The sequence below is a fragment of the Dama dama genome, chromosome 19 (assembly GCF_033118175.1).
Source record: "Dama dama isolate Ldn47 chromosome 19, ASM3311817v1, whole genome shotgun sequence".
Lineage (NCBI taxonomy): Eukaryota > Metazoa > Chordata > Mammalia > Artiodactyla > Cervidae > Dama > Dama dama.
The window spans coordinates 74,182,241-74,324,007 of NC_083699.1; the positions used below are offsets into that span (position 1 = coordinate 74,182,241).

General features: G+C 47.3%; 2 protein-coding genes and 1 non-coding gene across 6 annotated transcripts; 1 reads left to right on the forward strand and 2 right to left on the reverse strand.

Moving 5' to 3' along the window:
* Positions 1-2,449: 2,449 nt before the first annotated feature.
* TRNAE-UUC (transfer RNA glutamic acid (anticodon UUC)) lies at positions 2,450-2,522 on the reverse strand. Its single transcript has one exon. It is a non-coding gene; the product is annotated as a tRNA-Glu (tRNA).
* A 4,703-nt stretch (positions 2,523-7,225) lies between these two features.
* Positions 7,226-32,790, reverse strand: RRP1B (ribosomal RNA processing 1B). Of its 3 annotated transcripts, XM_061167492.1 has the most exons (17): positions 32,594-32,731; positions 25,909-28,044; positions 25,284-25,366; positions 23,781-23,838; positions 22,484-22,569; positions 22,129-22,190; positions 21,666-21,795; positions 20,517-20,581; positions 19,882-20,063; positions 16,865-16,956; positions 16,216-16,313; positions 15,295-15,314; positions 14,572-14,703; positions 13,404-14,071; positions 11,764-11,910; positions 10,494-10,557; positions 7,226-9,817 (listed from the first exon to the last, which is right to left on the reverse strand). In XM_061167492.1, exons 2-17 carry the CDS (start codon positions 25,913-25,915, stop codon positions 9,624-9,626), a joined length of 2,088 nt encoding a protein of 695 aa, XP_061023475.1. In that variant the 5' UTR covers positions 25,916-28,044; positions 32,594-32,731; the 3' UTR covers positions 7,226-9,623. The 3 variants fall into 3 exon arrangements, with proteins under 3 accessions (XP_061023475.1, XP_061023474.1, XP_061023473.1); XM_061167491.1 differs by lacking the exon at positions 25,909-28,044 and having other exon boundaries at positions 14,572-14,700; positions 32,594-32,790; XM_061167490.1 differs by lacking the exon at positions 25,909-28,044 and having other exon boundaries at positions 32,594-32,790.
* A 67-nt stretch (positions 32,791-32,857) lies between these two features.
* Positions 32,858-119,267, forward strand: HSF2BP (heat shock transcription factor 2 binding protein). 2 transcript variants are annotated; one of them, XM_061167493.1, is made up of 9 exons: positions 32,858-32,994; positions 33,744-33,998; positions 34,754-34,904; positions 47,962-48,065; positions 54,356-54,505; positions 56,587-56,719; positions 65,147-65,264; positions 80,945-81,048; positions 118,531-119,267. In XM_061167493.1, exons 2-9 carry the CDS (start codon positions 33,963-33,965, stop codon positions 118,737-118,739), a joined length of 1,005 nt encoding a protein of 334 aa, XP_061023476.1. In that variant the 5' UTR covers positions 32,858-32,994; positions 33,744-33,962; the 3' UTR covers positions 118,740-119,267. The 2 variants fall into 2 exon arrangements, with proteins under 2 accessions (XP_061023476.1, XP_061023478.1); XM_061167495.1 differs by having other exon boundaries at positions 32,865-32,927.
* Positions 119,268-141,767: the final 22,500 nt, after the last annotated feature.

Below are 141,767 nucleotides of genomic sequence, written 5' to 3' on the forward strand. Positions count from 1 at the left end.
AACTGAAGTCAGGAAGTACTGATAGGAATTCCAGATGGACAGTCTGAAGCCTTAGTCAGCAGGCCGTGACTAAAGCCAGGACCAACTGCAGAGGCCTCAAGTCCTGGGAACAAAGGGCTGTTCGGGCATCTGACAAACACGAGGCTGATCTGAGTCAGAACGCAGGCCCCTGTGTCACTCACATCCTCGGGCTGAGCTCGGCCTCATGAGAGCTGCTTCCCGAAAGGGACAAGGTATAGTCAGAACCACAGAGGGGGCATGGCTGAGTCAGCCAGAGTCCACCCCCGCCCCGGCCCCCTGCCTGGAGCAAGCCTCTCCTCCACTCCCCTGCAAGGCCCCAGCCCCCACCAGCCCCCAGGCAGCCAGGCCCGTCCGAGTGGGAAGCGTGGGGATATCCCTCTCCGGGTGGCTGATCCCAGAGGAGGTCAGAGGGCACCGTGATGCATAAACGTGTGTTCTTGAAGGGGACCCCACTCTGGAGGCCCCTTGCCTGTCACTTCTCCTCTAGCCTATCAATGAAAAAATCAATCAGCTGACCTGAGAAAGAAGTGGGAAATTTTACTCGAGCCAGATGTGAGGGTTATAGCCTGGGAAGAGCATCTCGGTGTCAACTACAAATTGCACTTGCCATCTACAAGGATTAAAACATGTGCTGCTGCAGCTGCCGACTCCCAATATCCCCTGAGAGGAGTTCAGGGTGGGGAGCAGAAGTGAGGCCCTCTGTGCTCTGGCAGGACAGGTCTCAGATATATTTTTAGGAGCCAATTTTATAAGCCCAATTCTTAAAAAAAATTTTTTTTTCATTTATTTTTATAATTTGGAGGCTAATTACTTTACAATATTGTAGTGGTTTTTGCCATACACTGACATGAATCAGCCATGGATTTACATGTGTTCCCCATCCTGAACGCCCCTCCCACCTCCCTCCCCATCCCATCCCTCTGGGTCTTCCCAGTGCACCAGCCCCGAGCACTTGTCTCATGCCTCCGACCTGCACTGGTGATCTGTTTCACCCTTGATAATATACATGTTTCGATGCTGTTCTCTCAGATCATCCCACCCTCACCTTCTCCCATAGAGTCCAAAAGTCTGTTCTATACATCTGTGTCTCTTTTCCTGTCTTGCATATAGGGTTATTGTTACCATCTTTCTAAATTCCATATATATGTGTTAGTATACTGTATTGGTGTTTATCTTTATGGCTTACTTCACTCTGTAAAATGGGCTCCAGTTTCATCCATCTCATTAGAACTGATTCAAATGTATTCTTTTTAATGGCTGAGTAATATTCCATTGTGTATATGTACCACAGCTTTCTTATCCATTCGTCTGCTGATAGATAAGCCCAATTCTTTTTTTTTTTTTTTTTTTAAGCCCAATTCTTTTATTTCCTCATATCTAGGAGAGCACTAAATCCTTCATGGTGATGACTGTTCCTCGTGACTAGCAAAACCTTCTGGAAAGATTGTGCTAGGTTGCATGTATTCCCTCTTCACCAGAATCACATATATACTGACCTCCCCCGCCCCAAGCCGCCCCTGCCTCTCTGGAGCAGTCTCTCAGAGCTATCTGAGGCACTGTCTCCCGGGCTGCAGTCCTTTTGCCCCAAATAAAACTAAACTCACAACTCTCACGGTGTGCAGCTTTTTAAGTCAACATCAGAAATCTCTGAGGACCTCTGCACCAGCCAGAAGTCAAAGCATAGTTAGATACAGTTTTTGAGACAGAGGCTGCACGTCAAGCAATGTATCATTGACAGATTACAAATCCAGGTCTGAGCGGCATCGTGGTGGGTCATGTGACCCTTGACCAGACCCAGAAGGGATGTGATCTCTAAGGACTGTTCTGTGGATGCCGGGAGAATATTGCTCTTCCTGGCTGAGCAGGTGTTCCTGCTGATGGGGAGATTTGGTTGATGCCTAAAACAGGATGCACAGTGTGGGGGAGAGAGGAGGCCAGAGGGCAGAGAAGAACTTTTATGTTTAAATTTTTCTTGTCTTGCCATAAAATATGGATTTTTATCCCGCAAAAGCTCCCAGGGTGACCTTGGGTCGGCTCCTCGGCCAGACTGGGAGCCGATGGTGCCCGGTTGAAAGGCCAGTTCATTTTGTAAGTCATGTGAGGACAGGACTGCCTGCCACCCAGCTCCCAGTCCTCTGGGAAGGAAGGGAAAGGTGGTCCCAGTGGAGACAGAGGGTCCACCCCCTTTGCCATCTTCTGCAGGGCCCTTTCTTCAGCGAGAGAGCACTGGTTGGGGGAGTGGTGATCTTCTCTCACCTGCCTGATCCCCCAGCAGGGTCACTACAGAAGGCTCATACTATGGTGTACAGACCAAGCTCTGAAGGTTCCGAAAACACAGCTAAGTCTCATCACTTCTCTGCATTCATATTGTGTTTGTGTTTCTGTTTTTCTCTTTTTTGGCCATGCTGTGTGGCTTATAGGATCTTAGTTCCCTGACCAGGGATTGAACCTGGACCCTCAGCAGTGAAAGCGTGGAGTCCTAACCACTAGACCACCAGGGAATTCCCCCACTGTGTTTTTAAACAAAAATTTGACTTGGCTTATGTTTCATTTACAGAAAAGTGATATTCAGTCGGGGTGTTGGTAAAATAATCAAGTTTATTCTAGGGTTCTGTCGACTCCTTACACAACGCAGCCATGGCCAGGCCTGCTGCCCTCTGTGCTAAACCAGAATTCATGGACCTCTGAGGTCCTAGGTATACCCACAGCTTAGAGATGGAAGTCAGATGATAATTCGTGCGTGAGAAGGCATGACCTCTTGGGGACATAATGCCCTGTTGATGTCTGCTATGTCCCCTGCGTGCCTGGTTCACCACCCGGCCAGGTGAGAACTAGACTCTTTGGGTTATTTCCCCAGAGACACAGGGCCGGGCCAGACTGTGTGCCCATATTGGGCTGCTCTGGAGCCCAGGTCTCAGGGAAAACAAGTCTGTGCTCTGGGCCTAGTTCTGATGCTGGGCCAGGGGGACTCACTCTTTCCTGGAGTTGAAAATAAGGCATCACTCTGTATCAGCTGGCTTCCCAGGTGACCCAGTGGTAGAGAACCAGCCTGCCAGTGCAGGAGATGTAAGAGACGTGGGTTCAATCCCTGGGTCAGGAAGCTCCCCTGGAGGAGGGCATGGCAACCCACTCCAGTATTCTTGCCTGGAGAATCCCATGGACAGAGGAGCCTGGTGGGCTACATACAGTCCATAGTGTCACAGAGTTGGACATGACTGAAATGACTTAGCGCTGTATCAGCTGGAAGGCGACGATGGAGGTCACAGCAGCTAGCCCATTGATTTGAGGCTTCATCTGGCCAGTGATGCCAGGGGTGTCAGACTGCTGGTCTTTCCACCTTGGGGTCCTGAGACCAAGCAGAAAGGTCACAACCCCTGCTAGGCCAACCCCAGGGTAGTCACAGTCCTCACCCCAGGGCTTGCAGGTCAAGGTTAGGCACTCTTCCCAAATGCAATGTCATGAGAAAAAAGGGAGGAGATGCTGCAGTGTACGAACCTTTATGACACAACAAGCGAAGGACACGTATGGTCACTGATGTCCTGGTTAGAAACAGCATGTGTGGGGGCAACTAGGGGGAGTCTGATCATGGATTTGTGTGAGAGAATGCTGGAGATCTCCTTCAGTCTGGGGACCGTGGTGATGTGTGTGCAGACAGTGTCAATCTCTGGCAGAGCAGGCTGGAGCATCTGGCTAAAATGTCACGTTGTCCATCACTTGAGAGGGTTCTGTCCAAAAGAACATAAACCTGCAGCTAATGTAATTGTCAGGTCAGTCCAGACAGCGGATCTCAGGATGTCTGTAGGGCTGTTTGTTCTGCTCTAGCGTAACTCCCAGGTGGCGCTAGTGGTAAAGAACTCACCTGCCAATGCAGGAGATGTAAGAGACGCGGGTTTCATCCCTGGGTCGGGAAGATCCCCTGGACGAGGGCATGGGGACCCCCTCTAGTATTCTTGCCTGGAGAATTCCATGGACAGAGGAGCCCGGTGGGCTGCAGCTCATGGATTCACAAGGAGTCGGAAACAACTGAAGTTACTTGGCACTTCAGTGCCTGACTTAGGCAGCCAAAGTCAAAGGACCTTTATCTCGTGTAGCTCAGAAACTTAAAAGGCTGAAAGGAAGGCCGAGGGCGCTGGCGGGATTTCTCCGGCCTGGACCTGGTGGACGCAGAGCTGAGGAAAACCGCTTTGCTTTTGTGGGTTTGCAGCCAGGGTCGACTCAGGTCAGTGTGTTTGTTGATGTTCTGTTTCGAGGGCCTGGGACTGATGCTGCTCTTTGCACTGGTGCCTCCCAGCGAGCTTGAACCCACTGGGGCTAACTCAGTGGGGCTGGGGTCTATGCTGTGGGGGTTTGGTGGTGTGGGGGGACTGGATGGAACCACAGCTCTGCAGACGAGTGAACTGGGAGGAGACCCCTGCTCTGCACGTGTGTCTCCAGGCCCTACTTCCTTGTCTCTGACAGGGACGCATCACGGTGGACCTGCCAGGAAGCTGGGAACCAGAGCCTGGTAGGAGAGAGAGCCTCCAGGAAGTAGCTCCTACACCTCCTGGGGCTGGAGGGAGACCAAGGCTTTTACACTGAGTGGCAGAGCCCCCTCTGTCTGAGTTTTAGAAGGTGTGACCTCCCAGAGCACCTACACCAGCCCTGGCCTTCCCACTGCTCCCTGGAGCTGTGGAAGCAGGAAGGTAACGTTACTGCGGAGTCTAGGAGGAAAAGCTCCTCCACTCCCAGCCAGCCGGGTGTGTGTTCTTAGCTGTGTCTGACTCTTTGTGATCCCATTGACTGCAGCCTGCCAGGCTCCTCTGTCCATGGGATTACCCAGGCAAGAATATTGGAGTGGGTTGCCATTTCCTTCTCCAGGGGATCTTCCTGATCTAGGGATCAAATCTGTGTCTCCTGCATCTCCTGCATTAGCGGGCGGATTAATCTCTAAGCCACATGGGCTACCACTGGGATGTGCAGGGCGACTGCTGACCTAATGAAGCCAGCCCTCCAGGCATGGGCGGGGTCCCAGCTCCAATACCCTGCTCTCACCAAGCTTCTGTCTGTGTTATCGAGGAAACACTTCTCAATCTGTCCTGAGCCCTTTGCTCGATATCCAGGGACTCTGCATAGCTCCTGGCTGATTGTGACCAGCTTGTCAGGTCTGTCCTGAGAGTGGCTTCCCTGAGCTCCTTGTTCTCTGAATTCAGAGGGTCTGGCCAACTTTTGGAAGACTGCCCTCCGAATTCACAAATGTGTTAACTTTTGGGCTTCCCTGGTAGTTTAGATGGTAAGGACTCTGCCTGCAATACGGGAAACCTGGGTTCGATCCCTGGGTTGTGAAGATGCCCTGGAGGAGGGGGGATTCAGAGCTCTCTCTGAATTCAGAGAGCTAGGAGCTCAGGGAAACTGGGACCTTTGTACCTGCTGTTCCTTCTGTTGGTCAGACTTTCTTCACCAACCATGGTTTCACAGGCTCATCTCTTTTGCCCTGTCAAATGTTACCTCCTTGCTAGCACAGTCAGGTAAATGAAGAAAAACATTAAACATTAACTCAGTTTCAACTTAACCTTCGCGACACATAATAAAATTATCAACAGCTTGTAGATGATCTTTTCATTTCTTTGTATTTCAAGTTCAGTAGACACTTAAAAGGTCTACTTTTTGAGACCTTCTGAGAATTTGGAGAGCAATCTTCTAAAGTTGCTCAGTCGTGTCAGACTCTTTGTGACCCCATGGACTGTAGCCTGCCAGGCTCCTCTGTCCACAGAGATTCTCCAGCCAAGAATAATGGAGGAGGTTGCATTGCCCTCCTCCAGGGGATCTTCCCACTGCATCCACTCCCAGCTTTATTTTTCCCACACGGAGCTCTTGTGCTCAGCTCACAGGTGTGCATCTTACCTGTCTGTTCACTCACTGCTGCTGCAGCAGAGGAGGGCCTGGTCCCGAGCAGATACTCAGCATCTGCTGAACCAGTGATTGCTATGGAGAACACAGTCAGTACTGGAGGGAAAAATAACCATTTTGCAGTCATGTTTTTTTTTTTTTCTGGCTGTGCCATATGGCAGCTTGCAAGATCTTGGTTCCCTGACCAGCCATGGAATCCTACCACTGGGCCACTGGGGAACTCCTGGTCTGTCTTCTAAGAAGAGTGGTCCCTGCAGGCCTGTTGTCTGCCACACAGGAGAGGGGAGGGCGGTGCTGAGCACCCAGGGGACTGGAAAGAGCTAAACAGATAAATCTTTGAGTGGGGGCACTGGCATGGGCTGGCAGCTCCAAGCTCAGAGCTGTAGGCAGAGATGCTAAGAACCCCAGAGATCCCACTCTGAGAACTGCTGTTTTAAGCACGCCTTTAGGTTGTGGTGGCCAAGTGACAACCCTGCACCTTCAGAATAAGCCTGTTCCTGGTGTCTGTAAGCATCTTGGGGGTGTGTGGGCCAAGGCCAGGCCCTGTGCCCACACTTGCGTGAAGGGATGGGAACAAAATGTGGGCAGAGGTGGACAGCCAGGCGTGGGTGTCCTGAGGACACAGACCCTGCATTCACCACAGGGGTGCAGGGTGGGAGGCCCGACTGTATCAAGTGCAGCCTGGAAACCTGAGCCGATGTCTGAGCTCCATGTCCAACGGCAAGAGCCTGACTCCAAACCCTGGTCGCTGGAACAATGGACGGACACAGGCATCTTATGACAGAACTCAGGTCCGGCTGCTGAGACAGGTCAGGAGCACTTGTGAGGGGTCGGGGAGGGGGGCCTCACTGCTGTCGCAGGTGTTATTTTATGTGTTAAGTGACCCTCTGTGGACATGTCTGGGATCCAAACCACAAACGAGGAGTCTGTTGTTCGGGGAACATGCTTGTCCAGGGCAGGCCATGCTGACCCTCAGCAGAAGAGGGCCTTCGTGGGGAAGACAGACAGTGGCAGGCACTTCTCCGGGTGCAGCTGGGTGGGGCTGCCCCCGGCCATCCTCACAGGTCGAGGCCTGAGGAGCAGACGCTTCAGGCCTGGCATCAAGGGCATCTGTGAGCAGCTGCGGGGCGGGAGGACTTGCCACGCACCCCCTCACTGGCCCTGGGCAGTGGATGCACAAAAGAAGGAAGGACAGGTGCCTGAAGACACTTGTTTTCAAACGCCTCTCCCTCGCCCCCTTATAATAGTCCCCAAAGAGGTGTATTTGTACATAGACTGACAGTCAAGATCAAGTATAAATTTGAGGGCAAAGACCACAGGTTTTTTTTTTTTTTAATTGGATTTGGCTTTGATGAGTACTGACAAACCCTGTAGACACGAATACAAAATGATTGTAAACAAACAGGCCTTGCCAGTAGCGTCAGGAAAAGTCAGAGAAAACACACACACACATTGAGAGACAGAGTCGGGTTCATGTTCTTTCCCACACTAGTGACGGCTTTCCGGTTTTCTTTACGCTTTTCTTTGTGCTTTCGCTTTAGTAAAAGTTAGAAAGGGTAACAACGTTTGCAAAGTGAGATACCAAACCGTACAAAATCGATCAATCCTGTGGGGTTCAAGGGAAGATGATCGTTTTACAAAATACTGAAAGACCACCGGCACGGATTTAAATAATTTCCTTTTCTGGATGTTCAAGTGTCCCTGGCAATTTATCTAGGAAAATGACATGCACCCAATAGAAAACTGGCATTCAGAAGACATTTTCATTATGGATACATTCTTGTTAAATGCATGGAATGAGAATTTCTAAAAATTGTAGCCCAAATTTATGCATTAATTATAAGCTGCAGTAAACCTACTGAGTTTACCCACAAAATGGAGTAAGTCAGAACAGGTTCAGAGAAAGATAGATGGAACCCAAGACACACTGTCACTCCTGGGCCCGGGTCCCCAGGAGGCCCCTGTTGGGGCCTGACAGACAGCTGACGCACCACAGCGAAGAAGGAAAGTTCTCGCCCTCAACTGGAGGACCAACAAGCCATTTTCACCACTGGATGCCTCGCTAAGACAAGGGTCTTAACATCGCAGGATTAGATGGCCATTTGGCTACATGACCCATCTTTAACACTGAAATAAGAACTGTTAGAAAAATAATTTGACCAAGGATAATGAGACATTTTTTTTAAATAAAAAGTTAAAAATATCTGAGTGTTCAAATCTAACCTTTTCATACTATCAGTTTTGGTTTCGATAAGATTATATCAAAGGCAGCACACTAAAAACCATGCAACCACAAGGTGACCTGGTGCGTGAGACCTGGCGTTACAGCGACGATTTAACAGCACAGCAGTAATGATTTCTTCCTCGTGGCCTGACGTGACACAGCTTCATTAGACAGCAGGCCGAGCACAAAGTCCAGACGTCCTCCTCCTCACCAGGGCCCCCTGACTGGACCCAGGTCTTGGCAGAGGCCCCATACTGATCACGTGATCAAGGAAACTGAAGTCACACCAGCCCTGCAGCCCCAGTGGGTCCCTGTCACCCCAAGTTGCGGCTGGGACTACCGAGGTTCTCTGCTGGGGAGGCCTGAGACGCATCGAGCTGAGACCTGAAAGTATGTCTTCCCCAGATTATGCCACCTCCTCTGAGAATGCAGCTCATGATGTGGCCAGGAAGGGGGTGCCCAGGGGCTTTCCTAAGGTTTCAGATCAGCGTCCTGTCCATCACCCAGGCCCAAGGGGCAGATGCCGTTTCCCAGGGCTTGAGCAACCACCGGGCCAGCACTGCTCTAAGCTGTGTTTCTGTTTTTCCAACTGAATTCTGAGCGTTTCCCACCCCATCTGCTGTAATTAACTAAATTTAGAACTTTATAAAAATCTGTAAGTGCAAGCTTCAACATCTGAAAAAAAGGTAGCTACAAACAAATAAATAAGCATAGACAATTCTTAAAGGTTGCTTCTTTGGCCTTCCGGCAGGAAGCCACACTTTAGACATGGCAGCTGCGCCTCTGAAGGAAGGAGTCGGGACTCAGGATGGGGGTGCTGCCAAGGGCTGCCAGCCGCGGGGGTCAAGGCGCACAGGTGGCACGAGGACCTGGACACGGGCGGGTGTGCGGTGCCTGGGAGGACCCCCTAGGCTTGCTTAGAGGTAGGAAACCAGGCCAAGGCAGAGGGAGGGAGGAAGCAGCCGACCCTGAGGGCAGAGGCTCTCCCCTCCCGCCCCCCATACCCTACTCGAAGGGTCACCCCGCTGAGCGCGCGGAGAGAAAGCACAGCATTGCTGATGCAGCTATGTCATCTACCTAGGACCGCGGAATACCCACACAACGTGGGAATCGTGCTTCGAAAAACAAAAGACTCTTAAGACCACAAACCATCAGAAAACCAGCCTCGCTCACAGCTGCACACGCAGGGGCTGGAGGCAACCTGAGCCCCGGACACGAGCAGGCACAGCAGCAGCGCTGGGGCGCTGGCAGCGAGCTCCCAGGCCCACGGCCTCGCGCCCGCAGCCAGGGCGTGGAGAGTGGACGGCTCATGTGTGAACACTGCCCGCAGCCCTGCCAACAGGGCCAGGGAGCAGACCTGAGGCTCACCTAGAGCCCTGTACACACAATTCATGGGAATTTATAAAAACAATACAAAGGCCCCTGCCTTTTAAACATTATAATTTATAGAATATTCTGTACAAAAGCAGTCTTTAAAAGGACTCTGACTATCTTAGAAAAAGTCCATAGCTGTTGGCCTTCTCTTTGGCATGGTGGTCAGCGGTTTCTTGGGGCCCAGAGGGGTGCTGGCCGGTGAGCTGGTGGGGGTCTTCAGCACCCCATGGAGGGGCCTCTGCTCAGGGTTGAAGGCCACTCGGGAGGGGCCCGTAGGACTGACCAAGATGCTCTTGTCTGTCTTCTTGAACTCTGCCTCGGACGAAAGCCAGGCCACAGTTAACAGGGCATGACTCCTCTTGTCTGCCCACTGGCCCCACTGGTGCTGCTCCACCCCCTGCGGGCTCCCATGGGCCTTCAGCCCGGGAGCAGGGGCCGCCAGTGAGGCTCCTTCCCTCAGATGCCTTTTCTTCTCTATGGAAAATGCCCCAAGGCCACCTGGATGGGCCACTGGTGGGCCATGGGGTAGTTATAGAACACAGATGCTTGGTGAACCCTGAGTTGGGTCTGGAATGAACCCCAGGTTTAAACAGTTTCAGGAGGAGCCTTTCCTTCGTGGCAGATTTACTCCTCCTGTTTTCTCTAGCTCTAAAAAACCAGAGTTTCTCAGGTCCTTTCCAGATAGTCCCTCCCCTCTGCTCACACACACCCTTACTTGTGGGCCCTAAACACAGCCAGGACCATACACACACACACATGTGTGCGCGTACTTACTTGTGGTCCCTAACACAGCCAGGACCTAAACTCATTATGTATTCCTAAAAAGCTTGGTTTCCTCCTTTGAAGAAACAAAACTAATCACACCTGTACTAAAAGCAGTCAGACAATCCCCCCCCAACCCTCCCTGAACCTGGACTGGGTGCCTGGACCAAGGCAGCCACAGTGACAGAAAGACCCACAGACAGACCTAACCCTAACCCATGCTTACCTGCTGTCATGTTCCTGTTCAACCCAAAGGTCACCTTCTTGGAGCTGGACGGGGTTCTGTGTGACTACAGGAAAAAATGGCAGGGCAACAAGTAAAAAGATGGTGGCTAAGCTGTCCCCAGAACCCACGGTGCCTCCAGGCATGGCACTGGCAAGCCAGCCCCGCTCTGCAGGAACCGCCCGTCATGGGGTCCCGGGAGGAGAGAGAGCAGAGTGAGGACGGTTGACACCTCCAGGGAACACGCTGGTCCAGGCCCCACAGTTCATCTTGTGAGTGGAGTACTGAGCGCCCTGTAAGAGAACCTAGCTTCTGTGGGCAACGGACATGCGTGTCCCAACGTCCTGTGACAAGGACTCTGGAAGGGGACCCATTCTGCACCTTGAAGCACCCTGACAAGCTCCCTAGAACTCCATAGTTCTGTCCACCATTTTTGCTTTAACATCACCAAGTTTTAGGACAGAAACTTGGCTTGCACAAGTCTTGAGTCACTGAACAAATATATCCCCAAAACACCTTAAAAGAACACACAAACATTAACACAGACAGTAGTCACTCTGCTGGTTCAAGTGGGTGCTTGTTATCTTAATTTTTTTGGCTGTATCGTGGGGCATGCAGGATCTTAGTTCCCTCTCCAGGGATCAAACCTGTGTCCCATGCATTGAGAGCGAGAGTCTTAACCACTGGGTCACCAGGGAAGTCTCTGAGTGGGTGCTATTTAAACGTCTACCTGCTGTGGCTGCCCTGGCAGGGCCAGTCAAGCATGCATGCTCATCTTGATGGCTCCACCAGGACCCGTGTCTTCTGGAAGCAGACTGGACGCAGCCCAGCAGCCTGGCCTGGACTTGCTCACTCCGAGGAGCACTCAGCAGAGCTGACCCTGCTTTGCTGACCCGAGAACAGCCACACCCCCTCCCACCACTGGGACCTCTCCTACCCACCCCAAATGTCCTGGGCAGACCTACAGCCCCAGGCTCTCCAGAGTCTCCGCCCTCCCCCCTCACTGCTTGTTCTCGTGAATTCGAGGATGACCTCCATGTCTTGCTGATGTACAACAGCATCACCGACTGCACCTCAAGTTCCCTGGCCAAGCCCCCAGTCTGCCTCAGGCCAGCCTGACTCCCTGAACGGGGGCCTGCATGCCGGGGACAGCAGCAGAGGCTAGAGGTTGACTGTAGGTGGGTGAGGGTCAGGGTGCAGCAGCAGGGCTCCAGCTGAGCCTCGGAAGTCTGGGGTGGGACTGTGTGGGGGGAGAGCAGTGTGGGGCAAGTACCTGCAGGGTGGGGCCTGGTGAGGCAGCGATGCTGCCCTTGGCCTTCCTGAAGAACAGGGGCTTCGGGGAGGACGCGGCGTCAAACTTCACGAAGTCCTTCTCCGTCCTCAGCTTCTTCTTCAAAGGGCCATGCACCCCACCACTGCCCTGTGTGAGGGGGATGAGACGGGGTCACTCCCACCCATGCACGTGGGAAGGGAACAGACAAAACACAGGACCCCCCTACAGGCGCACCCCAGGCCCCTGATCGGACCCCTGGCGACAGTCTGTCAACAGCTCACTTCTGGAGCAGATGTTGCAGAAACCCCCACCTCCCTGCGTTGGCTCTGTGTCCACAGCCAGGGGTCTCCTGTCTTCTCGGCCACCAGAACCCACTTTCACCCATCTACAAACCTGTGCCCATGTTGGAGGGTTTCTGGCTTTCAGAGACCGTGTGCTAAGTTGTAGCTCACTGTCTCACTTCTGAACAGACCCCACCGCCCATGGAGAGTCTGCACGGAGGGTGGGTGTGACACTGTCAGGCTCCGTGGGCTTGGGACGGGGCAGGCACAGAACCTTCCCTGGGACTTTATACTGACACCTGTCCACAGCAGAGCCCGCTCCTGTTCCAGGGCCTCAGGGGTCAGGGAAACCCAAGGTGGCCCCCGTCACACAGTGGTTTTGGCAAGTCCCTGGTGTTCTGGCTCAGAAGTTTGCCACCCTCCCCTGGAGGGAACCTGGAACTGCAGACCTGGGCTAGAACGCTGCCCCTTGTGGAGGAAGACCTCCCCAGACCCTCCAATCGTCTCTGAGAGGGGCTGCCAGGGAAAAAAGAGAACTTCTCAGACGTTCGTTCTCAGTTAAGCAGCACGAGCAGCAATGACCAGTGGGTGATGGGCTGAGGCTGCAGAGCCCCGGGGAGGTGACACAGGTGTTCCAGTGTCAGGGAAGGTCTGAGGTGAGAGCGGACTTCCTGGATCCCAGCTGAATGCCCTGTTTCCCACCCTCAGACCTCCCACTGACCCCTCGGGGGTCCTGCACCATGAGGCCTGGCACACGTTCTGCCCGCGTCCTTGCAGGTTCCATAAACAAGGCCCTGGGAGGCCCAAGGGGTCACGCACTGAGCCCCACAGGCCGTGCGAGGAGTGGAAGCAGCCCAGGGAGACGATGGCTGCCCTCCATGGGCACGGCCACACGCATGTCCAGGGAGGAGGGTGAGAGCTGCAGGGACCAGAGACTGGTCCCTGCTTCTATCTGCTCCAGAGATCCAAGGGGAGAAAAGCTTAGTGAAAAAGAACAGGGTAAGAGTCTGGGGCTTCTTCTCCTGCCAACGAAGCCCAGGACGAGCCAGGAGCTGTAGGAGGAACACAAGCTCCACACGTGATGGGGCCCCCTGCCTGTTTACCCCGTGGAGGTGGGGTGCCTGCTGGGCCATTGGGGCGATCCCCCAGTCTAATGCTGGCCCTGTCACACCTCTGATCACAGAGGGCGAGAGTGGGAGGGGAGGCACCGGAAGCCCCCGAGACAGGTCACTGTTTACTCCTTGGTAGAGGGTGTTAGGAGCCATGACGGCTCCTGGTCCAGGGTCTGACTGCCCCCTGCCCTGGGGCCGAGGAGGTGGGGCCCGGACACTCCTGCCTGGGAGCCCCCCTCTGCCTTACCAGGGCTGGGACGAGCTTCATCCCTCTGGGCTCCACAGAGTTTGACATCTCCTTCATTTTCTTCCTCTTTTTCAAAATGGCAGCTTTCTGAGCACACGAGTTGTAGAGGTCAAGGCCGCTGGGCCCCCCACTCTTCTTCAGTTTCTCGCCCGGGGGCAGGGTGGCGGGGCAGTCCCCTCTGTCTGCTGGGCTGGCTGGGGGTCCTTCCCTCTGGGGCGCGGGCCAGGCCAGCACAGGCGGGCCACTGCCATTGACCAGCAGGGCTCCCAGCTCCCGCCTCCTCTTCAGGACCGGGGCACCGCTGGCTGGGGCCACTCGAGGGGCTACCCCCTCCAGAGGCGATGCTGTTGACTCCAGGCCCTCCACCTGGATCCGTGGGCTCCTCTTCCTGGGCCGCTTCCTCCTACTCTGTAAGGAGGGGCGCTCCAAGCTGCTCTGCTCCCGGGTGCCCGGCATGGCCAAAATTCCCAGCTCAGCTCCACTTGCCTCCGGGGCTCTTTTGGGACTGGCCTCTGGCTCCTCGCTCCCATTCTGTTCTTGGCTTGTGGTTTCCCCACTGGGCCCTGTGCATTCAGCCTGGAGGAGTTGGTTCTTCTTCTTCTTTTTCCTCTTTTTCTTTGGAATGCCACCTTTGCTCTCCTCTTCCTTGGCAGGGAAGAACTTGGTTCCTACAGACACAAGTCAGTCAACAAGTGCCCGGTGCCCAGGGGACCTGCCAGGGTTGGGGGTACCCATAGCATGTCGCCAGTCCCCGCCAGGTCCTTCTCTGTGCCCTCAAATCCCACAAGCTTTCTCACTTGCCCATCTCTTGCCCTCCCCAACCATGCCTGGAAACCTTCCTGAGGCTTATTTTGATGTAAATGGATCTGAAACAGTATTCAGATTCCTACAAATTTTTAGGCCCATACCTGGTAATAAAACAAGTGCCCTGAAGGGGCACATCCACATCCCCACCCTCTCCCTGCATCAGGAGTCCGCTACACTTCCACTTCAGCAAGGCTGGAGTACGGTCCCCCGGAAAATAGCATAACACCCGGAGACACGCTCTCTATGCGTCTTAGCCCCTAAGAGTGATGGCTTTCACCCTGCGATGACCCGTGTGGACGTGAAAGGTGCTCCCAGGGCCACGCTAGCCCACCGTGTGCTGACTGAGAGCTCCGCGGCTCACCTTTCCCTCCTGCCATGTCTGTCTTCTGCAAAAGTTTATTCCCTTTCTTCTTATGTGTTCCTTGACTGCGGGTCTGGTCATCTTCGTCAGCAGTGCTATCCTCAGCAAAACTGAGGTGAGAGAGACTGCCTGCTGGACACCAAAGACAATGTCTGGTCACAAAGACACGTCTGGTCAGCTTTCTGAGACAATCACGGCCCTGACCCCCATGTGGGTAATTTTAACCCTGATTCCTGCCGAGTCCCTTATTGCTTCTCCAACCCCAACCTGAAAAGTTGCTGATGCAGGAATTATAGACTACAGTTTGTGGGTTTCTCAGTTGAGGTGAGGTCAGGGACTGTAGTTCCAGGGTGACAGCCTCTAGAGCTCACCCCCCAGAGGTTCGGCTGTGCCACCTCCACATTTCAACAAGGTCTGTGGGGCCCCCCAATTCGAAGCACCCCAAGTGCACCAGAGGCAGGGGCAGCAGACACACCCACCTGTTCAAATGTAACCCAGCTCCCAAGGAGCAGTTCCCCTCCCCCACCCAGGGGGACTGGAGGCTGGCTGATCCCAATGAGAGGGACCCTGAGATTGACCGTTCTTCAGGAAGATTCAAGCTGGAATCCTCCTGTTAATCCCCCCCACCTCCAACCCCACCCTGACAGGAAGAATGGCGCCCGGTTCGGGGGTGCCCATGTTCACTGAGAACATCACCAAATACAGTCTTCTGATTTTCCTCACCTTCAGAGAGATCTTGGAATCTGAAAAAGAAAACAACAAAGGCTCCTAAAGAAACCACGTCTTCCTGCCTCCCATAAACACATGCGCTAACCTTTTATGATATAAGAGATATCTGTTTTCCCTTAAAATCATTATTGAGATGGAAAAAACTGCCCCCAAGTATCACACGCATGACATGAAGATCCAAGGCTTTGTCCTGGCACATCCCAGCGAAACTGGGGGCGGAGAAGCTTCCACCTCTACTTACATTCCAGTCGCTCTGTTACTGAGCGGAGACAGCCAGCACTGTTTTGCTGTACATGACTGTGCTGAGTTAAAACAAAAGCAAGTGTGGAGGCGTGTGCCGGGCTGAGGCAGCGCCGGGGAGCAGAAAGGCTGAGTCCAGCCCCAGGTCTGGCAGCTGCAAGCCCAGGCGATGGGCTGCCTCCTTGTACCCCCGCTGCCTCATCTGTCAAACGGGGCAATCCCAGAAGCTGCCCTGTGGGCCCTCCTGAACGTGATATAATCTGTGTAAGTGCTCGGGACAGGGCGGCTCACAGCGCGCAACCGGGCTCAGCTGCTACCTGTCATCAGTTGCAACGAGCCGTGGGGCTTCGTGGTCACGCAGGTGACAGAACCACGCTTCCGGCACACTCACGGGGAGGTGGGCAGGAGGTAGCGGAGCTGCTCTTTGACCCCTGCTGCCACCTCCTCCTCCATCTCTACCACATAGCTAGAGGGTGACTGCAGCTGCATGGGCAGAGTGGAACTGGAGAGCCAAGAGCAGCTGTCTCCATGGAACCTTCCAGTGAACGTGTGTGTAAGGTGAAGGGCAGAAACTTTCAAGGTGAGTGGGTGATAGCTCCTGCCTGGAGTGAAACAGAAGGGCGGGGCTTGAACGTGGAGGACGGCCAGGTGAAACCTTCCTCCCCAGTCACTTACTTCTTGATGAGCTCGGAGAGACTTTTCCTGTTGAAGGGAGGGATGTTTTTCCTGTTGGTCATTTCCAGGAGTCGGTCAGCAACTGCCTTGTAGTCAAACTAGGTGAGAAGAAACACTACATGTCTGCTGGAAGTACAGCCCCGCCTGACCCAGAATCATGCCAACTGGAGACAGCAGCCCAGAGCACTCCCGTAGGATGTCCACACAGTGTGCCTAAAGCTTGCCCACCAGAAGCCTAATAGTCACAGTCGTTGAAAACTTCCTTCTACTTATTCTTGGGGGAAGCTATTCTTTGTTTTACCTCTTCTTCATGAAAATTTAGGGGGCTGTGTTGTTCTCTAAATTTAATCTAGATGTTCAATTTGTACTTGGTTACATAGTAAACTCCCTTTATTGAAAGAGTACCATCGGGCTGGCTTAATTGTACAGAATACAAATCTCACTTATTCAAGCCAAAACAAAGACTGACATCTTTCAAAATGCCATTGTCTTTAAATCTGTCTCCAATAAGCTCATTACAAGAAAAGTGACACCAGTGACCCAGAGATTAAAAAGAACCTTATGCATTAGGGCTGTGGTTTAATTATCTCTGACCCTAATTCTCCTTCAGTTAGGCAGCTTTCTACAAAGAGAAACAACTGCTACCAACCTGGAGAAGTGGCCCAGTGTCCTCCACACTTCCGCCGCCATCCTGTCCGCCTTCCTGGCTGCACTCTTTTCCAGAGTGATATTTGCCCCGTGCTATCAACACACAGATCCACAGACACAGTTCAGACACATGGCCACAGCTGCCCCTAAAGGAGCCACTGTCCAATTAGGTGTCTTTTTGGTATTTTCAACCTCCAGACATTAAAAAAAAAAACTCATACATTTTGCCTTTTAATTACCTCACAAACAAAACTCCCACCATGAACTGCAGTGGAGGTGGACAGCAAACTTGTAGGCCAGGGGCTCGAGCCAGTGGGAGGAGTGTACAGTCTGTGCCCTGTTTCAGGAAAGCTGAGGCACTGGTGAATGTTCCAAGGGGCCACCCCAGGAAACACAATGACCTGATGCTGACACGACTTTTTAAAACTTTTTATTTTATATTGGAATACAGCCAATTGACGATTTTGTGATAGTTTTCGGTGGACAGCAAAGGGACTCAGCCACACATACACATATATCCATGCTTCCCCAAACTCCCTTCCCGTCCAGGTGGCCACATAACATTGAACAGAGTTCCCGGTGCTGCATAGTAAGTCCTTCCTTCCTTCCTCCCGTTGTTCCTAAGTGTCCATCAAGAGAGGAACTGATAAAGAAGATGGTACATATACACAGTGGAATATTACTCAGCCATTAAAAAAATGAAACCAACATGGACGGACTTAGAGATCATACAGAGTGAAGTCAATCAGACAGAGGAGAAATATCATATAACATCCCTTCTACGTAGAATCTAAAAAGAAATGACACAAATAAACCTACAAATCAGAAACAGACTCATAGACTTGGAGAACTCATGACTGCCAGGGGAGAAGAACTGGGGGGAAGGGATAGTTAGGAGTTTGGGATCAACATGTACACACTGCTATATTTAAAACAGATAGGGCTTCCCTGGTGGTTCAGTGGTAAAGAATCTGCCTGCCAATGCAGGAGACATAGGTCTGATCCCTGGTCCGGGAAGATCCCACATACCAAGGAACAACTAAGCCTGTTCACTATAATTACTAATACTGAGCCTGCGCTCCAAAGCCTGGAAGCCGCAACTAAGTCCACATGCCACACCCACTGAGAAGCCTGTCATCCAAACTAGAGAGAGGCCCCCAGTTGCCGCACCTAGAGCAAAGCCTGAGCAGCAATGAAGACCCAGCACAGCCAAAAAATAAATTATTAAAACACAGAACAAAATGGATAACCAACAAATACAGCTAACGTGACTGTTGACATGTACTAAATAACAGAGCATCACAGCCATGGAGAAGCAGATGCACGTTGCTGTTGAGATCTCACAAGCCCTCACAGGTGTCCTGTCTCTGGCAGGCTCTTAGCTTGTGAGTGGTGTGGCCTCAGGCAAAAGACTGGGCAGGTCCCCCAAGCATTTGATGGAGAACCTGGGAGGAAATCTTGGAAGGCGCTTAGGGAAGGGGGGTGCTCTGGTTCAGACAGAAACTGGCAGCAGGAGAGGTCTAGAGACAACACAAAACGTGCTTGGGGCTGTTCAAGCACCATGTTGTCGCCCATAGTGAATTTAAAATGACAATATCTTGTCTTTTCTTTCTTAAAGACTTCTTTCCTGACTAAAAAATAAAATAACATCATCGTAGAGGACTTAGAAAAACAGACAAAAGCACAAAGGAAAATAAGAGATCATGTACAATTTTGCTGTGCAGGCTAGCTCCTACCATCTTATATACGCTTCCAGATACATACATACATCTATGTCTAAACATAAAAACCAGGCACTTCCCACAGAGGATTCCTGTTATTGTTGAATCACTAAGCTGTGTCAACTCTTGGCGACCCTGTGGACTGCAGCATGCCAGGCCTCCCTATCCTTCACTATCTCCAGGAGTTTGTTCAAATTCATGTCCACTGAGTCAGTGATGCCACCCAACCATCTCATCCTCTGCTGCTCTCCGCTTCTCCTCATGCATTCAATTATTCCCAGCAACAGAGTCTTTTCCAGTGAGTCAGTTCTTTGCATCAGGTGGCCCAAGTATTGGTGACTCAGCATCAGTCCTTCCAATGAATATTCAGGGTTGATTTCCTTTAGGATTGACTGGTTTGATCTCCTTGCCAGTACAAGGGACTGTTAAGAGTCTTCTCCAGCACAACTTGAAAGCAACAATTCTTCAGTGCTCAGCCTTCTTTATGGTTCTACTCTCACATCCGTACATGACTACTGGAAAAACCATAACTTTGACTATATGGACTTCTGTAAGCAAAGTGATACCTCTGCTTTTTAAAAATGTTGTCTAGGTTTTCATGTCTTGCTATAAAAAATTTTCCCTGGCTGTTAATTTTTGAAAACTTTCCTTTTTAATGACTCCAGGACATTTCAAAGGCATGGGTACACCCTGAATTGGCCCTTCACCTACCGCCAAGGCACTGAGATGCTATAAACCACAGGAAATTCTGATGAGGCTGCGATTTAAATGCCCCATGTGAGTCCCATGGACATTAAACAGTGCTGAGAGCGAGGTGCGTCCATGGTGGGTGTTTACACACCCTAAGGTAAAGAATCCTGGAGGAAGGCAGAGACAGAGAGGAGAGCTACAGACACAAGATTGCATTCCCAACACATCTGTAAATCGGGTCTCCGACCAGGGACCCTTCAACAGGCATGAGGCCACATTAGGATTTTTTTTTTTAAAAGCTGCAACATCAAGAAACACACAGAACCCAAAACAATAGCAATGGAAATGATGAAACCCTGGAAGAAAGCCCCGTGGCCTGGGAGATGCAAAGAAGTGTGCATGTGTATGTGTACGCCCAGGGTGGCCAGGCTCTGCACCGTGCAGGCGTCTTAACATAGCCCTGCTTCCCTCCGTGGGCGCTGCTCATGGCAGAGGCCCCTCTGATGAACTCCACGTGGCAGTCAGTGAGCTGCCAACAAACGCACTGCAAACTGTTCCTCTGACGTGAATTTCACCTAAGAGAGACCCTTCAAGTAAATTTTCTCACCTGCTTTCTTTTTCCTGACTGCTTTTCTCCACGTCATTTCGTTTTCAGATGTCTCTTCCTCTGAGAGGTTGCTGCCACCCACTTGTGTTTTCTGTTCCTTGACTGTCTCTTCAGGTACAAAAGGAGACTGATCTACAATGACTTCAAAAACACCCCTAGCTATAGTCTGTACCAAAGTCTGGCTGAGGGCGGAAGCACAGCAGAGAGAGCGTGGTTAACGGATGGCCTGGACTCTGTTCCCTCAAGGAGCGCAGCGGGGTGAGAGGCGGAGAACGCCACTGCTCGCCCAGTCCAGCCCACCAGGGACCCGTGGGCCAGCACTGCATTCCCAGTTACACCCTGTGGTGATCCACTGCAGCCATGAGGGGCCATTAATGCTGAGCGCCGTGTGATGGAGAGGTGGGACCCGGGACAGAAGGACCCGGGCGCAGGAGGGGTGCGGGGAGGGGAGATTCGTGGAGCCCCTGGGAAACATAGCTGGGAGTGCCCGCCAGGACTCAGAGCTGACGGGAGTTAGAACTTGGTGCTTCTGAGCACTGGCTGACCTGTGCATCATATTTCACCTACAATTTTACCACCAGCCCCCATAAAGAAATACCAACTGAAGTGGTAAAAGAAACACATGAATCACTTACTCCCTACTCTTGGCAGCGATCTTGCAGAATGGATCAATAAACTTGAGATTCTGATCTGCCAAAAGCTGTAACAAAGGAAAAAAAATGAGGGGGGGAAAAAAAAGCCTTTTAGATGTGTCCTTGAAAAAGGAACCATTTGTGTTTTTCAGACAGGTTGAATCAGACCAACACATCTCTCACAATGCCCAAAACGCACTCTGCTAAAGGTCATGGCCACCATCCAGTCATCCAAGCATCTCAGCACAGTGGCCGGAGAGGACTGCCCACCCCGAAAGGCACCGTTCCGTCCTACATTCCCAACAGAGACTCCCTCCTCCACGGGGACAGGACACTCCCAGACACCGAGGTAAAGGATTTAAAAAACAACATACACTTTCTTTTAATTATGAAACAAACAAAAAACAAACACGTGTTCATTGCAGACACTTGTGAAAGAAAAAAGTACATCACTGCTCCTCATCCCCGGTTCAGACAATCCCTGGCTTGCTGAAACCGTGTCATTCCCTCCCCAGCCTGTGTCTTAACAAGCCCTTCCATCTGTGCAGCTCTGTCTACCCCTTTTTTCCCCTATTTTTTTTTGGCCAGGCCACATGGCATGCGGGATCTCAGTCCCCTGACCAGGGATTAAACCCATGTTCCCTGAGGTGGAAGCAAGGAGTCCTAACCACTGGACAGTCCTCCATACTGCTATCTATCTATCTATCCATCTCACACAACGCAGCTTTTGGGAATTTAGTTCCCCAACCAGGAAGTGAACTGGTGCCCGCTGCAGTGGAACTTCTAACCACTGGACCACCAGGGAAGTCCCTTGACTTTTTAAAAACTTCACCTCATGAATACCTCCTCCTGTTACAGAATTCTTCAGTGGACGGCATAAGTTGTTTTTGATTCTGGCTATCAGACTTCTATGTACACTGTTAGTGCACACATCTTTGTCCACATGACCCACTGCCTGCTTAGGACACATCTCTAGATGAGGAAGAACTATGGCAAAGGACAGGCTGACCCATCTGTGCTGCTGCGGCCGATGTAACCCTGCCAACAGCCTTTCACCTCCAGCCTGCGGAGCACTCAGAGCAGCGCCCAGGCCCTGCCATTTCAGGGGTGCCTTGGCCCCTTGCACTGTGGCAGGGTGCCTGCCCTGCTTACCTCCTTCCCGCCCACCCTGGACAGCTCGTCCAGGTAAATGTTGATGAAGTGGAACTTCACTCCGTTTGGAGACCGACTCTCAGGATGCAGGACCTCCTTCATCAAGACGTCGAGGAAAAGCTTGATACGGCTAAAGGAAAAACACACATAGCTCTACAACCCCCGCTGCCAACATCCTCTCCGTCCCCAGAGAGAACGCGACATTCTTGTGCCCAACTGCTAAACAAGCAACGCACAACGGAGAAAGTTCAACAATCACTGGAATGAGTACAAAGTGCTGCTGTGTGTGCTCAGCTCTGTGGGGTTTGAAGTTCTTCAGGCATGAGGACGCTGGGTTCCTGGTACTCGGAGTGGAAGGCGTGGATCAGGTGACTCAGACTTGTTCATTGAAACACTTAGAAAACCACGCCATTGCCTTTAAAGTTTTAAGGCCCTCAAATGCTAACCCAGAGGGTTCACCAACCTTTCTTCCCAGCCGTTTCGCTTCAGAACTTCGAAGGACTGCCTCAGGACCAGACGGATCAGCTAGAGACAGATAACTGTTGTTACCAAAGGGAAAGTGACAAACACCCATCAGCTTGGCAGAACGACAGCTACAGCCTGGATCCTCAAAGTGGAAAGTTCCCACACTAACAGCTAGCTTCTAGATCAAACACTGTCAATGAAGCTGCCCCAGACTCACTCTGACAGCTGGAAGAGACAAAGCCGATGCCTCTGAACACATCCTCTAGTGCCCCCTGTCGGTCACCTGACCATGCACCGCACAGCCACCTCCCCCACCCGGAGCTCTGGGTAAGGGGCTATGGCCCCACCCTCACCATGTGGAATTTGTCCAGGCGGAGCCCATCGATGCCAGGCCACTCGCGATTCACGGTCTGCCAGAAGGTCTGGATGAACAGGTGCTCTGCAGGGAATAAGGGGCTCTGAACGCTCCGTTCGCAGGGTGCCGGGTCACCACAGAGCAAGAAAGTTCACGAAGGGAAACAGACTAGGATTTCTCAAGGATTCTTGGGCAGCTAGAAAATCTGGTTGGTAACTAAGTATGCTTGATAATTTTTTATATTTAAATAAAAACTTATTTTAACAAGAAGTCTGGGAATATCTTAATGTTTGACTAGAAAGCTCTCTAGAGCATGTTTCGTTATCCATCGTAAAGCCATGCTTCTGTTAAAAATCAAAAGATGTCCTGAGCCACAGATACTGCCCCTTCTTGCCCAAATACACTTAACTATCAGTCCTAAGCCATCCATCTGATGAACACCTGGGGGACCTATGCAGAGTGTCAGCCTTACTGTTTTCATGTTCAGTGTCAGCTGAGTGAACTTTAACAAAACACTATTTTTCTCTTCTGAGGCATGAAACCAGCACTTTTTATCCCAAAATAGTTTGTTTTTTGCTTTACTTCCTTTTGCACAATTCTCTCTTCATATATGGAAAGCTACAGTATATTCTATGTACAGAATTTTGATCCTTAAGAGTCATCTGGGAGCCTGCTAAAATCCAAAGAATCACTAAGAGTTAACAAGGCCATTGGATGGTTCTGTTCTGAGGAGGGCTAGGCAAAAGCAGTGAATTCTGCATTCTCTGCTTCTGTAAGTAATCAAAGCTGAATGTCTCAGAACTATTAATAATTAATTTCTCCCTTTGTTTATTTGTTTCGGTCAAGAGGGGTTACTTTACAGTTTTTTACCAGTGATGACCTGAAGTGGCTCTAGTCCCAAGGAGAACAACCAGCATCCAGAGGTAACCGCGGTCACCAGCACAGTCACATGCAGCTTCTGAGAGCGTTAAACTCACTCAGAATGTGGAAACTCTGGAGGACTGCTATTTTTTAAGACTCTTCTGAAACCTCTGAGATGCCGAAAGTGATGTCCCCCAGGACACCACCTTCATTCACCCTCTCACTGTGTCAGTATCTAAGCCTGACACAGGCTCCCCATGGGACGGTCTGTCACCTGACATTCACACTCCAGCTGCCCAGGCTCATGTGACGCTAGCCCCCCGGAAAATGGAAACTTTGAAGGAAGGAGAAGAAACGACATTGAGTAGGTTTCTTAGGCAAGTTACCAAATCTGAAGAGTAAGTTTTGAAAGTCACGAAAATATCAGGACTTACGAGCCTCTGAGTTGTTAACAACATGGATGAGTTGGGAAATAGTGTTCGCTAGCTCCTCCTGCAAAGTGGGGTTGGGGAAAAACAGCGGGGTTATTACGTGGAACCATGAGAGGACAGCATCACGGCCTGTGGGAGGGGGTCATCCCCTCCATTCTCACTGTCACCTCCACTAAGAAGAGTGTATCTGAACACCTGAATTGCCTCACAGGTGAAATTCCCAGTTTCAACGGACTATTGTGCCAATTCAACATGCCTTCAGAACTAGGTGTGTGCTCACACACATTATCCCTAGGGTGAGTTCAACTGACCCACACAAGAAATGTCAGCTCTTAACTCCTGGCTTTCAACATATAACTTGGGTTGAGATTCCATCCGAATCCCCCCAAATAATGGAAACGCAGATGCCAACTGCGACGAGGGGGCATCGCTGGCAGTGAGATACGGGGATTGTCACTCCATGTGGCTCCCGCTTGCTTGCTGGCAGACAGGCTGCAGGGGCAAGGTGGCAGAAAGCAAAGCAGCCATCCTGCTGAGGTGCACAAGCTTGTCTAGGGGAGAACTCGGGCTCTGGGTCTATGAAGAAACCTGCCTCCGGGAGTGTCCACAGGAGAATAATCCTCACTGCTATCATGGGGCCTTCACCTGAACTCAAGTCTTTCTCACCCATGTTAAACGAACCCCGGACTTGAAAGTGATGTTCCCATTCATCTGTTTCCTTCCTCCACTAAAGCTGTTGGTTGTCACTTTGAATGTAACTTAAAAATATTTTGCTCTGCTGTCCTACTCAAAACATGTTCAGTGGAGTAAAGGCAGGAAATCAAAGTGAGTCACTACAGGGCTCAGGGAAGCGGCAGAGCTGCAGGTAAAAGCCAGACAAGTAAAAACCTACCCTGGCATTTCGTACATCAGGGGGCTTCAGTGCCCCCAAAGCTGACCTTCTCCTGCTACAAAGACAGGCTTGCTTTCACACGCCAGAAAAAAGCTCTTCAAGAGCCTAAACCACTTTCTTTGATGGCTCTGGTGGCAGAGCTTGGTGTGCTTGGCAGACAGGGGTCCAGGTGAGTGCGCACACCTGGGCAGGTCTCCACTGCCTTTGTGATGAGACCATTAGCTCCAGGACCACTGCTCATTCTGCAAAGACTCTGCCCCCAGCACCCACTTAACTGTGGCAGAGCTGGGCCCAGAGCTGGGTAGTGTCATGCTATTTTTGACCACAACTAATAAAGGAGGAAACAGAAACTTTATAATGTAAAACTTACAATGGAACCTATGAAACTGTGACAGAGAAATAATAAATCTAATTTATGTGTCTTTGTTCATCTTTAAAAAGACTTCACCTCAATGCTTGCATCCCTTTCTCTATGGACAAGTGGTGGGAAACCTTGAAGCAATGGTTTTCCATCTGTTTCCGCACATCAGGGATGGATACAGCATAAAGCAGGCTGGTCTCTCAGTCACTGGTGCCCCGAGTCCAGCAACATGACACAGGGAACTGTAGGTTACCTGCAGAAGAGGTTCATCCTGCACCCACATGCAATAGAACAGCCCTTTCCAGATTTTTAGAAGTTCTTCTTGGCTGAAACCCCCTAGAAGGCAAAAGACCAGAAAAGTCCTATTTCAGAGTCTGCACGTTTCCTCCTTAAGTTTAGAGCTGCCACAGAAGCAGTGAGAATAATACTGTGCATGTTTTCACTCTTTTACTTGCAAATGTCTTTTTTATTCGAAGCATACATTTTCTTGCTGTTACAAAACAAACACATAAATGCTTTAGTTTTGTCAGCTATGGGGCAGGGCGGCGGTGGTAGAGTGTTCTCATGATCTCAGTAGCATAGGAAAGCAAACGTCATCCACACACAAAATTAACCAATTTAGTTCAGGAGTCATTTAGGAGTTCCCTCAAGTGGTCCTCTACCTGAAATTAGTACCTCCTCCCCCCGGCCCCCACACCACCATTCTCACTGGTCTGGCCAAGCTAAGCCGAAAATCCTGCAGATGCTCTGCCCAAGTCCCTACAACCATCGCAGGGGAACAGGCCAGGCTTTGGGATATTTCTGCAAAGATGACTTTTTTGGGATCTGGGCTGGGCTGGACCTTGACCCCTTCTTTCCCAGTTATAGTTTTCACCTACCAGGCATGTGCAGTTTTAGGTGGCATCATCCAGGTCAGCCTTGTTCTCATTATTCCAGCCCTCCTCTCCGCCTGAAATCCCTACGGCCAAGCCACAAGTTGTACACAGACTCCCGCCTCCTGGGTCGACCCTGCTGCTGCTACTGCTGCTGCTAAGTCACTTCAGTTGTGTCCGACTCTGTGCGACCCCATAGATGGCAGCCCACCAGGCTCCCCCATCCCTGGGATTCTCCAGGCAAGAACACTGGAGTGGGTTGCCATTTCCTTCTCCAGAGCATGAAAGTGAAAAGTGAAAGTGAAGTCGCTCAGTCATGTCTGACTCTTAGCGACCTCATGGACTGCAGCCTACCAGGCTCCTCTGTCCATGGGATTTTCCAGGCAAGAGTACTGAAGTGGGATGCCATTGCCTTCTCCGTGGGTTGACCCTAGGCGTCACCAAACGACTGCGGAGTAACCTAAGGACTCACGAGATCAGGTAAGTGCACAGTCCTGCAGTCTCCAAGCCTGCAGAGGACAGACAGAACCCTCAAGCCTGATGCCCGTTACAGCGGTCTTTATAATCCTTCACTTGAAGGTCCTGGGAAGAACCCTGCGGTGCAGCAAAGGACAGATGCAGTGAATGTAAACAAGTATGTATTTAGAATCAATGTGATCTCAGGACTCCACAGGATTAGTTCAGAGTGATGAGGAGATCCCTTCTGACAGAATGAGCTTTACTTATTTTATTTGGAGGAAGCTGAAGAGCTGTATAAGGTACTGATCTCCAAGTTACTAAAGACCTTTCCCATGCCAACAATTTCATCACGGTGCATTTTGATTCTTTGTGATAGGCTCTCATTTGCCAGAAACTATAGTGAAATTGGCTTATTAAAGTGCCTTTCCTTTAGGGGTCAGGCAAACTGGTTTTCCTTCACCTGTCTGTTACAAATAAGACACACCCGGGGCTCTTCCCACTGAGGACACTACATGTGAGTGGTGGGCTCCACCAGAGCACACCGACTTAGTCACAACTGCAGCACCTCTGGCATGGTCTCCTGTGTTTACATCCAACCATGTTCAGACTAATGAAACATGGATCTATCTGGGCAGGGTCATCAGTGGCACTGAAACAGCAGATGAAAGGCTACTGATGGGTTTCACAGTGCATGCGTCAGACCAACACCACCAAGCCCATTGGATGCCCCACATGATGCAGCAGGAAGAACACAGAACTGCTTGGTAAGTGTTCTCACAAAAACAAAAAACTGAACCTACATTGCTTCAAATGTTAACTTTTAATACCAGTTTGCAGGAACTATAGGAGACAGAAAAACAAATTAAATGAGACCATGGGATGCAGTCAGCAAAACCCCAAATGTTGGGGTCTCCATAGGACAAACGACCCAGTTCTTCCAACAAATAAGTGCAAGGAAAAGAAAAGCCGGATAAGAACTGTTAGGATTGAAGAGTCGCTGTAGACACGACAAGCAAACACTATGGGTGGGTCTCATGTGGATTCTAATTTGTCATAAAGAGTGTATGAAATGATGGGAATGCACAAGATTGATATTTCATATTAAGGAAAACTTTCCTAAAGGTGTGACAATGTGGTTACATTAGCAGGGTCCTTATCTCAGAGGTACACACTCAGGTATCAGGAGGTGCAATAAGACACCAGGGGTTTGCTTCCCAAGAATCTCGTGGGAAGGAGGAAGTGGGCCAATCAGATGACCTGGCCAGGTAATTAATAAATACTGAAGCAAAGTACTTGCATTTGAAATGATACATTTGAAATATTCCTTAAAGAAAAGAAGGGAAAAAAAAGAACGGCATGAGAGTATCAAAATGAAAATGTTGTCATGGGCTGTTTTCTTTCTTTTCTTTTACTGTTTAGAAAACTCATCATAATGAAACTTGAAAGGCACAAACATTGATGAAATAGGACTTAAACGACACCAGTTCCTACATGAAGCTCGGGACTGGGCATCCTTGTTTCCGCTCAGCAGTTTCACTATCTCGCCCTCTCCAGAGCTGCCCCCTTTCAAGGCAGGGCCTGGGAGGGAAGGCAGGAGTCCCGGGGGCAGGGAGCTGGTGTGAGAATGGACAGAAGATCCCCTCTCGCGGGTCTCAGGAAGCACTCTCTTCTCTCCCGGGAGACCTGAAGAGAAGATGAAGTTTGGAGCCGGCCACATGCCCGGGAGCCTGTCTAGGATGGGAGAACCTGGGGGCACAGAGCTGTCTGGGGAGGAGCAGGGCTCTGGAGACAGCGGAGCCCCAGCACGAAGCTGAGATTTGGCTTCTTCCCTGAAAACTAGTGGGGCCTGGACATTCTGCAGGTTTCTACTGAAAAAGAATCCTAAGCAGTAAGAACACGTTTCTACTGCAAGAAAAATCAGACACTCTATCAAAGCACACACTAGAGAGTCCTTATTCGCCTCCTGAAACTAGTCCCCTACCAGAGGGCCCCTGCTCCCGGTCTGGTGGCATCTTTCTCGTGCACGGTTTTGCAACACTCATGTGTGACGCAGAAACACACTGCTGCGTATGCGCGAGGCTCAGAAGCCTTTTCACTTAAAAAGGGCAGTGTGTGTTCCTCTCCGGGTGTTTTCTCCAGGAAAGCAGTGTGTCAGCCGCTGCTCAGAGATCATGGGGGGCAGCTAGCACCTCTGGGTAACCCACCTGTGCTGGCAAGGATGCACTAGAGACCTTAGTGAGGGAAAACAAGAGATTTCCAGAGTGACCGGGGAGAGCAGATCCTGGAGTGCGGGCGGGAAAGGGAGCTGTGAGTGAAAACAGGTTCTGACTTTCATCCTACGTGAAGTGACCAAGGTCAGGGAGACAAAGCGCTGGTCAGGCCCTGGGCCGCTCCTTACCGGTTGGGCCCTGCTGGAAAGGCCCAACACATGACACATGTGACACATGAGGCTCACACTCGGGGTCAAGACTGAGTGCACAAGTGAGAGGCATGTGGCAGTCACACACTGCTGTCCCACATCCTCTACCACAGCCTAGTAGGCACAGCTCCCTTTAAAAACACCTGTTCCCAGTACAGGTAGAGAAGTCCCTCGTCTTCACTCAGGAACTTAACTTGGAAAAACAAGACACCAATCTCTGAAGTACTTAACGCCAAACAGAATGCTCACTGTCTCTGCAGTGAAGGACAGTGCTCTGCAGGTGAAGGACAACATACCCTGGTTATATGAGGTGTGACGTTTGTACATCACCCACACACAAACTGTCACAATGTTGATTTTAAAAGCAGACTCATCCCACAGCTGCTTCTGGATTGGTATCTTCTTCTTGGGGTTGAGCTTCTTAAACTTAATGCAACTATGTTTCTAACAACCATACAGGTTTAGTTACTTCAAAATGAATGAGATTAACATCAAAGTGAGACTTGGACACAGAAAATCCAACAGCTCCTCTCATGGGGAGATCAGCCCAGGAGCCTGTTGAGCCCCTAACTCTTGACCCACATCTGTGTGGGAACAGCCTCAGCTCCAGTTAATAACACTTGACCCCACATCTGTGTGGAAATAACCTCAGCTCCAGTCATTCTATTAAGTTCTGGGTCGAGAGACCCCAACCCTGCCAGTGTGAAGATGTACTGATTCCCTCATCACTGCCACTGACTCTAAGACACCAGGAACCACAAGATGCACTGTTATTTTACGTGCCACCAAAAGAGAGAGCAGGAATGCAATCAAAGTATCACACATTGATTTTAAAATGTATCCTACTCTTAGAGAGTAAATGCTGAGTGAAAGTGAAAGTTGCTCAGTGGAGTCTGACTCTTTGTGACCCCGTGGACTATACAGTTCATGGGATTCTCCAGGCCAGAATACTGGAGTAGGTAGTCTTTCCCTTCTCCAGAGGATCTTCCCAACCCACAGATTGAACCCAGGTCTCCTGCAATGCAGGTGGATCCTTCACCAGCTGAGCTACAATGGAATCCCTAAAGGCTGAGAGTTGCAGATAAAAAGAGGCAAAGGTATTTATTCTGTTCACAGCTGCATTCCCAGAGCCAAAAGCCGTGCCCAAAACAGCAACAGCACACCTACAGTGGGCACCCCCCGGGTGTGCAGAACGCACGAGTGAGTGAACAGGGACAAGTGAGCCCTTGTGAGCAAAACTGCAGTTATTCCGTGGTTGTGAATGATCAACACTTAAAGTGGTACAGCAACACTTAGTTGCTTCAAGCTCTATAAATATTTTCAATTTGTTTTCAAACTAAGTTACTAATGGACAGTAGAGTGACATCTCAGACTCTCTTTTCTATGCCTGAGACAAGACACAATTGACCGGATCAGTAAGGTTCCACTGTCAGGCCAAGTTATTTCCGAAAGTGTGTTTCTATTCCGACAGGCACAGCTGTGGCAGAGACCACGTCCATTCTGTCCCATCCCCGCTGTCTAGACGTGCACTTTACCGTCACTTTCCTGAAGGCCTGCTACCCTCCCTGCGCTGTGAGAAGCATGGGACAAGTAACTCAGACCACACCCCAGACACTGCACGCCCCTGGGCATCCTGCCCTGGGACCACCCCGATGTTTCAGACCCCAAGCCTGTTCACCAAAGGGGTTCGAACACCAGGCTCTGTCTGGTAGCCTCAGCCCGTAGGCGCTGCATCTGGTTCTTCTTCTGTTCTGTACACAGGCCGGCCCTCGCGTGTCTGGATGCGTGCCCACTTCCAGCTAGGAAAACAGATGGAAGTTTACAGTGTTTTGGGGAGACAGTGACACATTGACTGATAATTAAGAAGCAGAGCAGCTAAGTGCCATAACAGAGACACATAGGGTATCCCGGGATACTTGCGGGGCAGGGTGAGGTGAGACAGAAGGCATTTTCAAGCAATTGATGCTGAACTGAGTGCTGGGAGTCGGAGAAGGGTGGGGATCTTTTCAGAGAACGGGAGACATGAAGGCAGAGGTGCGAATCAGTGTACTGAACACCAGGAACCAGTGTGGAGCAGTCACACGGGGAAGAGGGGCTGAGGTATGGAGAGAAAGGGAGGACAGACCGTGGTCCGCAGACCTGGGATTCTGACGTGTCCAGCTGTTTTAAGAAGATGAGCCAGGCTGGTTCCAGAGCAGGGGTTCACCGGGGGCAACTGGAGTTTAGATGAGCGAGGAAGCAAGCAACCACAGAAGTCTAGATGAGATGGAGGCCTCCAGGCAGGGGAGAGTAGTTCAGGAAGTGAGACAGCTGAGACCAGAGGACACTGGATGCAGGGTGGGGAAGAGGAGGCTGGCTAGAGTCTGGGTGGGGAGGGGAACTAGCATCCAAAATGAAAGAGCAGGGGCAGCAGAAAAGGTTTGGTGGTTGGGGGTGGGGGAAGAAAAATGAATCACTTTTGGACATTCTGGTCTGAGGACACACAGGTGGACGTTGCCAGGTGAGTAGGGCATATCTGAGCTGAAAACAGCAAAGGTCTGGGTTAGAAGACCAGGGTTAGAAACCTCCAGCATATATGGGATGAGTAAATTAAATCTGCTGGGGAGACCCCAAAGAGAGTCAAAGTCAGGAAGTTTGGCTTCATTCCTCTTTCTAGCAGACTTCCCATGAAATGATACTTTCTTTCCCCTGGGTAGTCTTTTGTGATTTCTCCTTAAAATAAAACATTAACTAAGGAGGTCAGCACAAGGAGAGATAACATCAATTCTTTGAAAAAGGCTCTATGTACCAGAACTAGCAATAAAGAAATCAGACTTATCTTGTGTGCTCAGTCGCTCAGTCCTCTCTGAGACTCTGGGATTCCATGGGCTGTAGCCCGCCAGGCTCCTCTGTCTATGGGATTCTCCAGGCAAGCATACTTGAGTGGGTTGCAATGCCCTTCTCCAGGAGGGTCTTCCCGACCCAGGGATCGAACCCAGGTCCCCCACATTGCAGGCGGATTCTTTACAGTCTGAGCCACCAGGGAAGCCTAGACTTATCCTAGTACCATAAAAACCTCCACTGCACACCTAGCTCATTCTTTCAGGAATTTACGGGTCAGTTAATGAAATCCTTCAATGGCACCCACTGCTGTTTAAACCCAAATCACAAAGCCCGGTGTGACCTGGCCACTGCCTACTAGTTCAACTTCATCTTCCCTCACCCTCCCTCACTTACTAACCTTCAGCACTGCTAGCCCGTCTCCTCTCCGACCTGCTGAACGTCAACGGCCCATGTAGAGGATGGCTTTCTTTCCTTGGTTTTCGTTTCCTTTACTTTGCTTAAAGGAGCTCTGTTTCAGTTAGAAATCCCTCCCTAGACTTCCCGGGACAACTCCCTCCAGGGTAGGGATTCTGTTTTCTCTTTTGCAATCCCAGCTCCTAAACGTGTTGGTCAAGTGAAGGCGTAACTCAAAGAAGAGCGCACCAGAATCTATCAGGTGAGCCCAGTGATCCAGGGTCCAGGCTCGGGGTTGGACAGAACGGGTCTATCCTAGGCTTCACCACCCACTGTGACTTTCAGCAGACCACCCGACCTTGTCGGCCGCAGCCCCTCAACCTTAGAACCGGACGAGACCCAGCAGAAAGCGGACACAAAAGCACATGCGGGAGTGAGACTCAGTGCCACACGCTCTCCCCGCTCTGCCCGCGGCTCCCCCGGGCCGTCCCCCGTGACGCACCTCCCGACCGGGCCCCCTTCCCGCACCCCCCTGCCCGGCCCACCTCAGGCTCCCACGCCCGGCCGCCATGTGCGCGGCGGACTGCCGGCGCCCACCTGTCTCCCTCTGCGTCTTCACGCTGATGTACTGGCGCAGCTTCCTCATCGCCCGGTCCCGGATGCCCTTCTCGTGGGACGCCAGCCGCTGAGCGAACTGAATCTCGGCCGGCTGCATGGCGGGGGCCATCGCGTCCGTTGGAGCATCCCCCGCCTCAGCCCGCCGCCACCGAGCGCCCGCCGCCTAGCCGCCCCGGCCGCGACTGCGCAGAAGGCGGTGGCGCGTGCAGCGGCGCGCGGGCTGATGGCGTCACAAAGGCGCCGGCCGCCGCTCGCAGCGGGTTCTGGGAGCTAGCGCGGCTGCCCAGGCAGCCGGCTGAGCGGCGCATCCCTGGTTAGCAGCGCGCTTGTCCGCCTCTGCGGTCTCTCGGTAGCCAAAGCTCGTCGCCGTTGACGGCGAGGTTAGCCGGCGTTGCGTGTTGGCCGGGAAGAGTCCGATAGCCAGTTTTACGTGGTCTAGAATCTTTGCGCCCACTCCACTAAATCCCCGTCTAATTGGCAGTTGTTCCCCCGGGAGACGCGGCACCGAGTCTTGAAACGCTTTGGACTCCTCGGCCGCCAGGGCGGGGTGGAGGTGGGGGGGAGAGGCTGCCCTTGGGAATTTTGGCGGGATGTTGTGGGCAGCCCCCTCGAGGGCCCTCTGGTCTCAGCGATCGGCGACCCCCAGTGCCCGGGTCCCGGCCGCGAGGATTGGGAGCGTGAACTTGAGGTCCGCCCGCGGGCCTAGAGGGCACCCACGCTGGGCACTTGGCCGTGTCAGCTCGCGGACAGCTTCAGACAGACAAAGTCCTAGTGGTACAGTAACTGGTACCTTTGAACGCACGGACACTGTGCGAACTCAGTGGACGTGTAGGGGCAGCTGAATGGACTGGGCGATGTGTCCCAGCTTACAGTAGCCGTTTCAGTTAGGTACCAGCGGACTGGACTAAGTCTCCCTATCGAGGGCAGACCTCGAGTAGTCTGTTGTCAGAAAGCTTTGGCCTTTGCTCATGGAGCTGGGAGCTGAGTGCGGGAGCCAGGCGGTCAGCTGCTGGTTCCTTTGAACCTGTCACCCCTTGGTCTGACATCCCTCGCCAAAACGGGAAAGGCCCTATTCGATTTATTTCACCAGACACTTACGCTAGGGTTTCACTGTCCTTGTATTTTGCAGCTAACAAAGTTTACGAGTTTGGTTAAGCCAGAAGAGCCAACGCGGGATCCCGCCGACCCACACTGGGTCTTTCAGCCGAGAATGCTTCGAAAACTGCGGGGCCTGAGCCTCGCGGCTCTCCGTACCTGACTCTCCGCGTGGACGCGTTCCCGCGCTTTCTGGCGTGAGGGTTAGAGGGCGCGCCGCCGCGCAGGCGCAGGAGCTGAGGCCGCGGTAGTCATGAGCGAGGCTGGCAGCGCTGAGGAGGCTTGTCGGGTTAGTGCGGACATCCAGGTTTCGGCCTGTGGGCCCTAGCCGTCGCCCTCGGCTTTCCCACACCGCTCCTGGGTGCCGTCCAGTGTGCTCGGGAGGGCCCTGGGTGTCGTCCGCAGACAGCATGCCCTGGGTAGGGGATAGGAGGCAGCAATCTCTGCCTTGGAAAATTCTCCCAAATCCTTTGGGGTGCGGGTCCAGGGGGCCGCGCAGGGGGTGGTGGGCGTGCTCCTGTGACCCCGGGCCAGGCCGGGCCTGGCCGCCGACGAGGCCCTGGCCGTGTTGGACTTGTCAGCCTCAGGGGTGCCCGGTTGTCGTTTTCAGATCCTGGTTGTGTCCCCGGTCCTGGGGTTCCTGAGAGTCACCTAGCTTCCCTGTTTCCCCATTTCCCAGGGTTGTGGTCTGAATGAAGCAGGACGACCCGCAAAGGGCCTGGCGCACCCAGTACGCATCCACTCCGATGGCTTTTCCGCATGATAGCTTGATGCCGGAGCATTAAGAAAAAGTTGCTGGCGTTTTCTTTGGGGTTCTGGAATAGGGCCTTGTTTGCACTTTAAAAAAACTGGCTCACAGTGTGAGGGCTGGGGCTTGAGCTCTCTGGGTGTAATATACATAGAAAACAGTACATTAGGTAAAGACGTGGTTTGAAACTATTTTGAGTACAGGAGGCCTCAAAGAAAAGGAAGCAAGCTGAGTTGGGCTGCTGGTTTTAGTCATCTGAGGAGAACTGTAATCTTGAGATCTGCTTGTTTTCCTAGCACATGGGAACTAAAGAAGAATTTGTTAAAGTCAGAAAGAAGGACCTGGAACGACTGACAACTGAAGTGATGCAAATACGGGACTTCTTACCCAGAATACTAAATGGGGAAGTACTGGAAACCTTCCAGAAATTAAAGATTGTAGAAAAAAGTGAGTCATACTTCATCTTCAGCAGTCACTGATGGTGACAGCAGTGTGTTTCAGCAGGTTTACCTTATGTAAATAATTGGGAAGTGATTGTAAATAAACTTTAAGATACTGTTACAGTCTTTGTAATTACCTTTGGGAGAGTCAGATAAGACATAAGAAGGGGAGGGGCCCACAAATGAGTAACTTGTCCTTGTGTAGGTTCGTGTTGGAGGAAGGGTTGCCAGATTTCTGAGTATCTGTTCCTAGCTCTTCACCTTTTGTCTTTGGGAGAAGGGTTTTATACTTTTGTTATTTAAAAGCTCTGTTCTAAACATTAAGTCCTTTCTTGTATAAATACATACAATCTTATACAAGATCCTCTTATGCAAAGGATCCTTTCTTGTAAAAGGATCTTGCCATTTAGCAACCTTGCATGGATTCAGGCATGTCTGTAGAGATACGGTCTCTTGGTGGAGGAACTGCTCAGTTCTAGCACTGATTTAGGTTGCTAGAACTTGTCAGTTCAGGTTCTGAGATTTGAGCTCAGCCATTGCGTCAGGTATTGGTCTAGAAGCCTCTATTGGAATTCTTGGGGCTGTTTTGGATTGATTCAGTTACTTGCCTGACAGAGGCTGAGTTACTGTTAAATCAGCCATCAGTGGTTAAGGCTGGCTTACTGTTACATCACTGCCTAGCTTCTAGAAGAGGTGTGTCTAGGGGGCCAGGTCATATCATTAGCCCTAGTCCAGACAAGAAGCTGTCTGGAGTCAACAGTACATGTTTCTGGTTTGTGGAGGAGCATCTGGTCAAGGGGCTGGCATCCAGTTAGAAGCGAGAGTGCTGTGTTCCCATGGCACCCTGCCTGTTTATTCTCCCTTAGAAGTCCTCAGATGTACCCTCCCTGGCCTGTGGTGTGCTCTGCAAGGTGGGCTCCTGCAGACGGCTTGCCTCTTGCTTCCTTACTGGTTGCCAGTGAGGACTCACTGAGAGAAGGAAGCCATGGGCAGAAGGAGTTGGCGGTGTTTCCTCCTGCTCCCTCCACATCTGTGACCCGTGCCCAGGGGCCTCCACATTCCCAGCTCTCACCGGGCTGTAGGAACACTGTCCCCTCTCCTCCTTTCAGCTGGAGGGCTGCTTCCAGTCCCAGGTGCCTTACCATCCTTGCCGGGTCTCTGGCCCCTGCTCTTCCCTTTGTAAGTAGTCCTTTCCATAAAGTCCACAGCAGGGCTTCTTTGTTTCCCCCAGGACGTTGCCAGGTATGCCCCCAATCACTGGTTACCATAGCTCCAGGTCACTGTCAACCTCCCGTGCATTCAGCAGCCTCAGAAGAGCAGTCAGTCATCTTGGGTGCTTGTGTCTTTAGGGGAGGAGAGTGCTGACGAGCAGCTGAGGATGTTAGCCTGCTGGGTAGGTATACTTCTCACTGCAGATTAACACACTGGCATTCTGAAAAACACATCAGGGACTTCTCATGAGCTGTTTTAGCAAAAGCCAATTTTTGGAGATTAATTCTCTGTCAAAATCAAACTAGTGGTTACCAAAGCAAGGTCCGTAACTGCATTTGTGGTGACGTGATCACAGGCAGACTTTGGGAGATCTTGCCTCACAGCCCTTGGCCTTCCCAGCCGTGTCATCACCTCCTTTCCCATCGGTCTTCTCAGTCTGCTTTTCGGGTTTGTCCTTCTCTGCAGCAGCCATCCAGCTAGTGGAGGAGCTCAGGCTCTAATGCCCTCACCCCGTGGCCTCTCCGAGGGCAGTCTGTGCACTGGTAGCTTCAGTTGCCATGTTGATGCCAGTGGCTCCTAGGCTTTCCTCTAGCTTCCCCTCTTCTCCCGGGTCGGGGTCCTGTTTCTAACTCCTACTTGGCATTTGTTCTTACTTGTTTCACATTCACTTCAGGTTCTAAGTGTTTGTCTTAGTGTGATCGGCCTACAGCCCTCAGGAAGGACCTGTGTTCTGACGAGGTCAGGTTACTGGCTGGTTGCAGTGAGGGGGACCACTCACTGCAGCAGAGGAACTGTGGGCATCCTGCCACCAGAGGAAGAGACAAGTGTTGCTCTAGGATTTGGGATGGGGCGGAGTGTAGATGGCCTGCGGGCGAGGCTGTGTTCTCATGGGCTCCACTTGGAGTTGGGCTGTGTGTGAAGGGGTCCCCACTGGGTCTCACCACAGTGGCCCCAGGCCCTGTTTCCTTGGAAACTACAAAATGTAGATAGAAGAATATGAGGTCTAGGAACCTTTAATTTGAAGCCCTGCGGCCAGCTGGCTGTTCAGGCTGGGCTCCCTGTCACAGCAACTGCCATCCCATAGGCGAGTGCATGTGTTTCTTCTTCCTCACCAGTGTAAGTCCAAACAGCAGAAGTTCTGGTAGTCTGGGGTTTTACAGGATAAAACAAACCAGCCGCCACTGAAGGAGGGGTCATCATGACAGTTTCCTCTTGCAGTGTGTCCTTGGTAGAAATATTGTTTCCTGCTAACTTGGCAGCCAGCTTTCTGTGTCTGTTCTCCAAGCCCAGCAGATTGCAGGACAGATTTTCACTTTCTCAGAGTGAGCCAGAGTTACTTTCTCACATCTGACTCATGCTATACCTCCCCCACCCCCCGGACACTGGACTTTCCCAGCCTCCCCAGGGCACTGACATCCAGACGGAGACCCAGGATCTTCCTTGTTGCCCACCTCTCTTCTCACTCTTCACTCCCCTTCTACCCCCTACCCATCTCCCAGTGAGTCTTGGACCTTTTTCCTCAGGGATGCATCAAGAATTCCTCAGCTGCTTCCACTGTCACTGCCACCACCCATGGCCAGGCCCCTGTCATTTTGCTTGAATCCCTGCTTCCCGATAGCAGTCAGTCATTGCCACTCGCCAGCCCACTCTGAATACTGTAGCCTGATTGGTTTTTGACAGTTCAGTTCAATTTTGTCATTCCCCTGCTTACATCAGTTATCAGTGGCTTCTCCTTGCTCTTTGGATAAAGACCAAAAAAATCAAACCCCCACCCAAGCTCCCTCCCACCTTAAACCACAGCTTGAAAGGCTTTGTGTTGTTGGACTTAACCCCCTACCCAGACTCACTTCGTATCTAACCGCCTAACCATTATCTGTCTTCATGTTAGATGCTGTCATAATATCCTGAACTTTTCCTTCAGACAGTATGGTTTTAGCCCCCTCTAACAGTGTAAGTTGGTATATTCTCTGAGCCTGGCTGATTCCTTGAGGAATCGCATGAGCTGGAGCTCTGAGAACAGGCCCCTCAGAGCCTGTCCAGGGGTCGCAGGGCAACAGCAGGAGCTGTGTAGCATGCGTTTATCCCCCCTCTCCCTGGCCTGTGGTACAGGGGAGCTCCTGGCTTTGTGTGCCTCCCATCTTAACCAGAGACAAGGGCAATGTGAAGATCGGAGTGGGTGCTGGCAGGGAAGAAGGAGAGGGAAGCCACACACCCAACTGTAGGGCAGGTTTCTTCAGAGAACAGGTATTGGTGCTTTGGATGGGCTCAGGCTGCACAGGCCAGCCAGGAAACAGGATGGCGTGATGGGTGTCAGGTCTGCCTTTCGCATAGGAACTTAGTTTCCTTTGGGAAACTGGGCAGGTAGGTGGTAGAGGCTGGAATAATCCTGCAAGGGTATTGCCTGAGAATCTTTAGGGAACAGATGAGCATCGAGGGCAGAGGCAAGATTAGAAGGAAAAGGGGAAGACTTTTTAGGCTAGGATGCAGCATGTATGAAAGTCACAAATGGGAGTGAGCAGGGTTGGGTATGGATTAAGCTCATTTTCCTGCTTGACAGGTGGAATAGATATTGGGGTATGTCAGAAAATGATGTCAGAAAATGTGAGCAGTTTATAGAAGACAAAATAATGATGGATTATTTTAAATTTGAAAGGAGAGGCAGTTGGAAATGAGCACATGGAAATGACATCTAAATAGTGATCAAAAGGACATTTTCAGGGGAATGATTTTGTATCTGAGTGTAGGACATGTTGAGGACTTGGTTGGCAGATGGAGAATTAATGTAGAATGCTTGTCAAGGAAGGTCTCAACTTTACGTGAGGGTATGGACTCTGCCTTGTGACAGGTTGTGAGGGGAAATGGTTGGTCGGAGAGTAACTGGGGGCCAGGCGCAGCAGGAATCCGAGGACAGAGTCCTCTGCAAGCTGCTGCTCATGAATGTCTACGAGGGTGGCAGCGCTCAGCTCCCTGCAGGTGTCGGGGTTTAAAAGTGCTGTCCTCTTTGGCACGTGCTTGGCCTAGGCGTGGCTGGGACTGGGACGCCCTCCTTCAGGTGGAGGGGCCCTGGCTGTCCACGTGATACCTGTGGGGCTGCACAGTCCTCACCGCGGGTGTGGCTGCCGGCTGCAGAGTTGTGCTGCGGGTGGGGAGGGGTCAGCCCTTCTGATTCCCGCGTCGTTCAGGATCAGCTGTGCACTGTGGAAGTGAGCTCACCCCTTCTCTCCCATCCCTCCCGGGCTTATTCTTCCAGCAATGAAGGAGTTACCACCACATCAGTGTGTGTCAACAATTTGTTTTAAACTGGGAGAGTCCTGCCTTTTTTTTAATTTAAATTAAAGTTTATGTAGTATGTGGTTGTTCAACCTGTAAAATGAAGTTGTATTTTATGCATAATTATTTGAAAAATTCAGTTTTGTAACACTTATTTTTAAAATCAGTGGGTACAATGAAGGTGTTTTGATGAAAACAAAAGTGTACTATTAGAGATTTTGGAAGACAGTTGTAGTACCATCCTCAATGTCCTATTTCTGTTTTCATGCTACTGTTTTTTTTTTGATCACACTGTGTAGTTTGTTGGATTGTGGTTCCTGGTGAGTGAAAGCTCAGAGTCCTTGCCACTGGACTGCCAGGAAATTCTCTCCAGTTTCACTTTTAATTTTGGTTGTTAAGTGGCAAGAAAAGGACAAATCCCAGAGATGAGTTGCAAATGAGAAGCTTTTAAACAGCTCACCTTGCAACATCAGGATGGTTTTCAATAAACTGATCTTGAAGCTTGCAATCAGCGGGGTCAGATATTATGTTTCTCAATTAAGTCGCAAAGTCTAATTTCTTGTCTTTCGTAGTTGACTGGAAAGGCCACTCAGCCTGTTTAAACTTTCACTGTCTTATAGAAAATACTCTCCAAATGCATTATGTTGCATTTGAGATGCTAAATGATACACTCTGAGGACAACTTGCCACCTTAGTGGTGTTTTGTCAGAGGCATCTGAATTATTTAATTTTACATGTTGACACCAGACATAAACTGCAGTCTCATTGCTGACATTTTAAAATTTGCAGCATTGGTTTTAAAAACTTCCTTGTTTGAATAAGTGTGTTTAAATGTCAGCCCTGTGAACCAACTTGATTTGTACATTGACTCTCAGCAGTGAGTACAAAGTAGTGCAGCCATGATATGCTGAAGAGTTATTTGATAGTTTTTTAGCCATGGAAAAAATCACTTTGTATCATTTAAAATCTGTACAGCGGCACCTTGCCTCTGTGAGCACGGTGCAGTGGCACTTGCTGCGATGGGGGTGGTGTTGTATAATCCATGCTGTCTGTGTCTGTGTTACGAATAGCCACCAGCCATCTGTGCCAGACTGACCCAGTGCCGTTTATGGGAAAGACAGTTTTTCCTCCTGTGCTAGTGTCTTTTGTCATAGTGGCTATTTATGGATGGATCTGAGTCTCAGTTCTTTATTAGTTTTATGATTTATTGTAAAATTAGGTTTAGATATTAGTCTTTATTAGTTTGTGTATTGATTTTCTACTTGGTGATTTTTTTACTCTAGCTCCCTGATGAAACTCTCTTGTTGCTTGTTTCTGGAACATACTGATCACAGTTATTTCAGAGTTTGAGTGTGATAAATCTCTCTGGATCACCTGTTGATCTGCTTGTATTATCTATTTTTCCTCTTGGTGGTCATGGTAATTTTTTTTATTATCATTATTGATTAATGGATTTTAAAAAAATGGAGTGTGTCGAGGCTCTGGAAAGTGATATTTTTCTCCAGCAAGGATCTTCCCCCACTGGCTTCTCTCAGGATGGAGTCCGAGTAGATCACTGTAACCCAGTCGGGTTGAGCTGGTTCATGGCTCATTTCGGTTTGAGCTGGCCTGTTTCTAGTTCTTTCTCCCTCTTAGGGTTTTGGTTCTTCTGGGGGATCTAACTGAGAGCTTGAGGCGTTTCTCAGAGTCCTTTTGTCCAGGAGGCCCTGACCTTCAGTTCTGATCTCTCCAGTGCCATAAGACTGCTGATAGCTCTGCATGGCCTCCTGGGCTCTCTCCACTCCCCCTCCCCCCCAACGCCTTCCTCTGTAGCCGCTCTACCCTTACGTGCTGCTGGGTGCCTGTGGGGTTTCAGCTGTCTCATAACTCTGTGCTCGATTCCCTCTGCCTGGCGAGAGGCTCTTCCTGGCCTTGCCGCTTCTGCCTGTGCTGCTTTTGAGTGTGTAGGTGCCTGGGGAAGAGCGGCCGCCGGAAGACTGGGCTTGCTTCTTCAGTGCACCCCCTCTCCTCTGGGGAGTCCTGGCTCTCCAGGCCTGTGTGGTGTGCTGACTCAGATACTCTGAAACAGCTTTTTGTGGTTTGTTCAGATTCTACTTCCTACTTGTTCTTGGAGGAAGATTGAACTGTTCAGTCACTGTGCTAGCTGGAAATGGAAGTTCTTCCATCTATGTTGTTATGATTTTTAAATTGTTACAAATATATTGGGATGTCATACAGAAAATACAGGAGACATTCTAAAGATACATGACAATTAAATGCAATACCTGAAGCTGGGCCTGATGCTATACCTTGAAGGAAAAAAATACTATAAAGGGCAATCTTAGGTCAAATGACAAAATTCTAATGTCCGTGGTAGATTAGATAAAGGTATTAATTTGTCTGAAGTTGGCAACTGTTTATACTGGGTATCTAGGACAGTATCCCTATTCTTAGAAAATATTCCCTGAAGTATTCAGAAGTAAAGAATCGTGCTAATGTAACTTACCCTAAACTGGCCGAAAAATATAGTGTGTATGTGCTTGTGTATGGTCCAAATGATGAGCGAATGTGGTGAAATGTTAACTGTAGGTAAGTCTGTGTAATGGGTACCTGGATATTCTTTGTATTATTTTAATCCAATTAATTTAAGTTTGAAATTATTTCCAAATAAAACATTGAGAAAACATGTTATAAAATGGAAATACTGATTAAATGTTTACAGAACTATAAGCATCCCTGAGGTTCTTAGCAGTGGGGTTTGGAAAGCACTGCACTCCATGACTTCTAAAGCATTTGTGGAGTTGTTTTGAGATTAATTTCCCAGGAGTTTGATATGAATGAGAAGGGGGACCTCTGTTTCTGCCCAGAGAAGAATTATTCTGGCCCAAAGAAATATGAACTAGAGTGAGAATCATTAGAATATAAGATAATCATTAAAGAGTGAGTGCCAAGAAAAGATGTCTTTTTAAAGGCATGATGATTTATCACTATTTTCTATTTTGGCTGTGCTGGGTCTTCATTGTGGCACGTGGGTTTCTCCAGTTACATTGCTGTGGCTTTTCTCGTTGTGTCCTGGGGACTCCAGAGCAAGGCTCAGTAGTTGCCCCACAGTATGTGGGATCCTCATTCCCTGACCTGAGATCAAACCCAAGTCTGTTGCATTGGACGGCAGACTCTTACCCACTGGGCCACTAGGGAAATCGCCCCAAAAAGAGATTTAATTTGACCAGAAGTTTATTATTAGCTTCCCTGATGGCTCAGATGGTAAAGAATCTGCCTGTAATGTGGGAGTCCCGGGTTCAATCCCTGGGTTGGGAAGATCCTCTGGAGAAGGGAATGGCAGCATACTCCAGTATTCTTGCCTGGAGAATCCCATAGACAGAAGAACCTGGTGAGCTACAGTCCATGGGGTCATAAAGCATTGGACACTACTGAGTGACTAACACTTTCCTTTATTGTGGTCCAGATGAAGTATTAGCAGAATGTATCAAGTCCAAGTCCTTGCAAGAAACAGAAGACATAAACAGTATCGTGAGGACAAACCAAGGTGGCCAATTTGGGGCACCAGCAGTTGGGAAGCAAAGGCCCAGGACCTGGAGGAGTGGAGGCGCTGTGGCCTCCCAGAGAGCGGGCAGGCTGGCAGGACGGTGGGTGCTCAGCATGGCCAGAGCCTCAGCTGCTTGAACCTGGCAGGGGCCATGTGGTGGGGAAGCAGATGTCCCGATCTGCCTCCTGTTCTATTTCCTGGGGGAGGCCTACTTTCCAAATTCAGCAGGAATCCATAAGCAAGGGAGGCTGGCTGCTATGGACATTGACTTCAAGCCTCTTACCTGTTGGGCCATAGCAGGTTGGAGAGATCTGAAGGGCACGTGGGGACTGTCCAGAATACATGGGATGGGAAAGGAGAAGATTGACTGTTAGGGGCTTATGGGCTGAGGAGCAGACAGCTAGCCAAGGTGGAAGCGGTAGAGACTTGTTGTTCAGTTGCTCAGTTGTGTCTGACTGTGCAACCCCATGGATGGCAGCATGCTAGGCTCCCTTGTCCTCCACTATCTCCCAGAGCTTGCTCAGATTCTTGTTCATTGAGTTGGTGATGCCATCCAACCATCTCATCCTCTGTTGCCCCCCTTCTCCTCCTACCCTCAGTCTTTCCCAGCATCAGGGTCTTTTCCAGTGAGTCAGCTCTTCTCATCAGGTGGCCAAAGTATTGGAGCCTTTGCATCAGTCCTTCCAATGAATATTCAGGGTTGATTTCCTTTAGGGTTGACTGGTGTGATCTTCTTACAGTCCAAGGGACTCTCAAGAGTCTTCTCTAGCACCACAATTTGAAAGCATTAGTTCCTCAGTGATCAGCCTTATTTATGGTCCAGTTGTCATGTCTGTACGTGACTACTGGAGAAACCATAGCTTTGCTGGCAAAATGATGTCTCTGCTTTTTAATATGCTGTCTAGGTTTGTCATAGCTTTTCTTCCAAGGAGCAAGCATTTTTTAATTTCATGGCTGCAATTACTGTCTGCAGTGATTTCGGAGCCCAAGAAAATAAAATCTGTCACTGTTTCCACTTTCCCCCCATCTATTTGCCATGAAGTGATGGGACTGGATGCCATGGTCTTAGTTTTTTTGAATGTTGAGTTTTAAGCTGGCTTTTTTTTACTCTCCTCTTTCACTTTCATCAAGAGGCTCTTTAGTTCCTCTCTGCTTTCAGTTCACTCCTGACTACCCAGTTATTAACATACTTTATGCTAATAAATGAAAAGCAAAAGTCCCTAACTCTTTGCTTAGGCAAACACTTTATCAGAATTCATTTGAGTTCAACAAGATTGATCCTAGCTTTTTTGTGATAGAATTAAGTTGATATTCAATCAGGTAGGTATTCATTGTATGCTGGGTATTTGTTAAGCTCTGCTAGGTGACCTGGGGATACACACAGGATAAAGTCAGATCCTGTTCCTTGGTAATTCACAGGTAGACTGAGGAGCTTCTGCGTGGAGATGCGAAAAGATAGTGCCAAGTACAGTGGCAGCACCAGCCCAGGAGAGATTTGTATTAGTCATGTGTTCTTCTTCTTAGGAAACAGTGCTCCAGTGGCCTTTACGTTAGAAAAAGCAGCAGATTTTTGGCAGCACAGGAAGAAAAAAAATGCTGCTTCCATATTCTTGTTCCAGCTCTCCTCCCCTACTCCTTTTGGTTTGTTTAAAAAACTGGATAGCCAATTAAAGTGTTGTTTGGCTAGAAATGCATTTAAACTCTTTAACTCAGGATTTTTTTTTTAATGAAACCTAGAATATTCTCATTTTTTCACTTTATCAACTTAAATATTTTGACAGGCTGATTAGGTTAAAATGAAGTCTTTAGAATAAGTCCTAGTCCAGTGTGACTGGTATCCTTATTAAAAGAGGAAAACTGGACACCGAAGCTGGAGTACACGGAGGGAAGGTGATGTGAAGAGATGAGGAGGCCAGGCAAAGGGGAGGCGGGTGGGATTCCGCTGCCACAACCCAGGGATGCCTGGGCCACCAGTAGGTGGGAGAGGCGGGGAAGAATCCTTTCTCCACAGGTTTCAGAGCAAGTGTGTCTCTGCTGACACCTCAATTCTGAGCTGCAGCCTCCAGAACAACGTGACGATGAATTTCTGGTCTAAGCCACCCAGTCTGTGGGCTTTGTTAGGGTAGGTCTAGGGAACTAATACATCATCCAGATCTTGGCTCATGGTAAGGATGAACTCTTACTATGAGACGAGATGATGTCTGACTCTTTGCGACCCCATGGACTGTAGCCTCTCTGTATCCTTCCTGTGAATAAGTTGATAGTCATTCTCATGTTATTAAAGCTATCAAAGAAGAATTCTGAGTTTCCGAAGATAAATAGATGTTGAAATGTCCTGTGAGATTGTTTCTGTATGTCAGTTGTCTTGGCCATCCTTTTACTCAGTTAAAGGTTAACAGATTTTTCTTCATTTTGAGTGCTGAAGCTTAGCAATTGAAATCCAATCTAAGCTGGGTGGCAGCCTCTTTCGTGCTCTAATACTGAGACTGGGTAAGATAATGTCTTGACCATTATGTACTGTTGTTTCGTCTCTAAGTCCTGTCCAACTCTTTGTGACCCCATGGACTGTAGCCTGCCAGGATCCTCTGTCCATGGGGTTTCCCAGGCAAGAATGCTGGAGTGGGTTGCCATTTCCTTCTCCAGTGGATCTTCCTGACCCAGGGTTTGAACCCTCGTCTCCTGCATTGGCAGGCAAATTCTTTACCACTGAGCCACCAGGGAAGACCATATAATGCACTGTATGTATTAGTGTATTATTTCTGTCTCTGATTTAAAAAAAAAAACTGTTAGAGAATGAGACATAAAATAGCCAAGCCTTTTCTCTATTCAAGGATTAGCAGAAGACTATATAAAGAAGTGAAGTTCGTTTACGTGACAGGTATTTATAAAGTGCCACCAGGTGCCATGTCCTAGGCATGTCGCACATGTTCTAAGTATGTGGGATTACCAGCACACAGGAGGATGCACTTTAGGACGCATGCTCCAGGGGCCAAGCTGCAGAAGCGAGTTTTGTCAGGAGGTGGCGGCAGTGCTCCAGTCTGGCCACCAGGTGGCGGCCTCCTCCTGAGAGCTGGGAGTGGGTGGGTGGCAGCCCTGACACAGCTTTTGAATACTGTGGGGTCGAATGGGATTGTTTAACCGCATCCTTTTGTTGTGTTAACGTACAGTAAAGTCATTAGCAGTTTGTAGAGTGAGAGATTATGACATTATTATAAAGAGTCTTCTGAGTGGTCTTAATTCCTCCATAGTTTTACACGTAAGACTTGTAGGAGTGTGATTTCCTATCTTCTTTACCGTGTTTGAGGAATATACAGTTTAGTAATAGAAAAAAAACATTAAAAGTTAACTGCAAAGAAAAAGTTTTATGCCATTAATAATTTTATCTTATTTTTTTTTCATTTTTTTTTGTCTGCGACCATTTGCAAGTTCACATTTCATTCATAATTATATTTTCATTTAACATTGTTACAAAATGCAGATATGTAGTTTTCAAAGCATAGCACTTGATCAGTATAGTTGGTTTTTTGGGTGGCAAGGACTAGTGGGACAAAATAAAGATTTCCAGTGCAAGTCATGTTGTGCGAGATACATCCTAAAAGGGCAGAACAGAGAACTGTGAAGGAGAAGAAGGGGTCCCATGCTGTTTCACCTGTTTCTAAGAAACTTATTTTATTTCTAAGAAACTTATTTTAAGAGAAACTTTGCCAGCCGCTTCACAATCATTAACTGAATATCTAGCTTTAGGTTTTAATCTCCTGCTCTGGCAAAGGATCTCCGGAAAATGTGATGAAAGTGTCAGTTGCTCAGTTGTGTCTGACTCTGTGACCCCGTGACTCTGTGACTGGAAGTGGCAACCCACGCCAGTATTCTTACTTGGAGAATTCCATGGACAGAGGAGCCTGGTGGGCTACAGTCCATGGGGTCGCAAAGAGTCAGACACAACTGAGCGATTTCCACTCCCAAGGAATTCTGATGTGCTGTAAAGTCTGAGAACCAATGTCCCAAAGTGTTCCTACTTCAGTGAAGTTACACCAGTAGCTCTGAGCAGACGTCCACTCAGGTTTTGGTACATGTTAGCTTTGAAACGTGATATCTTAGTCTTTGGGATCAAGGCACTTAAAGCTTTTTTGTTTTTTAAATGGTTAACGCTTTAATAGTAGACTGTGTTTTTACAGGCAACCAATTAGCAGACTAATGAGCCATTTAAATTTCTTTACTTAAAACCAGTATTCTAGAAAGGTTTACCCCAAATGGAGCCTCGTGCTGCTGACCGAGACTACGTGCAGATGTCAGTGAGCATGCCATCAGCATGCTGTGCTGTGTGCCAGTGAAGCGAGGCCCCCGACCCTGAGCCCCGGGCCCTGGCGAACAGAGATCAATGATTGTTCACCAGAGGCACTTCAAACTTTGAGTTACCTTTTTTCTTGGCTTTCTGAATGTCAGAATTTCTGTAGCATACTATTTTTTATTTAAACTCATGAACACGGATGCCTTTTGGGACGTTTGTTGACCATGTGGCTCATCAGCTGGGCGAGGACGGTGGCGAGGAAGCGTGCCCTCCTCCCCGCCTCTCACTGTGGCCTTTTCTGTTCTCGTCTCTGTGGCTGTTGCCTCACTGCTCCATTGACAACGGCAGCAGCTGTTGTCGTGGAGCCAGTCTGCCAGCGGGTGAGACGAGTGTGTGAATCAGCCCGGCTGGCACCATCTCCTTGCTGAACTGCCTTCTGCTTTTTATGGAGCACATATGAGTGTGTGCCACGAGACAGTCGGGCTGCCCAGCCCTGCCCGCACTCCTTTAAACAACACACTTTCCTAAAAGTCTGGCAGTGAAATGAAGTCTTAAAAATGTAAAGCAGAAACCAAGGTGCTTTCTGCTATGGGCAAAAAGGTGACAAAAACTTAAAAAGCAGGACGTTAGAATCTTGGTTATCCCAGCACTGGTTATGTGAGTAATCCTACCTAAGCAATCAGGCTTTCCTAAGAGAAAATTAAGCAAAATGCATGGTCAGGAGAGATCAGTGACTTGAAATACTGAGTATTCTTGTGTCTCTTGTAGACCTGGAGAGGAAGGAGCAGGAGTTAGAGCAACTGAGGATGGACTGTGAGCACTTCAGAGCCCGCCTGGAGTCTGTGCAAGCGGACAGTATGAGGGAGAAGAAGGTACGATGCTCACCAGGCCACGGGAAACGCCCGAACCATGCTTGTGGCCACAGTCTAGCCCTCACGCCTCAAGACATTGTATTTTTAAATGTATTTATTCTGAATGGGTTGGAAAACAGTTGATCATTTGGATTTGACAACCATGTAACATGGAGGCTGTCTACTTGGTGCCTTTCGATAGGCACTTGCTGTTAATTTCTGTGTTAAAAGACCAATCCATGTCATTAAAATTCATAATATAATAATCCGGAAACAATCATGCATGTAATGATTTGTAATCAGAGTTAGATATGTAAATAGAAATATCTGTAATTAGGAGGTCACTTCTGATAGTTTGGAAATAACCAGTTGCATTTCATTTTAATATTTGGGGAGACTAATAATATTTCTTAAAAACTATACATTTTCTTTTCATGGAATAAGTTATCTCCTCTTCTATAAAGCTAGAGCTGTTTGGCCACTTCTGCTGAAGTTTGGCGCTTGATTGTACTTTTATTCTTGAACAGTATGGTAGAAACTGGTGACGGCATCGAGGACGTGCTATTACCTGTGTTACCTGTGTGCTGGGAGGTGTCGCGACTGTCCGTGCCGCTCACGGGTTTCTGCAGCACTGCTGGGTCAGCAGGTGCTGTGAGCCTGGAGAGATGCTGGGAGCCAGGCTGGGTCCCACCGCCTGTGTGCTCAGCTCCGCCTCACACCTCCTCCTTGTGTGGACGAGTTCTGAGTGTCTGTGGCTAAAGTGGAGGGTTTCCCAAGCTGGTGGATTTTGTATAGACTTCATTTTTTCCCCACAGTGCTTAATTGTTTATTTATCAAGAAAAACTGTTCCTTAGCCCAGATATTCATAATTTCATAGTTCAGGAATACAGGTAAGTGACAAACTTGCGTGGAACTCAACCCAGAGACATTCCTTACATTCCAGAATCATATTGCAATCTGAAAGATAGCAGCCTTCCTCGTTGCTGCAAAGTCTTTTATGGAATATCTGTAGAAATTTCTGCATATGCCTTCTTTTGTGGTTCAGCCAAAGCAAGCTTACAGAAAGCTGCAACTCCCAGGGTTACAGCGAGTGCTCCAGCAATGTGAGATTACAGATGCTTGGCCATAGGACTGTGCGTCTAAAGTTTCATCAAAGAACTGGAAGCCCTGGTAGTTTTTCTCCTTGACTGCTCAATAATGACGTCCTTCCAGACTGATAGACTTTAATATCAAATAAGTAGGGAAGATCAGGGAAAGAGTTTCAGTCTCAAAACTGTTAGGTTGTGTGTCACTTATCGAAAGCTGACGTTGTAGCTCAGTCATACTCGATTTAGATCATGATAGACTAAGATGGATGCATGATTAATTTGTCTGGACCTAAAAGTTTCATTGTCTAAAAGAAGTTGACCTGCAGGATTTGGATAAATGTGAACAATGCAATCCACTGGTTCAGTACTCCTTAAAATGCCGCGACATCTTTGCTAAGGCTGAAGCTTAAATTGGGCACAATCTTAGATTTCTTATTTCTTAAATTTATAAACATAGGAAAAAATACATGTTTTGCTGTTATTTTAGATGTTATGCTAAAAATAAGCCACCCTGGGAAAGTGCCAGAATAAAGGACAAATGGCTGCAGTGAAGTAGTGTCAGGTCACAGCATGGTTCTGCCCAGACACTTTGACCTTAGTTAAAATGTGGGCATATTTGAGGTTAAACTATTTCCAGTTAAGTTTCCTGTTTAATAGTCCCTCCTGTTTAACAAGGGTGGGAGGCCCTGCGAGTGTGCTGTGATAGGACTTGTCTCTTCCTGCTGTAGGGAGCTGGCCGCTGCCTTTTCTGCCCAGGGCTGAACAGATCGTGCAGCTAGACTCTGCAGGCTTATTTTAGAGTTGAGGAACCAGCAAAGAATGCAGGACAGGATCCTGAATTAGAGCATTGCTGGTAAGACTTCAGTCTGGGGGAAAGTCATGGGGAGAATGCAGACGTCACTCAAACCAGCATGTAAGGAAAGACCAGAAGTCAGAGTGTGGACTCAGAATTCTAAAGATGTGCGCTGACCCCCAGAGCTTAGTCCCAGGGACCAGCAAAGCTTGGCTTATACGCCCTGTTGAGGTGTTGCCTCAGTGGGGTCAGTGGAGGAGCCTCGATGGGCCTTGATGTGATCTAGGAGGCGGGCTGGGAGAGTTCTGGCAGTGGCAGCCTTTGAACTTGAGAGAAGAAAGAGCCAGTGAATTGTTGGGGGATATCTCTCTGAATGACTTGGAAGGTTTGTGCTGTTGTTATAAAGCCAGCTGTGGCTTCCCACCATGTCTCTGCTGGCTGAGATTTTAGTACCTGACTGTGCTTCCCCGAGTGTGTGTGGACCGGTCACAGACAATGGACAGAGTCCCCGTGTTCCCTCCAAGGAGCTGCGTGTTTGTGGCTTACTTATGGCTTCATTTTCGGTGGCATCTTTCATAGTAAACCAACTTAAATTCAGACTGCTAGTTTTGGTTTGTTGTTGCTGTTCAGTAGCTCAGTCATGTCTGACTCTTTGTGACCCATGGACTGTAGCATGCCAGGCTTTCCTGTCCATCACCAACTCCCAGAGCTTGCTCAAACTCATGGGCATCGAGTCGGTGATGCCATCCAACCATCCCATCCTCTGTTGTCCCCTTCTCCTCCTGCCTGCAATCTTTCCCAGCATCAGGGTCTTTTCCAGTGAGTCAGTTCTTTGCATCAGGTGACCAAAGTATTAGAGTTTCAGCCTTAGCATTGGTCCTTCCAATGAATATTCAGGGCTGACTTCCTTTAGGATTGACTGATTAGATCTCCTTGCAGTCCAAGGGACTCTCAAGAGTCTTCTCCAACACCACAGTTCGAAGGCATCAATTCTTCAATGCTCAGCCTTTTATTGTCCAACTCTCACACCCATACATGACTGCTGGAAAAACCATAGCTTTGACTATGTGGATCTTTGTAGGCAAAGTAATATCTCTGCTTTGTAATACGCTGTCTAGGCTTGTCATGGCTTTTCTTCTAAGGCGTAAGTGTCTTTCATGGCTGCAGTCATGAAATATAGTTTTGGTTATCTGTATTTAGTTTTTAACCTGTTAGGAAAGAGTCACTACTTTTCTGATAATAAACGGGAAGTTGTTGCAAACATTGTATATTATTTCAGGAAAATTTTTAAAGAAAAATTAACTGATAATATAGTTCAGTTAAAATCAGAAATGAACCTCACAAATATCACAGTTTAAATATTCTCCCATTTAAGGACATTTGGGTTATTTCCTTTTTTTTTATTGTTGGTATTGTGAATAAAGGTATTATGAACATCTGTATGTAGGTTTTTGTGTGAATGTTTGTTTCCATTTCTCTGGGCTAAATGCCCAAGAGTGCAGTTACTGGGTTGCAAGGTAGGTGCATGTTCAATTTTGTAAGAAATTACCCAGTTGTTTTTCAGAGTGGTCATACCATTTCATATCATCACCAGCAGTGCTGAGTGATTCACTTCCTCCACATCCTGATTAGCATTTGGTGTTCTCACTGTTTTTCATTCTAGCTGTTCTGATAGATGTGTTGCAGTTTTTAATTTGCATTTCCCTGTTGGCTAGTAATGCTGAACATCATTTCATGTGCTTATTTGTTGTCTATATATTCTCCCCTATACAATATCTGTTTATGTCTTTTGCCCATTTTCTAGTTGGATTTTTTTTAACTGTTAAATTTGAAGAGTTCTTGATATATACTAAGATCCTCTATGACACACCTCCTAGAATAGTGGAAATAAAAACAGAAATAAACAAATGGGACCTAATTAAACTTAAAGCTTTTGCATGGCAAAGGAAACTATAAACAAGATGAAAAGACAACCCTCAGAATGGGAGAAAATAATAGCAAGTGAAACAACTGACAAGATTAATCTCTAAAATATGTAAGCAGCTCATGGAGCTCAATACCAGAAAAACAAACAACCCAATCAAAAATTGGGCAGAAGACCTAAAAAGATTTATCCAGAGAAGATATCCAGATGGCTAATAAGCACAGGAAAAGATGTGTTTTCATCTCAACATTGTTCATTATTAGAGAAATGCACATTAAAACTACAACGAGATATCACCTCACACTGATCAGAATGGCCATCATCAAAAAATCTACAAACAATAAATGCTGGAGAGAGGGTATGGAGAAGAGGGAACCCTCTTGGATTTTTGGTGGGAATGTAAACTGATACAGCCATTATGGAGAGCAGTATGGAGATTCCTTAAAAAAATAGGAATAAAACTACCGTATGAGCCAACAATTCCACTACTGGGCATATACCCTGAAGAAACCACAATTGAAAAAAGCATATGTACCCCAGTGTTCATTGCAGCACTATTTGCAGTAGTTAGGACATGGAAGTGATCTAGATGTCTATTCGACAGATGAATGGATACAGAAATTATGATACATATATACAATGGAATATTACTCAGCTATAAAAAAGAACACATTTGAGTCAGTCCTAAAGAGGTGGAGGAACATAGAGCCTATTATACAGAGAGAAGTAATTCAGAAAGAGAAAGACAAATATTGTATATTAACACATATATATGGAATCTAGAAAGATGATACTGATGAGCCTATTTTCAGGGCAGCAGTGGAGATCCAGACATAGAGAACAGACTTTCGGACACAGTTGGGGAAGGAGAGGGTGGGGCAAAGGGAGAGAGTAGCGTGGAAACATACACATCACTGCTTGTAAAGTAGATAGCCAGTGGGAATTTGCTGTGTGACCCAGGGAGCTCAGCCCGGTGCTCCGTGACAACCTGGAGGGGTGGGGTAGAGTGGGGGTGGGAAGGAGGTTCAGGAGGAAGGGGCACATGGGTACCTACGGCTGATTCATGCTGCTGTCTGGCAGAAACCCACACAAGGTTGTAAAGCAACTATCCTTCAATTAAAAATAAATTAATTAAAAGATAAAGTGTTCTTGATACATTCTAGATGAAAGGTGAGTGTTATTGTGAATGGGATTATTTTCTTTTAGTTCTTGATATCACTGTACAGTTTGTACAGCCCTGTGTCAGGGCATATCTGTCTGCATCCGCCAGATGTGACCACAGAAGACAGTTCTGATGGTCATTCCCAACAGTTCTTGTTGATCTTACAGAAGAGCCAAGATAACCAGACTAATCACAGTGCATCCTGCTTCAGTTGTGAGAAAAGCTGGAATTCTGAAGAAAAGGCTGTGAATCAGTGTTTGCCTATGTCACCACAGCTTGAGTGGCTGAAGTACACATTTAGGAACCAGGCTTCTGTCCTGATGAAGGCAGATATTAAAGACCCAGAGTTAATAAATCACATAAAGCAGTTTTAGCAAGTGTCCTAGGCTCAGGGAACATTTTTCTCAAGTAAATATGACTGTGTGGTAGCTCAGATGGTAGGGAATCCTCTTGCAGTGTGGGAGACCTGGATTCGATCCCTGGGTTGGGAAGATCCCCTGGAAGAGGGCATGGCAACCCACTCCAGCATTCTTGCCTGGAGAATCCTAGAACAGAGGAGCCTGGTGGGCTACAGTCCATGGGGTCTCAAAGAGTTGGACACAACTGAGTGACTAACACTTACTGAGTCAGGAAACCTCAGGAAACATGGAAGAGTGACACTGGCATTGATGGTTGGGGAGGGCGGGAAGGCCCACATCAGCCAAGATTCACCTGAAGGTGAACCTTTAGGAATGCTTGTGTGGACAGAGGCAATGTCAGGGGGACGGCTGCCTTGGTAAGAACCCTGGCTGACTGTTCCTTCGGGGGCTGTGGGAGACTGAGAATTCTGGGCTCCATCTCCCTGTGACTCTGGACTTAGCTTGCTGGGTCAGGGCACGCCCAGGAGGCCCTTCCTCCTCACTCCTCTCCTTCTGCTCCCATCTTTCCTGCCTGGTCTTGACTGTGTCACCTGGCGTTTTTACATTAGAAATACTTCTCTATGAGAGAACTTCCGTGTTGGCTTGTTACTTTCTTCAGGTGTCCTAGTGGTGCTGTCCTGGGTATAGCCACTGGGACCTGAGATGCCGCGTTTCCCATCTGACTTAGAAGGAGTTGAATTCATGTCTTTGGCAGTATTTATAAACTCCAATTCAGAGGCATGTTCTTAGAGTGTTCTTTTTGCCCCTGCCCTCAAATAAGTATGGGTTGTGCCCCACTCTGGGCTAGTTTTCACTGGCCAGCTGTTTACTATATCCCGTGTTCATTTCATTTCTTTAAGAATGTCTTCAAGAGGGGGAACGCAGTAGAGGTGTCCTCAGGCCGAATGCTGTCGGTGTCTCTGATCTCACCCTGTTTTGGTTTCAGGAGAAGCTGGCTCTTCGACAGCAGCTGCACGAGGCAAAGCAGCAGCTTCTGCAGCAGGCCGAGTACTGCACGGAGATGGGCGCCGCAGCCTGCACCATCCTGTGGGGCGTCTCCAGCAGCGAGGAGGTGGTCAAGGCCATCCTGGGAGGGGTGAGCACGCCGTGGGGCGGCTGGGCGCGGGAGTCGTGCTGCTGTCACGCAGAAGGCGCCGTGCCTCTGTTGGGGCGCCCGCAGACTAGACCCGCTTGTTTTGCGAGCCAGGTAGTTGTGGAATCCCAGCTGTGCAGGGCCCACGGTAACCTGGACCCGGGGTGTCAGATGAAGGGGTGAGCGCCCTTCTGCCCCAGAGTCTGCATGGTGTGGTGGAGGCAGCTCTACTTCAGGATTGTTACTTGACATCTGTGTGCATGTCGCAGACTGTAAAGTGCTTTTACATACCTTATTTCCAGGGGTAATATAATAGTTCATTGCCTGAATGTTATATTTTGTTGTTGTTGTTTAGTTGCTGAGTCATGTCCAACTCCTTTGCAGTACCTTGGACTGTAGCCCACCAGGCTCCCTTGTCCATGGGATTTCCCAGGCAAGAATACTGGTGTGGGTTGTCATTTCCTTCTCCAGGGGATCTTCCTGACCCAGGGATCGAACCTGCATCTCTTGCATTGACAGGCAGATTCTTTACCATTGCACCACCAGGGAAGCCCTTATGTTATTTATCATATATGTATATATAAAATAGATGTTAATAATAGCACGTGCACACACATGTCAAGGAGCTTCACAGAGGAGGAGAGCTTTGAAATGAACCTTGATTCACTGGCACAGCAGCAGTAACAGGAAGTGAGGAGGGTGGCTCGGGAGGAGAGAAGGGTACTCAGGCCTGGAGTGAGACGCAGGGACAGTGTGTGAATCTCCTGACACAGGGTAGGGATTAGTGTGTTGGTGGAGCAGTCTGGGACAGATTCCTTAAGGCCTCTGGGACAGGATTCCTTAAGGCTTTTTGAATGAAAAAGTGACAAGAGAATTTGGGCAGCTTAACCTGACAGTGAATGAGGATGGAGGGAGGGTGAGGCTGTGGATGTGGAGACTGGCCAGGAAAACATCATCAGAGCTGCCCCTCCCCGCTCCCCCCCAAGTGATAGAATGGCGAATGGGAAATGAGAGAGCTGTGTGGTTGAAGGCAGGACTGGTGACAGGATGGCCTCCTCAACCAAGAGGATGATGGCCCAGGAAGACTGTGCTCTGACTCTGGGGGATCGTGTGTTCCTGAATGGAAATAAACACCCAGGGTGGATGGTTGGTGGGAGGGCCAGTGTAGTACTTACTCGTCACTTGTAGAGATAGAAACGGTGGAGGGACTAACTGTATTTTAAAGTTTATTGAGCTTTCTTTAGGTATAACTTATGTATCATAAAATTCATTTATTGTAAGTGTACAACTTAGTGTTCTTCAGCTAATTTTTGGAGGTGTGTAATATCTCCACAATCCAGTAAGGATATTTATATGGCCTCATGTAGTTCCCTTGTGCCATTGTACAGTGTTTTCAGACTGTTTCTTAGAACTCTGCCTCTTCCTCCTCCTTCCCCCAAGGAAGTGCTTTCAAGGCCCTGTGAACTTGGAAACTTTTTGCTGGGGAATGAAGACTTAAATGGGCTTCCATGCAGGAGACCCAGATTTGATCGCTGGGTCAGGCAGATCCCCTGGAAAGGGAAGGGCAACCCATTTCAGTCTTCTGACATGGGAAATCCCATCGACAGAAGAGCCTGGTGGGCTACAGTCCATGGGGTCACAAAGACTCTTAAATGCCAGATGAGCCTGTTTGCTGTCTTTTATGTGTTGAGGTTTCATTTAAGATTTTATTTGAAAAATAATTTCTGCCAAAGATTTGAAAACCTCTGGTTTCATGACTAGAATAGATAACCTATTTTTCTGTTATGTTTTTAGTATATTTTTGGGTGAATTTGTCCAAGTACTTCTGTCATTGTATAATTTCGAACTGTTTCCCATATGTATTTTTATTTTACTATGTCAGTCTTCAAGGTAATTTTTCTACAAGCCCCCAAAACTTCTTTTTTTCTTGATCTTTTCAACAGGAAGTTTTAATGAGGGAACAGATTTTAAAATATTACTTCTGTAATTAAAACTGGAGTCTTTCTTCTGTGTCCTACACTTTAAAAGTGTTTTCCTGCTGGTAGCCATGAAAGGTTGTGACATTCTCATTTCTAAACTTTCAGGATAAAGCTTTGAAGTTTTTCAACATCACTGGTCAAACAATGGAGAGTTTTGTGAAATCACTGGATGGGGATGTTAAGGAGCTGGATTCTGATGAAAATCAATTTGTTTTTGCTTTGGCCGGAATCGTAACAAGTGAGTAATTCCCTGTGAACATAGTGGCTTTCCGGAATGTATTCCAGAGCAGTGATCACAGTCAGGGTGTGTGCGCATGAACACCTCTGGTTCAGATAGGCTCCTGCCCTGGAGACGCTGACTCAGTGGACAGGGTAGGGACCAGGTGTGTGTTGTGGAGCATCACCCGGGTGATTCTAAGAAGTAAGCATCAGTGAGTGTGAGCAGCTCACCTTAGGAAACAGGATGGCGCTGCATGTTCTGTTCAGTTCTGTATGTTGACAGAAGTCAAAACTGTATGTTTAGCTCCTTGTTGTTTGGCATCATTGTCATTTACTTATATCTTCCTAAAGTAAAAGCCTTAAGCAGAGCTTCAGTTAGGCTCTTGCTCTTGTTGTGCTGTTGTAATTAACGAATTCCAAAAAATCTAAATTGTCTCTTTAGTGAATTTTCCCCAAAGATTATAGTTATGATTAGATAGAATTCTAATGGCAAAACTGCTGGTAAGGATAAAGCCAGATGACTAAATAATTAATGCTAATATAGTGGAACGTGGTTTATACTAGTGAGTATTAAGGCTTTTTGTTCTGAAGTCAGTGAAATAGTTATAGTGCTATGACTTACTTTTTTACGTTGTTCTTTCATCTGCTGTATGCTGTGCTCCTCTTAGGGTGATTCTCTGCTCTTAAATAGAGGGGAAATGTTATTTTTCTTCATCAACTGAAATCCTAATGCAGTAGATCTCATGTAGACAATTTCTTCATAAACCCTTAAGAACCGGTGATATTCTTCATGGGCAGATGTTGAGACCCGGGTGTTGTCCAGTCCTGATTTGGCCTGGCACTTTGTCTGCTGGAGGGCGGCCTCATGCACTTTCATCATAGCCTCTTCAGCTGGTTGAGGCTTGCACTGCTCCACCTTCTCAAATTGCTATAAGATATCTTTTCTTCTTTTCTTTTTTAAATAAATGCTTATGTATTTGGCTGCCCCGGGTATTAGTTTATTTATTTGGCAGCACGTGGGATCTTTAGTTGCAGTGTGAGGGATTTAGTTCCCTGACCATGGGTGGAACTTGGATCATCCACATTGGGAGTGTGGAGTCTTAGCCACTGGACCACCAGGGAAGTCCCTGGGGTCTCTTTTTTAGCAGAATGTTTAATACTTGCAAATTTGATGATTAGATTTTCTGCTATTTGCAGGTGACTCCAAAAGTCTGTGATGTATGTGACTTGCCATTCTGCTGAGTTGTGATTTTGAATTGCTTCAGCTGCCAGCTGGTGTGCAGTGGTGAAGTCGTGGGCCAGTGGGCAAGGCCAGCCTGTTGCTCAGCAGACAAGCTCAACTTGGCTTTGTTTTTCCCTGTCTGGAGTGGCTCACTTAGGAGCCCTCACAAAGAGTCAGAGTGGGCATGTCTGCATTCCACTTACAGGCTGATGAACATGATGAAATGTTTACGTGCTTGTGTTGGTGTTTACTGCCGCTCTCCTGAGGCCTTGGGGCCTTCCGTGTCTCAGATACCAAGACTGTTCCATGGGGAGTAGGCAGTACGGCAGATGCCCTGGTTAGCTGTCAGATAGATCCTCTGCCTTCTAAACTTACCTGCGGGAAACTCGCCCATTACAGCTTTTTTTTCACCTTGTTGCAGTCCTGCAAGTTTTGACAAATGCATGCAGTCACGTTACCGCCACAGTGAAGATGTGGAAAAGTTCCATTGCCTCCCTCTTGTCTCCCCTCCCTCCTCCTTCCTTTCGCAGCCAGCCCCTCTGCCCACCGTCAGCACCAAGCAGCTGCTCGTCTGGCAGTTTGCTACGCCTTTTAGCTGAATTTTCCTGGCTGGCCTGTCTGCTGTCCAGTGTCCACCCCAGGGGAGCAGGTGCTGGCCTCCCATTTCTCCTTGTAGCCCCTGCCTTTTCTTGTTTTTCCTGTCAGTCGGTTGATTCTGCAACCTCAACTCTGATGTGTTCAGGATAAGTTGTGATTTTTCAAATTATCTACCCGCCTCTTTTTAAAGAATGGAGGTGTCGCTCTTTTCAGTTTACTGTGTCCTAAGCAAAAGCTGGCTGTCAGAGATTGGTTTAAACTGTGAAATTAGTGGATTTTTCTTATCCATAGTCACTGCTGTTAATAATAGATTAATAGTAATCAAAGTATGGATTTTTAGGCCTAGCTAGCCCACTTCCCGGAATATCAACTCTCTGGACTTTATTTTCCTCAATATTTTTATAATGCCTGCTCAGTACCTTACACATTGTTGTGCATGTTACTGAACTATGGGTAAGTGGTAACATATTGTAACCCAGGGTCCTGTTTAACATAGGGTGTGTGATTGTTTTCTACAACTTTTATAAATGGGCAAATATAGAACTTAAAAGAAGATGGCAAATTGTTATCACAACCCTGTGAAGGTTAACTTGCTTAGCTTACAAATGAAAAACTTATTTTTCTGAGTACCTTTTCTGCTTTTTGACTATTTGGAAGTCATAATTGCACTCCTTGTCTCTAAATTCTGGGTTTATTTATTCAAACAGTCTTAGGTAATGATTATTATTTAGTCTTAAAGTCGTGTCGAACTCTTTTGTGACCCTGTAGACTGTAGCCCACCAGGCTCCTCTGTCCATGGGGTTTCCCAGGCAAGAATACTGGAGTGGGTTGCCAGTTTCTTCTCCAGGGGATCTTCCCAACCCAGGGATTGAAATCATGTCTCGTGCACTTGCAAGAAGATTCTTTACCGCTGAGCCACCAGGGAAGCCCTTAAGTAATGATTAAAGAATCAAAATTTCTTTTTTTTTTGCCATGCCTCACAGCTTGTGGGATCTTTGTTCCCTGACAAGGGAGGACCCAGGCCCAGCAGTGAGAGTGCTGAATCCTGGCTACTGGATTGCCAGAGAACTCTCCCAAATTACTTTTTTGATTGTTGATAATCTGTGGCAGGACTGGATCCAGCTTATCTGTCATGGATGTAATAGTTACACAGAACTTACAGCAGCGTGCCTGTGTGTCAGTGACCAGCGCTGCTCCTGGCCCCTCTGTGCGTCTACCTCCTGATTCCCACCCTCACGTGCTTGCACTGACAGGGGAGCAGAGTCCAGTTCCTCTTCCACCACTGACCAGCCCTGTGCTCTTTACACTGTGACCCCCAGCTTCGTCTTCTGAAAAGAGAGGCTTAGGCCCCCAGATGAAGATTACAGTCTGCCCCAGCCCTGGACTGCGGGTGCTTTGAGAGAGGCGGCTGTGAGCCTTGCCTTTTGGGTCAGTCGATGGTCTCTGAGGGGCAGTTGGCCTTCCCCGTGTGCCGTATCCTTGAGTAACTGTCCCTAGAACGGTGTTTCTCAGCCTCGGCAGTGAATTCTCTGTTTGGGGCTGTTCTTTGCACTGTAGAGTTTAGGAGCATCCCTGCTCTCTGCCCTGAGAGCCCAGGAGCAGCCCCAGGGCTGACAGCCAAGAGATTCTCCAGTGGTTGCCAGGTGTCTCTTGGCGGCAGAATTGTGCTCCCTTGCCACTTGGAGAACCACTGCCCTGTATCATGGCCTTCACCTGTCTTGTACACAGAAAGTTTATGATAATCTGGGATGTTAGAGGTAGTTGCAGAGAGCTATTTTGAGATGCTGAAGCCTGTTTTAGTTTCTGTGTCCCCTAGGTGTGAATCTGACATGTTTGATGTCGCCTATCTATATAGAGGTCTTTCTAATTCAGGAGAATTTGATACCTGTTATCTACAATATCCAGTTAATCACAGACATTTTCTTAGTCATCTTTCAGTGGTTTGTCTTGGATAATTGGGGATACTTTGTAATCTCTCCTTAGATAATGCCCTTCCTTCAGTTGACAGAGTGTGACCAAGATAAGGAGCTGTTTTGTGGAATTGGAGTGTTTCCTTGAAACTCATGTCCCTTTTGTAGCTGACTCAGTTAAAAGATAAGCACAGGCAGTTCAGTTCAGTTCAGTTTAGTTCAGTTCAGTTGCTCAGTCGTGTCTGACTCTTTTGTGGCCCGTGAACCGCAGCACACCAGGCTTCCCTGTCTATCACCAACTCCCGGAGTTCACCCAAACTCATGTCCATTGAATCGGTGATGCCATCCAACCATCTCATCCTCCGTCGACCCCTTCTCCTCCTGCCCTCAATCTTTCCCAGCATCAGGGAGTCAGCTCTTCTCATCAGGTGGCCAAAGTATTGGAGTTTCAGCTTCAGCATCAGTCCTTCCAATGAACACCCAGGACTGATCTCCTTTAGGATGGACTGGTTGGATCTCTTGCTGTCCAAGGGACTCAACAGTCTTCTCCAACACCACAGTTCAAAAGCATCAATTCTTTGGCACTCAGCTTTCTTTATAGTCCAACTCTCACATCCATACATGACTACTTATAGCCTTGACTAGACGGACCTTTGTTGACAAAATAATGTCTCTGCTTCTTAATATGCTGTCTAGGTTGGTCATAGCTTTCCTTCTAAGGAGTGTCTTTTAATTTCATGGCTGCAGTCATCATCTGCAGTGATTTTGGAGCCCCCCAAAATGAAGTCAGCCACTGTTTCCACTGTTTCCCCATCTATTTGCCATGAAGTGATAGGACTGGATGCCATGATCTTAGTTTTCTGAATGTTGAGCTTTAAGCCTGCTTTTTCACTCTCCTCTTTCACTTAAGCACAGTCAGTCTTAGAGTTTTCCAGATTGATGGAATGTTAGAGGAGGACTGTGAGATTGAGGACAGGAGGAGAAGGGGGCAACAGAGGATGAGATGGTTGGATGGAGGCATCAACTCAATGGACATGAGTTTGAGCAAACCTGGGAGATGGTAAAGGACAGGGAAGCTTAGCATGCTGCAAAGAGTTGGACACGACAATAGAACCTTTCACTGATGGGGTTCTGGGATTATAGTTAATTTTGTGGTGGTTTCTTGAATCATATATAGTATGGGCAAATAATATTCAGATTAGTTGTGATTTGTGTGTAGGAGAGTTTTCTAGGACTCTAAAAATTTTGCTTCTGTAGTGCCTTTTCTTTATCCATTTCATTTACAAAATAAATGCCTATCCATTAAATTTTGCAGGAGCTGTGTCCCAGAGAGAGGGGCTGATGATGGTCTCAGAAGGACAGTTAGAGATTGGGAGAAACAGAAGGTGCTGGGAGTCTGTCTTTCCTGAGAGTGCAGTTGAGTGTTAAGGGAAAGAATCTGAACAAATTGAAAGAAAGGAATTACACTTGTAGATGGGCTGTTGGAAAGTTGGGGGTTCTGCTTGGAGCTCTTCAATTCATGGTGGGTCAGCAGGTGATAGCACCTGGCGGCAGTGGGGCTCCGCCAGCGTCGGCCTGGCCCTCGATTTTTCTGTGCCTGGGTGCCCTAACGTCTGCACACACACTCTTCCATGGTGGGAGTTCCTCTAACCCAGTGATGTAGGTTCAGCATCTTTTCATGTATTCATCGGTCATTTGTATCCCTCTTTGGCGAAATGTCTATGTAAGTCCTTTGCACATTTCAAAATTATGTCATTTGTCTTATTATTGAGTTGTTAGAGTTCTTTGTATATTCTAGATACCAGTCCCTTATCAGGTATATTATTTGCAAAACTTTTCTGTCATTCTGTAGTTGTCTTTTCGCTTTCTTGGTAGTGTCCTTTGAAGCACAAAAGTGGTACTTTTTGATGATATCCAGTGTATTTTTTCTTTAGTTACTTGCTTTTTTGTTGTCATGTATAAGAAGTCATTGGCTTAATTCAAGAATGAAGATTTATGCCTGTGTTTTCTTCTAGGAGTTTTATAGTTTTAGCTCACACATTTGGCTCTTTTATCCATTTTGGGTAAATTTTTGTGTATGGTGTAAGGTAGAGATTCAGTCTTTTTTCTTTGCATGTGGCTATCCAGTTGTCCCAGCACCATTTGTTGAAAAGATTATTCTTTTATCTTTTCTCCATTCAATTGTCTTGATCCCATTCTTTTAAAATCAGTTAATCATAAATTTGAGTGTTTATTTCTGGACTCTCACATCTACCATTGATCTGTGTTACTGTTATTATGTCAGTACCTTATTATGATTCCTATTGTAAAAAATAAGACAAAATAATTACAAGGTAAAGCAAAAGTATCAGACATAATACCCCTCAACATTTTATATTTTTTATCAGCATATGTAATTCACACTAGTTTCATTTCTTAAATTATACAATTACTTTGGTAACTTCTAGAAATACCTATAAACTTTGAAGAAAAATTAACCTAGAGAAGAAAAAATGTGCAGTTTAACAGAAAATTAAACTAGCAATCTTTCACAGTCCTAGGGCTAACTCATAAGTATCCCAGATAGACTGATAATTACCGGAGCTGTCGGTGTAGGACTTTGTTGACATTTGTTTTACTTCATAGTTGCTCCTTCATCGATGCTTAGTGAAAGGGAGGATTGGCCTTCACCCTTACAGTACTGCTCCTTCGTCGATGCTTAGTGAAAGGGAGCATTGGCCTTCACCCTTACAATGCTGGATACGTGGGAAGGGACCTCACTCACCAGCAAGGTTGCTGTGTCTTGTTGAGTGGTGTTGCTTCTCTGGCACAATGTATGTTTGCTCTGTAACTTTTTTCTTCAGTGACATATTAGTGATGTTTCTGTTATCTGTTGCTGTGTAACAGACTGCCCCCAAACCGTGTCATTAGACAATTGCAGCCATTTATTTCTCTGGGAACTTGCAGTTTGCTCTGGACTTGGCGGGGAGGATCTGCTGCCGCTCTGCTGTCTGGGACCTCCGCTGGGCTGGCTCACATTGCTGTGGGCAGAACAGCTGGGGGTGAGCGGGACTCCTCCTCTCCTGTGGCGTCTCAGGTCTCTCCCTGGTGTACTTGAGTGTCGTTGCATCTCAGCAGGAGTGAGATTTCCTTCCTAGCGACCAGGGCTCCCAGAGCTGGCAAGGGACAGGTGGAAGCTGCCGGGTTCTTTCTGTCTTGCCTTGGAAGTCGTGCAGCGGTGGATTGTGTTCTGCTGCTCATACACAGTCCGGAACAACACCAGGTCTGCAGACCAGGGCATGGTTTGCTGGCAAGTCATCTCTGGAAACTACTAAAGTATGCAGCTAGAATGTATGTTTTCCTGCCAGTATGTAGTCTTACTGTGAAGAATGTCATCTCCAAAAATTTCCTAAAAATGACTGAGTTTATGATGCCCAATGCTTCATTTCCCCCCAGGTGTTTCTTTAGTAAAACTAGAGTGTTTCCTGTGATAAAAAAATATAGTCATCAGGTTCAAATTCATTGAACAAATAAGATTACATTTGTATCAGTGAAGGGTCCTCTCTTCAGTAAAGTTATTGCTGTCATGAAATTATGTCCCAAATTAAATAGCATGAGGCAATTATGAAGCAAAAATTGCTGGAATACCAAGCAAAAATGGGAACAAATCTGTTAGGTTTAGGAGACTTTAATATTCTCGTTTGATCAGGATTGTCCAGGATCTGGTTCCATAGGGTTGGCCTGGTAGCATAGATGAAATTTATATTCTATTAGATTACAATTAATCAAAGAGCAAGTCAGTGATAAAATTTATCCTCATTTCTTGATAGTAAATGAAACATAGAAGAACACTTTCTTAAACTTGTAGAGGGTCTTGCCAGAACCCTCCAGTGAACAGCACACTTAGCTGGAAGTGCATCCGGTGAGGTCAGAAGAAGCCTGGGGGTGCTGCTGCCCTGTGTCTCCTCCAGCCAGACCGGCTCATGTGGGTCAGGAATTTCAGTCACTCTGAATCATGCTTTATTGTTAGACCTAGCCAAGGAAAAATCATACTGGCACACACATAAGTATTCTGGAGTATTGATGTGTCCTTGTAGGTATCTGGGAGTGTGACGGAGCCAGTGTTAGCTCCACAGTGTCCCTGGGGAGGGAGGGTGATGACTTGGTCTGGTTTCCTTGTTGGTTCTGTGGGACCTCAAGCATGAAGAAAGGTGACACTTGCTGACCCACAATGCTGTGTACAATTTATAAAAAAATTTTTTCCTGTAATCAGTTTTTGTCCTGGTCTCTTTTGACCTCATGATTTCAGTTTGGTATTCTAGTTTAAAGTCATCAGGATTTCACTCCTAGAGTTGAAAGTGTATTTTAGTGTCCTTGGTCCCAGATAAAGTCATCAGCCCCTACCTTCTGTTTGGACCCTGACCGCTCATAGCTGTTTATCCAGTATTCTGGAGCCTGGTGTCCACTTGCTGTGCTGCGGCCAGACTGCACCTGTGTTTAGACCCAGAGCTCTGTTCCACTGCCCAGCCCTTGCCAATCGCAGTGAACATTGCTCACCTTCTTAGTAACTGCCATGCTTCTCAGTCACCTTATTCTGGCTGTTGGCTCTGTGGATAACTATTCTGTGTTCATTAGGTGTGTTAGGAGAAAGACAGCAACACTCCTCTGTCTTGGACAGACTTCTCTAGGTTTTGAAGTAGCGGTGATTTTGACGCTCTGTGTCCTCTTTCTGTTGCAGATGTAGCTGCCATAGCCAGTGGCCGTGAATTCCTGGTTAACTCGAGTCGGGTGCTCCTGGACACCATACTACAGCTTCTGGGGGACCTGAAGCCCGGACAGTGTACCAAACTCAAAGTGTACGGTGGCTAGTATTGAAAAGTTCATGTATATTTACATATGAGTTAGAATTTGCTGATTGGGCCTCTTTTTCAAGCAAACGCAGTTAATTTAGCCACAGCTCTAAAAAATAGAAGAAACAAATTTCCTGGAGAATTAGGGATGTACTCTCTATTTGATACTGCTTTAGAAAAATAATACAAGCAAAAGGAATCTTCCCACCTCAAGGCAATCAGTGAGTCCCAGATGCTGTCATGGGTGAACTTTAGACTAGGTGATGGCTGTGGCAGCACCCCACTTCCAGGGGCCAGAACCTGGACTCACTTTCCACTTGTGTGTAACAAGTTACTACGCACTTAGTGGTTGAAACAGCAGCTCCTTCAGGGTCTGTAGGTCAGAGGTTTGAGTGGGCTTGCTTGGTATCCCAACAGGGCCTCACGAAGCCCAAATCAAGGATGGTCCAGTTGGGTCTCTTTCCAGAGCTTCTGGGTGGGAGTCTGCTTCCACGTGCATTCAGGTTGCTGGAGGAACCCAATTCCTCCAGGAACCCAATTCCTCCTGTATTCACAGGAGTCTGGTCCCTGTCTCCTTGCTGGCTGTCAGGTGGGGCCACGTTTAGCTTCTGGGGTGATTGAATTCCTTATCACCTGACCCCCACCCCATCTTCAGATCACAGCAACTCACTGAATCTTTCTTACACTTTGAAACTTCTTCGATTTCTTCTTCTCCTACCAGCCAGAGAAAACACTCTGCTTTCGATGGGGTCATGGGTTTACATTTGGCATAACTGAATAAATGACTTTTTGATTAACTCAGAGCCAGCTTATTAGTGACCTCATTTGTATCTGCTGAGTCTCACTGCCTTGACCAGGTAACTTAACATGTCTGACTCTTTTGGAATCTGCCAGGCTCCTCTGTCCATGGGATTTCCCAGGCAAGAATAGTGGAGTGGGTTGCCATTTCTTTTTTCAGGGAATCTTCCAACCCAGGGATTGAACCCACCTCTCCTGCACTTTACTGTTGTGACACAGGCAAGCCCAGCTTAACATGACCAGGGTGTTACGTGTCAGCCGCAGGGATTAGGATAGGAAACCTTGATCCATTTTCAGATTCTGCTACTGCACCATTTATTTCAGGTGTTTGCTTTTACTTCTTGGAGGACTTTATTTAATAGCTTCTTTAAGTCTTTGTCAGATGCTTCTCACATCTGTGTCATCTTGGCTTTGGTATGTTTTGATTCTCTTGTTCCACATGAGTTGGGATTTTTCCTGTTTCTTTATAGGCTGAGTAATTTTTGGGTTGTATCCTGGACATTTGAATATTATGTTTTGAGGTCCTGAGTCTTGCTTAAATCTTATGGGAAATGTTGATGTTTTGTTTCAGCAGGCAGTTAGCCTGGTTGGGGTCAGGTCACAAGTTCTGACCAGCCTTCTCTCTTTATGGCTTCCATGTCAGTTCCATTCTTTGTTGTTGTTTTGGTTTTAGCCACATTACGTGGCTTTCAGGGTCACAGTTCCCTGACCAGGGATTGAACCTGGGCCATGGCAGTGAACGTGCTGAACCCTGACCACTAGATCACCAAATCCTAACCACTCCCATCAGTTCCACTTTTAAGAAGCCTTGGCAGTGCTGTTGGGTCTGCCCCTCGCATGTGTCCCTGTCTGAGACCTGGATGACGTGATATTTTAGTTCTCAGAGTCTAGGACGTGCTGCTTATGATCATTTCCACACACGCATACCTGGGGTGAGGCCCGGAGTCTATAGGCGACCTCGTGGGGTCACATTCCTGAGTTCCTAACTCTCCATGATGTCTTGGTGCTTGTTTGTTCCCAGGACCCCCTTTTTAATCCTTCCCCTGGAAGGCTGGTTCTCTGTGTCCTGAGGTGTCACATTCCTGCCCTGTGCCCGCACCTGGGCAAGTGCTGGAGTGCAGAGGATCCCAGTTCCTTTGGGCAACGAGCACGATTCCCTTCCCACAGTGTCTGTGTTACCCCAGGGCTCCCGCCGCCGGCCTGGTCACTGCGCCCCCTCATCTGCTCGAGCCTGAGCCCTGGGCTTCTCTTGGCATGCTCCATGTGGGTCAGGGCCACCTTGGGCTTGGCGGCTCAGTGGTGAACTGATGGTTTGGTGGTTCTTACAGTTCTGGTCTTCTTCACAATCCACCTGCTTCTGTTTCCTTTTCCGGGGCCTAACCTAGCTGCTCCGTGTATTCTGTCCAGAGTTTATAGCTGCATCAGAGACAGCAAGAGGGTGGGTGGGTTGACTCGGTCTTCTCTGGAGCAAAGCTCTCCAATCCATCTAAGTATGTGTATGTACATGAGCAGTACATGTAATACAGTGTGACATGTAACTTACCTAGTGGTGTGTGTATTTTTACAAGTTGTATGTGAATCTTCTTACCCTTGTAAGTATTTTGCATCAAAGAAAGTGTAACATTTGAATTATGTTCTCACTATGGATGGACATTTATGTTATTTTTGTGTTTTACTCTACAAATGTAATGTTAAAGTGAAAATCTTTGGCAAACATGTCCTTGCTAACCTGTGTGAGAGTTCTTTGAAGAGTTTTCTGAGAAGTGCAGTGTTTGAGACGAAGGGCATGCACGCTCAGTTCTATACAGTGCTGCCGCATGGGTCACCAGAGTGCATACCAGAGCTCTGCACAGAGCTCTGCCTTCCCGCTCCCTCGTCAGTTCTTCATGGTTCTGTTCCCGTGAACAACACTCGTATTCTCTCTGTTTCTGTCTTTAGGTTTAACTTACCAGTGAGGGTGAGACTCTCTTCACATGTTCATAGCATGAGTTTTTCCCATGAATGCCCGTTGCCCATTTTCTGTTGGGTTGTCTTTTTCTTAATGATTTGTTATCCTTCTGTTGTCTCCTGCTTCTGTGTCTGTACACAGGCAGTGTTTTTGGGGCCAGCCAAGCCCCTCCTCCAGTTTCTGTGGTGCGGTATGGGGCCCGGGTCTTTTCTCACCTCTCTGGATCTGGTGCACGGAGCCCTCTGCCTCTTCGTCCTGATGGGCTCCTGTCCGCTGCAGCGGGAGGTGGGAGGACTGCTTGCAGAGACGTTTGCTTGCTTACCTGACAGGCTTCCGTCTGACTCCTGAGCACAGTGTGAGCAGCTGTCAGCCTCGAGCACTCTTGGGGTCACTGAAGCAGGTCCCCCGCTTGGCTCTCTCTGGCTGCCTCCTACGCACACTGTCACCCACGTCCTGCATCGCTGCTGAAGTCCAGCCCCAAGTGCTCTGAACTAGGACCTCTCGTTCCGCAAGCGCTTCCTTTGCTTTTTGACCTCTCCTTGATTTGCCTGCATCTTGCCTTTTTCTTGGGGATTTTACTTTCCTTTCCACCTTCATGATCAAAGGCTGCTCCTTTTCAATAGCTTGAGTGCCTCAGAGCTACAGATGGGGATTAAAAAAAAAAATATTTAGAGCAAGTTTTTAGTTTCACAACAAGATTGAGAGGAATATACAAAACTTCCCCATAAACCTCTGCCCTGTTCCCCATGCAGGACTCTCCCCATTATCAATGTGACTCATGAGGATTTTTTTTACCAAGGCTGAACTTGATTTGACGTGTCATAATTGCCCAGAGACCATAGTGTACCTGCGTTTGCTCCAGCTGTGGTCCATGTGTGGATTTGGGCAGATAAGTCATGACACACGTTCGTTGTTATAACAGCGTGCAGAGGGTCCTGGACTTTGTCCCCATGTGCATTGTCAGCCTCTGGGGTGGGAAGGTCCGTCTCGGTCCTCCGACACATACTGCTGTCATGTTCAGCTCCTTCCTCCCGTTGCCTCCAAACCTTGCTGAGACTCCCGCTCCACGCTGCTTCTCTCTCCTCTAGTCATTCCATTGGCCGCCCAGCTCACTTGGATCTGCTGGCGAGGCACGTCAGGGTTTCCCTTCCTCTTTCTGTCAGCAGCCCCAGGCCCCTCCCCATCATCTCCTGAGCGCTGACCTTGGACCAGCCATCACCTGCTCCCTTCCTGGTTGCCGTGGTGCTGGAGGAGAAGGTTTCCAGATGCACAGTCATGCTGGTTCACTGTCCCCTGGTCTTGAGCCCCCTGCAACCCTCATCTGTCCTTTATTTCTCTGCAGCATAGGTGTGGAGGTCCCAGCAGATGCTTTCCTGCCTGCTCCCCAGGGAGAACTGAGGGGCATGGCCTACACGTACCCCCCTCACTGCCTCACTCTTTACCTGCCTCACCAGCAGTTCTCTCATGTGGCTTTGTGGGCTTGGGGGGCTTTCACTAGCTGTACTTTTGCTTAGTTGCTCTCTGGGACTTTGCTCAGTTAGTTGTCGTCTCTTGCTTTGGCATCTCCGAGTTCTCCCTCCCCACTGGCTCCTTTTCAGCCTGCGTTCTCCCAGCTGTGCTCTGACCACTGTCCATAGAGCCCTGGGGTTCGTATTGGCCAGCTCTTCTAGGACCTGGGTGGCTTTGAATTTTCCATGACACGGCGCATCTTCCTGGGATGAAGGGCTGGTTCATGGCACCGTGTTCCTTTTGCTTCTCTTGAAATCCCGATGGGCCCTGGGGGTCAGTGGCCATATAACAGACTTGACTTCCTCCAGGGGCCCCAGGGCCCCCTCTTTGGTGACAAATGGGACGTTGTTGTGACTTGGCCTCCGTGAGTTCTTTCAGTGTTATGTCCTCTCAGGCCGTTTAATTTAGCTCCAGTTTATCTGCCTTTTTTTTGGAAGACCCTTGTTAACCTCTCCAAGTCTAGAAACTTCTGAGAACATCTGGTGGTTGGACACCAGTGGGCCCTGGGGCTTCTCAAGGTGCTTGTGCTGATGGCAGGGTGGCTGTTGGCTGTATGGTTTAAGCCTCGGCATCTGTACCTCCAAGGGGATGACCTTCTTGCTATGCCAACCAGGACTGTGTTCTCTGTTGATAATTTTTACATCCTTATCAGCCTCTTTGGCATCTGCACCATGTGGCCACTTGATAGGACTGTGGGTAGCCCCAGGCCAGCCCGAGGCCAGGCTCTGTCTGCCGAGGCTGGGGAAGTGAGTTCTGGCAGGTGGTGATGAGCCGCTGGGTGGGGGGCGGATCCTGCTCACCTCTTGCTCATGCAGCCAGCCCTCAGGGTGTGAAGTGTCTGGAATTTCCCCATCCTCACCAGCATCAGCCCTTACCCTTCCACCTCCAGCCATGGGGCATCAGCCTGGCATGCAGAGTGCCCAGCATAGGCAGAGTCTGGGCTATTCTGTTCAGGATTGTGCCCTGACCTTGGGATTGCCAAGGGCCCCCAGGTGTCATGCTGGCCCTGGGTCTGGCACAGTGGACCCTCAGAGACTCCTGGTTGTGTCTTGTTTTCCCACTGGAGTCATATGACACTGGTGCTGCCATTCTCCTTGACGCTCAGTAAGAGCTGGAAAAACTCATTTTGTGTTTCACATTGGAGATCTGGATTTCAGGAGTTAGGGTTACTTCCAGCCTTTTAAACTCTCCCCAGAGTCTTTTTTTTTTTTTTTTATTAATTTTTTTTTTTATTATTATTTTTTTTTTCCAGTGGGTTTTGTCATACATTGATATGAATCAGCCATGGATTTACATGTATTCTCAATCCCGATCCCCCCTCCCACCTCCCTCTCCACCCGATTCCTCCGGGTCCTCCCAGTGCACCAGGCCGGAGCACTTGTCCCGTGCATCCCTCCTGGGCTGGTGATCTGTTTCACCATAGATAGTATACATGCTGTTCTTTTGAAATATCCCACCCTCACATTCTCCCACAAAGTTCAAAAGTCTGTTCTGTATTTCTGTGTCTCTTTTTCTGTTCTGCATATAGGGTTATCGTTATCACCTTTCTAAATTCCATATACATGTGTCAGTATGCTGTAATGTTCTTTATCTTTCTGGCTTACTTCACTCTGTATAATGGGCTCCAGCTTCATCCATCTCATTAGGACTGGTTCAAATGAATTCTTTTTAATGGCTGAGTAATATTCCATGGTGTATATGTACCACAGCTTCCTTATCCATTCATCTGCTGATGGGCATCTAGGTTGCTTCCATGTCCTGGCTATTATAAACAGTGCTGCGATGAACATTGGGGTGCACGTGTCTCTTTCAGATCTGGTTTCCTCAGTGTGTATGCCCAGAAGTGGGATTGCTGGGTCATATGGCAGTTCTATGTCCAGTTTTTTAAGAAATCTCCACACTGTTTTCCATAGCGGCTGTACTAGTTTGCATTCCCACCAACAGTGTAAGAGGGTTCCCTTTTCTCCACACCCTCTCCAGCATTTATTGCTTGTAGACTTTTGGATAGCAGCCATCCTGGCTGGCGTGTAATGGTACCTCATTGTGGTTTTGATTTGCATTTCTCTAATAATGAGTGATTTTGAGCATCTTTTCATGTGTTTGTTAGCCATCTGTATGTCTTCTTTGGAGAAGTGTCTGTTTAGTTCTTTGGCCCATTTTTTGATTGGGTCATTTATTTTTCTGGAATTGAGCTGCAGGAGTTGCTTGTATATTTTTGAGATTAATCCTTTGTCTGTTTCTTCATTTGCTATTATTTTCTCCCAATCTGAGGGCTGTCTTTTCACCTTACTTATAGTTTCCTTTGTTGTGCAAAAGCTTTTAAGTTTCATTAGGTCCCATTTGTTTAGTTTTGCTTTTATTTCCAATATTCTGGGAGGTGGGTCATAGAGGATCTTGCTTTGATTTATGTCGGAGAGTGTTTTGCCTATGTTCTCCTCTAGGAGTTTTATAGTTTCTGGTCTTACATTTAGATCTTTAATCCATTTTGAGTTTATTTTTGTGTATGGTGTTAGAAAGTGTACTAGACCAAAGAATTTCACAATTTGTATGGAAATACAAAAAACCTCGAATAGCCAAAGTAATCTTGAGAAAGAAGAATGGAGCTGGAGGAATCAACCTGCCTGACTTCAGACTCTACTACAAAGCCACAGTCATCAAGACAGTATGGTACTGGCACAAAGACAGAAATATAGATCAATGGAACAGAATAGAAAGCCCAGAGATAAATCCACGAACCTATGGACACCTTATCTTTGACAAAGGAGGCAAGGATATACAATGGAAAAAAGACAACCTCTTTAACAAGTGGTGCTGGGAAAACTGGTCAACCACTTGTAAAAGAATGAAACTAGAACACTTTCCCCAGAGTCTTTTATACACAACTTTCTTATTGCCCAACCTTCATTATGATTTTACCAGTCCTGTTGACACAGGCCACAGGAAGCTTTTTGAGCTCGTGTTCTCGTTGCTTCTTAGGGTCAGTGTGGGAGCCAGACTTGCTGCGAGTGTCATTGAATGGGTTGGGTAAAGTCCCCGCTGGAGAGGGGGCCACTGGGGGATGAGCAGGAAGGTGGAGAGAGGGAAGTCCTGGGGGGTGAGCTGGAGGGCAGTGGCGGGGAGGGGTTCTCCATAATTCTTCAGCCACCACTTAGTTCTCCATAAGGTATGCACACACACACACACCCACCACACACACACACACACACACACACACACACCCCACCGGACCTGGGGTTCTGCTCCATGAAGTAGGTTTACTCTGTAGCGGTCAGTATGGTCACTGACATAGCGTGCTTCACCATGCAGGGGTCCCTGAGCATACAGCATGTGTGGTCAGGAAGGTCAGCGGCTCTGCAGAGTGGGCTTTAGAGAAATTCCTCTGGGGATGGGGTACTTGTTCCCCCTGCTTGCAGTTACTGTTGGTTTACACCCCCAGCTGTGGCCTCCCCAGTTGTTACCAACAGTTTAGTGAGTGAGAAGCCTCGCTTAGGACGTCTGTCAGGTCCTGTGGTGCAGAACTAGCTTGTGAGCGCCGCAGGAAGACCCGTCCCCACTGTGTGACCAGACCAGTCCTACTGCATGTTGAGTAGGGGCAGCTGCAAGTGGCTGTGTCAGTCCCGCAGATCAGATCCTCAGCAAGTGACAGTTCACCATCAGGACTGACAGGCTGACTTTGCCTGTAGATGCCCAGCCTCCAAATGGGAGAGAACTGACGCGGGATAATCAGAATGCAGACTATACTTCTTGGACAGTGATTCTGGAGGCTTTTCCATAAAATGTCTTAAAACAGTAGAGGTATTTTAGAACTGAGTTTAGGGCACCGAGCTTAGAGAGGGAGCTCTGAGCACACGCGTCAGGGTTTGTTCAGTGCTGCTTTGTCATCTTCTTCCGTGCACTGCAAGCTTCTAGACAGCACAGGCTGTGTGCTCAAGTCCTGGTACACAGAGGTGCTCAGTGAATGTTGCTGAGTGAGCAAATGAGAGGCAAGTACTCACTTTCTGGGTTATGGTCATACTTGTTTGTTGTTAGAAGTTATACAATGTATTACTGTGCATTCGGGTGGCCTGACACCTCTTCACTTAAGGAGTGGCTTGATGCCAGTTGAAAAGAAATCTTCATACATGATCAGGTTTCTAAATGGTTTCCAATCAAAATTTTAGTAATATGGGATGGTGGAAAAAGTTATCATTAAGGACATTATAAATAATTTATGATGATGCTGGTTAACAGTTAAATGTTTTGAAGAGGAAGGTGCGTTCTGAAGACAAAACTTAAATATATTCAAACTCCTTAAATTGGAGTCATCAGTATTTCCAGATATTAACAAAGGTCACCCAACTTCTGAAATGTTTATCTCTAACATTTCGGGTCTGGAACTAATATATATTATTTTCTAGGCAGCAGAGCTTTCAGCCACAAAATGTTTACCATCTGTTGAGTACTACATTAGAGCGTGGTAACCAGTGCTGAGTATAACCTCAGTTCTTTTGAAAGGCATTTTTAGGGTTTTAGCCTATCAAGTTTGATCATTCTATGTATACTAAAGAAATAAGCAGGACTTCCTGGTGGCTCAGTGGTAAAGAATCTGCTTGCCAATTCAGGAGACTTTGGTTTGATCCCTGATCGGGGAAGATCCTGCATGCACCGGAGCAACTAAGCCTGTGCACCACAGCTGAGCCCATGAGTGCCCAGGAGCTGCATCTGGTGAGCCTGTTGCCCTAGAGCCTGTGCTCTGCAACCAGAGAAGCTACCACATTGAGAAGCCTGCACACCACAACTGGAGAACAGCCTTCAGTCATTGCAACTAGGGAAAAGTCTGTGCAGTAATGAAGACCCATCAGAGCCAAAAATAAATAAATACTTACTAGAAAAAAAACAAGCCTATATTTGGCTTTCTCAGTAAGAAAAAGGTAAATAACAGTGCACTTTGGGGTAGAGGAGGTGGTCAGTCCCTCACAGAAGACATGCTGAACGTCATGAACGTGGAGCAGATCCTTGACCTCAGCCTCAGAGCAAATCATAACCATGATGAGATGCCATTCCATTCCATCTCAGTGAAAACAGTCTGAGTCTGGCAATTCTGAGCTTTGGGGAGGACATGAGTCCTGTCTGCTCTGCAGGTAGGAGGGAGATGAAACGGCGGGGCTGAATCTGTTAGCTGTATGTACATGTGCCCGGGACGGATAATCCACTTCTGCATACCTACTCCAGGGAAAGTGCTGCCCACAAACCCCATGACAGGTGTGTAGAAACGTCACAGCACACAGTAGCAAAGTAATGAGACTTCTGGCAGCTGGAGAATAGAATAAACAGATTGTGACAGTATGCAGGGACACAGCAGTGAAAATGCATTTGAGCCCTACAGACCAACCCAGGCAAACCTCTCATGGTGGTGGGGACCATCAGAGCAGTTGGCTGCTGCTGGTGCAGATGCAGAGAGCAGGATTGGTGGGGTCCACACGTATGTTGTCAAGGTCTGTGGAGATGCACACCTCGCTCCCACGTCAGGTGAGGATAGTGGTCCCACCTCTCCGAAGTCCAAGTTCAGATGGAGTTCGCTAAGGGGACTTGCTTTTTTAACCAGGGAGATGGGTGTTGTTCTTTTTGTGTGGCTTCTATGTTACATAGTTCAGTTCAGTTCAGTTGCTCAGTCATGTCCGACTCTCTGCGACCCCATGAACTGCAGCACGCCAGGCCTCCCTGTCCATCAGCAACTCCAGAGTCCACCCAAACCCATTTCCATTGAGTCAGTGATGCCATCCAACCATCTCATCCTCTGTCGTCCCCTTCTCCTCCTGCCCTCAATCTTTCCCAGCATCAGGGTCTTTTCCAGTGAATCAGCTCTTCGCATCAGGTGGCCAAAGGATTGGAGTTTCAGCTTCAATATCAGTCCCACCAATGAACACTCAGTACCAGTCTCCTTTAGGATGGACTGGTTGTATCTCCTTGCAGTCCAAGGGACTCTCAAGAGTCTTCTCTAACACCACAGCTCAAAAGCATCAATTCTTAACAGTGCTTAGCTTTCTTTATCGTCCAACTCTCACATCCATACATGACCACTGGAAAAACCATAGCCTTGACTAGACAGACCTTTGTTGACAAAGGAATGTCTCTGCTTTTTAATATGCTGTCTAGGTTGGTCACAACTTTCCTTCCAAGGACTAAGTGTCTTTTAATTTCATGGCTGCAATCACCATCTGCAGTGATTTTGGAGCCCAGAAAAATAAAGTCTGACACTGTTTCCACTGTTTCCCCATCTATCAGTCATGAAGTGATGGGACTGGATGCCATGATCTTAGTTTTCTGAATGTTGAGCTTTAAGCCAACTTTTTCACTCTCCTCTTTCACTTTCATCAAGAGGCTCTGTAGTTCTTCACTGTCTGTGATAAGGGTGGTGTTATCTGCATATCTGAGGTCATTGATATTTCTCCCGGCAATCTTGATTGCAGCTTGTGCTTCCTCCAGCCCAGGGTTTCTTATGATGTACTCTGCAGGTACTTGAGTAAAAATACCTAAAGGAAATCAACACTGAATATTCACTGGAAGGACTGATGCTGAAACTGAAGCTCCAATACTTTGGCTGCCTGATGGGAGGAGCTGACTCACTGGAGAAGACCCTGATGCTGAGAAAGATTGAGGGCAGGAGGAGAAGGGGTCGATAGAGGAGGAGATGGTTGGATGGCATCAACTCAAAGGACGTGAGTTTGAGCAAACTCTGGGAGATGGTGAAGGACAGGGAAGCCCAGCATGCTGCAGACCACTTGGTCACAGAGTCAGACGTGACTGAGCTACTGAACAACAAGACTTTTAGGCTCAACCTGACTGAAGCGGGGCACCAAGTCAAACCAGCATGTCACTAGTCAGTCACTATGTTCCTCTTTAAAAACTGATGGGCCTCCAACTACGAGTTTCTGTCTGTCATTCAGTCAGAAGTGTCTGATTGTATTGCTCTGCCAGTTACTTCTTTCTCACATAACATATGCAGCCTTTTCTAAGAAGTTTATTGATCTTTGATCCTTAGAATTATTTGATGGTGCTAATTTGGCTACTTTAGATTTTAGTCAGTTTTGGATGACTGATGTGTCATGCCTTCTGGCTTGTTTTTGTGGCTGGTTTGTTTGGAAATCCTGGGTGTGTTTGTTCTTTGTTGCTTCCAGGTTACAGGTTACCATTTCTTTTACAATGAAGAATAAAGTAGTTCAGTTGCATCACCTTGACTCCTGGTGAGTCAGCCTTGGACGGCAGACTGTCTGGAGAGCCTGTGTAGCTCTCTGGTGCAGGCCTGCTGCTTCCGGTGGAGACAGGGCCTTTTCATTGGAGAAGAGTTACTTTCGTAGCATGCAGGTTTACGCATCCTTTATCTTAGCCTTGCTTTTAGTCCTTTTGCTGTCAATGGAGGATGTGTCTCAATTTCTTGAGACTTCAGAGACAAGGAAATTTGCAACCTATCTTCTGCTTAGGTTCATGGGAGAAAACAGAATTTGCCTACTTTTTTTGTCATTGGAAGAAAAATGACTCCCAGTATTGCAGCACTTTGGGAAACTACATTTCCTTTTAGTACTGAAGTACCAGAAGAGTAAGATCATGGCATCTGGTCCTATCTCTTCATGGCAAATAGATGGGGAAACAGTGGAAACAATGACAGGCTTTATTTTCTGGGGCTCCAAAATCACTGTGGATGGCGACTGTAGCCATGAAATTAAGACACTTGCTCCTTGGAAGCAAAGCTGTGATAAACCTAGACAGTGTATTAAAAAGCAGAGACATCACTTTGCTAACAAAGGTCTGTATAGTCAAAGCTATGGTTTTTCCAGTAATCATGTGTGGATGTGAGAATTGGACCATAAAGAATGCTGAGCACCGGAGAACTGATGCTTTTGAACTGTGGTGTTGGAAAAGACTCTTGAGAGTCCCTTGGACTGCAAGGAGATCAAACTGGTCAATCCTAAAGGAAATCAACCCTAAATATTCACTGGAAGGACTGAAACTGAAGCTCCAATACTTTGACCACCTGATATGAAGAGCTGACTCACTGGAAGAGACCCTGATGCTTGGAAAGATTGAGAGCAGGAGGAGAAGGGGGTGACAGAGGACGAGATGGTTAGATGGTATCATCAACTCAGTGGACATGTGTTTGAGCAAATTCCAGGAGATAGTGAAGGACAGGGAGGCCTGGTGTCCATGGGGTCGCGAAGAGTCAAGACACAACTGAGTGACTAAACAACACCAACCAGAGGAGTGAATTGAACGGGAAGTCTCTTTTGACCTGATGGTTAGAAATTTGATACATTATTTACAGTACTTTTGGTTGGAGTAGAAACGTTGGAACAGAAAGCATTTACATGAGAACCAGTGAGTGGTTCAGGGTTTGTTGTTTACTAAGTGGTGCTGTGACCTGGGAGCGGTCTCTGGTCCTCAGTGAGGGGGCCTGACAGTAGCAGGAGGTCAGGTGGTGCTGTGGCGGTTACATTTGCTCCATTCTAGCTTCTTTGGGATGGAGCTGATGATGACCAAGTGTGAAATTTTAGAGATAGTTATCAGTTTGTGTTTTTGTCACTTTAGAGTTAAACACAGTCAGTGGAAGAATTTCAACTAGACATATTATCTGGGGTTTGCCCCACACATCAGTCACCACCCAGATATTAACTTAGCCTTTTAAAATCTAGAGAAGAAAGACTGGCTTGTTTTCTTTTTAGGCTCTAAAGTAGGGCTTGGCAAGCTTTCCCCAAAGGGCCAGATAGAAAAGTTTTAGGTCCTGTGGGCCATGGGATCTCCATTGCAGTGACTCAGCCTGCTGCTGTAGCCGGAAAGCAATGTAGGAAACACACTGGAGTCTGAGGAATTCCAGTCGTCTGTGCTGGTGACCTGAACGTTTCTCTTCTTGAGATTCTGGATTAGAGAGCTCAGAAAATTCTAAATACTGTGTTGAATCAATCTTCCTCATGAATACGTTATTTGAACATACCTTAATAACGCATTAGATCTATACCAGAGTATAGATTTTGCATATGTGTAATAGTTGTCAGGAAAACTTGCAAAGATTTGTAATTTTGGCTCAGTGTGTGGCCTGTGAGGTGGCAGAAGATGGTAATTTGAGAACTGGGTGTTGCTACTCTGAAGGAGGAGAGGACAGACTGTCTTGCATGCTGCCCTGCTGAGCCTCTCGAGCGCGCGGAGCTTGTTCAGTTTCCATATGGAACTTTCCGAGTGCTTGTCATGTCCCAGGAACTGTACCAGCCTGTGTATCTATAAAGACCCATCAGCCATGAAGCTTGCTTTTAGCAAGCCAAGTTGAGTGGGGAAGCCAGCTATTTTAACAGGAAACTGTGATACACATTTCCATGGCATGCATGTATGCATATGCCATAATTTATGTAATTAATCCCTTCTTAATGGGCTGATCGCAATCCCTGATTCTCCTTTTGCCTCAGGCTCCATTAGGTCTTGGCACAGTACTGTCACTGATCTCATCTTGATTTTCAATTTTGATATATTGCTTATTATGGAATTTTTGCAATAGTTCTGACTTTAAAAAGTTGCATTACAATATATTTTAAAAACTTTGATTAGTAAGCTTTTTTGGCACCCCATAAATTTGCATCCAAAACACATGCCTCGCTCTCTTCACCCGCTGGTCTGTGGGTTAAATATTCAGTTGTACACACTCCAGACACTTTGGGAGGCAGGCTGTGGGCTCTGATGCCTTTTCCTGAAGAGAACTGATAATTGTCTTAACTACCTAGTTAACTCCACCTGACTTCTCAACTCTGGCTCCCCATAGGCAGTCAGCAGCCAGATCTGTGCCTCCATCTGTGGTTTTCTTCTTATTTTCCACCGGGCTCCTTACTGTCTGCCTTGTGCGGTGGGCGGTTCAGAGCTGGCCACAGCCTGGGCAGAATCTGCACTTGAGCCTTAGTGCTCCCCTTGTCCTGGAACCTGCCTTTCTGGGCTTCCTCCTTCCCAGCTTCGTTCTGTTTGCTCTCATTTCTTTAGCTTTCTTTTCTGTTTAGTATTTTTCCTTTCCCAGGTGTCACTTACCCTTGAGTTTTACAGTTTGATTATTAAAGTTTTCTTTCTTCTATGTTCTGCTTGGTTCTCTTTTGAGCTGCCTTTGTTGTTTATAATACCCAGTAACTCCTTGATCTCGTTTTAAATTTCTTTTTGAATTATTTAAACCTATTAAACACAGCTATTTTCTATTTGGCAATTGATACTTGTAGTATCTGAGAATTTTTTTTAAATTCTGGCTGTCATTGGTTCTTTGTGCTGTTACTTTAAGGACTTACTGTTCACGTGTTTTATGACTTTTATTAGGAACTTACAGTTGTTAGCACTGTGTTTGGGAACTTACAGTTGTTAGCACTGTGTGTTGGGAATTCTTTGGCGACCCAGTCGAAGGCCCTTTGCTTTAAGAGGCTGGAACAGCTCCTGTCCCAGGTCTATTTTCTTATCAACTTGTGGATTTTCAGGCCATACAGAAAGTGTGCATTCATGCCAAACTTGGCAGTTCACATTCTTCTGGCTTCATGAAGGGGCTTATGCTCTGAAGCCCTGTCTTGTGTTGGTCAGAGGCTCTTCTTTCTGTCTCTCTGCACAAAGGCACTGACGCTGATGCTCCATGTCTCTGGGATCAGCCATCTTTAGGCCTTACCTTCCTGAATTTGAGCTCTGCCTCAGTTCCTGGCAAGACATGGTTTCCTGTCATTTCTTGCAAGTCCATTCATTTTCAAGAGTTTGCAAAATACTTGTATAGCCTTTTCTGTTACTTTGCAATATGAAGTTTTGGGGTTCTCTCTGCTCTGCAGTATTGTCAGAAGTCAGTCCTATAGCTTTCCAGTTTTTATTTGCCTCTGTATCACTAGTTGTGGTCATTTCCCAAGATCACTTGTTTAACTCCAGGTCAGTAGGATTGTCGGTTGTTAGCGATGGTTGGATTGTGGCTTTCTTCATCCCTATATGGTAGATTAAACAGGGTTGAATGGCCTGACCCGGCCACCCAGACTTATTGGGCAACATTCATTGAATGAAAGGTAGGATTAAATTTTAAACAGTGAATTGAACCTTTAGAGTACAGTATACTTATGAATTGAGGGTTGCCTGTATGTAAATGCAGGATTGGTGATAAAAGGTTACTCAGTAAATACGGCTTTGAGGTTTCCTGTGCCCTCCTTTGTGTCTCTTGATTATGTAAGTTCATAACAGGTGGGATTACATGGCACTATTGTTTCCCACTTTCATGAAGCCTCACAGAGACAAGTATTATTTAGCATACCTTCTACTTACTATATCTGTCTTCCAGATTGTAGAATTGGATATCGCAAGTGTAAGGGCTCCCCAAATGTGTTAGGGTCCTGTGAACCAGCAGATACATTTAGGGTGAAACTGTGGGGGGGAGGCCAGCATTTCAACACCATTCTCTTTTACATTTCAGGTTAATGCTGATGTCCCTGTACAACGTGAGCATCAATCTGAAAGGCTTGAAGTACATCAGTGAGAGCCCAGGATTCATCCCTTTGCTGTGGTGGCTTCTGAGTGGTAAGGAGGGGCTCTACCTGTAGGTTCCTCGTGCAGCTGGTGTACCTGCTCCTCTGTGGCTGGAGGGAGTGGTAAAGTATTAGACGTGAGAGTGGGTTATCCCCAGATGTTACCAGGTTTTTTAAAAGACAGACTTTAGATTACAGAAAACTCCCTGGTGTGCTGTTATTTCTAGTTGTTTCTGAAGTATTGCTTTTAATTTAGTTGTGATTCTGTGACACAGAGAAAAATTACCTAGTAAAGCAGCTAGTAAGTGGCAGTAACCTGTTCCTTTCTCTGTGAACGATACAGCACCATATGTATTGTCTGTGGCTCTGAACACCAGGTATAGAGAAATCCCATCATTAAGCAGCAGTTGGGGGAAAAGAAGTCTGAGAGACTGCAGCGCTGGAGTTCCATACACACACACACACACACACACACACACACATCTATATATATGTGTATATATACACACATACATATCAATATATATGTGTATACATAATGTTTTTTATTTTCTTTGGAATAAAAAGTTTCTTTACTCTTTCTCCTCTTCTCCCTTACCTCCAATTTAACCTAAAATTTTGCCCCCATCTGTTCATCATAATTTTTAATATGTTTTTAGTAGAAATGTATTTCATTCAAGTGTGCAAAATAGTTAACTTCCCTTTTTTTTTTTTTTTTTGTAATTCACATCAGTCTCTATTTTGAGCTTCAGGTGGTAATAAATGTTTATTTTTGGTAACACTTTTTGAGGTATAATTGACATGCAATAAACTATACATGTTTAAGGCAAACAGTTGGTAAGTTTTGACATAAGCTACATATGGTGAAAGCATCATCACAATCAAGATAACGAGCATTGCTGTCACTCCTGAAAGGTACCCTTGCTCCTTGGAGCTCTTCCCCACCCCTGTGTTCCTCTTTCTAGAAAATCACTCACCTTCTCTCTGTGTTACAGGTTAGTTTTAATTCCTCCAGGTTTATATAAATGGAATCATGCATTTTGCATTCTTTTTTCCCTTTTTTTCACTCAGCATAATTATTTTGAGAACTCCATCTATGTTTTGTGTATTAGTAGTTGATTCCTTGTTATTGCTAAATGGTAAGTATTCTATTATGTGGATAAACTTCAGTTGCTTTATTTATTCAGCTGTGGGTTGTCTCCAGGTTGGGCTTATTGTAAGTGGAGCTGCTGTGAGCACTCTTGTATGTCTTTGCGTGGATATAGGCTTTCACTTCTCCCAGGTAAATTCCTAGGAGTACAGTGTCTAGCTTGTGTCGTAGGTGCACGCTCATTTTGATGAGATCGCCGAGCTGTCCACACTGCACGGTGGTGGCGCTGTGCCTGCTTCTCTGTGTCTCTGCTTCTGTGCCTGCTCCCCCTGCTCCCTCCCCTGCCCCAGCAGAGGGTTAGCGCTTGCTGTGCGTCTTTGTCAGTGCTCCAAGTGATCTTTCTGCTTTATTGCAGATATTCTGGGGGTGGGGAGGTGGTGGGTGACAGACCTCACTCAGTCTCAGTTCAGTCACTCAGTTGTGTCCGACTCTTTGTGACCCCATGGACTGCAGCACCCCCGGTTTCCCTGACAATCACCACCTCCCAGAGCTTGCTCAGCTCATGTTCGTTGAGTCGGTGATGCTATCTAACCATCTCATCCTCTGTTGTCCGCTTCTCCTCATGCCTTCAGTCTTTCCCAGCATCAGGGTCTTTTCCAAGGAGTCAGTTCTTCGCATCAGGTGGCCAAAATATTGAAGTTTCAGCTTCAGCATCAGTCCTTCCAATGAATATTCAGGACTGATTTCCTTTATGATTGACAGGTTTGATCTCCTTGAAATCCAAGGGACTCTCAAGAGTCTTCTCCAACACCACAGTTCAAAAGCATCAATTCTTTAGCACTCAGCCTTCTTTATGGTTCACCTCTCACATCCATACATGACTACTGAAAAAACCATAGCTTTGACTCTATCGACCTTTGTCAGCAAAGTAATGTCTCTGCTTTTTACTATGTGACTAGGTTGCTCATAGCTTTTCTTCCAAGGAGCAAGAGTCTTTTAATTTCATGACTAGATCACTACATTTATGTTGTTACTAATTTGCATGTAGTTGTTACTAATTTGCATTTATGTAAGACTAATGATATTGAGCGTCTCTTCCTATGTTTATTTGTCCATCCTGATATCTTCTCTGATTAAATGTCTGTTCACACTTTTTGTCCATTAGAAGAAAATCAGGTTGTTTCAATTAAACATTGAGACTCTTTGCGTATTCTGCATACAAATCCTTTGTCACATATCTAGTTTGCAAATAATTTCTCCCAGTCTGTTGCTTGCCTTTTCATTCTCTTAATAGCATCTTTAAAGAACAGAAGTTATTAATTTTGGTGATGTTTAATTTATTGTTCTTTTTCTTTTATGAATCATGCTCCTGGTATAGAAATTTTTGCCTAACTGAAGGTCACATGGATTTTTAAAATGTGTTTTCTTCTATCTTACAGTTTTGCATTTCTGCATTTCACATTTAGGTCTGTGATGAATTTGAGTTAATATTAATATGTGTTGAGAGCTACGACTCCCAAGTTGTGTGATGGCGTGTTCTATCTTGCATGAAGCCACCACCTAGCTGATCCATCTCCACTTGTCTGGAAGATTTTCCTTTCTCAGCAGGGCTATGTTTGGACCTTTGCTGACAATCTGATGACCTTCTATGAGAGGGTGTAGTTTTGGGCTCTGTTATTCTGTTTTGTGGACCCATTTTTGTATCATGATGCCAATACTATAGGAGAAAGGTAGTGTAAATCCTCCAACCTTCTTCTTATTTCTCAAAGTTGTCTTGACTGTTTCTAAAGTCCTTTGCATTTCCATACAAGTTTGAGGATCAGCTTGTCACTTTCTTAAAAAAAAAACTCTTGTTGGTGTTTTTGTTAGGATTGTGCTGAATCGACAGTTCACCTTGGGGAGGCTTGACATTTAGTAACACCGAGCCTTGCCATCAGTGAAACAGTGTCTACACACCCACCTATTTAGGTGTCGCTGGGAGAGTGGAGGCTCTGACCTCCGCTGTTCCTGGCTGTGTGTGCAGTGAGCCCCACGAGGACAGAAGGAAGGGTGAGCTTGTTGACACTCATGTGGGACGGGTCATGCTTCCCTCTAGGGGAGAGCTCTGGCAGGGCTACTGCCCCTGTGAAGGATGTGGCTTCCCTGAGCACACAGCCCATGGTGTGTGGCTGGCCCTGCGGAGCTGGGTCTCCCTGGACCGTGCCAACCCACTGGATGTGGCTGTTGCTGTGGAGGAGCACTGTTCTTGGTCTTGGACACTGGTGTCTGTCTCCTCCCAGCGTCTGGTAAACTTCAGTGTGCTGGCTCATGAACTTGCCAGTCAGGTGAAGCCCCACACCTTCCAGAGCTGGAAGGAGGCGGCCAGGGGAGGGGGGCCTTGTTTGTAGTGTGGAATGACTCCTGCCCACGAGGGCTGGAAACCTGACCAAACAGCGTTTTATCTCTTGAGAATGTGAACCAAGGAACCCATAGACTCAGAGGTCAGCCTTGGACTTGGTGGGGAAGGGGTGTCACTATTGAGGCTGGTTGGTGTGGGTCACATGCAGGCAGAGGGTCCCAGCTGGAGGTGGGGTGGGAAAAGGGAGAGAATAATTAGATGAGTTCCTTGTACTCTTTGAGTGTCAGTCACTGCTTACGTGTATTCACAGATCTAGTTCTCTAAGTACTCTTACTAGGTAAATATGATCATTTATGTTTTATATATAGGGAAAGTGAAGCATGCAAGGGTGAAGTGACTTCCTCAGGGTCATACCTGGGTGGGAGTCTGGGCAGCTGAGCTCCAGGTCCCGTCTCTCAGCCACTTTGCTGACCTCTGCCCTGCAGGAAGTGCCTCTAAGATGGACACTTAGTTCTGAGTGACCTGTCACCTTCCCTTGTCTCCAGATCTGGCATGGCTCGGCCTTAGAGATGATATCCCGAAACCACACACCCTCTCTGTTTAAGCTCGCTTGCAGCCAGTGATCTTCTAGCACCTTCTGCCAGTTGTTCTGTAAAAAGAAGGTCTTTTCTACCTGTGGTGCTCCAGAAATGTTCCAGGGCCAAGTGAAAGTTCTTCTGAGTTTTGTTTTCATTTAGGCTGCTGTAGGTAGCCAACAACCCAACAGTGTCTGTCAGCTCCAGACACTCACCAGAGGTGGCATTCTTTGACCAGGGTGGTTTGTTACTGTTTGAAATGCGGGTCCCATGCAGTGGGGGGTGGGGCAAAGACACCTTAATGCCTCTCTTGTCTCCGCCAGCAAGCTTCCTTGTTCATGATGACAGTGATGGTTCTTTTGACACAGTGAGTACAGCACAAGCCTAATCAGTCTTCTGAAAGATCATCTTCTTGATGTCCTTAGAGTTATTTGTTACCGCAGGCAGATTAAAAACAAGGTCTATCAAGCCCAGGATGTTTGTCCCCTGAATTATGTTTAAAATTGCTTTAACTTAAAAATTGAAATTCGTTACAGAATTTGGTGTGTATTTTAGGAAGATGAATAAATATTTTGTTACAGAATGAGAAAACAGAAATATTCTCTGAGAAGCAGTATGTCCTTTTCAGTGTTGGTGGCTGTTTTCCTAACTCTATACTGTCATAACTGCTCAGGACTAAGAATTTTAAAACTGTTTTTTTCTGCCCCTTTGCTTTTAGGTAGATCTGCTGTATGATATTGTACTAGAAAATAGGAATCTCTCCTAATTTGTAAAAGAAAAAGATTTAATTACTTCTTCCAGTAATTAGTTCCTACATTTATCAGTTTTCATGTTAGGAAATTTGATATGTTTTAAGGAACATGGATTTTGGGATTCCTTAAACCTGGAGAAATGCCAACTCTTCTACTTGGGAACTTACCTTTTAGGCTCTCCCTTTTCTGATCTGCAAAATGGGTATTTCTACCTCAAGAGTCTCAGTGTGTATTAAAACACAGTAGTGCCTGGGCCAACACCTGATATGGTAGGTGTTAAATAGGTGTTTCCCTTTTTACTTATAATCTAAATCTTTTATGCCATGGTGAAAGCACACTGCCTTTCAGTTTGTTTGACCTAAAGGTGGCAAGTTGCTTTCAAGTTTCCGGACTTCTTTGATCCAGGGTAGAGGACAGTTGCTATTTATCATCCCTGACTAAATAATCTCATTTCCTTTAACCTTTGCTGGGTTGCACTTTCCTTCCCTTTATTCAACTATGTGGCTGGCTTTTTCCCAGGCTTTCTGCAGATTCTTCACATTCCTCATAAGCCGCAGAGCTGGCTTTGACTCTAGCACTTAGCTGATGGGACAGAGCGAGGGGGGCTGATGGGCGTATGTTCTGTAACTGTTAATGTGCACTGACGTGAAGGCCTCACCTTTAGCTTTCCATGTTGCTTTTTCTGCTCTTGTTGACAGTATTGAATAGGCATGTAGGCCTCCTGTCCTGCACATATTTGGTTTATCTAAGTGATAGTAAACATTGATAGTTCCACCCAGTTTGTATCTTTAGTCCAGACTCTCCCCAACGCCACTTATCCAACTGTCTATGTGACATCTCCACAGGGATGTCTAATGTGCATTCACACTCAGCTAACTAAGTTCCCAACCTTTCCCCACCAACCTCTACCATGGCCTTCCCAGCTTTGGTTGATGACTCTTTCCAGTTTCTCCAGCCTGTAAAGACATGGAGTGGTTTTTGTCTCTTTTTTCTCTGATACCCATGTGCAGTCTGTTAGGAAATCCTGATGGCCCTACTTTCAGAATACATCCATAGTCTGACCACAGTCCACCACTTCCACATGGTTTTGAGTCTCTGTCTTTTGTTTAGAGGCCTTCAGTCACCTCCCGCAGATCTCCCCACAGTCCATCCTCGCAGGCCATGGATTAGGAGGCAGGGGGATGATGGAATAGGTCCTGGACAACTCTCCTCACTGAAAACAGTCAAAATGTCGGGTGAGATGTTAAAACAAAACAAAAACATTTTAAACTCCTCTTCTGAGCTAGAAAAATAGTAATTATACGCAGAGCGCAAAAGCTGAGTGAAAGCTGATGATGGAGAGGCTACTGGGGACCTGAGCTAACTCTGAGGGCATCTATCCAGATGATCTTTAGTTCCTGTGTCCTCCCGGGGCCTGGGGACAGGAAGCAGAGCCCATTCCCACCGTCAGTGAGGAGCCTGGCAGTGCTCCCAGAGGTACTCATGAGAAGGGATTCACAGACCCACGATAAGGGGTGGTTTATCCCACTCCACTCCATGCTTGATAACTAGAAAAGCACAAACACCCAGGAAGGATGTAAATGGTTTGAAAAGCACAGTCAATCTGCCCCCTTCCCCGCCCCAAATGCATAGAAGACTCCAGCTGTTGGCTTGTTTCAGACACATGTGAGAAATTTATGAAAGTGATCATTTTCTGGGTTTTGAAGCAGGTCTCCATTTCACATGATCAGAACTGAATGGGATATCTTCTTGGACCATAGTACAGTGAAGCTTGTGGCATGCTTGGACTAGGAGCGCTAGCCTTGACTCATTTTCTGTGGGGCTGTTGCTTGGCTCTGCTCAGCGTGGTACTCCTGCCTTCTTCCCTGGAGCGGGCCTTTTACCTGGACCCCTGGTTAGTGTCAGTTGGTAAAAAATCTGCCTGCAATGCAGGAGACCCCAGTTCAATTCCTGGGCTGGGAAGATCTGCTGGAGAAGGGATAGGCTACCCACCAGTATTCTTGGACTTCCCTTTGGCTCAGCTGGTAAAGAATCCGCTAGCAATGTGGGAGACCTGGATTTGATCCCTGGGTTGGGAAGAATCCCTGGAGAAGGGAAAGGCTACCCACTCCAGTATTCTGGCCTGGAGAATTCCATGAACTGTAGAGTCCATGGGGTCGCAAAGAGTTGGACCTGACTGGGTAACTTTTACTTTCACTTTCTGGTTAGTGTGGGGCCTAGCAGTGCCTCAGTGATGATTGTAGTGATGGGCATGTGACCTGAACCAGACCAGAGTCATCTTCTAGGTGTGTTCTAGCTGGAGCTGCTGAAAAAGAATATTTTTCCCAGTCTGGGCCCTGGAACTATTAGGTGTGGCCCACGGCTGCCCTGTGGCCACCTGCCTGGCCACTTGGGGCAGTGTGTCTGTGCTGTTGGTCGTGGCAGCCAGCTCAGAGTGCTGACACAGGGATGCAGAAAGGAGTCCTCCAGTTTGCAGTTGGCTTCACTCTGCCCTTCCCAAGGCTTGGCTCTTTAGCTTGTTCTCAAATTTTGAGTTACTCCAACGTCTTCTGTGAGGAGCATCTCTTGTTTTTCTGGAGTTAGTTTAAGCATCGTTTTTCCTTCAGTGAGGGCAGTGTGCCTTCGTTCTGCCTATCTCCTCACTGTGGTTTCATGTTCTCCTTTTCTGAGGCACCAGCCACCTTCTGATATTCTGTGCAGTCCCCTGGTTGGTCTGCTTGTTGTTGACTGTCCTTCTGCCACACGGGAATGAGAGCTCCAAGAGGACAGCAATCCTGTTTGGCTCACTGATAACCCCAGTCACCTGTAATCCACAGGACATGCTCAAAGATACATCTCCAGCCAGTGAAGGAAGCCCTTCAGCTAGTGTGCAGCGGTCCATCATCTCACAAAGATGCAAAGCTCCGTCTGTAATTTGGTTATATCACAGAGAATACTTGGCACAGAGAAAGGCTGAGAGGTTTGGGTGCTGGTGAAAGTTAAGTTACATATTTTCAGCATTCCTAACAGCCCAATAGATGACCTTTCAAGAGTCATGATTCTAGTAAGCTACATCTTTATTACATGAACTGTGAGGATAGCATGTGATCAAGAAGCAAAATATTTAAGGTCTTTATTTACAAAGATTTTCTATGTAAATGTTTTATTATGTTGGTTAAATATTTCTCCTAATGCTTTGCATTAACACAGTGTTTAAACTGTTAGTGCAATGGATGTGGTATTTATCTTTTTTTAAAAAAAAGCAATAAAAATCTCTCAAACATTATTGACTTGACACTTGGCCTTCAGAAGGTCCAATAGGACAAATAAGTCAACCTTTCCACAGGAGATCAGGGAGTCCATTCTCTTTGATTAATCAGACCCTACACAATGATTTTAATAGGAAGCATAGTTTAAATGTTTGATTTTCAGTTGTTGATGGAATTGAGTGGACAGATGACTACTTTATATCTTGAAGGATGTCAGAAAACATTTGGCTTACCTGGGTCAAATCCAACAAGCTGAGAACAGTTAAAAATTACTGTAGTCTGTGACAGAAGTGTAAGTATAATTAATTCATGGTCACAATTTAGAAAGGGGAAATAGTTGATATAGAAAGATTAGTTTTGGGGACTTTCCTGGTGGCTCAGTGGTAAAGAATCCACCTGCCAATACAGGAGACATAGATTCGATCCCTGATCTGAGAAGATCCCACGTGCCGCGAAGCCACTAACCTCATGCACCACGGTTATTGAGCCTGTGCTCTAAGAGTCCAGGAGCTGCAGCTGCTGAAGCCTGCGTGCCCTAGAGCCCATGCAGTGCAACAAGAGAAGCCACTGCAATGAGAAGCCTGCGCAGTGCAACTAGAGAGTAGCCCTCTGCTTGCTGAAGTTAGAGAAAGCCTGTGCAGCAACAAAGACCAGCACAGCCAAAAATAAACAAATAAAATTATATATATATATATGAAAATATGAGTTTGGTGTGGGGTATGCTCAGTTTGAAGTAACAGTAAAAGTACAGTTTGAAGGAACCTATTCAAGAGGTTGCTGGGATTCACATAATGGGTCAGATGCGTGGGCGTGGGAGTCGTTCTTAGAGGAGTGAGGAAGCAGAGGCCTGGGGTATGGAGACTGTCATGTAGCAGAGCTGGCTCTCAGGGCTGGGGGAAAGGCCTGAGTACCAGGACCCATCATGACTTCAACTCAGGGACAACATAGAAGGCACGGCTCCTCAATTGGTTAGCCTGGGAAGGTGCCCTTAGAGTTCTGCTTCTGTTCTGTGAGGGATACAGGATTCTTCAGAGTCATGGCATCCAGCTGGGTCAGATCACAGTCCTCGAAGATTGTCACCCCTGTTTTATAGGACATGCGACTGTGCTCCACACAGTACTGAGGCGACACAGTTCCTGAGCCGCAGCCGCTGCGTTAGGAGCCACCTGCCTCTCTCCTCTGATATATCTGGTCATGTCTGTGCATTCTGGACACTGTGCATGACTTACGCAGCACCCTAGGTCGTGTCCCTTCCGTGGACCGTATGACATCGGGAAAGAGATCCTCAACTCCAGCAGGGGCTTTTGTGGGGAAGAAAAGAACTCCAGATGTTCAAGCTGGATTTAGAAAAGGCAGAGAAACCAGAGATCAAATTACCAACATCCGTTGGATCACAGAAAAAGCAAGAGGATTCCAGAAAAACATCTACTTTTGCTTTATTGACTATGCCAAAGCATTTGACTGTGTGGATCACAGCAAACTGGAAAATTCTTCAAGATATGGGAATACCAGACCACCTTACCTGCCTCCTGAGAAATATGTATGAAGGTCAAGAAGTAACAGTTAGAACTGGACATGGAACAACAGACTCATTCCAAATCGGGAAAGGAGTACGTCAGGCTGTATATTATCACCTTGTTTATTTAACTTCTTTGTAGAATATATCATGTGAAATGCCAGGCTGGCATCAAGATTGCCAGGAGAAATATCAATAACCTCATGGCAGAAAGCAAAGAAAAACTAAAGAGCTTCTTGATGAATTTGAAAGAGAAGAGTGAAAAAGTTGGCTTAAAACTCAACATTCAGAAAACTTAAGATCCTGTCATCTGGTCCCATCACTTCATGGCAAACAGATGGGGAAACAATGGAAACATTGACAGACTTTATTTTCTTGGGCTCCAGAATCACTGCTGATAGTGACTGCAGCCATGAAATTAAAAGATGCTTGCTCCTTGGAAGAATAGCTATTACCAACCTAGATAGCATATTAAAAAGCAGAGACATTACTTTGCCAACAAAGGTCCATCTAGTCAAAGCTGTGGTTTTTCCAGTAGTCATGTATGGATGTGAGAGTTGGACTATTAAGAATGCTAAGCGCTGAAGAATTGATGCTTTTGAATTGTGGTGTTGGAGAAGACTCTTGGGAGTCTTGAGAGTCCCTCGGACTGCAAGATCAAACCAGTCAGTGCTAAAGGAAATCAGTCCCGAATATTCATTGGAAGGACTGATACTGAAGCTGAAACTCTAATGCTTTGGCCACCTGAGGCAAAGAACTGACTCCTTGGAAGAGACCCTGATGCTGGGAAAGATTGAAGGCAGGAGGAGAAGGGGATGACAGAGGATGAGATGGTTGGATGGCATCACCAACTCAATGGATATGAGTTTGAACAAGCTCCGGGAGTTGGTGATGGATGGGGAAACCTGGCGTGCTGCAGTCCGTGGGGTTGCAAAGAGTCAGACACAACTGAGCAACTGAACTACTAACTAAAGAGACCACACACACACGTCCAACTCTCACATCCATACATGAGCACTGGAAAAACCACAGCTTTGACTACACGGACCTTTGTTGACAAAGTAATGTCTCTGCTTTTTAATATGCTGTTGTTTGGTCATAGCTGTTCTTCCAAGGAGCAAACGTCTTTTAATTTAGTGCACCCTACCTGTCGCTGATAGTCAGCTTTGGGTCCCTGTCTGTGGAAGCTGTGACGTAACTGGTTGGGAGTGGACCCAGGTGTCGAGGCTTCACACCTTCCGGGTGACTGTACTGTGCAGGACAGGGTTGGGATTAGTGGTCTGAGGCAGTCATAGCAGTCCTGGCCTTGTGTCACTGATTGATTTTGGATTCGGGGCTTAGTCCACTCAGTGCGTGGCCCTCAGTCACTGGTTCGGAAGTGGATGCATGAGCTAATGAGGCCGGGCCAGGCCCGTGGAGGGTGGAGAGGCTTTCCCCTTGTTGAATATGTACAAGGAAGCATGGAGCCTTGAAGCATGAGCGAGTGCATTTGCCTTACAGTGAGGCAGTGGGGGGCAGGGTGGGGGGAAGAGCAGACTGAGGTCTTTGACAATGTACCTGAGCCAGTGAATCTAGCTCTGTTCTGGACTTGATAAGATGTCATAAGTGTGTTTAGTTGCTTAAGCCAGTTTGAGTAGTAGTATTGTATTTTTAGCTGAAGTGTTCTGACTCACTGTCTCTGTAGTGAATACGACATTTCCTAAATCAGTTCCAAGTTTCTGGACGTGCAGAATGAAGGCATATAAAGAAGGTGTGACAGTGGGAGGTGACATCTGCTCTGGCTTGAAAGTGTATCCTGCCAGCATCAGTGTGCCTGCTTTTCTCTTCTTTTTAAAATGTGAAGGTTTAGCAGAGCCCCCTGTGTATGGTGGAGAAGTACAGGTTGTAGATTAGGGGTGCAAATCCTACTTGTTAGCTGTTGACCCCGAGTGAGTTTGTTGACCAGCCTCTGTGTCTACCCTTGGTCTGTAAAATGGTGACACTGACCCCTGCTTCAGAGTGACCACAAGACTTTAGTTAGTCCACCCATGGACACAGGGTGCCCAACACAGTGCCCGGGCCTGGGGGTGGACTGGGTCATGGAGCATTGCTGAGTATGTCCGTTTTGAATGTATAAAAGTGGCAATTTCATATGGTTTTGCTGAACGCATTTTCATCATGGTCAGTCAGTTCAGTTCACTCGCTCAGTCGTGTCCGACTTGGTGACCCCATGGACTGCAGTACACCAGGCTTCCCTGTCCATCACCAACTCCTGGAGCCTGCTCAAACCCATTTAATAATGGTAGCTGTTATTATCAAGAGTAAGTGAAAACTGGGAACGGAACATGTCATCAGGATGGTTAAAAGCATTATTTTGGCTTCAAATAGTGTTCAGGTAAAGGTGTGTGTGTGTTTCATGGAGTTAGCTGTGTTTTACTTCACATGATTTAAAACCTTGGCCAAAGAAGTTAACTTACACATTTAATTTTCAAGGCCATGCAGAGTGCTTAAATCTCAGGAAGACAGACTTTACTGATTTCATTCTTTAAAGGTTCAGCATTGCCAAGGCGGGGTTTTCATCTGTGAGGCATGATAGTGGAGGATTGCCTTCTGTGTACTGTTTTGTCGAATACATGTGACTGGCTTATCCACACAGCTTCCATGGTGAACAGAGTGGAGAGTGCACGTGAGCACAGCTTGTTCTCCGCACACTCGCTACGTGACAGCCCCTGGACTGAAGCCTGTGCTGACTGTGCTGTGTGTGTTCTTCACAGAGGGACATTTTATACACAGAGGTGCTGAGGCTCGTGGAAGCCTGGGTTGCTCTGAGCCTGCACAGCTAGGGCTGTGGTGTCTGGCGGAATTGATTCCATGCGAGTTTAGTGCTGACGTAGAATAGCTTCCCTGCTTCTCCACTTACAAATTTAAGCTGCTGAGCTCTGGGCCCAGGGGGGTGGGGGCGCTTTCTGAGGTTGGTCTCCTCACACGATTTTGTGTGGGACTCTGGAGGGGGCTTTTGAGTTAGGATTTGAACACCCTCTCACTTTCACTAGGATTGGCCCCTGCCTTCAGATGGCCCTCATCTTGGCCACTCTTCTCCCTCCAGGAGGAGGAAAGCTCCTTGAGGAGTTCTCTCCCTCTGCAGCGGGATCCTCACAGCCCACTCCTCCTCGGAGCCGGGGAAGAAGCACCCCTTCCCTCACACGACCCTCAGGTTGTGTGTGTGCTCGTGTGCTCACTCAGTCACGTCCAGCTCTTTGTGACCCCATGGACTGTAGCCTGCCAGGGTCCTCTGTCCATGAGATTCTCCAGGCAAGAATACTGGAGCGGGTTGCCATTACTCCTCCAGGGGAGCGTCCCGATCCAGGGATGGAACCCGAGTCTCCGGTGTCTCCTGCATTGGCAGGCGGGTTCTTTACATCTGAGTCACCGGGTTGCTTGACAGCAGAGTGTTGGTTTCCTTTTGGCCTAAGGAGATTTTCCCTAAAGTAAAAACGGCAGTAACGTGTGTCAAGACACTTTGTATGTGGTGAATTGCTCGTCAGATGTGAGTTATTTTTATCATGATCCCTTCCGGAAAGTCAGACCTGCAGTAGGTGGTCAGTTCTACCAGTAGTCCCATGGCACGTGTAGAGATCCCATCTCATGACTGGAGAGGTCAATGCTTTCTTGACTCCTGAAGCTAGCCTGAGAGCCCAGGTGAAAGATGGCATTCTCACAGGTCACGGCTTCTCTATGGAAATACAGACTCTGAAAGTTGCTCTGATTCTCAGTGTACAGGGAGGGTTCCACAGCCCTGCATGATGAGGTCCTTGTGGGTCTGAGAATGCATTGTGTTTTCATATGCTCTGACCTCTGTCAGTAGCTGACCACCTACTACCAGGACTGTGATATAAACACTGTAGCATTTGAAAACTGCTAAACCCCAGAGGTCCAAACATGTTAGTCTGATTCTTAAGTCAGAAAGAAAATAACAGGCTGTTTTAAAAGCGAAGTGAGAACTTCACTAGAAGTGAGGAAGGGGCAGGAAGCCCTCTGGTGGCTCCTGCGCTTGGACCACCCGGTGCACGGGGCTCCTCAGTCCTGGAGGAGAAGCGGAGCGGGACACCCAGATCCTGGTCTCTGGGTGGTCCTGCCAGCCCCTTATTCTGTTCTTCAGTTGCTCAGTCATGTCTGACTCTTTGTGACCCCATGGGCTGCAGCACGCCAGACTTCCCTGTCCTTCGTCCTTTACCATCTCCTGGAGTTTGCTGAAACTCATGTTCATTGAGTTAGTGATGCCATCCAACCATCTCATCCTCTGTTGTCCCCTTCTCCTCCTGCCCTCAGTCTTTCCCAGAATCAGGGTCTTTTCTAATGAGTCAGCTCTTCTCATCAGGTGGCCAAAGTATTGGCACTTCAGCTTCAGCATTAGTCCTTCCAATGAATATTCGGGGTTGATTTCCTTTAGGATTGATTGGTTTGATCTCCTTGCAGTCCAAGGGACTCTCGAGAGTCTTCTCCAACACCACAATTCAAAAGCATCAATTCTTTGGCATTCAGCCTTCTTTATTGTCCAACTCTCACATGAATACATGACTGCTGGCAAAACCATAGCTTTGATTATAAGGGCCTTTGTCATCAAAGTAATGTCTCTAACTTTTTAATATGCTCTCTAGGTTTGTCATAGCTTTTCTTCCAAGGAGCAAGCATCTTTTAATTTCATGACTGCAGTCATCATCTGCAGTGGTTTTGGAACCCAAGAAAATGAAATCTGACACTGTTTCCACATTTCCCCCACCTATTTGCCATGAAGTGATGGAATCAGCTGCCATAATCTTAGTTTTTTGAATGTTGAGTTTTTTTTTTTTTTTTTATTAGTTGGAGGCTAATTACTTCACAACATTTCAGTGGGTTTTGTCATACATTGATATGAATCAGCCATAGATTTACACGTATTCCCCATCCCGATCCCCCCTCCCACCTCCCTCTCCACCCGATTCCTCTGGGTCTATCCAGCGCACCAGGCCGGAGCACTTGTCTCATGCATCCCACCTGGGCTGGTGATCTGTTTCACCATAGATAATATACATGCTGTTCTTTCAAAACATCCCACCCTCACCTTCTCCCACAGAGTTCAAAAGTCTGTTCTGTATTTCTGTGTCTCTTTTTCTGTTTTGCATATAGGGTTATCGTTACCATCTTTCTAAATTCCATATATATGTGTTAGTATGCTGTAATGTTCTTTATCTTTCTGGCTTACTTCACTCTGTATAAGGGGCTCCAGTTTCATCCATCTCATTAGGACTGATTCAAATGAATTCTTTTTAACGGCTGAGTAACATTACATGGTGTATATGTACCACAGCTTCCTTATCCATTCATCTGCTGATGGGCATCTAGGTTGCTTCCATGTCCTGGCTATTATAAACAGTGCTGCGATGAACATTGGGGTGCACGTGTCTCTTTCAGATCTGGTTTCCTCAGTGTGTATGCCCAGAAGTGGGATTGCTGGGTCATATGGCAGTTCTATTTCCAGTTTTTTAAGAAATCTCCACACTGTTTTCCATAGCGGCTGTACTAGTTTGCATTCCCACCAACAGTGTAAGAGGGTTCCCTTTTCTCCACACCCTCTCCAGCATTTATTGCTTGTAGACTTTTGGATAGCAGCCATCCTGACTGGCGTGTAATGGTACCTCATTGTGGTTTTGATTTGCATTTCTCTAATAATGAGTGATGTTGAGCATCTTTTCATGTGTTTGTTAGCCATCTATATGTCTTCTTTGGAGAAATGTCTGTTTAGTTCTTTGGCCAATTTTTTGATTGGGTCATGTATTTTTCTGGAATTGAGCTGCAGGAGTTGCTTGTATATTTTTGAGATTAACCCTTTGTCTGTTTCTTCATTTGCTATTATTTTCTCCCAATCTGAGGGCTGTCTTTTCACCTTACTTATAGTTTCCTTTGTAGTGCAAAAGCTTTTAAGTTTCATTAGGTCCCATTTGTTTAGTTTTGCTTTTATTTCCAATATTCTGGGAGGTGGGTCATAGAGGATCTTGCTGTGATTTATGTCGGAGAGTGTTTTGCCTATGTTCTCCTCTAGGAGTTTTATAGTTTCTGGTCTTACATTTAGATCTTTAATCCATTTTGAGTTTATTTTTGGGTATGGTGTTAGAAAGTGTTCTAGTTTCATTCTTTTACAAGTGGTTGACCAGTTTTCCCAGCACCACTTGTTAAAGAGGTTGTCTTTTTTCCATTGTATATCCTTGCCTCCTTTGTCAAAGATAAGGTGTCCATAGGTTCGTGGATTTATCTCTGGGCTTTCTATTCTGTTCCATTGATCTATATTTCTGTCTTTGTGCAAGTACCATACTGTCTTGATGACTGTGGCTTTGTAGTAGAGTCTGAAGTCAGGCAGGTTGATTCCTCTAGTTCCATTCTTCTTTCTCAAGATTACTTTGGCTATTCGAGGTTTTTTGTATTTCCATACAAATTGTGAAATTATTTGTTCTAGTTCTGTGAAAACTACCATTGGTAGCTTGATAGAGATTGCATTGAATCTATAGATTGCTTTGGGTAGAATAGCCATTTTGACAATATTGATTCTTCCAACCCATGAACACGGTATGTTTCTCCATCTGTTTGTGTCCTCTTTGATTTCTTTCATCAGTGTTTTATAGTTTTCTATGTATAGGTCTTTTGTTTCTTTAGGTAGATACACTCCTAAGTATTTTATTCTTTTTGTTGCAATGGTGAATGGTATTGTTTCCTTAATTTCTCTTTCTGTTTTTTCATTGTTAGTATATAGGAATGCAAGGGATTTCTGTGTGTTAATTTTATATCCTGCAACTTTACTATATTCATTGATTAGCTCTAGTAATTTTCTGGTAGAGTCTTTAGGGTTTTCTATGTAGAGGATCATGTCATCTGCAAACAGTGAGAGTTTCACTTCTTCTTTTCCTATCTGGATTCCTTTTACTTCTTTTTCTGCTCTGATTGCTGTGGCCAAAACTTCCAACACTATGTTGAATAGTAGTGGTGAGAGTGGGCACCCTTGTCTTGTTCCTGATTTCAGGGGAAATGCTTTCAATTTTTCACCATTGAGGGTGATGCTTGCTGTGGGTTTGTCATATATAGCTTTTATTATGTTGAGGTATGTTCCTTCTATTCCTGCTTTCTGGAGAGTTTTAATCATAAATGAGTGTTGAATTTTGTCAAAGGCTTTCTCTGCATCTATTGAGATAATCATATGGTTTTTATCTTTCAATTTGTTAATGTGGTGTATTACATTGATTGATTTGCAGATATTAAAGAATCCTTGCATTCCTGGGATAAAGCCCACTTTGTCATGGTGTATGATTTTTTTAATATGTTGTTGGATTCTGTTTGCTAGAATTTTGTTAAGGATTTTTGCATCTATGTTCATCAGTGATATTGGCCTGTAGTTTTCTTTTTTTGTGGCATCTTTGTCTGGTTTTGGAATTAGGGTGATGGTGGCCTCATAGAATGAGTTTGGAAGCTTACCTTCATCTGCAATTTTCTGGAAGAGTTTGAGTAAGATAGGTGTTAGCTCTTCTCTGAATTTTTGGTAGAATTCAGCTGTGAAGCCATCTGGTCCTGGGCTTTTGTTTGCTGGAAGATTTTTGATTACAGTTTCGATTTCCTTGCTTGTGATGGGTCTGTTAAGATCTTCTATTTCTTCCTGGTTCAGTTTTGGAAAGTTATACTTTTCTAAGAATTTGTCCATTTCATCCAAGTTGTCCATTTTATTGGCATAGAGCTGCTGGTAGTAGTCTCTTATGATCCTTTGTATTTCAGTGTTATCTGTTGTGATCTCTCCATTTTCATTTCTAATTTTGTTAATTTGGTTCTTCTCTGTTTCTTAATGAGTCTTGCTAATGGTTTGTCAATTTTGTTTATTTTTTCAAAAAACCAGCTTTTAGCTTTGTTGATTTTTGCTATGGTCTCTTTAGTTTGTTTTGCATTTATTTCTGCCCTGATTTTTAAGATTTCTTTCCTTCTGCTAACCCTGGGGTTCTTCATTTCTTCCTTCTCTAATTGCTTTAGGTGTAGAGTTAGGTTATTTATTTGGTTTTTTTCTTGTTTCTTGATGTAAGCCTGTAACGCTATGAACCTTCCCCTTAGCACTGCTTTTACAGTGTCCCATAGGTTTTGGGTTGTTGTGTTTTCATTTTCATTCATTTCTATACATATTTTGATTTTGTTTTTGATTTCTTCTATGATTTGTTGGTTATTCAGAGGCGTGTTATTTAGCCTCCATATGTTTGAATTTTTAACAATTTTTTTCCTGTAATTGAGATCTAATCTTACTGCACTGTGGTCAGAAAAGATGACTGGAATGATTTCAGTTTTTTTGAATTTTCCAAGACCAGATTTATGGCCCAGGATGTGATCTATTCTGGAGAATGTTCCGTGTGCACTTGAGAAAAAGGTGAAGTTGATTGTTTTGGGGTGAAATGTCCTATAGATATCAATTAGGTCTAGCTGGTCCATTGTGTCATTTAAGGTTTGTGTTTCCTTGTTAATTTTCTGTTTAGTTGATCTATCCATAGTTGTGAGTGGGGTGTTAAAGTCTCCCACTATTATTGTGTTACTATTAATTTCCTCTTTCATACTCGTTAGTGTTTGCCGTACATATTACGGTGCTCCTATGTTGGGTGTATATATATTTATAATTGTTATATCTTCTTGGATTGATCCTTTGATCATTATGTAGTGTCCTTCTTTGTCTCTTTTCACATCCTTTATTTGAAAGTCTATTTTATCTGATATGAGTATTGCGACTCCTGCTTTCTTTTGGTCTCCGTTTGCATGAAATATTTTTTTCCAGCCCTTCACTTTTAGTCTGTATGTGTCTCTTGTTTTGAGGTGGGTCTCTTGTAGACAGCTTATATAGGGGTCTTGTTTTTGTATCCATTCAGCCAATCTTTGTCTTTTGGTTGGGGCATTCAACCCATTTACATTTAGGGCAATTATTGATAGGTGTGGTCCCGTTGCCATTTACTTTGTTGTTTTGGGTTCACGTTTATACAGCCTTTCTGCATTTCCTGTCTAGAGAAGATCCTTTAGCATTTGTTGAAGAGCTGGTTTGGTGGTGCTGAATTCTCTCAGCTTTTGCTTATCTGTAAAGCTTTTGAATTCTCCTTCATATCTGAATGAGATCCTTGCTGGATACAGTAATCTAGGTTGTAGGTTATTCTCTCTCATTACTTTCAGTACGTCCTGCCATTCCCTTCTGGCCTGGAGGGTTTCTATTGATAGATCAGCTGTTATCCTTATGGGAATCCCTTTGTGTGTTATTTGTTGTTTCTCCCTTGCTGCTTTTAATATTTGTTCTTTGTGTTTGATCTTTGTTAATTTGATTAATATGTGTCTTGGGGTGTTTCGCCTTGGGTTTATCCTGTTTGGGACTCTCTGGGTTTCTTGGACTTGGGTGGCTATTTCCTTCCCCATTTTAGGGAAGTTTTCAGCTATTATCTCCTTGAGTATTTTCTCATGGCCTTTCTTTTTGTCTTCTTCTTCTGGAACTCATATGATTCGAATGTTGGGGCGTTTCACATTGTCCCAGAGGTCCCTGAGGTTGTCCTCATTTCTTTTGATCCTTTTTTCTTTTTTCCTCTCTGCTTCATTTATTTCCACCATTTTATCTTCTACCTCACTTATCCTATCTTCTGCCTCCATTATTCTGCTCTTGGTTCCCTCCAAAGTGTTTTTGATCTCATTCATTGCATTATTCATTTTTAATTGACTCTTTTTTATTTCTTCTAGGTCTTTATTAAACATTTCTTGTATCTTTTCAATCTTTGTTTCCAGGCTATTTATCTGTAACTCCATTTTGTTTTCAAGATTTTGGATCATTTTTATTATCATTATTCCAAATTCTTTTTCAGGTAGATTCCCTATCTCCTCCTCTTTTGTTTGACTTGGTGGGCATTTTTCATGTTCCTTTACCTGTTGGGTATTTCTCTGCCTTTTCATCTTGTTTAGATTGCTGTGTCTGGAGTGGGCTTTCTGTATTCTGGAGGTCTGTGGTTCCTTTTTATTGTGGAGGATTTACCCAGTGGGTGGGGTTAGACGATTGGCTTGTCAAGGTTTCCTGGTTAGGGAAGCTTGCGTCAGTGTTCTGGTGCGTGGAACTTGATTTCTTCTCTTTGGAGAGCAATGGAGTGCCCAGTAATGAGTTTTGAGATGGGTCTATGTGTTAGGTGTGACCTTGGGCAGCCTGTATGTTGACGTTCAGGGCTATGTTCCTGCGTTGCTGGAGAATTTGCGTGGTATGTCTTGCTCTAAAACTTATTGGCTCTTGGGTGGTGGTTGGTTTCAGTGTAAGTATGGAGGCTTTTGGACGGTCACTTATTACTTAAAGTTCCATGTAGTCAGGAGTTTTCTGGTGTTCTCAGGTTTTGGGCTTAAGTCTCCTGCCTCTGGATTTCAGTTTTATTCTTCCTGTAGTCTCAGGACTTCTCCAACTATACAGCACTGATAAGAAAACTTCTAGGTTAATAGCGAAAAGATTCTCCCCCGTTAGGGACACCCAGAGAGGTTCACAGAGTTACATGAAGAAGAGAAGAGGGAGGAGGAAGATAGAGATGAGCAGGAGGAGAAAAAGGGGGACTCAAGAGGAGAGAGACAGATCTACGCAGCTGTCTGTTCCCAGAGTGTTCTCTGTAGCCCAGTCACCTACAAAGATTCACAGAATTGGATTGGGAAGAGAAGGGGAAAGGAGGAAATAGAGGTGTTCTGAGGTAGAAAACAGAGAGTCAAGATTGGGAGAGAATAATCTTCGGTTTAAAAATAGGGCTTCTCTTCTTTTTTTTTGTAAGGTTATAGTGTATTGAAAATGAAAATTAAGGAGTAGTAGAGGAGTACTAGAGGACTTTAAAAGAAATAAGAGAAAAAGAAAAATAGAAAATAGAAGAGAAAAAGGAAAGAAAAAAAAAGAAGAAAAAAGAAAAAAAAAGAAAAAGAAAAAAAATTTTTTTTTCCCTAATTAAAAAAATCATAAAAATCTATGGAAATGAAAGTTAAGGAGTAATGGGGGAGTAGTAGGGAATTTTAAAGGAAAATAAAAGAGAAAAAATAAAAAATAAAAGGAAGAAAAAAAAAAAAGTAAAATTATATCTAGGAGTTTCTCTGGAGCTGTTGCGGTCAGTGTGGGTTCGGCTCAGTTTCAGATAGCTCCTCATTCCAGCTTACACTTCTCGATATCTACAGGCCCCTTCCGGTGTAGTCGGTGTTTTCTACAGGGACTTTATCTGTTGCACCAGCCCCTTCTGAAGCGGTTCCCTTTGTTTATTTGGCTTCTGTTTGCCGGTCTCTTCAGAGCCTCATTTCCGCCCTGACACAGGCGGGCGGAGGTGGACCCTTATTCAGGTAGCTAGTTCCGTCGCTCTGCGGGGAGGGGCTGACGCTGCAGGGAGGGGCTGGCGCCGCGGGGACGGGCTGGCGCTGCCAGGAGGGGCTGACGCTGCTCTCTCCGTCCGCGCTGCTCAGGCTCCCGGCTGCTCTATATGGAGCGCGCCCCGCGCTCCGCGAGGTTCCAGCCCTCGGGTGTTCCACAAAAGCACGGAAGGAAAAGCTGCGCCTGCTCTCTGTGCCTTCCCCGTCAGAGCAGTCCAGGCAGCGAGGGGCTTGGTGGGCGCACTCTCCCCAGGTGTGGCGCGCCCCCTCCCTTCCGCGGACCCAGTCTCAGTTTCCGCTGGCGCCAGTCAGGTGCGTGCGCCTTCTGCCCTCCGCGTCCCCAGCCCCAGTCCCCGCCCGCGCCGGTCGGGTGCCTGCGCCCTGTGTCTCGCCGCGACCTTCCCCTCCCCCCTGCCTCCGTCGGGGTTGGGCCAGTCCGCAGCCTGCGAGCTCTTCTCTGGACTTTCTCGGTCCCTTTGTTCTGCGAACGGCCGGCAGTGTGTTCGGGCCGGTTAATTTTCTCTCTCTCTTTTGGTCTCCCACAGTTCAAGTTGGCAACTCACAGAAGCTCCCTCCGATTGTCCTCAGGGCACTCAGGCCCGGACCCTACCCCAAGCAATGCCGCCTAAGACTCCCTTCCCAGGACGGATCTCCGTCCTTAGCTCTTTTGTCTCACTTTTTATCTTTTATATTTTGTCCTACCTCCTTTTGAAGACAATGGGCTGCTTTTCTGGGCGCCAGATGACCTCAGCTAGTGATCAGAAGTTGTTTTGCGAAGTTTGCTCTGCGTTCAGTTATTCTTTTGATGAATTTGTAGGAGAGAAAGTGGTCTCCCCATCCTACTCCTCCCCCATCTTGGCTCCTCCCCCCTGAATGTTGAGTTTTAAGCCAGCTTTTTCCACTCTCATCTTTCACCTTCATCAAGAGGCTCTTTAGTTCCTCTTTGCTTTCTGCCTTAAGGGTCGTGTCATCTACATATCTGAGGTTATTGATATTTCTCCCAGCAATCTTGATTCTAGCTTGTGTTTCATCCATCCCAGCATTTCACATGATGTACTCTGCGTATACGTTAAATAAGCAGGGTGACAGTATATAGCCTTGATGTAGTCCTTTCCCAGTTTGGAACCAGTCTGTTGTTCCATGTCTGGTTATGACTGTTGCTTCTTGATCTGCATAGCGATTTCTGAGGAGGCATGTAAGGTGGTCTGGTATTCCCATCTGTTGAAGAATTTTCCACAGTTTGTTGTGATCCATACAGTCAAAGGCTCTAGTGTAGTCAGTGAAGCAAAAGTAGATGTTTTTCTGGAATTCTCTTGCTTTTTCTATGACCCAGCAGATGTTGGCAATTTGATCTCTGGTTCCTCTACTTTTTCTAAATCCATCTTGTACATCTGGAAGTTCTTGGTTCATGTACTGCTGAAGCCTAGCTTTGAAGGATTTTGAGCATAACCTTGGTAGCATGTGAAATGAGTGCAACTGTGCAGTAGTCTGAGCATTCTTTGGCATTGCCCTTCTTTGAGATTGGAATAAAAACTGATCTTTCCCAGTCCTGTGGCCACAACTTTTCTTGTATATGAAGTGCAGCACTTTAATGGCATCATCTTTTAATATTTGAAGTAGCTCTGCTGGAATTCCATCACCTCCGCTAGCTTTGTTCATAGTGATGCTTCCTAAGGTCTACTTGACTTCACATTCCAGGATGTCTGGCTATAGGTGACCCATCCAGGTCATTAAGATCTTTTTTGTATAGTTCTTCTGTGTATTTTTCCCACCTCTTATTAATATCTTCTGCTTCTGTTAGGTCCATACTTTTTCTGTCCTTTATCATGCCCATCTCTGCATGAAATGTTCCCTTGATGCCTCTAATTTTCTTGAAGAGATCGATAGTCTTTCCCATTCTATTGTTTTCCTCTAGCTCTTTATTGTTCACTCAGGAAGGCTTTCCTGTCTCTCCTTCCTATTCTGTGGAACTCTGGATTCAGATGGGTATATATTTCCTTATCTCCTTTGCCTTTAGCCTCTCTTCTATTCTCAGCTATTTGTAAGGCCTCCTGAGACAACCGTTTTGTCTCTTTGCATTTCTTTTACTTGGGGATGGTTTTGATCACTGTGTCCTGTATAATGTTATGAATTTCCATCCATAGTTCTTTAGGCACTGTGTAATCAGATCTAATCCCTTGACTTTATTTGTCACTTCCACCGTATAATTGTAAGGTATTTGATTTAGGTCATACCTGAATGGGCTTCCTTGGTGGCTCAGACCATAAAGAGTTTGTCTGCAATGCGGGAAGCCCAGGTTACATCCCTGAGTCGGGAAGATCCCCTGGAGAAGAAAATGGCTACCCACTCTAGTATTCTTGCCTGGAGAATTTCATGGACAGAGGAGCCTGGCAGGTTATAGTCCCTGGGGTCACAAAGAGTTGGACAAAACTGAGTGACACACACACACACACACACACACACACTCCCTGAATGGCCTAGTGGTTTTCCCTACTTTCTTCAATTTAAGTCTGAATTTTGCAATAAGGAGTTCATGATCTGAGCCATAGCCAGCTTCCAGTCTTGTTTTTGCTGACTGTATAAAGCATCTCCATCTTTGGCTGCAAAGAATATAATCAGTCTGATTTTGGTATTGACCCTCTGGTGATGTCCGTGTGTAGAGTTGTCTCTTGTGTTGCTGAAAGAGGTTGTTTGCTATGACCAGTGTGTGTTCTCTTGGCAAAACTTGGTTTGCCCTGCTTCATTCTGTACTCCAAGGCCAAACTTGCCTGTTACTCCAGGTATCTCTTGACTTCCTACTTTGCATCCCAGTCTCCTATAATGGAAAGGACATCTTTTTTGGGTGTTAGTTCTAGAAGATCTTGTAGGTCTTCATAGAACTGTTCAACTTCAGCTTCTTCAGCATTAGTGGTTGGAACATAGACTTGGATTACGGTGATATTGAATGGTTTGCCTTGGAAGTGAACAGAGATCATGCTGTCATTTTTGAGATTGTACACAATTACTGCATTTTGGACTCTTTTGTTGACTATGAGAGCTACTCCATTTCTTTGAAGGGATTCTTGCCCACAGTAGTAGATATAATGGTCATCTGAATTAAATTCTCACATTCATTTTAGTGAACTAAAATTTCACTCATTTTAGTTCACGGATTGCTAAAATGTTTATGTTCACTCTTGCCATCTTTTGCTTGACCACATCCGATTTACCTTGATTCATGGGCCTAACATTCCAGGTTCCTACGCAATATTGTTCTTTATAGCGTTGGACTTCACTTTCACCACCAGACACATCCCCAGCTGGGTGTTGTTTCCGCTTTGGCTCAGCTGCTTCATTCTCTCTAGAGTTATTTCTCCACTCTTCTCCAGTAGCAAATTGGGTACCTACCGACCTGGGGAGTTCATCTTTCAGTGTCATATCTTTTTGCCTTTTCATACTGTTCATAGGGTTCTGAAGGCAAGAATACTGAAGTGGCTTGCCATTCCCTTCTCCAGTGGATGACATTTTTTCAGACCTCTCCACCATGACGCATCTGTCTTGGGTGGCCCTGCACAGCATGGCTCATAGTTTCACTGAGTTAGACAAAGGTATGGTCCAAGTGATCAGTTTGGTTAGTTTTCTGCGATTGTGGTTTTCATTCTGTTTGCCCTCTGATGGATGAGGATAAGAGGCTTGTGGAAGAGGCTAGCCCCTTAGTCGCTCCCTGAGAGGAGGGAGTCTGGTCAGCTCTGGGGTAACCTGTTCCTGGCATTCCCAAGGGGGCCTCTGTCGCCTGGCAGGGAAACCAGGATCTGTCCAGCAGATTGCCAGCTTCCTCCTGGAGGCAGAGGAGAGCCTCGCACTCTGGGGTCTTCAAGGGTGTATGTGTGTGTGTGTGTGTGTTGGGGGCGGGTGTGTGTACGTGTGGGGTGTGTGTGTAGGGGGGGTTGTGTGTGTGTGTGGGGGGTGTTGGAGAGGATTAATTCACAGTTTCTATCAGAATTTGAAGAAGGTTTTTTTAATTTTAAAAAAGATGATAAGAACTGTTGCTTCCAAGATAAACACCCAACTTGTCGATTTGCTGGTGTCTTGAGAAGAGTCAGGAGGGATGGGGCAGCCGACTCACTGATAAGAGGATATGTTAGTCGCTCAGTCATGTCCGACTCTTTGTGACCCCGTGGACTGTAGCCCGCCAGGCTCTTTTGTCCATGGAATTCTCCAGGCAAGAACACCAGAGTGGGTTGCCATTTCCTTCTCCAGATAAGAGGATGGTGGACTGGTTTTTATCGAATTAAAGTGCTACATAGATTTGTCGGCTAAAGGGGCACAGTGAGGTGACTGTGATGTTTTCCAGGGCAGGCTGGCTAGAGGCAGTCCACTCAGAGACCAGCTGGGCCCGAGGGGCTGACACAGCAGTGGCTCGGGGAGTACTTGACCTCAGGGCGGCCATTGAGGGATGCCTTTGTCCGCGTCCAGAGCACCTTCTTCCTGGTTGCTGAATCCCTCGCAAGCCCAGCTGCCCACCTCAGAACTGCCCTGAAACCATGGGCATGAGAGCAGGGGAAGGACGTGTGGAGTGTAGGGGCAGACGAGCCAGGAAGCCTGGGGTCACTCATCCCTCAGTGGCGCTCGGCTCCCGTGTGAGGACCCTCCTTACCCTGGCTCTTCGCTGGAACCTGGCCAGCCCCTGTTTCCCCCTGTCCATCTGCCAGGGTGCCTGCTATTACAGTCACATGGTCTGTGCCCCACATGGTGCTCGGCCGTCACCTGCAGCCTGACCAGAGCTCTGTCAGCTCTTGTCAGGAGCAGGAGGGAACTTGGGTCTGGTCTCTGGAGGTTACTGCAAGGTCCCTGGCTCTCTGTTCATGTTTTTACTGAGGTTCCTAGTCTGTTCGTGGGTTTCCCTCATCTTACTTGGAGAGGGGAGCGTTATAGACCAGTTCTTGGGGAACCCGTGTCCTCTGGGCTATGCACTACATAGCCAGTTTACAGAGCCACGAGCCCACCGCACACGGGGCTGGCTCTCACAGCCACGTGTAGAGAGGGTTGTATTTGCCCCATCTGTCACCTTGGGCACAACTGTGTCACCAGGAAGTGTGTTTTTCTGGAGTCACTGCTCGCAAGTGGGGGAACCCCGGTCAGAACCTGCTTTGCTTCCCCATGCGGCGTGTGGCAGGTGCCTGCTTGGAGAGCACATTCACCCCCATAATCTCTCACTTGCAGATTCACTCATCCATTCTCTAGATACTTTTGAGCGCCTGCTGATTACCAAGTGGGCTGCTGGCCCAGGAAGTGAGGTGGGGAGGGCTGAGGCCTGACCTGTGCTTTCTCTGCTGGGCAGTAGCCAGGAGATCAGGGCTGGTGACGGTTTCAGAGTTGCCCTAGGTGGGGAGGAGAGCTGCGCCAGGGGTCTTTCCAGACTCTGAGTAGGGCCATTAGATTAGCGTCCAGATGTCCTGGACTCCTCGGGAAGGCAGACTTGGAGAGCTGTGGGACGAAGCTGTGTGGGAGGACTGGGGTGGAGGTGGAGGGTGGTGGGGTGGGGTGGGGTGGGAGGGGGTGAGCCCATGGGAGGGAGAGGCTGTGAAGGGAAGGGATGTGGCCTGCAGGACCTTGTGGGTCTTCTCGGGTCTGCAGTGGTGTCTGGTGGCCTCTGGAGGACCTCTGGGTAATCTGCAGTGAAGAGAATGCTAAGGCACCTGTAGTTTTGAATACACACGGAAGTCTGTTAGGCCTGACTGACAGAGTGCAGGATGAGGTGTAGCAGGTCATGGGTGTCCGACTCTGGGGGTTGTGATGCCACACGACTGACTCTTCAGTATGTTTGCTGTATGGTGCATGTTCTAAGCTAAGTTTGACATTTCCAAATATTTGGAGATTTTCTAGATGTGTTTCTGATATAGATTTGCAATTTAATTCTGCTGTGGTAAGAGAACATACATGTATGATTCCAGTCCTTTTTTATTTATTGAGACTTGTCTTTTAGTGCCAGATGTGGTCTATCTTCGGAATGTTCCACCACACTTGAAAAAAACTGCGTATATTATTGTTTTTGGGTGGGGTGTTTTATAAATGTTAGTAACAACAGCAGCAACTTTCAGGTTGGTTGGTATGTTGTTTAGTGTTCTATATCCTTACTGATTTTTTACTTTTTTATCGGTTATCAAGAGAAGAATATTGAAATCTTTGACCATCACTGTGGATTTATTTTTCCTTTCAGTGCTGTCAGTTTTTACTTCATGTGTTTTGAAGCTCTCTTATTCAGTACGTGAATGTTTATGATGGTTATGTCCTGTTAATAGACTTTTCTTTTAATCATTTCAAAATGTCCTTCCTTATCCCTGGTAATAGTCCTTCCTCTGAGTGCTACTTTACTTGAGGTTAGTATAGCCCCTGTATCTTTCTTTTGATTGGTATTGACTGACTGAGAGTTGTTGAGTCGTATCTGACTCTTTGGGACCCCATGGTCTGTCCATGAAACTCTCCAAGCAAGAATACTGGAGTGGATTGCCATGCCTTCTCCAGGGACTCTTCCTGACTCAGGGAGCAAACCCGGATCTCCTGCATTGCAGGTGGGTTCTTTATGTCTGAGCCACCAGGGATTAGTATTAGTTTATTTTAACAAGGCTGCATATTGTCACCCTGCCTATTTAACTTATATGCAGAGTACATCATGAGAAACGCTGGCCTGGGAGAAGCACAAGCTGGAATCAAGATTGCCGGAAGAAATATCAATAACCTCAGAGATGCAGATGACACCACCCTTATGGCAGAAAGTCAAGAGGAACTAATTAGCCTCTTGATGAAAGTGAAAGAGGAGAGTGAAAAGGTTGGCTTAAAGCTCAACATTCAGAAAACTAAGATCATGGCATCTGGCCCCATCACTTCATGACAAGTAGATGGGGAAACAGTGGAAACAGTGGCTGACTTTATTTTTCTGGGTTCCAAAATCACTGCAGATGGTGATTGCAGCCATGAAATTAAAAGACGCTTACTCCTTGGAAGGAAAGTTATGACCAACCTAGACAGCATATTAAAAAGTAGAGACATTACTTTGCCAACAAAAGTCTGTCTAGTCAAGGCTATGGTTTTTCCAGTGGTCATGTATGGATGTGAGAGTTGGACTGTGAAGAAAGCTGAGCGCCAAAGAATTGATGCATTTGAACTGTGGTGTTGGAGAAGACTCTTGAGAGTCCCTTGGACTGCGAGGAGATCCAGCCAGTCCATCCTAAGGCAGATCAGTCCTGGGTGCTCATTGGAAGGACTGATGTTGAGGCTGAAACTCCAATACTTTGGCCACCTTATGCAAAGAGGTGACTCACTGGAAAAGACCCTGATGCTGGGAGGGATTGGGGGCAGGAGGAGAAAGGGACGACAGAGGATGAGGTGGTTGTATGGCATCACCGACTCGATGGACATGTGTTTGAGTAAACTCTGGGAGTTTGTGATGGACCGGGAGGCCTGGAGATCTGCGATTCATAGTGTCGCAAAGAGTCGGACACGACTGAGCGACTGAACTGAACTGAACTGAGGTAGCCAACAACCCAACAGTGTCTGTCAGTTTCAGACACTCACCAGAGGTGGCATTCTTTGACCAGGGTGGTTTGTTCCTGCTTGAACTGCAGGTCCCATGCAGTGAGGGGTGGGGCGAAGACACCTTAATGCCTCTCTTGTCTCCGCCAGCAAGCTTCCTTGTTCATGATGACAGTGATGGTTCTCTTGACACAGTGAGTACAGCCCAAGCCTAATCAGTCTTCTGAAAGATCATCTTCTTGATGTCCTTAGAGTTATTTGTTACTGTAGGCAGATTAAAAACAAGGTCTATCAAGCCCAGGATGTTTGTCCCCTGAATTATGTTTAAAATTGCTTTAACTTAAAAATTGAAATTTGTTACAGAATTTGGTGTGTATTTTAGGAAGATGAATATATATTTTATTACAGAATGAGAAAACAGAAATATTCTCTGAGAAGCAGTATGTCCTTCTCAGTGTTGGTGGCTGTTTTCGTAACTCTATACTGTCATAACTGCTCAGGACTAAGAATTTTAAAACTGTTTTTTTCTGCCCCTTTGCTTTTAGGTAGATCTGCTGTATGATATTGTACTAGAAAATAGGAATCTCTCCTAATTTGTAAAAGAAAAAGATTTAATTACTTCTTCCAGTAATTAGTTCCTACATTTATCAGTTTTCATGTTAGGAAATTTGATATGTTTTAAGGAACATGGATTTTGGGATTCCTTAAACCTGGAGAAATGCCAACTCTTCTACTTGGGAACTTACCTTTTAGGCTCTCCCTTTTCTGATCTGCAAAATGGGTGTTTCTACCTCAAGAGTCTCAGTGTGTATTAAAACACAGTAGTGCCCGGGCCAACACCTGATATGGTAGGTGTTAAATAGGTGTTAAACATGGGTTTGAGTAAACTCGGGGAATTGGTGATGGACAGGGAGGCCTGGCGTGCTGCGATTCATGGGGTCGCAAAGAGTTGGACATGACTGAGAACTGAACTGAACTGAAGTGTCATTTTGCTATTTGTTTTCTACTTGTCATATCTGTTCTTTGTTCTTTTTCACTTTTCTTTTTTTGTATGAATTTAGTAGTTTTGTTTGATTCCATTTTATCACCATTACTGGTTTATTAGCTACTTCGCTTTTTAAAAAGTGTTTCTTTTAGTGGTTATTCTGATGGGTAAGATATACATATCTAACTTATCATAGTTCACCTTCCAACCACTCATGTGCAGTGTTAATAGTATACTTCTTTTCCCCCTTCCATTCTCTTAAAATTGTCATACATGTGTTGAAAACCTAGAAATACATTTTTATTATTTTTGCTTTAATCAGTTCCCTTTTAAAGAGATTGAAAAGATAGGAAGAAAAGCGTGTGTGATTTCCCACTCCTGGTGCTCCCATTCCTTTGTATGGATCTCAGTTTCCACCTGTAGCATTCTCCTGCCTAAAGGACTTTTACCATTTCTTGGGGTGCAGGCCTGCCTGGGGTACAATTCTCTCCATTTCTGTTTGTCTTACAAAGTGTTTATTTGCCATGATTTTCAGAGGATAGCTTGTTGGGTGTGGGCTTCCCAGTTTCATTACTGTAAAGACATTTAAAGTATTAAATGTCCCTGCCCTCTGGCCCTCATGTGTTCTCACCAGGAGCCTGCTGTCCTTCTTACCTTTCCTCCACCTCACATGGTTTTTCCTCTTTTCCCTTCTGTGAGTCTCTGTCACTGGTGTTCAGACAAGGCAAGCCTTGGTGCAGCTCTCTAGCTTTGTGGTTTACCTCACATTTGGATATCTGGGGCCGTTGTATCTTCACAGTGCATTTATGTCTTCCAACCCCTCTCCTTCCAGGACTCTTAACAAGTTTGGTGTTATCCTACGGGTCACTACTGCCTTTTGCTTTTTTTCTCTTTGAGTATTTTTTTCTTCTTTGTGTGAGGGCAAAATTTCAACAAAGAAAATGTCAGCAGGAGTGAATTTGGTAGCTTCCTATTTCCCTTGGGTGTGTGGTGTGGCTGCACTTCTCCCCAGGAAGCACTTGGGAGCAGGCCATCTGTGCATCCAGCCCCCAGCCTCATCTTCTCATCCCTGCCACTGCTTCTCCCCACGCTGCCTCATCTCCAGAAACAGAAGCCGCTGCTGGCACAAACCCTCTTGCTTCAGATGGACTATCCATAAGCTAAACTTCCCAGAAAAATAACCCGAAAGGTAACCCCTGGAAGCTCTTTTAGGTAAGATGCTTGAGTTCTGATAGGCTACAGTTGTGTGATAATCGTCACAGCTGGAGGCAGCACGGCAGCCAGTTAGAGTCTAGCAGCCACGTTTACAGGCTCCTGCTCCACCCAGCACGCGCTTATATGTGTTATCTCACATGCCTCTCAAACCCTCTGGGATGGGCGTGTGTCCTGGGGCCGAGACTCAGAGAGTGAAAGTCCTTCCTGGCCAAGGCCGGGCAGTTAGCAAGGTGCCCTGTGTGCTGGTCGTATCCTGCCCTCTGACTCCACACTCCCCGCCTAAGCCTGTGTGTTCTCTCCTGGGCCATTCTGTTGTTATCGTTTAAACCCACATTTAATTTGAGATATGAAAATTGTGCATTACCTCCATTTAAGAGATGATACACCATTCTGAGAATTCTGTGTTTTCCGGCCATACTTCTGATATGGTTACTGACATCTGCTTATTTTAATGTGTTTTGACATGTGTTGAATTGGGACTAATTTGGATGTGAGTCAGGCTTTGCGTGTGTGTCAGAGCTGACCCATCTGCTGTGCAAGTGTGTTTTAGAAAAGGAGCAGGTTCCTAGCTGGGCAAGGTGATCTTTTCCCACTTCCCTCTGTGTGTGATCTGTTGTCTGAAGTATTGTGTTAAGAATATGGAGAAAGTTGAGAAGTGATTTGGAAAGAGGGCAGTGCAGAGTCTGTGCTGGAGGGCAATCCAGAAACAGATGAGCTGATGGAAGGAGCCAAGATGCTCACATCCTGTAATTGGTAAAGGTTGATATTATAACATCTTTTTGGATTTTGGAAAGAAGAAATGAGAAATAGGATAAATGATTAGATGCTTTATGTTCCCAGATCTTCAAAATCCAACTTGAAAGCACTCTCTAGGGGAACCTTTTCAGATGTCCCACCCCCCAAGACTGATCTTTCCTTCCTTAGGGTATCATGGCGAATATTACCAACAGACTTGTATTTGTATTTTCTCATCTGTTACTTGTTAGTGGCCTGCAACTACTTTACTGGAAAAAAAAATCCCTAACTAGGTAAGAGAGTAGAGACTAGAGACTGTACTTCTTTAGTCTCTCACAAAGTACACTGCTGCGCTTGGCATCTCCTCTGCAGACTTCACTGCTGAGTTGGGAGGGGCATCCTCTGCCCCGAGGGTGGCGGACACCATGGGCAGGAGCGCTTGAGCAGCGTCTGCCTTACAGGTGTCCTTGAGCGCCAATCCTGCCTGGGAAACTGGAGGTTCAGAAGTGACCAAGCCAAGCTCTTCCCCTCATGGAGCTTACGTTCAGCTGGGGAGACCTGACGACCAGCAGAGTGGTGGAAATCTTCTAGCACAGTAAAGACAGGGTGACGTGAGGGTTCCAGGGGCCAAGTGGGGCTGCTCTGTGGGCAGTGGGGACCTGAGTGAGGCGGAGGAGAAGCCATCAGAGCTCTGTGGTGAGGGGTGCCGTGGGAGGGCTGTACCGTGGCCATGGTCTGTGAGAACGTGGGGGTGAAGCAGCCAGTGTGGTAGAGAGGCGTGGGGCAGTGCCAGGAGGGGAGGTCAAGGAACCCGTTGGGCTGGAGTGGCCTGTGATGGCAGAGCAGGGGTGGCCCTGGGCTGAAGGGCTGTCTCCAGGCTCCATCGGGCTGCTGCGAGGGGAACAGGGGGCAGGTGCGGGGTGTGGGTGAGAAAGCAGTGGGAGTCTGGGGATAGCAGGAGTGGTAACAGTGATTGACGTGACTGGATTCAAGATCCATCTTGAAGGGACCGGAATATGAGGAAGGGGAAGCCGGGTTGATGCTTAGGTTTGGGGCTGAGTAGTTGGTCCCTGGGCTTCCCTGGTGGCTCAGTGGTAAAGAGTCCGCCTGCAATGCAGGAGATGTAGGCTTGATCCCTGGGTTGGGAAGATCCCCTGAAGAAGGAAATGGCAACCCACTCCAGTATTCTTGCCTGGAAAATGCCATGGATGGAGGAGCCTGGCAAGCGACAGTCCATGGGGTTGCGAAGAGTCGGACACAACAGTCCATGGGGTCGCAAAGAGTCAGGCACGACTGAGTGACCGAACAACAAACTTATCCCTGATGGGGAGAAACAGTAATTCTTCTCATGTTAAATTCGGGAGGCCTGTTTCATGTTCAAAGGGAGATGTGAAGGGCACAGTTGGATTTGTGAGCTGAGTCACGCAGAGGCTGGGGCTGGAGGCCACCCTGTGAGCCGTCATGGTGGAGGGTGCCTGTGCGGCTGCAGCAGTGGACATCATCCAGGGAGTGGGAGGGCCTGAGGCTGGGCCTGGGCTGCACCAGCATTTTCAGAGCAGGACGGAAAGGAGGAGGAGGAAGCAAGGAGAGAGAGGGCCCATGACGAGGCAGGAAGAGGGGGAGGAGAGCCCGGAGAGCGCTGTGTCCTGCAGCTCCTGTGACACTGTAAGCTGAGCAGCAGTGGGAGAGCCTGCCGGCCTGGCTGAGGGGCTGGAGGGGAGCCTGCGGCTGGGTGGGGAGAGGGCCTGGCTGAGGGGCTGGAGGGGAGCCTGCGGCTGGGGGGTCAGCAGCCCGACTCAGTGCACGCGGGTGTTAGGATCCTCATGTGTCTCAGGCGGTGACCCCGGTGTTTGGGAATGGCTCCCAGACTGACTCTGAAGGCAGCTGCAGGAGGCATTCTGGACACTTCTGAGCAGTGATGGCATGTCTGGCTGGCCCTGTGGGCCTCACAGGTGACTGCTCAGTGGAGAGCAGGCTCTGGGTGTGAGAGCTCTGGAGCTCCGGAGAGCTCTCCTCTCCTGCCTGCAGTGCTCTGGAGATGCCCTGGGCTGGCCGTGTGGCCAGGCCTGTCCTGGAGGGAGAGCCAGCAGTTGCAAGCTGCTGGCCCCCGCCCTCTCCTGCTGTGTGCAACCATATTGATGGAGGCACCGGTTTCCTTCTGTTGGTTTTGTTTCGTTCAGTAGATTAGAATGTCCTGGAGAACGATTAAAAATCAAGTCGTATTGTAACTATTCTTGTGATTTAACAGGATTCTGTGGTCAGACCTTTTGTTGCTGCTGCTGCTAAATCACTTCAGTCGTGTCCGACTCTTTGCAACCCCATGAACGGTAGTCCACCAGGCTTTTCTCGTGGAATTCTCCGAGCAGGAATACTGGAGTGGATAGCCATTCCTTTCTCCAGGGGAATCTTCTCAACCCAGGGGTTGAACCTGGGTCTCCTGCATTGCGGGCAGATTCTGTACTGTCTGATCCACCAGGGAAGCCCATGTTCCCTTATTGTTTCTTTAATATCTGTAGGTTCTATAGTGATGTCTCTTTCATTCCCAACACTTGTCATCTGTGTCTGTCTTTTCTTCTCCCCTCCTTTCCTTGTTTGGCCTGGCTAGAATTTTTTCAGTTTTGTAGATTTCTTTTTAGCAGGGTCAGCTTTGGGGCTAATTTTTTTTTCCCCCTACTTTTTTGTTTGTCCTCATTTGTCTTGATTTGTGCTCTTTGTTTTTACTTTCCCTTGGCTTGTTTTTGGTTTGATTTTTTACTTTTTTATTTAAAAATTTATTTATTTTTGGCTGCACTGGGTCTTTGTTGGTGCATGTGGGCTTTCTCTAGTTGTAGTGAGCAGGGACCACTCTTTCTTGCAGTTCATGGGCTTCAGTGTGGTGGCTTCTCTTGTTGGGGAGCATGGGCTTTAGAGCTTGGGCTTTGTTAGTTGCAGCCTGTGGGCTCAGTAGTTGCAATACACAGGCTTAGTTGCCCCGTGGCCTATGGAGTCTTCCCAGAGCAGGGACTGAACCTGTCTGTGTCCCCTGCACTGGCAGGCAGATTCTTAGCCACCGGACCACCAGGGAAGTCCTTTTTTTTTTTTTCTTTTTTTTAAGGTGAAAGGTAAGGAAATTAATTTGAGACCTTTGTTCTTGTCCAACACAAGCATTCAGTACTATAATTTCCCCTGGTAAGCAGTGATTTAACTCTGTCTACAAATTATGATAATGTGTTTTATTTTCATTTCAATCACAGTAATTCCTAGTTTTCCTTATGACTTCTTCTTGATCCACAGGTTATTTAGAAAAAATTCTGAATAATATTTGGAGATTTTTTTTCACTTATTTTCTGTTATTTATTATGTATTTCTGTATTTCTAACTTAATTCTTTGTGATCGCAGAATGTACTTTGAATTCTTTTGAATGCATATTTGGTCAAATTGGTTGATACTGTTGTTAAGGGATTCTGTATCTTCACTGATTTTCTTCCTTTTTTAAAATCAGTAATGGAAATAAAAGTATTAAAGTTTCCAACTCTAATTGTGAATTAATTTATAATTAGTTATCTATCATATCTAATATGCCACTTTAATGGCAAAAAGGGAAGAGGAACTAAAGAGCTTCTTGATGAGGTGAAAGAAAGTGAAAAAAAACTGGCTTAAAACTCAGCATTCAAAAAGCAAAGATCATGGCATCTCGTCCCATCACTTTATGGCAAATAGATGGGGAAGCAATGGAAACAGTGAGAGACTTTATTTTCTTGGGCTCCAAAATCACTGCAGATGGTGATTGCAGCCATGACATTAAAAGGCACTTGCTGCTTGGACGAAAAGCTATGACAAACCTAGACAGTGTATTCAAAAGCAGAGATATCACTTTGCCGGCAAAGGTCCGTATAGTCAAAGCTATGGTTTTTCTGGTAGTCATGTATGGATGTGAGAGTTGGACCATAAAGAAGGCTGAGCACCAAAGAATTGATGCTTTCAAACTATGGTGCTGGAGACAACTCTTAAGAGTTCCTTGGATTGCAAGGAGATCAAACCAGTCAATCCTAAAGGAAATCAGTCTTGAATATTTATTGGAAAAACTGATGTTCAAGCTGAAGCTCCAGTACTTTGGCCGCCTGATGTGAAGAACTGACTCACTGGAAAAGACCCTGAAGCTAGGAAATGAAAGACTGAGGGCAGGAGGAGAAGGGGACAACAGAGGATGAGATGGTTGGATGGCATCACCAACTCAATGGACATGAGTTTGAGCAAGCTCCAGGAGTTGGTGATAGACAGGGAAGCCTGGCATGCTGCAGTCATGGCATTCCGAAGAGTCAGACATGACTGAGTGACTGAACTAAATTGAACTGAATTATTATTAATTGTATTAATTAATCAGTTGATTTTAAATTAAAACATTAAAAGACTTTAAATAAAATATTATACTGCTTCAGGTATACTGCAAGAACCCTAAAACAGTGTTTACCCATCTCTTGATCATATTTATTTCAAATTCCTTTTCTAATTGTTTCTACATCTAGGTTATCTCTGAGTCTGGTTCTGTTGATTATTACTTCAGTGGAGTTTTATTTCCCTTGCTTTGTCACTGTAATTTCTGACTGAATGGTGGGCCTTGTGTATAGGGCAGTAGAGTGGAGGTCAGCAGGCTTTTCCTATAATGAGCTTGCTGGTAACTATTTTGAACTTTGAGAATCATGTGTGGTTTCTGTTGTGTATTATTTTTCTGTTTGTTTTCTTTTAAAATAACCCTTTAAAAAGGTAACAGCCATCCTTAGCTCACAGCCTGTGTGGAAACATGGGCTGACTTTGGCCTGCATGCCAACCTCTGCAGGAGAGAACGAGGTAAAGTGTTTACAGGTCTTATTCTGCTGGGATGGTGATGTCGGGGCTGGGCTGGGCTTGGGGTTTGTTGCTGTGGTTACCTCTGCACTGCTGCTTTCAGAACATCTCCTTCCTGTGCTGACAGTGCAGACTGAGTGGCCAGAGCAATCTCCACCCTCAGCTGAAGGCCTTCCCTTTGGTCTGTGTCTCAGAGGGATTGCCTTCCATGGTTTTGCTTCCTGCCATAGACTGTTCTCCTTGGCTGCTGGGTGTTTGCTGGGCCACTGCAGGTCGTTGGGTGAGTGTGGGGAGCTCCCTCTTGCGCCTCTGTCCGAGGGGGCGCCTTCATAGAGATCCTGTCTTCCTTCCTATGTCAGCCACTCTGCTTGTGTCTTTGGTTGTTTTTGTGCCAGAGAGTTTCCTTCTCGTCCCCCCAGACAGGAGGATTTCATGGTCTGTACCCAGAGGGGTTTCTGCCTCCCAGCACAGCAGTCTCCATGTGTCTTGGTGCTTTTGTTCAGTACAGAAGAGCTCGGGGGTGTGTGTGTGTGTGTGTGTGTGTGTGTGTGTGTGTGTGTGTGCGCGCGCGCGCGTGTGTGTGTGCATGCGTGTGCCGTGAGTGTGTGTGTGTGTATGCGTGTGCCGTGACAGTGCCCACTGAGTGCTTGTTTAGTCTACTCTCTTCAATCCACTTAAAGCTTAAAGGTTTTTAAAGTGTAGTGCTAGGAAAGAGGTACAGATTTTGAGTCTGGTTCCTATTACAGAGTCTAATGAAGAAATGACTCCATGGCATGTTTAACATTCCCAGTGGAGAGCCGTGGTAAGGAGAAGGGTATCCCTGGTGGTCAGGGTTACAGCTTGCTTGGGGCTCTTGTTTCGGTCCAGCTGCTTCTACGTGCCTGCTGTGGTCCGTGGCTGCTGGCTCTGTAACTCCAGGGAGCCTCCCATGGAAAACAGAAGGCAGCTTGAGTGTTGCAGCCGTGACTTTGCAGAGCTCAGTGGCCTGAGGGATGTCTCGTCAGTATGTGGTCTCTCGGGTTTGCTGAACTTGGAGTGAAAGTGAAGTAATACCTTTAAAGCACTCATATAAGTGGACAGAATTACAGCAGACTACATGAAAAACCCTCGTATTTTTAGTTCAGCATTTCAAAATTACATGATTGTGAATAATAGTTGAAGGTGGAACGTTACTAAGTAGAAGATGTTTTCATGTGCCTTCGTGAGCTCAGCTTTAACGTCAAGAAGTGACACTGTTTTGGGTCAGTTCATAGTTGAGTAAACTGTGCAATCCATCATTCCAAAAGAGCAGGAAGCCCTGAGGGTGGCTCCTGCCCAGGGTCCCCGTGGAAGGCTTAATTCTAACCGCAGCATTGCCTCTTCCTCAGATCCCGATGCAGAGGTGTGTCTCCACGTGCTGCGCCTCGTCCAGTCTGTGGTGCTGGAGCCAGAAGTCTTCTCCAGGTCAGCCTCTGAGTTCCGGAGCTCCTTGCCCCTGCAGCGCATCCTGGCTATGGCCAAGAGCCGCAACCCCCACCTGCAGACCGTGGCCCAGGAGCTCCTGGAGGACCTGCGTGCTCTGGAGCGTGATGTGTAGGGGTGCTCATGCACCATCTCCTCCCCGGGTCCCCACTTTGTCCTCCAAAGTCACCAGCCGTGTGCCATGTTACACATGCAGATGTGATGACTAGCGATGGGTGTGAATTGATATGTATCTACAGGACTTCCTCTTGGAAGTAAAAATTCTTGTGGGTGATTGGTTAACCTTGCCAAAAGGGGAGCCTGAGGAAGGATCTGTCCTTCCAGAAAGGCCCATGTCAGCTGCAGCCAGAAGAGGGCCTTCTCAGAGCGGCTCCTGCTGCCCAGGAGACTCTGAGACCTGTTGGCTCCCCCTAAAAGTGGGAGGTTAAATAACCACCTACCCCATTGGTCAGCATTTTCCTGAGATACATTTTTTGAAAAACAATTCATTCTCTCTAATGATTGCAATTAATCCCCCCAGTTCATGTTTACCTTTCTACCTTTTGGTGAACTTGTTATTTCAGATGACATTGGACATTATAGTTCTGTATTTTTTTTGCCTCTTTTGTTTTTGAATAAATAAAGCCAGCAGAGTCATTGATGTGCTATAACTGTTGTTTTCTGAAGTATTATAAACTTGGTATTAGGAAGTTGCATATTACAATGCATATACGTGGCTGGAGAAAAAACTCTCCTTACATTGTTCTGGACCCTTTGGCTATAAACTCAGGGATCCAGTTTTTCATATGAGATTATCATGGCATGGGCCTTCGCACAGTTGCTTGAAGTTCTTTAAATGATGTGCACAGGTGTGTGTCCTTCTCAACTGTGTCTGGGCCTCTGGCAGAGAACAGAGAAGGGTGCTCTCTGTTTCTCGTGGTGCTGTGATGTGTGAGCAGAGTCTCCTCTGTCACTCCTTAGAGTCACGGCAGCATGTGCTAGGTCCATCAGGATGATGGTGCAGGCCCGTGGGCTCTGGGAGTTCTGCAGGTGCAAAAACACAGGCTAGCGTCCTTTCCCGCGGCAGCCCCAAGCACATGCGTATGCTGTTTCTGTGTGCATGGCAGTTTGGAATAACTTCATTTTCTTTTAAGCAGATCTTACAGGCTTTGTGCAGTTTATGGCTGAGTCTGAATGAAGGAGCTTATATATATACACAGTTGCTTGAATTTCACAAGCTGACATATTGTGGAACCTGGCTCATCAAAAGCAGAGAAAAGTTGTAAAAGGCAATTTAAAATTCACGGAGGCAGACATTGGTCCATCTGTGCTGTGTGGTGCTGTGGGCCCTGATGACTGGCAAATAAAATTGAGGACGTTGTGTTTTTGTTCTTTTTCTAGCATAGTATCATTTTCATTTTGGTTATTTGCTTGATAAGGTAATGAGAGATAAACTAGTTGTAATTAGTTGTGCTGTCTCTAGAAATGCAGGGTCTTTTTCCTGCCAAAAATGGGATCGGTGGCATATAGAGAAAAATGGAACTGGGCCAAGCCCGTGACTGTCATGTAGTTTAGCTAATTAGTAGATGAATGTGATTAAGAAGGATATGTTTTTTTTCCTCCTAATTTTAAAGTGCTAAAGATAGCAAGGGTTCTTACGAAAACTCCTTCAGAAAGAAACATGCAAAATACGTATTTTGAATGTATATTACAGGAAAAGTACTTAAGGCCAATTTTCAGGAGTGACTAGCCTTTCTAATATTTCTACTTTTCTTATGAAGGTCAAGGGGAAAACACGGAATCTTCATTTTTTTTTTTTGCATCTAAAGATCTAAAGAAAACTCATTTTAAAAAGTGTTCATTGAAGTATGTACATGGCAGTGTCTGAGGTCACTTGTGAATTTTAAAATCAGAAACAGCAGCAGTGAAATGGTATCTGTTTTTTAAATTTAAGCTCTAAATAATTCCTTTTCTATTCATTACATGAAGGAACTTCTCTCCTTGGTTTGTCAGCTTGTTTGTAAAGGCGTGAAGCCTGCCAGGCCCACAGGCAGACCTCACTCCCTCTCTAGTCTCGCCCCAGCCCAGCCGGTGATCAGGGAAGGCCTCATGCCTTCCAGTCTGCTCTGTGTTCTCAGAGGTTTGACAGGAGCCGTCCCTTCAGGATGCAGGCCAGTGTGTCTGTGTGTGGCATAATGAGCATAATGGTGTAAGGTGTTTGTCTCATCCCGGATCCTTTTATAGCCTCGTGTCTTCCACTTATTCCAGAGGCCTTTAAAATTAACTAGAGTATTAAGCACAGCATCACAAGTCTGGGGCTTGAAGGAAATCGGCCAAGGCCTGTAGTCAGACCACAAGCAAGGAGGGTTTTTAATGAAAGTTGTAAATGTGGCCATTACACTGTAACTGTACTGCCATGATATTATACAAGTGGAAAGGTTGATCAGTACTTTTGTAGGTGTACTGATTTTCTGAGAAGTTCTGAAGTCGAAGTTTGCACTGTTTTGCTCTTCTTCCAAGTAGTAGATGCTTAGACAGCTTCCCAAGGGCTCAACATAGGGTCCCTGACCTAGACCCTGGTACAGTGTATGACACAGGTTAGGATGCAACATACTGTGGGGACAGGGCAGCCTCAGAAGGTGCGACAAATGATCCACTGAAAAGTCTCTGGATGCTTCTTAAGCCCAGCCTCAGGTGAGGAAGGAAAGGTCCATCCTTGTGGTCCACAGATATCTCTCTGCTCGGGGAATGCGCACATTGAAATTTGTCTCCAGATGTAGAACGAATGTGCTAGTGCATGTTACACAGTGAAGACTGTTACTGTCTTTTTTGTTGTTGTTATTTGTCGTCCTTCAAGTTTTTTTGAATTGTTTTAAAATTCACCACAGAAATGTAGATGGTGAACATAAAATTTACCATTTAACCCACTTCTAAGTGTAGAATTCAGTGGTATTAAATATATTGACGGTGTTATGTAACCATCTCCTCTGTCTATTGCGAGAACTTTTTATTGACCCAGACAGGAACTCTGTACCCATTGAATAGTAACTCCTCATCTTCCATCTCCCCTGCTCCCAGCCCCAGTATCTATCCTCTGTTCTACTTCTGTCTCTCTGAGTTTGACTTCTCAAGAACCTCATATAAATGGAACCAAATATTTGTCCTTCTGGGTCTGGCTTATTTCACTTAGCAATGCAGTGTTCATCCATGTGTCAGGACTGCATTCCTTTCCATCGTGCCTAATATGCCATTGTGTCTTTGTCACACGTTTTGTTTACCCATTTGTCTGTTGATGGACATTTGTTTTAACCTTTGGCTGTAGTGAATGATGCAGTGAATGTTGGTGTACATGTATCTGTTTGAGTTCCTGCTTTCAAATCTTTTGGGTATGTACTTAAATTGAAATGGTTGTATCATATGGTCTAGGGTTTTCTCTGTATATAACATCATGTTGTCTGCAAATAATGATAGTTTTATTTTTTCCTTTCCAATTTGGATGCCTTTTATTTCTTTTTCCACCTGATTGCTCTGGCTAGGACTTTCAATACTCTGTTGAATAAGAGTGGCAAGAGTGGGAGCCTTCTTCCTAATATTAAGGGGAAAGGTTTTAATTTTTTTGCTGTCAAGTATGATGGTAACTCTGAGCTTGTGGCCTTTATAGTGTTTAAGTACCCTGTGGCTCAGAGGTGAAGAATTCGCCTTCAATGTAGGAGATGTGGGTTTGATCCCTGGGTCGGGAAGATCTTTAGAGAAAGAAAAGGTAACCCATTTCAGTATTCTTGCCTGCAAAATCCTATGGACAGAGGAGAGAGGCTTGGCAGGCTAATAGTTCATGGGGTTGCAAAATAGTCAGACATGACTTAAGGACTAAACAACAACAAATGTTCCATCCATGCCCACTTTGTTGAGAGTTTTTATGATATATGTTGGATTTTTTTCAGATACTTTTTATGCACCTGTTGGGATGATCATATGATTTGTATTCTTCCATTTGATAATGTGGTATATCACATTAACTGATTCATGGATTTTGAACTGTCCTTGGCATATTAGAATAAATCCCACTTGATCATGGTGCATGATCTTTTTATTCTTGTTGAATTTGGTTTGCTGATGTTTTGTTGAGGGTTTTTGCATCTGAGTTCAGGTCTTGTTGTTCAGTTGCTAAGTTGCGTCTGGCTCTTTGCAACCCCATGGACTGTAGCACTCCAGGTTCCTTGTCTTCCACTATCTCCCAGAGTTTGCTCAAATTCATGTCCATTGAGGTGATGCTATCTAATCATCTCATTCTCTGCCACCCTGCCTTCAACCTTTCCCAGCAACAGGATCTTCTTTTCCAGTGAGTCGGCTTTTCGTATCAGGTGGCCAAAGTATTGGAGCCTCAGCTTTAGCGTCAGTCCTTCCAATGAATATTCAGGGATTCATTTCCTTTGGGATTGACTGGTTTGATTTCCTTGCTGTCCAAGGAACTCTCAAGAATCTTCTCCAGCACCACAGTTCAGAAGCATCAATTGCTTGGCCCTCGGCCTTCTTTATGGTCCAACTCTCACATCTGTACATGACTATGGAAAACCATAGCTTTGACTATATGGATCTTTGATGGCAGAGTGATGTCTCTGCATTTTAATACACTCTCTAGGTTTTTCATAGCTTTCCTTCCAAGGAGCAAGTGTCTTTTAATTTCGTGGCTGCATGTTGTTGTTGCTCAGTCACTAAGTCATATCTGATTCTTCGTGTCCCCATGGACTGCAGCACGCCAAGCTTCCCTGTCCTCTACTATCTCCTGGAGTTTGCTCAAAGTCACGTTCATTGGGTTGGTGATGCCATCTAACCATCTCAGTATATTGGCCTGTAATTTCTTTTTGTTGTTGTTGTTGTTGTTCCCTTGTCTGGTTTTGATATCAGGGTAATACTGACCTTGTAAAATAAGTTTGAGAACATTCCCCGATTTTCAGTTTTTTGGAAGAGTTTCGGAAGGATTTGTATCAGATTTTCTTTGAGTGTTTGGCATAATTCACCAGTGAAGCTGTCTGGTCCAGACTTTTGTTCACTGGGAGTTTTTTTGATTACTGTTCAGTGTCCGTACTAGTAATCAGTCTATTCAGGTTTTCTATTTCTTTATAATTCTGTCTTGGAAGATTGTATATTTCTAGGAATTTATCCATTTCTTTTAAATTGGGCCAATCCTAACGTCCAATTTGTTGGCATATAATCATTGATAGTCCTATAATCCTTTGTATTTCTTTGGTATCAGTTGCAATTTCTCTCTTTTCATATCTGAATTTATTTGGGCCTTCTCTCTTTTTTTCCTAGTGAGCTTATCTAAAGGTTTGTCAATTTTAGCTTTTCATAGAACCGGCTCTTTAGTTTCTCTGTTTTAGTCTCTATTTCATTAATTTCCACTCTGATCTTTACAGCTTCCTTCCTTCTGTTAACTCTGGGTTTTGTTTGTTCTTGTTCTGGTTCCTTCAGGTGTGACGTTAGATTGTTTCAGGTATTTATTATGTCTTGAGGTTGGGCTGTATCACTATGAACTTACTTCTTAGAACTGCTTTTAGCGTATTCCAGAGATTTTGGTAGGTTGTGTTTCCATTTTCATTTGTCTCAAGGTATTTTTTTTTTATTTCTCCTTTGATTTATTTGTTAACTCACTTGGTTGTCCAGGAGTATGTTGTTTAATCACTACATATTTGTAATTTTTCCAGTTTTCTTCATGTAATTGATTTCTAGCTTCATACCATTGTGATCAGAAAAGATGCTTGATATGTCTTCAGCCTCCTTAAATTTACCAAGGCTTTTTGGTGGCCTAGCATGCGATATATCCTGGAAAATGTTCCCTGTGTGATTGAGAAGAATGTGCTGCTGCTTTTGAATGGAAAGTTCTATATATATTAAGTCCATATGGTGTAATGTGTCATTTAAGGTCAAAGTTTGCTTATAAATGTTCTGTCTGGATGATTAGTCTACTGATGTAATTGAGGTGTTAAAGTTCCACTATTTTTTTTTTTTTTAACATCCTATATATTTTATTTTTTTTTCTTTTTTTTTTTTTTTAATTATTATATATATATTTTTTTTCCAGTGGGTTTTGTCATACATAGTTCCACTATTTTTGTATTGCTATCAGTTTCTCCCTTTGGGTCTGTTAAGTACCTATGTTGGGTGCATAAGTATTTACAAATGTTATATCTTCTTGGTTAGATCAACCTCTTTATCATTATTTAATGCTCATTTTTGTCTTTTATTAGTCTTTGCTTTAAAGTCCATTTTGTCTGATGGAGTATCCCAACTTTTTTTTGGTTTCCATTTGCATGAAAAATCTTTTTCCATCCCTTCACTTTCAGTCTTGTGTGTGTTTTTATGTCTGAGGTGAGTCTCTTATATGCAGCATATAGATGCGAGTGATTTTTTATCCATTCAGCCACCCTGTCTTATGTTTGAAGCATCTAGTCCATTTACACTTAATGTAGTTATTCATAGATATGTACTTATTGCTATTGTGTTCATTGCTTTCAACTGTCTTGCAGTTCCTCTGCGATTTTTTCTTCTTCACTTGCTTTCTTCCTTTATGATTTAAAGACTTTCTGTAGTGTTATGCTTAGATTTCTTTCTGATTGTTTTTGGTGTGTCTACTGTAAGAGTGGGAGCTGACTGTGGTTCAGATCATGAACTCCTTATTTCCATATTCAGATTTAAATTGAAGAAAGTGGAGAAAATCATTAGAACATTCAGGTATGACCTAAATCAAATCCCTTATTTGATGGAAGTGAGAAATAGATTTAAGGGACTAGATCTGATAGACAGAGTGCCTGAAGAACTATGGACGGAGGTTCATAACATTGTACAGGAGACAGGGAACAAGACCATCCCCAAGAAAAAGAAATGCAAAAAGGCAAAATGGTTGTCTGAAGAGGGCTTACAAATAGCTGTGAAAAGAAGAGAAGTGAAAAGCAAAGGAGAAAAAGAAAGATATACCCATTTGAATGCAGAGTTCCAAATAATAGCAAGGAGAGATAAGAAAGCCTTCCTCAGTGGTCACTGCAAAGAAATAGAGGAAAACAATAGAATGGGAAAGACTAGAGATTTCTTCAAGAAAATTAGAGATACCAAAGGAACTTTTCATGCAAAGTTGGGCTCAATAAAGGACAGAAATGGTATGGACCTAACAGAAGCAGAAGATATTAGGAAGAGGTGGCAAGAATACACAGAAGAACTGTACAAAAAAGATCTTCATGACCCAGATAATCACGATGGTGTGATCACTCACCTAGAGCCAGATATCCTGGAATATGAAGTCAAGTGGGCCTTAGGAAGCATCACTAAGAACAAAGCTAGTGGAGGTGATGGAATTCCAGTTGAGCTATTTCAAATCCTAAAAGATGATGCTATGAAGGTGCTGCACTTAATATGTCAGCAAATTTGTAAAACTCAGCAGTGGCCACAGGACTGGAAAAGTCAGTTTTCATTCCAATCCCAAAGAAAAGCAATGCCAAAGAATGCTCAAACTATCGCACAGTTGCACTCATCTCACATGCTAGTAAAGTAATGCTCAAAATTCTCCAAGCCAGGCTTCAGCAATACATGAACTGTGAACTTCCAGATGTTCAAACTGGTTTTAGAAAAGGCAGACGAACCAGAGATCAAATTGCCAAGATCCGCTGGATCATCAAAAAAGCAAGAGAGTTCCGGAAAAACATCTATTTCTGCTTTATTGACTATGCCAAAGGCTTTGACTGTGTGGATCACAATAAACTGTGGAAATTTCTGAAAGAGATGGGAATACCAGGCCACCTGAGCTGCCTCTTGAGAAACCTGTATGCAGGTCAGGAAGCAACAGTTAGAACTGGACATGGAACAACAGACTGGTTCCAAATAAGATAAGGAGTACATCAAGGCTGTATATTGTCACCCTACTTATTCAACTTATATGCAGAGTACATCATGAGAAATGCTGGGCTGGAGGAAGCACAAGCTGGAATCAAGATTGCCGGGAGAAATATCAATAACCTCAGATGTGGAGATGACACCATCCTTATGGCAGAAAGTGAAGAGGAACTAAAGAGCCTCTTGATGAAAGTGAAAGAGGAGAGTGAGAAAGTTGACTTAAAGCTCAACATTCAGAAAACTAAGATCATGGCATCTGGTCCCATCACTTCATGGGAAATAGATGGGGAAACAGTGGAAACAGTGTTAGACTTTATTTTTGGGGGGCTCCAAAATCACTGCAAATGGTGACTGAAGCCCTGAAATTAAAAGACGCATAATCCTTGGAAGAAAAGTTATGGCCAATCTAGGCAGCATATTAAAAAGCAGAGACATTACTTTGCCAACAAAGGTCTGTCTAATCAAGGCTATGGTTTTTCCAGTGGTCATGTATGGATGTGAGAGTTGGGCTATGAAGAAAGCTGAGCGCCAGAGAATTGATGATTTTAAACTGTGGTGTTGGAGAAGAGTCTTGAGAGTCCCTTGGACTGCAAGGAGATCGAGCCAGTCCACCCTGAAGGAGATCAGTCCTGGGTGTTCATTGGAAGGACTGATGTTGAAGCTGAAACTCCAATCCTTTGGCCACCTGATGTGAAGAGCTGTCTCATTGGAAAAGACCCTGATGCTGGAAAAGATTGAAGGCAGGAGGAAAAGGGGACGACAGAGGATGAGGTGGTTGGATGGCATCGCCGACTCAATGAACATGAGTTTGGGTAAACTCTGGGAGTTGGTAATGGACAGGGAGGCCTGGTGTGCTGCGGTTCATGGGGTCGCAAGGAGTTGGACATGGCTGAGCGACTGAACTGAACTGAGCTGAACTATAGGTTTTGCTTTGTGGTTACCATGAGGCTCACTTGTAACAGCTTATATATATATATATATATATACATATACATATATATATATATATATATATATTTAAGTTAATCTATTTTAAGTTAATAACAAGTTAAGTTTGAACACATTCTAAAACTCTGGGGACTTCCCTGGTGGTCCAGTGACTAAGACCCCATGCTCCCAGTGCAGGGCACCCAGGTTCTATTCCGAGTTGGGGAACTAGATCCCACATGCCACAACTAAGAGTTTTTGTGCTGCAACTAAAGATCCTGCATGCTGCAACAAAGACTGAAGATCCTGACACAGCCAAATAAGTAAATATTATAAAAATTTAAAATTAAAACTCTGTATTTTCACTCTCCAGCCCATGCTTTAAGTTTTTGATGTCACATTTTGCATCTTTGTATTTTGTGTACCCCTTAATTAAATGTAGTTATAGTTATTTCTTTTTTTTCTTTTTTCTTTTTTTTTTTTTTACTACTTTTGACTTTTACCCTTTATACTAGATTTATAAGTGATAATCTACTTTATTATATACTTAACCTTTTTGTTGTTTGGTCGCTAAGTCATATCTGAGTCTTTGCAATCCTACAGACTGTAGCATGCTAGGCTCCCCTGTCTTTCACTGTCTCTCAGAGTTTGCTCAAATTCATGTCTGTTGAGTCGATGATGCTAACTAATCATCTCATTCTCTGCTGCCCCCTTCTCCTTTTGCCTTCAATCTTTCCCAGCTTCAGGGTCTTTTCCAATGAGCTGGCTCTTCACATCAGGTGGCCAAAGCATTGGAGCTTCAGCATCAGTCCTTCCAATGAATATTCAGGACTGATTTCCTTTAGGATTGACTGATGTGATATACTTGCTGTCCAAGGGATTTTCAAGAGTCTTCCCTAGCACCTGTTAACCTTTCCCAGTAAGATTTTTACTTTTATATGTTTTCTTGCTACTAATTGGTGCCCTTCCTTTGCAGCTTGAAGAAATCCATTTGATTTTTCTTGTAGGGTCAGTTTAGTGGTGATGAACTCTTTTAGCTTTTGCTTGTCTGGGAAATGCTTCTTCTTCGATTCTGAATGATAACCTTGCTGGGTAGTGTTCTTGGATGGAAGTTTTTTTTTTTTTCCATTTTAGTCTCTTCTGGCCTGCAGTGTTCCTGCTAGGAAATCATCTCAAAGTCTTGTGGCGGCTCCCTTATATTATAACATCTTATGGAAAAACCCCAATTTTTTTGCCAATCCATTATGAAACGGCTTTCCAGGTGGCTCAGTGGCAAAGAATCTGCCTGCCAATGCAGGAGATGTGGGTTCGATCCCTGGGTTGGGAAGATCCCCTGGAGGAGGAAATGGCAACCCACTCTAGTATTCTTGCCTGGGGAATCCTATGGACAGAGGAGCCTGGTGGGCTACAGTCCATGGGTCACAAGAGTCAGACATGACTTTGTGACCTAAACGAAAACAACAATATACAGTGAGTTGTTTTTCTCTTGCTGTTCTTAAGATTCTCTAACTTTTGACATTTTAGTTACAGTGTGTCTTGGTTTGGGTCTCTTTGGGTTCATCTTGTTTGGGTCTTTCTGGGATTCCTGAATCTGATGTCTGCTTTATTTCCCAGGTTGGGGAATCTTTCAGCCAGTATTTCTTCAAATAAGGTTTCTGCCCCTTTCTCTTTCTTTCGCTTCATTCTTGGACCCTTGTAATGTGACTGTTATTCTACTTGAGATTGTCCCGTAGGTCCGTTAAGTTATTTTCACTTTTAGAAGTTCTTTTGTCTTTTTGCTGCTGTGTTTGTATGAATTCTTCTGCCCTGTCTTAACAAACCACTGATCTTTCTTCTGTTCATCTAGTCTGCTATTGAGTCCCTCTAGTATATTTTTCATTTCAGTTACTGTACTCTTCAACTTTGAGACTTCTATTGGCTACTTTCTTATATTTTTCTGTCTGTTTGTCCAGGTTCTCTGTATTCATCCATTCTTTTGTGTTAAGTGAGCATTTTTATTAACATTACTTTGAATTCTTTATTTGGTAAATCAACTTATCTGTTTCTTAGAACATACAAAGTAATTGTTCAAAAAATGACTCTTAGCCTTAGTTTATTATGTTTTTTAATTGAAGGCATATTTTCAGCCCAGCTTTTCGGAATAAATTACTTAATGCAGACTGTTACTCTTGAATATCTGTAAGGAGAGTCCAGGTGGCAGGAAGAGTTGAGTGCACAGGCCCAGGACACTTGTTTTGGGACTGATTGAGGACAGCATTGAGAGACTTCCCTGGTGATCCAGTGGTTAAGGATTCACCCTTCTAATGCAGGGGACACAGGTTCCATCCCTGGTTGGGGAACTAAGGTCCCGCATGCCTTGGGGCAACTAAGCCCACGCACTGCAACTATTGAACCCATGTGCTCTAGAGCCCATGCTCTGCAACAATAGAAGCCCCCATGAACTGCAGCTAGAGAAAGCCCTTGTGCTGCAAAGAGCCTGCACGCCGCAGTGAAGACCCAGTGCAGCAAAAAGAAAAAGACAGCGGTGCAGGCCAGGCCCCCAGGGTGACCTCAGGGTTCGCTCTGTGTGATGGCAGAGTGTCGGGGACCTGGGGGCAGGAGCAACGTCTGATTTTCATTGAAAATGTAGAAAAGATCCATTCCATTTTTGAGAGCGTTTGGTTTCCTGGTGGCCATCAGGGCCTGTGTCTGTACCAGTCCGGTGCTCACAGCCACTTTCTGCAGGTGAGGGGACGATCCAGAGAGACTGCACGGCCTGCCCACGTGGTCCAGCCACGATTCAAGCCTGCCTCCCTTTTCAGTAGCCCTTAATCACAGCACAGTCCCTTCCCCTCCCAGGGTGTGTGTCCACCCTTGTCTGGTCAGTTGTGCTCCAGATCAGAGTCTTTTCCTGCTCTGCGCCCTTCACAGTTCTGGCAACTAACACTTTTGGTCCCTCTGGCATCCTCTTTGGCCACCATGCTCTGGGCGCCACCAGCAGGCCCACAGGGTGGTGGAGGGAGGGAAAGAAGGGAGGCAGGGACAGTGGCCAGACGCCCACCAGTCACCCCTCTGCCCACCCCCATGTGGTGTTCACACAGCACGTGCTGGCGTGCCACAGGCTCCTGTGGCGGCCTGATCACATGGTACCATTTAGAAAGATAGGGAGAGATGCAGATGAATCATCAGTATTAAAAGTGTTGAATTTTAGAAGATTCTGTTCAGTGTTTGCAGGTCGATTTGCAGGATTAACATTCTTGTTTAGTCTTTCTTTGAGATCCATAGAGCTGAGGCAGGGGAGGCCAGGAGCAGACAGAACCTCCCACCTGCTCTCGGCCAGAAAGCCAGCTCCAGATGCCCCAAGACTTCCAAGACTTGCCCTAGGGGCAAGGCCGCAGGCCCAGGGAGAAGTGACCCCTGGCAGGAAGCACTGGTGCTTTTTCTTTTTGTTCTTTAACCAAATGGCCAGCAGAGGAGAAATAAAGGGCAGCTGACGCTTGGAAGATCATTTAAGGGTAAGAGAGCAAGCCCCTTGGGCTGGCACGATACGCACGACAAGCTCATTTTTTGTGGCCGTGGAGCTCACCTCTTCAGGTGAGCAATGCTGTTTTTTGAGGTGACCCGTCACCCTGACTTTCTTATATAAACAACACATCCCAAACCTGCTGCCTTTGGACATTGTACCTGGCACATTAACTCTTCTTGATGAATCAAGGCACTCACCACCCAGGGAGCAAGTTTGGAATCGAATCTTGGTTCTACACTTGCCACATGGGCCCAGAACCGTGGGCTTCTCCCTTCAGGTCCCCTAGTCTGCAGGAAGGTGCCCTGGGGAGCAGCAGAGCCCCTGCCTGCACCGCCCACACCCAGGCCGCACCTGATGCCCCTGTACCCCTCCCACTGGCTGGGCCAGCAGCCCCTGCTTTTCTGCCACCTTGGTTCTCACCCAGCTCCCCAGGAGGGGGGGAATAGCTAGCCCTTTGAAGGCCTCTGTGGCGAGGCCTGGGCTGCAGGTGTCCTCCTGCCCTGGATTTTATCCTCCTCTGGGGCACATGTGCATGGGATGGCGGGATGCCGCAGTTAAAGCCACGATGCCCGCTTTCCTGTGGCCTCTGCTCTTGCTGCTGACCTGCTCTGCTCCCCCGGCCCGCTCCCCCGATGTGCACACCAGTGTGGAGTCTCCTCGCACCCCTGCCCCCGGCACTTCCTGCCTGGACCACATATGGACACAGGTCAAGTTCAGTAACGATGTCCCTGGCATGACTGTGAGTGGTTGCAGCCACAGTTCTTGTCTAGGAGTGTGTGTGTCTGTGTGCATGTGGGTCCAGGTGTGCGCTATACGTGTGTCTGCATGTGTGTATCTGTGTGGGGTTTGTCATTCTTTTCTGTGATACTGAGCAAGTGGCCTGGCCCTGGTTACCCTGTTATGCCTAGTCTCCAAGCCCATGAAATCTGGCAGGAATTTGGCCACAAATTAAGAAAACCCAAGCCTCAAGGTGTAGATTTCTTTCCAGGAGTGGAAGGGATGCATGTAAGAGGGTGAAAATGCAGAAGCAGCAGTGTCCTTGGAGATTGTCCTTCAGGGAATGGCCTCGTCCTCAAGTCGATGGCACTTGAGGCTGGCTGGGGGCCACTCCCGGGGCGACCATCACCTGTGCTTTGTCTGAATGGACCTGTCACTGAGGGGTGGTTGTTTTCTGTCTCACGCTGCAGTCAGGAACTTCCGGCGCAGAGCCCAGGAAGCCATTGTGAGCCAGGGCCTCTGCCGAAGGGGCTGGACTGGGGTTCAGGTTGGACACTTGTTCTCCTGTCCCCCTTGCTCTGTGTCCCCAGGTTGGGTGGGGCCTCGGGTTTGTGTGTTTGTGGGAGGGCTGTGCCTGCAGGTCTCCGGGCAGGTGAAGACCACCTGTGTCTCTGGGGCTTATACCTGGTTAGCTGTTTCTGGCTGTGGACCAAGTGTACTGCGCTCTGAACCTGGGCCAGGCTTCAGGGGGTGGTGACGGTGACAGATGACAGGCCCCTGAGCCTACAGGACAGAAACTCTCTGAGGTCAGGTGTGCACTTCCCTTTGAACCCAGCAGAGCGAACAGTGTGCAGGGCTGGAGGCTGGCCTGAGGCAGAAGCCCATTTGCTCCTTGCTCTGCTCCCCTCGGTCCCAAAACCTCAAGCCCCTTTCTTAATCTGGTCTTCCCACCTGGACTGGAAAAATCCCGCTCCTGGAAGTTGCCCAGAGAAAAGCCCTGACGTGTCGTCATGGGGTGGGAGTGACAGGGAAATGAGCAGACCCGGTCCTGCCACTGGAGGCGGAGACACGCTCTGGGGCGGGGGTCCGCCTCGAGGCCCAGCTGCCTGCCCACTGGCCCCTCCCGCCTGGGGTCGGATGCCGCCTTCACCCCCCTGAATGCTGACGTCACAGCTTGAGAGACTCAGCGCCCAGGAACACAGGGCCCCTGATGCTGAGTTCGCGTAGGAAGCGCTGGCCGGGCTCTGGCAGGTGGAGAGCCTTCCTGTTTGTCCCGCAGTTAGTCACAGCGACTGTGACCAGGACGCGATGTCTGGGCCTGTTAATCCCCAGCGCCCCGCCTTGGGCTTGCACAATCGGCCCTTGAGGGCAGGACAGCTTCTCCTTTCCCCGGAACCTGCCACCCTTGCCCCACTGGGCACGCACTTCCTCTTCCAAGCCGTCCCGGAACATTTTGGCCTGGGCCATGCTCTGCTCTCTTTGGGAGGGGCAGCCTTCATGCGGCCGGCAGAGCCACTGCTCCCATGTCCCCGGCCAGAGGGCCTGGGCTGGGGGGCTAGGGGGCAGCCCAAGCCCCTGGCAGGTGAAGGGACTCGCCCCGCTCTGGGTTCCTAGGGCTTGAGAAGTGTGCTCAACAGGAAAGCAGACAGGCAGAAGTTCCATTGGGTTCTGCTGTTTTGTGAGGGTGTCCATGGAATCCCCTGCGGCCACGGCCTCTGAATGAGAGCTGGATGATGCCCACGGGTGGTTCACACAGCTCCCGCCTACGGCACCCAGGCTCCCAGCGGGCGGCCAGCCCTCCCAGGGCCCAGACACAGACCAGTGGGGAGAGGGACACTGGGCTGGTCCCCACCCGGGATGCGGGGGTGTGTGTGGGAGGAGAGAGTACCTCCCCCAGCACTCTGCTTCCGACTCCACCCCCTGATCTCCGTCCGCTAGGTCAGGGAAGTGCAAGTCTGACCTCAGGTGACAGTTCTTCATTCTTAGAAAATCACTCAAATAGGGCCATGTAACAGAAAGGGGCTTTTTCACACTGTCCATGGGGTTTTCCATGGGGATTGAAAGCAAAAGGAGAAGGGGGTGGCAGAGGATGAGATGGTTGGATGGCATCACCGACTCAATGGACATGAACTTAAGCCAGCTCTGGGAGCTGGTGAAGGACAGGGAAGCCTGGTGTGCTGCCAGTCCGTGGGGTCGCAGAGTCGGACAGGACTCAGTGACCGAACAGCAACAGAGAGGGGTGGGGCCCTGGAGCCAAGCTGCTGCTCAGGGTCGCATCTGAGTCAGCTTTCGCTTGTGCATTTGGACTGTGTTGTGTATTTTCTGCTCTAGTTTTCATTTCTCCCCGGTGCATTTTGTCTGGGCTCCTGCTGCAGTCTCTGCATTTCTCTAGAATGCCCCAAGCACACGAGCAGTCAGAGGGCGAGCCTGTCCTCAGGCAATGACCCCGAGGACACTGGACAGATGCCCTGACCCCACAGCCTGACCGGCAGGGTGGCCCACCCACGCCCCTGCCGCGTTGCTGGTTCCCGGCCTGTGCCCAGCAGTGTGGAGAGTCTTGTCTGAGATTCACTCAACTCCTCACTGCTGCCCAGCGCCTCAGAGGTCCGCCCCACCGGTGTCTCTTCTGTCAGCCCTTGCATCTCCCAAAGGGACAGGCTCCTGGGGGTCTGGTGATTTCCAGCTTGGCACCCGAGCTTCTCAGCCCAGGGATTTTCTGCATGTGGCCCTGAGCAGCTCTGTTGTGGGGTGAGGCTCTGAGCCCTGGACCCCGGCTCATCTTCACTCCCTCCACTGCTCTCCACAGGTGTGGCTGGCGGTGCCCCCATTGCCTGGCCCCTCGCCCTCACCCCAGGCTCCTTGACGGGCCACTGGGGCTGCCTGGCCGGCACTCCAGGGTCGAGTGCGCCCTGCCTGCTGCCGGCCTGGGTGGTCGACGGTGCTGCGTTGTGTTCTCCCCAGCTTCTTGGGGGCCCCAGAGCTTTAGTCGCTGCTATGGTCTGAATGTTTGGGTCCCCCTGAATTCACACGTTGACCCCCAAAATAATGGCACCAGGAGGTGGGACCTTTGCCTTGTGACGGGACAGTGTCCTTGTAGAGAGAGATGACCTCTCTCTCCCGGGTGAGGACACAGCAAGAAGGAAGTGGCCGTCTCTGGGCCAGGACAAGGTCCTCACCAGACCCCACATCTCGGATGCCCAGTGTCCCGAGCTGCGAGGACTTTCTTTTGTGTGTGGGCTGCCCGCCATGGGGACCAGTCACATCAGCTGGTAGAGATGACCCACAGGGATGCATGGTGTGGCTGCTGCCCTCTGGTCCCCGGCCCCCCTCCTAAGCCTTCTTCAGAAACATCCCAGGTCTGCTTGTGAGCCCTGTTTGTCCTGGGGCGGAGGGAGTCCATGAGACGCCTTTGTCATGCCCGCTGGGGCTGGAGCATGTCTGAACCCTTGAGCGCGTACACTTGGAGTGAGGTGGGACAACAGGCCCACAGCTAGGCAGGCCATCTGAGACCTGCTCTTGGCATCCCCTCCTCCCCGGGGACTCCCCCAAATGCTGGGCATCCTCCACACCATGCCTCCGCTCTGGCCCTGCGCTAATCCTGCTGCCCTGCTGGTCAGACCCCGGCAGATGCGCTCCCTGAGCTCAGCACATCCCCCACACAACTGGGCCACGTAGGTGCCCTGGCCGCCTCCCCCAGACCCTCCAGGCAATGACTAAACTGTCAGTTATTCTTTCATGGGCCAGGAAACAGAGGTTTTGAGAGGTTAGGTGTTGCGTCCAAGGTCACGTTTCTAGGAAGAGTGGGTGGGACTTGAATCGGGCAATTAGATGGTAGAGCCTTGACATATGTGATCGGAGGAACTAGGTGTCGGAAGGCAGACAGACAGGCACTGCCTGAGCCGGACTCTGCAGGGTGCTCAAGGCTCTGCCAGGGCCTCAGAGGACGGGGTGCCTCTTGGAGGGGAGTGAGAACTGAGGGTGTCCCCAGGCCTGGACGGCGTTCAGGGCCAGCGTGGCCTCTCAGCTCATGTGTCTCATCTCCCCACCAGGCTGTCCCCTTGGCTCCCTGTGTCTGGCAAATGGTGCTGCATTCAAGTGAGGGCCGCTTATCCTGGAAGGAGGGTCCTGGAGGGAGCCCATCCTGGGGGCTGGGACACAGGACATGCACGCTGGGCTTGTGTTCGGAATGTCTGAGGAGGCTGTGTAATGGATGGCCCACAGCTGCTCTGTCGAGGCTTGGCTGCGGGGATGATGACCCAGCCTGAAGGGTCGCACCATGGAATGATACACACAGAGAAGAATGGCTGAGTCGTTCTTGGCGGCGGGGCGGGGGGGGGTGGGGGGTGGGAGGCCAGGAAGGGAGGTCACCTACCAGAGCTTTCTCCAGAAATCCCAGGCTGCCTGGAAGCCGTGTGCCGCACACTCTGACCGGGTCAGCGTTGCAGGGTGATGGGAACGGGCCCACGGGAGTGTTCTTTCTTGACAAAAATCTTCTTGGCACGAACACCTTTCCTGTCCCTGTGACCAGTGAGAAGGGACCTGTGGTGCAACCCTGGCCCTGTGTGGGAGGCTGGCAGGGGTGGACACAGGCCTTTCAAGGCCAGCAGGCAGTAAGGGCTGGCATGGGGGGCAGTGTCCTAGAAGGAAGGGAACCTATCTGAGGGTGGGTGCCGAGGGCAGGAGGGGGCAGGTCTGCTCCGTGGTGGGAGAAGCTTCCAGCATCACACCACCCTGGACCCGCCTCTCTGGGCTCTGCCTTTTGTGAACACTGGCCCCTACTGCTCCCGGAGACAGACGTCAGCAAGGCCTGCACTTCCTAGAAAGCTGGTTACCAGATCTTTCCTGCAAGCCATCCATTCTTGGGAAACATGAGGAGGGAAGAGCATGGACGTTACGCTGTCCTGGCGTCTGGCGTCATATCTGAGTTGGCGACGAAGGGCTATTGCAACACTCCTGGGCCCGAGTCCCAGCCCCTCTCCTCACTGTCCCTGGTTCAGATCTGCAGGCGGGGGAGGAGGGTGGTGGACAGCAGAGCCCTGCACACTCGAGGGCCCTGGTCCTGGGAGTGTCTGGTTCTGGGTCTGGGTGGAGCATGTGGTGCTGAGCAGGGGTGGAGGGTGTGCATGCCTGCATGTATGTGAGCACATGTGTGGGTGTGGGTGTAGACATGTATGTGTGGACTGAATCCAGCTTGATGGAGCCCTTCTCTCCTAGCCCTCTGCAGATGTGGCTCCAGCCGTCCAGTGGAATGGGTGGGGGGTGGGGGAGTGGGGAGCAGGGGCTGCCTCCCTTGGACTGTTCCCCCTTAGAGTGCTGTCACCATCAGCCTCCCCACCTCATGTAGGGTTTCTGTCCAAACTCCCAACTGAACCCTCCTCCAGGGATCTCCCCAGAGCACACAGGGAGATGGGTGTTGGTGGCGGTGGGGGGGCCGTGGATAGACTTCTCTGGTGGCTCAGGGGTGTTCTTGGCTTTGCTGGGAAAGGAGGTGGGCGTCACCCTGAGAGGTTTCCTAGTGCTGGAGCAGGGCCCATGCCTGCCAGCCTGGACTGTGAAATCTGCCTTGCGCAGGGTTCCGCCTGGTGCACGGGGGTGGTGGGGGGTCAGTGGGCAGAAGAGGGCATGGAGGGGGTGTGGGTGGGAAAGAAGAAAGGCCTTTGTATAGGTCTCCGCCCCATTCTGGTGGGTCCCCCACCCTCTGCCTGCACATATGGCTGGCCGTGTACTCCCCCCACGTGGGAGGCAGGACAGGGCAGTGGATTAAACCCTGGACACCTCCAGTCCGGCAGAGGGCCAGGGTGTTTGATCATTGAGTCCCTCCGGACTTTCTGTGTGTAATGTGTCTCATGCATCCCGTGTAATAGGAGCTGTGCATGTTGACACTCATGTGAATGTGTGCACACGCAGTTTGTGCAGGTGGGTGAGCAGCTGTGAAATCCGCCTGCCTGGGCATTCGCACTGTCTCACTCGGGGAGCCGGGCAGCGGGTGGCAGGAGAGGAGAGGCCAGGGCTCTTTGCAGGGAGGGTGTGGCACACCTCCCCTGTGATTTAAGAACTTCCTCCAGCCTCCCTGCTTCCCAGGGAGTTGCCTGATGCATACCATCCACCTCCTTTCAGGGAGGCCATCCTCGGCTCCATCTTTGCCGATGAGGAAGCCAGGGCAGCGAGGTACTTGAGCAGGTCACCCTGATGCATGACTTTGACCCCATCTCCTTGGATTGCACTGGCCCCCAAGCCACGGATGCCAATCTGTCCCTGCTGGTCAGACATCAGACTCATAGGAAGGAGTCCCCTTTGACACTGCCACTTCCATGAGGACCAGTGGCTCCAGACTGTGAGGAGTGGCACCTGGCTGGATGCTGGGGAGGAGAGAGCAGTCATCAAGTACCCGGGGAGAGAGAGGCTGGCGGCCTCCAGGGGGATTTCTCCCCACCGAAGCAGCAGGCACAGGACACTGCCAAGGGGGATGTCTCGGGGGGCCTGCCTGCTTCAAAGCAAGGAGTCCGTGGGCTGGGGTCTCCACGCTGCCAGTCGGCCTCACAGGTGAGTGCGTGCGTGTGTCCAGGTCTCAGCTGGCTCAGGCTGCTGTGACAAACACCACCGAGGGGACGGTCAGCCACAGATGCTGTCTCCAAGCTGGACGCTGGAGTCCGAGGTCGGGTATGGGCGGGGCTATTCCTCCCGAGGCCTGTCTCCTGGGCGTATAGGTGGCTGTCTGCTCCGTGTCCTCACGGGGTCGTCCTGTGCCTGCCAGTGTCCTGGTCTCCTCCTCCTCTTAATCAGGCACCAGTTCTATGGGATCAGGACACCACCCCCCACCACCACCGTGACCTCGTTCTCCCACCATCACCTCTGTAAAGACCGCATCTCCAAATGCGGGCCCGTCCCGAGGTGTGGGGTCCAGGGCTTCAACATACACATCTGGGGGACACACAGAGCCCCCCATTTTCTAGGAGCCATGGGCACTGCTTCACCTGTGACACTGGGCTTATTTCCATTTCCCGTTCTTCTCTCTCACGTTTCTTGGAGGTGCAGCTATATCAGCTGGATTTCCAGGTAGGGAGGCTGAAGCTCAGAGAGGGGAAGAGACATGTCCATAGACCACGTGGGTCCAGCAGAGGGGAGGGTGTGGACGCTGGGCCACAGCGCGACGTGACGAGTGCTCAAAAAAATGGCTTGTACAGAGGACGGTGGGGACAGGGATGGGCCGGGTCCCCTGGAGGCACGTTCCCTGGGTACTCACGGATGCCTCGATTGTGCGCTTTGTGAGCTTAGGGTCTCTGCTAACCCTGGACCCTGGGAAGGGAGCACTGGTGGAGAACAGGCACAGTCAAGTGTCACGTGGTCACCAGCTCCAGACGGTGTGGCTGTCTGCATGCCGGTCCGCGGCTTCTGGCTTCTGTTCATGCTGCAGGTTTGTGTGGAGGGTCCAGCCATGGTCTGCTGTTGGTAGCACCTCCGAACCCTCCTCACCGGCATCCTGTGCTGTTGGGACATACGTGACCCTGAACGGGGCTGCGACGTGGTCACTCTGCTTCTCGTCATCCCTGATGCATTTCCATCTCGAGCCGAGGCTGCAGCCCTGAGTTGTTCTGCTGAGCTGTGCTGTCCCCGCTGGACGCCAGGAGCAGGTCTCAGAGCTGTGCCGCCTCGGGCCTGCCTGGGGCTGGCTGGGCTCCTGGGTCCCGTCCTGGTCAGTTCTCTTGCGCAATGGGGCTGTGTACTGCTGGCCACATACCTGTGAGGATACAGTGGAGCTGTCCTACCCCCTCACAGCTGGCCTCTGTGGCCAATGCAGGGCCTATGTCCTCATGGACTGCACCCGAGTCTCACTGACCGTACGACCAGAGACTACGTTGGCCAGCCTGGCCTGGAAGGCCCTCTAGCTGGGTTGGCTCTGACCCCACCCCCATGCTCCCTCTCCCTGTAGACCCTCGGGTCACAGTGCACACTCGTCCCCACTCCTGGATCTCCACCCAGATCAGCCAGGAGGAAACCCTGGATGATTGGAGCTGATTTGTTTGGAGGTATCCCTCAAGGCCCATCCCCCTTTGTGAGATGCCCCGAGCAGCTGTCCTTTCCTGGGTCTGGTTGTCACCAGGCAGGAAGGTCCCTTAGAGCTCGAGGGGGCAGGGACCCTCGTCTGCTCTGGAGCAGTTTCTACCTGAAGGAAGAGCTGCCACACCAGCAGAAGCAGACGAGCATGAAGAAGTTGCCTGGTGAATGTAGACCCGGAGCGGAGGGATTCATCCACAGGGTCAGAGAGCTCTGACCACAGGGCCGGGGATGGGTAGTCCCAACAGCAAGTTTATCCATTAAGAACATATGTTTGTCTAGTACAGAGACTCCTTAAAAAACTAAAAACGGAAATGCCATATGACCTTCCAATCCCACTCCTGGGCATATATCTGGAGAAAAACATACTTTGAAAATATATATGCACTCCTGTGTTCACTGCAGCACTATTCAAAACAGCCAACCTAAAGGTACATCAACAGGAATGGATAAAGATGTGGTACATATGCAGTGGAATATCACTCAGCCGTGAAAAAGAATGAAATATTGCCACTTGCAACAACACAGGTGGACCTAGGGATTATTATATCAAGTGAAATAAATCAGAGAAGGAGAAATGTTCTATTATATCACTTACATGTGGAATCTAAAATATGATGTAAATGAATGTATTTACAAAACGGAAACAGACAGTCCTCAAGAACAAACTTATAGTTACCAAAGGGGAAAAGTGGGAGACGGGATAAATTCAGGCAGTTCAGTCACTCAGTCACTCAGACTCTTTGCGACCCCATGGACTGCAGCACACCAGGCTTCCCTGTCCATCACCAACTCCCAGAGCTTGCTCAGACTCATGTCCATCAAGTCGGTGATGCCATCCAACCATCTCATCCTCTGTCATCCCCTTCTCCTCCCACCTTCAATCTTTCCCAGCTCAGGGTCTTTTCCAATGAGTCTGTTCTTTTCTTTTCTTTTTTTTTTTTTTTGCAAATATTTATAGCACTTTTATTCACAGTAGCCAAAAAGTAGGGAAAAATCCAACTGTCTATCAATGGATGGATTTAAAAAAAGCACTAAAAAATGAAATTCTGATAAACACTGCAATGTGGATGAACATCAAAGACATTATGCAAAGTGATAAGAACTCAGACACAAACTTACACAGAAAGTAGATCCGTGATTATGGGGCTGAGATTGGAATAAAGAGTTTTAGTTTTAGGTGTTTTAGTCACTAAGTCATATCTGACTCTTGAGACCCCATGGAGTATAGCCTGCCAGGCTCCTCTGTCCATGGAATTTCCCAAGCAAGAATACTGGAGCGGGTTGCCATTTCCATCTCCAGAGTCTGTTCTTTTCATAGGTTGCCAAAGTATTGGAGTTTCAGCTTCAGCATCAGTCCTTCCAATGAATATTCAGGACTGATTTCCTTTAGGATTGACTTGTTTGATCTCCTTGCAGTCTGAGGGACTCTCAAGAGTCTTCACCAACACCACAGTTCAAAAGCATCCATTCTTCGGCGCTCAGCTTTCTTTGTGGTTCAACTCTCACATCCATACATGACTACTGGAAAAACCATAGCTTTGACTATGTGGACCTTTGTCAGCAAAGTCATGTTAATTAGTTTGGGATTAATGTATACACACTTGTTGTTCAGTTGCTAAGTCGTGTCTGACTCTTTGTGACCCCATGGACTACAGCACACCAGTCTTCCCTGTCCTTCACTATCTCCCTGACTTTGCTCAAACTCAAGTCCATTGAGTCAGTGAGACCATTAACCATCTCATCCTCTGTCACCCCCTTCTCCTCCTGCCCTCAATCTTTCCCAGCATCAGGGTCTTTTCCAATGAGTTGACTCTTCACATCTGTTGGCCAAAGTATTGGAGCTTCAGCATCAGTCCTTCCAACGAGTATTCAGGGTTTATTTCCTTTAAGATTGACCAGTTTGAGATCCTTGCAGTCCAAGGGACTCTCAAGAGTCTTCTCCAGCACCACATGTTCTCTACTATATATAAAGTAGAGAACCAACAAGTACCTGCTGTATATAGCACAGAGAATTCTGCTCCACATTGTGTAATAACCAACGAGGAAAGTGAAAGTGAAAGTGAAGTCGCTCAG

Coding starts and splice junctions, on each gene's coding strand:
- HSF2BP (XM_061167493.1), top strand. CDS start 33,963: ATGAGCGAGGCTGGCAGCGCTGAGGAGGCTTGTCGG. Junction 56,720..65,146: donor TTTGGCCGGAATCGTAACAA/GTGAGTAATTCC, acceptor TTTCTGTTGCAG/ATGTAGCTGCCATAGCCAGT. Junction 65,265..80,944: donor CAGTGTACCAAACTCAAAGT/GTACGGTGGCTA, acceptor TTTACATTTCAG/GTTAATGCTGATGTCCCTGT.
- RRP1B (XM_061167490.1), bottom strand. CDS start 32,723: ATGGCCCCCGCCATGCAGCCGGCCGAGATTCAGTTCGCTCAGCGGCTG. Junction 16,314..16,864: donor ACACTGGGCCACTTCTCCAG/GTTGGTAGCAGT, acceptor CTTCTCACCTAG/TTTGACTACAAGGCAGTTGC. Junction 14,704..15,294: donor ATTCCAAGATCTCTCTGAAG/GTGAGGAAAATC, acceptor TTTGGTGTCCAG/CAGGCAGTCTCTCTCACCTC.